The following is a 144,179-nucleotide window of genomic DNA, read 5'->3' on the forward strand; positions in this document are numbered from 1 at the left end:
TCTTGTTGTCAGTCTGAATACTGCCTTCATTTCATTACACAGTTCTTAGCCATTTCCCTCTGGCAGGTACCAAAGAAGTGATGCTTCTGTGACAAATATCCCTCACCTTCCATGATCTATCACAGCAGCCTGGAATACAGGAAAGGCCGCTTTAAGCCAAAGACCCATGAAACATATCCAAGGCAATCAAGATTTTTTTTTTTTTTTCTTAATTTTTCAAGATTTCCCTTCCGTAAAGAGTCAGTGTATTTGTAATCACACTAGAGAGCCCACTGGGGAACTGGGAAACATATTTTCAGCACATACATCTAGGTTTGTGCTGGATGTTTGCCAGCCTAGGCATGACATACTCTAGTCCATCCTTTAGCATAGCAATAACAGGTGGAAAAAGTGTGTTCGCTTCACTATAAATAGCTAGTTGCATTAAGTATAACATTTACATTTGCTTGTAGTTGTCTGAATTCAGAACCAAACTCAATGCACTGCACTCATGCCAGCAGATCCTATATTCCCCCCCCCCCCCCTTAATCGCAGTCTTTTTTGCTAGCTACTTTTCCTCCTTCAGTCCTCAGCATGCAAATTATGCCCACTTTCACATATTTTCTGACCAATTTAGACCTAAAATTTATGCTGCCGATCACGTCACTGCTGAAATTGTCTCAGAGCTTTCCAAGGGAGTTGCACTTGTTGACAGCAGGTATGAATATATTTCTTGGATTTGAATGCCTTCGCATGAAAAAAAAATTGCAGAGCACTGTCAAAGCTGTGGCTGATATACTGCATAAATGTATAAAGTAAATAACCATACTTACTATGATGAATTCTAGTCTTAAACCCTAATAACCACCTTTTGCGGGTAATAAAGTTGCTGATCTATTATGTGGAAAATATAAGCCTGGCACCCTAACATTTATGTACAAAAAAGCAAAGGCTGGTTATCAATATGCTCACTTAAATCACAAAATTCAGTACATGGATAGGTGGTTAAAAGATTACCAATTACTGCAATATCATGATGGGTTCCTCCATCAGAAACATGAAGAAGGAAATCCCCCAGGACAGCCTGAGTCTGAGAAGTACTATTTTAGACACTTTGTTAGGCAGAAGGTGCTGAGCCTCCTTTCATAGTATATTGATTTGAAGCTTTGTATGATATATTGACTGGCCTGATATTGACCTTTGTCTGAACTGCAACTGAACAGTTTCTAAAGCATCTGCTTACCAGAACAAAAGTAAACTGCAAAAGCATATTAGATACAAAACACTGACCTCTCTAGACTGTTTTGTTTTGTTTTTTTTTTTTTTTACTTTGCTTGCTATTTAAACATGAAATTGTAATCTGAAAGGCAGCTTACTCAGGTTAACAAATTCTCTGAATGAAATGTTAATGTTTTGGTCATATCAGATAACTTTTTAGAGAAATTCTGCACTTTAAAAATTGTAGAGACTTTCTACTTTGCCAGCCAGTTATGTAAGAAATTATTTCTGCTATACAAGAAGCTGGCAAAGACCAAAATCCTATACCACTGCAACTTTTTGGAATGAAATATTCAGTACTTTGGGGATGAGAAATCAGTATAAACACCAGCAATACACATGGCACTTTTAGATATCCTGCATTGATGCAGTTACTGTCATTATTCTTTGAATGCAGGTAGTCTACAGTAGCCCTGAAAGCGTGTGATTCTATTTGTTATTTCATAGTGGGTTTTATTAAAATTTAGCTCTGAGCCAGCAAAGTACTTAATAATGTATGTGGCTTGGAAAAATCTGATGGGTCTTCATGGCTGTGGCCACACTGCACGTTGAGAAAATTGTGCCAAGGAATGGTCTGAGCATCACTCTAGGAGCAAGGGCTGTGTGTCAGTACTGCCCCACTGGGCAGCTTGCAGTTGGGACTGGCCCGGAAGCTCAGCTCTGGGATAGCAGGTGTTGAAAGCATGATTACAAAGGCAGAAATCTGACTGCAACACACACAAGCACAACAAACTGGCCCTGAGAGAAATGAAGATCTAGTGACATGGTTTGCAATAGAGGGTTATTGTCCAAGCAAAAGGCATGGTCCTGTGCAGTTGCAACCAGTGTGGCTGCACCTTTGCTGCTGTTGGCATGTGACCTAGACAGCTTAAAGCCTCATCTTAACTCTGAGAGAACTAACTTTAATGTGTAGCACCTGCTTCTATACTTCCCTGAAGCAGCACCTTAGCCCTTCAGCAAAACATCAATGCCAAGTCTGTATGGAGGGCTGCGTGGTACCCTCCTTCAAGGCCTGCTCCAAAAGGAAGCTTTGGAGCAGGCCTTGAAGTGGGCTTTGGTGGAGTCAGCAAGACCATTCTTGAAGCACCTTCAAAAACATACATAAATGTTTTTAAAGAGCCATTTCTTCCTGCTGAAACTGTTCATGTGGGGACCTGACAGAATTTGTTATCATTTTAAAGCGAAAGGAGCATAGAAATGTTTGAAATTAAAAAAAGAGATTCACTTAAATGTGGGTTTTCCTTAAATGGACACTTATTACAGGAAAAATAGATAGCATTTGAATTTAGAAAACAAAAATAAAAAAAGGATTTTCAAAATAGGAAAATACCCACTGGAAATGGGAAAAGGGAAAAATTTTAGAGATAATGTAAATTTCCCATCAAAACTCTACTTTGAGAACAGAGCGCTTCAGTGAAACACTCAATATAATTCCTTGTGAAAACAGAATTGAAAAAACCCAGCAATGAACAGGTTTCACCCAGTCATTGTTTTCCAACAGGGTTTGACAGCCGCCTAGCTGAATGAGCATCTAGAAGGCCCTGGACCCACTCTAGCAGACAGCATGGTAAATAGGTATGAGTAAGCACAAACACATGGGCTAATGCCACAGCCCTGTTCATTTTTCTCTGGTAGGTAGGAAAGAAAGGCAAAAATAAATCAATTCAAGTGACTGAAGGCATGGGGGCTGGTGCCAGAGACGGCGTTCAAATGCTTGTAGCACTCTCTACCTGTGCCTTGCGCTGAGCTCGTTTGATTCCTGATTGCTCTTTTCATATTAAGGTTTTCCACAGAGTAGTCAAAGAGCACAATGAATATTGAATGTTGAGGTCAGAAGCAGGTTTAGAAAAGACCAGGGATCTTTGCACTTACTACTGGGCAGAATATCCTCCCAGAGCCACAAACGATTGCTCCAGTTCACAGATAATAAGGCAGAGACTTACAGTTGCAGGTTTAAGAGGCTCTAAGGCCAATGAATAACCTGTGGTCTTTAGGAAAACCATCCCCCCAGCTCTCAAGCAAACAACCCAGTTATTTGTTAGCCTAAGTAGCCGGTTTCCATTTTTACTAGGAAGAGTCAGAGTCAGAAAATAGGTTATGGTGGGGGAAGAGGAGGACAGATGAAGTTAGAGCTAGTATTCCAGGTCACTTGGTCTGGGAGGTAAAGTGACGCACAGAGGTCTCTATGCAGAGGCTGCTGCTGCTGAAGAGGAAGCAGAGCACTCACAAAACTGTACAGGTGGTAAACTGGTAAGTCTGAGAGTGTACAAAAGTGATGCCAATCCTAACCACAGTGAATGGTCCCTGCAGAGTTGTGAGGTTTGTGGGTTACACCCTCTAGCGTTCACTTTATGCAGAAGGAGGAGGGCACAACGTAGGAAGGGGGTATCCAAAACTTCCTGTGGTTTTGAGAGCAAAATTATGCAGAATTATGCAGCGATGCCAGGTGTTGTGCCCCCGAAACCTAGCATAACAGAGACCTTATTAAACCTGAACAAATGTATAAGTAGGCCATTCAGGTCCACATTGGTTCCATCATTTCAGCTGCGGGCATCAAGACAAACACTGAGTAAATAACATTTGACACTGAGACAAGACTCCTGAAGAACATTGCTGAGGCAGGCCACTTTTCTAGCTCATTCTTCGCAGAAAGTGAGGACTAAATGCACGATAAAGTAATGGACTGATAGTACTTGAATAAACTAAACTGACAAAATAATGAAAAAGGCAGCAGTACAAGTGGGTATGGGTTGGCAAAACTTAGCTGCCAGAAGCCAGCAGTTTCTTTGCCCAAGTCTCTGTCTTCTGTGACACTGATGCATATACCAGATGAAAAAAGAGATCTGCCTTTGTGTTCAGCTCATTGCGGTTAGCCTCTCATTAGTATGAGCATGAGTAAGAACTTGCTGTGGAGTCTCATCAAAACAAGTCTTTGAAGACATCTTAAAAAAAATCTGCAGTACAGCACCACAGAGAATGATAGCTCACCTGCAGAGGTATGATACCATGCCATATGACAGAACAGAAAATGACAAAATGAGCACTGATCCATTAAACAGATTATTCCTGATAGGGCACGACATTATGGCTAAGTCTTTTTAGAGCAAATTAATGTAATCATGTCTAATTAATTGGTCTGAAACAAGAGACTGATAAAACTTATGGTTGCAGCTAAGCAAGATCCTCAGTTAGCTACACACAGAGTTACTCAGAATCTATTATTACTCACTGGTCAGATAAGACCAAGCGCACCACTCCAGAGAGAGCAAATCAAGGATAATATCTGAGTAATTAGTAGCTGGATCCAGTGTATCAAGTGATTCACATATTCTATGATCATAGGGACATGACAGCAAGGATCACCTACTTACAACATACAGGAACAAGGAAGCATCACATCAGGGAACCACAGAGGCAGTTAAATCCTGGATGTGCTTACTTATAACTGCGGACACTTTCCTAAATTTAAGAATATCCTTTGTCAATCTACTTTGTCAATATATTTTGTCAATCTACTTGCTCTCAGGGCCACATTCAGGACATCTACTTTAAGAAGGTTACTTAAGCATCAAAATGTCAGATCCTAAGAATGTTTTTCAGGGCACACAAAGCTGTCAGGTGGGAAAGGTTGGCATCTTCAATGATAGCCTATGGGGTGAGTCACAGCTCATCAACAGAAAACACAAAGCAGTGTCTTCACAAAGCACCTGAACCAGCACATGGTCATGAGCAGACGCACTGTGGCCTGATTTGGAGCTGTGTGGGCATAAATTCTACCACAAACATATGCCTGATGTTTTCCTGCTGGTACAGGACACCTTCAGAAAGGCCAAGGAGCTAGGAAAAGATGCAGAGGGAATTCAGATCCCTAATGTGCAGCCTTGTGCCAGACACGTACACCTTGATTTTCATGCAATCCAGGGACAGAAACAAGGAAGATCCATGTCCTAGCTTTGGCTGGAATAAAGTTAATTTCCTTCCTAGTAGCTGGTATAGTGATGTGTTTTGGATTGAGAATGAGAATAATGTTGATAACACACCGAGGTTTTAGTCGTTGCTAAACAGTGTTTATCGGAAGTCAAGGACTTTTCAGCTTCTCACACTGCCCAGACAATGAAGGCTGGGGGTGCACAAGAAGCTGGAAGGGGACACAGACAGGACAGCTGACCCAAACGAGCCAAAGAGGTATTCCGTACCATATGATGTCATGCCCAGTACATAAACTGGGGGGAGTTGGCTGGGAGGGCACAATGGCTCGGGAATTGTCTGGGCATCGGCAAGTGGGTGGTGAGCAATTCCACTGTGCATCACTTGTTCTGTATATTATCTTCTTAGTTTCCCTCCCTTTTCTGTCCTATTAAACTGTCTTTATCTCACCCCGTGAGTTTTACTTTTTAAATTTTTTTTTTCCTATTCTCTCTCCCATCCCACTGAGGGGGGAGTCAATGAGCGGTTGTGTGGTGCTCAGTTGCCGGCTGAGGTTAAACTGCAACAAGCCACAAACTGGTGAGGCTGGCAAGGTGGAAGTGAGATGAAAACTGCAGATGTAAGAGGAAGGTATTCAGAGAGCCAGAGGAGCCATGAATTGGCAAAGCTCCTGCAGGAGGTGTCTGAAGGAGCGAAAGAGATGGCAACAATTAAGGGAGCTGTGGCAGCAGGAGTAGGCAGTGGATTTGTCTTGACGATTTAGGAGACAAAGGAGATGGGAAGGTATTTATAGAGGCAAGCAGGATTGGAGAAGGTATTTTCAAAATACGGGTTGCAAGAACAAGGTTACTGTGCTTGTGTCTCTGCCACTGAGTCATTGCGACAATTTCTCCATCTGTAAAACTGAGATAATAATACTTACCTATCTTACAGAGGGAGGGGAGTGTGTTGTGAGGATTAATTAGCTAAGGTTTGTACAGCACTTTGAACATGTAGAGAGCGATATAAGTGCTCAGTACTAAGATTATTATTAATATGGAAGAAATAAGCCAGGGTGGGGGTGGAGAACGAGTGAGCAAGCTTTTAGAAGATAAGAGGAAGTAAGTAACAAGAGGATGACAGAGAATAGGAAGGGATGGGATTAAGGGACAGTTTCTTAAATTAGAGGTAAACACAGGGAGACTTTACTGGAAACTTAAATGATGGAAGAAAGCACTAGGAGCAGAGCTGTTAGAAGTGCAAGCCTATGAGCTCTGATATTATTCTCCTCTCATTTTCTTGCTTTGACAGCTTTACACCACACTGTGGGATTTTTTTTGTCTTGCCAGAAGTCCTTATCTGAAATACTGACTGCGAGTATGCTGTCAAACTCAGGCTTTAGCTCTGGCACTACAATTCCCACTAAACCAATGAGTTGTGGGTGTGAAACCAGAACTTAAAAAATAAGCAGTTTTCTATTTGTTTTATTTATACAACCCTATCTCCCCTCTTCCCTGGTAAAACCTCAAGAAAGAAAATCAACCTCCCTCACAACACTACTGTTAAAAGTTAGAAAACACCGGTATTTTTAGCAGGTCTACAAAACACAAAACTAAGTCCTTTTTAATGTATTTCTTTCAATGAGGCAAAGCAGATGAGTGTATCCTATTGGCCAAGGGATAGTGACAGGTTGTTCAAGACTGGCAGTTTTAAATAGAGAGAATGTTGATTAAACAGGTAATAATTCCAGGACGTTCTGTGGTCTGCTTTCTCCAAGGCAGTGAGCAACTGCAGTGGTTGCTCTGACTTAGTCACTACTCATTTATAACAAACAAGTATATTTCTCTCTTTCCAACTCCTGGTTTCTATTTTGTGACAGACAAATTACAAAATAACTTAAATTGTTCTGAATTTTATCCAGAATAATCAGAAAAAACAGTTGGGGATACACCCCCTGCTCACCCAGCAAAGGAGACATAGTGCAAAACCTTTTAACTAAGACAGGCAAAGCAGAATCCAAAGTCAGTGCGCCTTACAGAGCTAATTTCAGCCTAATAAAAGCAACATTATTGAAACAGATTCTTCTTCTTACAGGCCATGTGTCCTCAGCCCTTCTTTGGGGATCATGGATTGAAGCTAGTGTTGTTCTAGGTGTATCTTTTGATTCTCTTGGTAATAACAGCACTGGAAGTGACCTTTTAGTTTATCATCAGCTGTTTATGTACAGCTGACTCCACACATATGATTCTATTCATAAACATAAGGAGACACAATTTCAAAGAAGTAGCTCGTTTTTCTGCTATGCCCAGGTCCACAGCAATAACTAGTGGATCAGGATAGGATACATGGTCACTAACACAATGAATCTTTGCTTACCAAGGGGGCTGGCTGAAGCAGGGAGAGCCTTTTTTATAAAGCTAACTATTTCTGAAAAATAAGTCTAAAAGCACAAATATGGCTGTCATTTGCAGCAACACCTGATGCTGGTAGCTGGTAGGTAAGGTGTCTGAGAGAGCCTAAGAACTCACCTTCTGACAGTGAAGATCCCTGCTCTCAAGGTGTTTGTCTCCAATGTAATGTCTGCTCCCATTTGAAAATACAGTCCTAATGTAACAGGAGAACACATTAGAGCTTTATGTTGGACCAAATGCACATTTGTCTTTGTAATATAATGAACTCCAGTAAAGCAGAAAAAAGGGGAGCACTTTGTCGCCTGTGAACTCTCCTGAGAATAGTATGAAAACAGCTTGTACATCTGTACTGACAGGGTTATATGGGCATTTACTCTAGTTTTAGGATGTTGACTATAGAACTTCCTGGCTTTCCCTTTTGGGTCCAGGTTTTTAACAAGTTTCTTCCACAGTAAATAATATATTTCAATTTAAGTGTGCTTTTAGCAAGGTCATGCTCTGTCTTTCTTACACTAATAGAACAAAACACAATATTTAAATATTCAAGCAAACAGAATGTCTAGCAGCAACAAGGAGATGAGGGTTCCCTGGCTCTATAGCATAAATGAATGCAGAGATTCGTTAAAAAGTTTGCATACACTCCTAGAAAGGTGTCCTCTTCCAATAATTCCAGTCATGGCCTACCGTTACCTAAGTCAAATTTACTCATTCAGGTAACTACATGAATATTGCTAGTCTCTTAGCCAGTGGTTTGCATGAGAGACAGCTTACCCCTTCATGGGTGGAGTGTGTATTGCTGCCCTGTCTGGAAGAACAGTAGATCTCTGTGTAGATAAAAGAGTAGTAATGTGGTGCTCTCCTATCACTTCCCTCCCTTTGGGATGAGGAAGGCATTAATGCAATGTTCCTTACACAGGTCATAAGACCTTTTTTCTGAGGAACTGCTAGTCTGGCTATCCAAGCATCGTTTCAGCCTTCAGACCCCCATTCTCAACTTACACCCTCATTTTGCTGTTGCATACCCCTTATTCTGTTACTTTTATGGGTCTAATGCCTAAAGACCAGCCACACTAATTTTTGCAAAGGGGACTTGCTGTTATTACTAATGCTGTCAGGTCCATCCATCCATCTCAGGGTTTATAATGTCTGCACACCATTTCAATAACAAAATGCAATCCAGAGGGTGTTTCCTCGACATTACAAAATCTGCACAGTGCTTCAAAGACATCGTGATGTCTGGGAGAGACTTCATAGCTCTTCCAACAATTGAAGTTTTAGAAAGCAATACATTTTTAAAAAGAGGCCAGGAATTCATGAAGGTAATCCAGAATAAGAATTCTTGGTGAGACCTCGCAAGTAAAAAATTGAGGGTTTGTCCATGTGAGGAAATTAACTGGCAGAACTATGGCAGTATAATTATAATGCTGCAGCAGCTACTGCTTGTGTAACTCTCTGTGTTCCTGCACAGACACTATTCTGGAATAAAAGTCTTTTTTTTGTCAGTAGACCTTACACTGCTTTGGAACTGACATAAACTCTTTCTGCCTCATAATCACTCGGCCCCCTACTACTGAAATCAGCCTTCCATTTTCTCTTTTGTGCAAATGCCCCTTCACCAAATTACACTTTCGCAGCACAACCAATGACTACAGAAAATGTCTGCAACTACTAATTACAGGCAAAAAAAACCCCAAACCAACCCACCACAAAGAACCTGACATGGTAAGGGAGTGTGTGCAAAAGAGTGACAGAAGGCCAGAGCCAAGGCTACCACGTGCAATGTATGGTAGCAAGGGGAATGGTTAAAGTGATCTCTGAGCAAGAAGAGAAATTACTGTGCTTCATCCGATGACCAGAATTTCCTTTCCTTACTTTTCTGGGATTTGCCAGTTTACTGTGTGTAGCACTCACAGATGAGCCCTAACAAAGTTTGGTGCAGTGATTTAAAAGAAAAGCAACACATGGGTTAGCGAGAAAGCCGTGGCAGTTCAAGAGAGTGCCTTCAGTGAGTGAATTGCAATTGGCTTTCAACTTAGTATTTCAGGAAACTTTAAGAGAAAATGGATTGAAGTATTTACAGTGCATATAAATCACAATAAAAATGGGAACATTTTTTCAGCTATCTACTTGATGAATAGTAAGAAGGAACAATATTAAGATGGAAGCTTAAAAATTTAATATGGGATAATGCAGAAACAGGTTTGGTTCAACTGAGGATTTGATATTGTAATAACCAAACAAAATTGGAACTTGAGTGGTTTATACATGTTATCAGAACTCTTCAGGTGAATGAAGGTCTTAGTAAGAGGATATACTTTTTATGTAAACTGTATAGTGTTCTGATAAATGTTTAATATTAAACTTATATAAAATTCTAATAAAATAAAACATACGAGGACAATATCTACATTAAGTAGTTCAAGATGCTTTTACTGCAGCTCTAAGAGTTTACATTGTGCTGGATATCACAAAACCCTATTTAATAAAAAAAAATGGGAGTCAGAGTCACATAAATCAAAGATTTTGACTCACTAGATGAAAGTGGCCATAATACACCATGCAGACAGGTCCATCAGTGCACACCTGCCTGTAAAGTACACCAGACCGTGGGCTCCATCCTACATGTCGCTTTAACAGGAAGCTTTTCTCATTTCAAAGTCTGTAGTCCTAAACTCTGTATGCTTGACAAGAATGGGGTAATAATGAAAACTAAACACCATATCTAAAGAAGATGCCCACAAATATTAATATTTGAAGCAATTTTCATTTTGATGTTTCTAGCCTTATATACTTTTTCTTCTAAAAATGCTCAAATAATTAAGTTTATTGGTAGGAATATTAACCAAACAGGACTGTTTAAATATATATCGCAGAATATTCACTAGAAGTGAGTTCTTAGTAAGTGGAAGTGCACTTCTTCCTAAATCCTTCCCTCTTCCTATCAGGAGACAGAAACATGGTGCGTGAACCATGTATCTGAACACAGGAATTTGAATTCTGAATTACAAAAGGGCCTGGGCCAACCTTCAAAGAATAAATGGTAACATCTAGTCACACTTTCTGCCTTCTGATCTCCCTCTTCTTGTCTGGAGAACACAAGCAGGACAGAGGCTGGTATGGAAGTGACTTGCCGGACTGGTAGAAAAACAAGGATTGAGTCCCAGATTCCTGCTTAAGCACCACCTGCAGTGAATGCAATTCCCTGCTCACTCCTGTAGACTTTGTTCAATTTATAGAGGACCTGTAACTGAATTCTCTTAGTTAACCGATGTAAAATAATTTCTAACCAGAAATGTATGACCAAAGTGAATCACTCTGATGAAAAACGTGAGAAAATCTGAACTGGGACAAAACAGTTAAGGACAACATTAAGAATTCACATCTTTGCGCTGATTTCACACGTTGTTGTTACAAATCCCACTGAGTCACCATTCTTCTATCCTACTATTGTTAAGGGAGTTTATTTGTCTAAAAATGTTTGCAGGAAGGTGACTCTTTCACACAGATACTGGCAGCACCACTGCTCAAGCCACCCAGTGCAACCATGGTCCCCCACTGATGGGAACTTCAGATACGCTCCAGCATTTCAGCTTTTGTAACCACTTTACCACTAGGAACGTTATGCATCGCTGTGTACCAGTTAGTCTGTATATTACCCTTACCACAGGATTTGCTAATTAGTTACAATGGATAATGAAGACCCTTGGGACAGAATCAAATCAGGTTTAATATACTTATCCCAAGGTTGAGTCTAAATGGTCTTTTTCTCTCCATGTCTTTATCTCTCTGACAAGCTGTTCACACTTAATTTGTACAGAGAAGGATTGAGATGTACACTACAGAGCAGGATTGAGATGTAGCTACCTCATCACCTACATCCAAGCAACTGTTTCACAACAAGAGATACTCTATGACCAGTCAGCAAAGAAATCCTTCGTGTATGGTGGAAAAGAGCTGCTGAAGCTGCTTCAGAAGGAATGGATTAGCAGATAGCATGTTGGTAAGGTGACCCAAAGCCACAAGCAGCAAAATTCATGGGAACATGAGAAGCTACTGGGTTGTACCAGCTGTCCACTTAGCCCAGTATTTCGTCTCAACAGCAAAAGATGTCATTCAGGGACAGCTTGTGAGTCTAGTCATTATTTGCAGTCCATTTCTTCTGCATTACCTATCACCTTTGTGGTGGAACTTCACTCATATACCACCTTCCCCCTCTCTTCTCCAAACTGAAGAGAGTTATGACTTCAGTTTATTACTCAACTAGTCACATGATCAACAACACCTGTGTTGCATATATTTTATTTTAGTAGACCATTTTGAAACTCTTGTAATATGATGTTCTGAGTGTCTTCAAGAAGCCTCAATTTAAAAAACAAAACAAAACAAAACACATCAGTTGTAATGTTCATACTTCTCTCCACTTGTAAGCAAAAGGGACAACAGAATGCTCAAGCATTTCTATCTATTATTAAAGGTGTTTATAGAAACAATATTGCTTATGTTATGGGATTTGAGAATAGGTAAGCAATCATGAACCTAGAGACTGTACTCACTTCACTCTAATGTGAACAGAAGGTAAAGACAAACTTAAATCATAAGGTCATGTGGAGCTCCTTTCAAGATCAGTGCCTCAGGCTCAGGAAAGACAATGGGGATTAAGACACAATAGAATGAAAGACCTGACTGCTCTTGACTTCTAGAGAGATCTGGGAGCCTAGCTGTCTCCCTCTCATCACCATATCCTTTCCAGACTTTAAGCTTCAATCTAAGTACAAATTAAGCATCATCAAAATATTGCTGTAATGTAACTTACTGGTGTGATTTTTCTTTCAAAACATATTCTAAAATACAGAAAAATTTGAATAGACTTAATGAGTATATGCCTTCCTATGCATCATTATATCATCTGCTGAAGGTATCACCTTTCCTGTAATGTTGAAAAACCTACTTTCACAATCCTCAAACCAACAGAGCAAGGTACCTCACCCCATTTTCTCTCTTTAATACCTACAGCTGTAGTGTATTTCCATTAGGATACAGTTACTAGTGACGCAAATGTCTCTGAGTGCCATGTTCTGTGAAGTCTGCGGACCAAGGTCAGGACAGTGCTTATTTCAATATCCACATCTCCACATGTGCAGCTGAATAAAATAGGCACATAGGCACAGAGTGGTTTTTTCAGCTCTTTCCTTGCTTGTCTCAGAACAGTTTTTTAAAAATGCTGTCTGGAAGAGAAGGATCTGGGTGTTCTAACTGACAAGCAGCTGAACATGAGCCGTCAGTGTGCCCGGGTGGCCAAGAAAGCCAACGGCATCCTGACTTGTATTAGGAATAATGTGACCAGCAGAAGTAGGGAGGTGATAGTCCCCCTGTACTCTGCACTGGTGAGGCCACACCTGGAGGATTGTGTCCAGTTTTGGAGACCTCAATATGAGAGAGATATCGAGGTGCTGGAGTGAGTGCAGAGGAGGGCAGTGAAGCTGGTGAAGGGCCTGGAGAATAAATCCTATGAGGAGCGATTGAAGGAGCTGGGACTGTTCAATTTGAGGAGGAGAAGGCTGAGGGGAGACCTCATCACTCTCCACAGCTACCTGAAAGGACATTGTAGAGAGGTTGGTGCTGGTCTCTTCTCACAGGTGATTAGTGACAGAACAAGGGGGAATGGTTTTAAACTGCAACAGGGGAGGTTTAGACTGGACATTAGAAAAAAAAAATTCACAGAAAGAGTGGACAGGTAGCGTAATAGGCTGCTCAGAGAGGTGGTGGAGTCACCATCCCTGGATGTGTTTAAGGGTCTTTTAGATGAGATGTTGGGGGAAATGGTGTAGGGGAGAACTTTGTAGAGTAGGGCTGATGGTTGGACTCGATGATCCCAAGGGTCTTTTTGAACCTGAATAATTCTATAATTCTATGATTCTATTTGCAGGGTGAAATCTTTTAAGTCTTATGTTTGACCGAGTACTAAAAAGCAGAGAGGACCTTTCAGCTCCAGCACCAGCTAGAGGGACCTGCCAGACCCCTCTTTTTCAGCCTTTACTGCCCTCTAAATACCCGATGAACACAACCAGATGAGTTTGGCTGTTCCTTTGCCCTGTGTGTCATAGGAATAATCACAACCTAACTCCTTAGTTTGCCTTTGGCTTCTCTTGTGTCTTGCTCCCCTTTCATGCTCTGCTTTGCACTGTAATTCCCTGGCTTTCTGACATTTCCTCCGCCCTTCCTCTCGTTTTCCCCTTCAACTTGGTACAACATCCAGTTTCCTGTCCTTTGGCTTGGCTTCTGATCCCAGTTCCTGCCTAGATGCTTGCCTTGTACATCTTTACTTTTCTGTTGCCTGACTTTGACTTGCCTTGCTCTTGCTATTGATTGGGCTCTACACCCAACTCTACCTATATCTTGACTAAAGTATTGATTACTTGTTAAAGTCCCCAAAGAAGATAAATTTCCTTCTTACTCTCCTTCTTTCTTTTTGATACATTAGGAATATAACTCTTTGCTTCCAAACTGAGATAGGAATGGTCTGTTCTTTGTGTCTGAGAGGAGAATATTTCTTTCTTTACAGGAGGAAATTGTATGTCTCATACTCAGGTCTGAAATCTGGAGTGATAAATATGTGCCCAGCTATTAACCTTTGACCAATGCTTCTGCCAGAAATTGTCTGGCCAACAGAGCTCAGCATCAAGCACCTTGACAACAGAGAGGTATCAGTTTAAGTGAAGACTTGTATTAATATGTCACCTTACAGGGACTTTTTACCCTGACAGAGAGCTGACTTAAACAGTATTCCCAAATTGTGGAACTGTTTTTGATCACGTTCTCAAATGCCTGTTCCAAAGCTTAGAGAAAACTGTTAGCATGTGAAGCAGGACCTACCATGTAATACAAACATAAATGTTTCTTGCTTTGAGGCGGTAAGAAGAGACAAGCTCATTGGATAATACTGTACCTTTTTCTGCACCCTGGCAACACCAGTGATTTCATAAAGTGGCAGTCAAGAGGAATGCTATAAATATCATTTATGAATGTACAGTTTATCCTTGTGTATAGCCTATATCCCATTTAGGAATACATTTTAAGCAAGTGCTTGAATGCTTTCCTAACAAGGGATAATTTCTAACCAGGGCCTCTGTGCACATCAGCTCTTTTGCTAGGGCAAGAATGAAAGCTAAGATTATCTGAAAAGTTCACTTTAATTCTTAATTTTCACATTGTCAGTTTTCTGAGGAACCCGATCCCCATTAAGCTACACAATTTCCATGCATGGCTTAGCAGTGACCTTTTTTAAAACAGCAAAATTCTGTCCTCTTTTTTTTTTTTTTCCTGCTTTGAAGAAGGAAAATAACTTCTTGTCTTTTGTTAAAAAAGTTTTAAAATATGTTTTTGTACAAGGTCAAGAAAAAGGGGAAATGAAATGGCATGTCCAATTCCTTCAGTCGTAAGTTTAGCTACAGATTTAACTTGGTGATTACTGGCACCCTGAAAAAGAACCCCCCAATCACATATACACATCACAGAATCACAGAATCATCTAGGTTGGAAAGGACCTTGAAGATCATCCAGTCCAACCATTAACCTAACACTGACAGTTCCCAACTACACCATATCCCTCAGCGCTATGTTGACCCAACTCTTAAACACCTCTAGGGATGGGGACTCCACCACAACCCTGGACAGCCCATTCCAACGTCTCACAACCTGTTCTGTAAAGAAATATTTCCTAACATCTAGTCTAAACCTGCCCTGATGCAACTTGAGGCCGTTACCTCTTGTCCTATTGCTTATTACTTGGTTAAAGAGACTCATCCCCAGCTCTCTGCAACCTCCTTTCAGGGAGCTGTAGAGGGCGATGAGGTCTCCCCTCAGCCTCCTCTTCTCCAGACTAAACACCCCCAGTTCCCTCAGCCGCTCCTCGTACAACCTGTGCTCCAGACCCTGCACCAGCTTCGTTGCCCTTCTCTGGACACGCTCGAGTCATTCAATGTCCTTTTTGTAGTGAGGGGCCCAAAACTGAACACAGGAATCGAGGGGCGGCCTCACCAGTGCCGAGTACAGGGGTCAGATCCCTTCCCTGTCCCTGCTGGCCACGCTATTGCTGACACAAGCCAGGATGCCATTGGCCTACTTGGCCACCTGGGCACACTGCTGGCTCCTGTTCAGCTGGCTGTTAATCAACCCCCCCAGGTCCCTCTCTGACTGGCAGCTCTGCAGCCACTCCTCCCCAAGCCTGTAGCGCTGCTGGGGGTTGTTGTGGCCCAAGGGCAGCCCCCGGCATTTGGCCTTACTGAAACTCCTCCAGTTGGCCTCAGCCCATGACTCCAGCCTGTCCAGGTCTCTCTGCAGAGCCTCCCTACCCTCGAGCAGATCAACACTCCCACCCAACTGGGTGTCACCTGCAAACTGACTGAGGGTGCACTTGATCCCCTCGTCTAGATCATCAATAAAGATGTTAAACAGGAGTGGCCCTAACACCGGGCCCTGGGGGACACCACTTGTGACCGGCCGCCAACTGGATTTAACTCCGTTCACCACAACTCTCTGGGCCTGGCCATCCAGCCAGTTTTTTACCCAGCAAAGCATGTGATCATCCAAACCTCAAGCAGTCTGTTTTGTCAGGAGAATGCTGTGGGAAACGGTGTCAAAGGCCTTGCTATCACTGGTTGTAGTTTTTTTCTGGCAGGTTGATGAACACTTGTCAGCCTCTGCAGGATCACTGCCCTTCAAACAATTATCAGGACCTGTTTCTGTTAATGCCATATTCCTCTCAGAACAGAGCTCTGGTGACACACCGCCTGTCTTGCTTAGCAAGTAAACCTTACATCAAGGGAAAAGCTTCTGTGATGAAAAGTGCTAGAAAGACCTACAAAACTGCAGGCTGACCATTCTTTCCTGTTCAACTCTGGACTTCATTCTTCCAGTGCTAACTCATGTTTAACTCTTTTTTAATGTCTTTTGACCTCACTCCTCGGTTTCCTTTCACTTCTCTCCCATTTCCAGACCAGTATCAATGATTTAAGTCCTTCTCTCTTGCCAGGTATTCAGGTACAATGTCTGTGGCTTGCTCTGATGGAATATGTGCACCCAACAACAGTATTTGGACAGATGTAAGAGATGTACCTTTCAGCAGCAAGAGTTAACAGTTTTTCACTCTATCTATCTATCTATCTATCTATCTATCTATCTATCTATCTATCATCTATGTTGTTTTTACAAAAACAACAGATGCCTTTCTTACCCAAGAGTGCAGCTGACCTGGATTCACAGGGAGGAACTTTCTCAGCTAGCACTCCCCTAACCAGCTCCCAAATTGCTTATAAACTGAACAAAGAGACACATCCTGTCATCTCCCTGCTCACTGCCAAACTGATCAGTCATCGGCCACAACTTAGTGAACCAGGTGGAAGACAGAAACTGGAACACAAAATATGATGAAGGAACTTCCCTGACTCAACAGTGTCCTGTCTCAGCCATAATCTCCAAAAATGCTTTCCAGTTGTGTGTCTCCAAAATTTAGGCTTCTCCTTAGCTGGAAAGCCAAGGTGTGAAAGACAAAAATTATATCTGTGCTAATGCACGGAGCAGTTACTTCCTAGCTCTTGGTCTGGGTGTGTGCTCTGGCAATATCCAGTTTCATACTAGGGGATATTAGGGTGCACCCGAGCCCTGCCCCCTGCTGCCATTTCCACTCTGCAGGGATATGCAATGGCTGTTGATAGTGGCCTGTAGATATGCTCAAATATTTAAGAGTCTGGGGCACACTATGGTGAGTACTGAAAGATATAGCTGATGTTCATCAAGGAACTTGCCTTGCTTTGAAAACTGACAGTGTAGGAACAGAAACATCTTATTTTCAGGTAATGCTTACACCCACAGCAGCTCTGAATTAAATGATGGCATTAAATGGAAAATTAGACATGAGCTGGCAATTTGTGCTTGCAGCCCAGAAATCCAACTGTATCCTGGGCTGCATCAAAAGAAACGTGACCAGCTGTTTGAGGGAGGTGATTCTTTCCACTCTACCCTGCTCTTGTGAGACCCCACCTGGAATGCTGTGTCCAGCTCTGAGGTCCTCAACACAAAAAAGATATTGATCTATTAGAGTAGGTGCAGAAGAGGGCTACAAAAATGGTGAGAGGGCTGGAACACCTCTCCTTTGAAGAAAGGCTGAGAGTTGGGGTTGTTCAGCCTGGAGAAGAGAAGGCTCCAGGGACACTTTCAGTACATAAAGGGGCCTTATAAGAAAGACGGAGAGACTTTTTACCAAGGCCTGAAGTGACAGAACAAGGGGCAACTGTTTTAAACTGAAAGACTGCAGATTTAGATTAGATATAAGGAAGATATTCTTTACTGTGAGGGTGGTGAGACACTGGAACAGGTTGCCCAGAGAAGCTGTGGATATCCCCTTCCACGAAGTGTTCAAGGCCAGGTTGGACAGGGCTTTGAGCAACCTGGTCTAGTGGAAGGTGTCCCTGCCCATGGCAGGGGGATTGGAACTAGGTGATCTTGAAAAGTCTCTTCCAGGCCAAACCATTCTATGATTCCATGATTCTATGTGCTTTTGCAAGCAGGGGAGCATTCACACAGGGCTGAATGTGGGTCAATGTCCCCAAGGTCATGGTTTAACCCCAGCCAGCAACTAAGCATCACACAGTTGCTCACTCACTCCTCCCCCTTCCCAGTCAGATGGGGGAGTGAATCAAAAAAAAAGGTAAAACTTGCGGCTTGAGATAAGAACAGATTAATAGCTAAACCAGAATAAAAAACAGTAATAAGAACAACAACAATAACAGTAGTAGCAATGAAAAGGAATATAAGAAAAAGAGAGAGAAATAAAACCCAAGAAAAGCCAAGTGATGCACAAATGCAACTGCTCACCACCTGCTGACCGATGCCCAAGCAGCAATCCACCCCTCCCAGCCAACTCTCGCCAGCTTATATATGGAGCATGATGCTCTATGATACGGAATATCCCTTTGGCTGGTTTGGGTCAGCTGACCTGGCCATGCTCCCTCCCAGCTGCTTGTGCACCTCCTTGCTGGCAGAGCATGGGAAACGGAAAAATCCTTAACTTAGGGTAAGCACTACTTAGCAACAACTAGAACATCAGTGTGTTATCAACATTATTCTCACACTGAATCCAAGACACGGCACTGTACCAGCTACTAGGAAGAAAATGATCACAGCTGAAACCAGGATACCCACAGACCAAAGTGTCAGAGAGACCTTGTGATATTTGCTTGAGTATGCAATGCAAACTCTCCTCACTTCAGCCACCCCCTAGAATTTCGAGTACAGGTATAAGGTTCATCCACTAATCATCTCTAAAAATATGAAAAATAGATTTCTCAGCTCATGATTGGATATCAAATGTGAAAAGATGAGCAGAAAAAATAGCTTAGATTTTAATTTGCCCTGTTGCATATGGACCTTTTCTACTTCCACTGAATCTAAAAGAAATATTTTAAAAATTTAACCACCTAATTGGGCAACAAGACTTGCTACTGTGGCTGCATATACATACGAATGGTGAGGGTTTGGTGAAGGCTGATGCAAAAGAACCACAAAACCAAACTCCGGCACCTGGATCCCACTGTCTTTTAGGACTTGGAGGTTTCATGCTTAGAAAAAATAGCCAATTTCTTAATAAAAAGAACTGGAAAATAGGGAATTTATTTTGTTCCTCTTTGCTGAAATAATGAATATTTTACTGAACATGGGAAAATGTTGATCTGTTGCATTCTACTTTTTGTACATCATGAAAAGCAACTTTGAAAACTCACAAAGATAACTGGAGAATTATAGTGTCTTCCACTCATCCAACTGTGTTTTTTACTACATCCCCATTCCACCTTTCCCTCCCATCTGAAAAGAAGGGACTGGTACCAAGATTCCTCTGCTCTCCAATCCTCAATAAAAATTCATGAGGTGAACACCTGAAGTGCTGAGGGTTGGACAACAGGTCCAAGCCAGAGTGGACCTATAAATGAATCCTGTATATTTTATAACTGATAACCATTGTGCTAGTAGGTATTGTACTAAGTTATAACAACCCACCTATCCTGATGTAAAAAGTGCTAAAGCATTGAAATACTGAAGCCTGAACAACAGGCCCCAGGCCGAAGCTGCTAACTTAGTGTGTAATCATTAACAAAGTATGTAAGCTTGCTAGTGAAAGATGTAGCTTAGACAGAATACCATCAGTAGAGAGGACGAAATGCTGAGAGAATGTATCCAGCTTCCCTTGTTTAGCCTTGTTCAAGGCTGAGAACCCACGTATTTGGCCTTGTTAGAAACTCCCTTGGTTTCCCCCCCTGAGCCCTGGTCAGGCTTTGGGTGGAATCCAACAGGAGAATGAAACCAGAAATTTTCCGCTCAGAACAAAGGTGCCAGCTATTCTGGCTTGTCGATCTCGGGTGTATAAGGCTGGACCCACTCACAGCGACTTTGGCAGCCTCACCTCCGGACGGACACCCTGCATAGGATTTCCCCCTTGCCGGGACAGGCTCTCCAAACCCTCGCTGTGACCGGGGCTCCACAGACACTGAGGGTCTGGATGATGGTAAAGTGGTGATGTATCTTAAGCACTATTTTCTCTCTCAGGTAGTGATGATTTGATGCATTACCCTGTCTTTTCCTATTTGTTTGCTTTAAGTGCATTATTCTGCTTTTTCTTACTGCATGTTTTCTTTATTACTCTGTTACATTATTTAGTTATCACTAGTAAAATACGCCTGTTCTTTTCACTCTGGTGTCTGAGTTTAATTGGTACCCTTAATCAGCAAAACAACACTTAAAGGCCAAAATGCAGTCGTCTGTCCTCTGTTCTTACTCAAGCACAACTGTTGTTAACTTTTGACAAATTTGATCCATTTTGGTAACATTTTATGTATTTTCTTTTGAAATATTTAAAATAGTTTTCCTCCATGTAGGAGATACAAGATATTTACCTACTTATGCTGGTAAAGGGTGACATGAAAGTGTAGTGCTGTTTAATTTGGCATGAATATGTCATTGATGGCTTTTGTCATGCACGAATAACATAGCCAATCCAACCTAAGTATGATAATACCATTATAATGAACTATGGTATATAATTTTCATATATTCTGAGGAGAAGTATTTTTTAGCTACGTGGTATACAGTTGAGCAAAAAACCCCACCCCTAAATGACATAATGACATTATTGAGGCTGGTTTCTGCGAAAATAGTACTTACAAAGTATAGCACAGTAGTTACTATATATTCATTCCCTCTCCCATCACTTAATTACATCACCCTTTAGGACAGACGTATAATGTAATTAGAGATTTGAACAGTTCACAGCCAGATCACTTAAAGTAACATTGTTAATGGGCTTTAGAAGTTCTCCCTTTAATATTGCCAGTGTTATAACTTCTAATTACTTTAATAATTAGGGCTGTGTCATTCATGATTGAGGTAACAGTTGCTAACACTAATGGGTATTACAGATCTCTCACAAGGCATGTTTTGATGTTCTCATCCAGTTGCTTAGGGCAGGCAAGAGCTATTTGTCCTTAGAAACATAGTGGTTGCTATGTGGTGGCCTGGGCAGAGGCATCCTTACTAACCACTTTAATACTGCCACCATCACTGCTGTTTTTACTGAGGAGTGACTATATAAAACGCATTCACCATGCACTACCCTTGAAATGTAAATGTGGCACCTATGGATGAAATCTGTTGAACTCTAATTGCTATTGTTGTAATTGCTACAAATAACAGCATAAACTTGAACGTCAGACCTGACTGAAATTCAGAGAAATCCATAGGTAACCCTTCCTCATTCCCAAGCTCACAAATTAGCAATGGTTAAGATTTTCAAAGTTTAAGATGACACATTTACTTAGACGTGCTTCACTGAGCATGACTAATTCAGAAGAGTAACTACACCTATGTTAAATTCAAAAGGGAAGCGAACGGGATTTGCAGCAATTTTGTCTAGAAATAAGGCTAGTATCACATTTTCAATCACATTTTTTCTAAAAGACTTCTGGCATATACTAAATATAAGTTTTTATGAAGAAGAGTAGGGTTGACAGCGCTGAGGGATATGGTCTAGTTGGGAACTGTTAATGTTGGGTTGATGATTGGACTGGATGTTCTTCAAGGTCTTTTCCAACCTAGACAATTCTGTGATTCTGTGATTCTGCGAATAAGAGTCGAAAGTTCCTCTGTGTTTGGCTGAAACTGGAAGTTCAGAGATACCAGCCTGCTTGTGGCCATGCTGCACTTTGAGGCTTAAGAGTGTGGTCACAGGAGAGTGAAGAACTTGAGATTTACTCTACTGTCTTCTATACCCCAAATTAATCAAGACTGGTGTAACTGGAGGGCAAAATAAAATTTGGAGAACTATCAAACACAGGCAGATAGACAAAAAAGGCAACTTCATTGGACAGACATTCACCAAACTGGTTTTAAGAATCTAGTCGGTTCCTGAGGACTGAGGACAGAATGAATTCTTTTACTTACTTTCCTTTTTGGAGCTTTATTACACTGTATAATATGACTGTGCTAGAAAATCTTAAATCCCTGGGGTTGAGGGAAACATTTATTTCTTAGATTTGTTTGGTTTTCAGATATAGAATCAACTGATTGCCTGACTCAGGTTAAATTACACCGAACAGGCAAAAGGGCAACTTTGTGATGCAGAGAAGAATGCCCTATGGATAAAAAAAAAATTAATCCATCCCAGTTCCCCTCAAAAAAAAAAAAAGGAACTTAACATTTATTAGACTGGACATGAAGGACATACTCATATAGATAAGATACACATGGTAAATTAGCCCCTTAAAGTACAACATTGAAATCAATACACTATACAGACAACACAAAGACACTCCCCATTCCTCTTCATCTAAATTAAAATCTAGGTAAAAAACAGAAAAAAAGAAAGAAAACAAATCCTAAAGTCACGTATCTACTTGAGCAACAAGTGTGAAAATTTCCCTCCCTCATCAGGTAAATATATAACGTGTCCATGGTTGAATCAGATTTAATTTCTACAGATTTCCAATATTAGTTTGGCAAGTATCCTTGCTCCTTTTATGTCCCTTTTCAGTGAAAACAAAGTAATTATAACAGTACTACCTTTGTCTGCTTGACCTGAAAAAGTATTAGATACACTCCTTCACATACAAATACAATCTTATGAAGGGGAGAATTCCCATTAGGAGTGATCATATTTCCTGTTCCCGACAAGATATGATTCCAGGATTCAAAAATCCCTATATCTAAGTCATCTTGAAGATTTTTAGATCAGCAAGTCACTACATGCATGAATATTCACACACCTGTATCTACGTGTTCATATACAGTGTATGCGCATATATATGTATGTATACACACACGCACATTATAGTGACACCAATGTAAAAAATTTTGATCACATATTCCTAAAAGTTTTCAGAAAATCTTTTTGGATGCAAATCTATTTCATTAAATTTCAGAACTCATGTCAGAAACTCTACAGTTATGCCCCTAACTAAAAGACAAAAGCTATTAGATCTTAGCTCACATGAAACTATGCCAAGTTCATTTAAGGAGCATGAAGCTATTTGTAATGCAACAGAAACAAACACAAACAGCAAGTAATTCAAACTACTCTATGCAATATTTACAAAGATGTCAGTCTTGGACAAACAAGCTGAACAAAGAATACCCGTAACAGATACTGTCATAGAGGAATTGGGCACCAGATTTCCAGGTACACTAACACCACCAGCTATTTATGGGCCTTTCAATGTGTGTTACTATTACATTAAATGCCTAAGCAATTTCTTACATGCATAAGCCTATGTCATAACTATATTTATATTAATAGAGGTATGCATATAACAGTATGTCACATTAACTCTTTATGCTTGCATTTTAGAAGAACATTTAATGCAAGTACTTCTGCTAGACTCAGACAAATGAAAGCAAGAAACCTGGCAACCCCAACAGGCCCACATCATATGGAAGAAAAACACCTTTTAGCTCTTGTACTAGGAAAACCACTAGAAGGGGACAAACCCTGTGATGCCATGCCATGCAGTACAGAACAGCATACTGAGGCTACCATTCCTCTAACTTGTAGGTGCATCCTCTTCGCTGTCATGACTCTCCCACTGAGAGCCACTACCATCCGAGAAAAACTCTTTAGTGCACCAGTCCCGTGCTCTGTGCAGCTGGGCTGGCATCATATGCGTTATACTGAACTAACAGTGTATATGCTACACAATAAACACATATTTTTGTTGCCTGGAAAATGTGTCCCTTGAAAGGAACAGCAGTTAGATGTAGATAATTAACCTGTTACCATGGTATAGAAAATTGGAGTAGCAAAGAAGAAAAAGCAGGTTACCCATTTTCAAGTTTAAAAAAAAAATTCCAAGTTTTTGGTAAAAGCTCATGGTTACCTTGGACTAGTTAATTCAATTTTTGGTATTTATTTCTGGCTGGAAAGTAGTGCAGTGTATTATACACATTCTTAAAGTTACCTCTGAATAAAGGACACATAAAGCTAAAGAAAAGGAATATGATGAGAGTCAAATTCAGGCCATCTCTATGCTGCCTGAATCTTATTGTAAGTGATGAATAGGGGCAGGCTTTATTACACCTAAATCACATGCCTCCATCTGAATTATCATCTAGGTTTCCTTTATGTTCACTGGAGGGTAACAGGTACTTATAAGAGCACAACTCACCTCATCCTTAGTGGATAGTCCAAAGAAGTTGTGGAGTCTCCATCCTTGGAGATACTCAAAACCTGACTGGACGTTTAAACCCATTTGGATAGCTGATGTGCCTGTTTCTGTCCACTGGCAGTAGAGGGAACCTGTGCCTGCCAGCTCTGCCCTGCAGGTTGCTCACCAAACAGGAGAGCTCCTGTTGCTGTCTGTTTGCCTGCCTTCAAACACCACCTGGTAGATGACACTGCAAAGTCAAGCACTGCCTCTATTTCAGACCACAAAGCTCCCTAGACATTCTGAGAAGGTCCCAGGTCTGGAAACGGCTCACATAGCTCTTAACTGCCCTCTTGAATGATATGGGAGCAGGAAGGGATATGTCAAAAACTCACCTAAGTCCGAAAAAGGTATTTTCCAAGTAGATAATGCACAACAGAACTGCTGAAGCCAGTGCAAAGTCCTGATAATTTTGATTTCAAACGGACAAGAACGGTGACCGTTTGTTCACACAGCTTACTCTGCAAAGGCCATATTTTGCCTTAGCTAGTGTGCACCTCAGAAACAGTCTTAGTAGCCTGAATCCCAAGTAGATGGCAGTATATAATGACTGAAATGTCTTTTTCTAGTATATCCTATAGGCATGCTCTAAGCTTGTTTTCAAGGTGTATAAAACTGTCTCACCTTGTGGAGACTCCACACACAAAAAAAGCGCAGTGTCTCACTTGTGCACTCACAGGCTTTGTCTAGCTGTTGGGATGCGTGCTCCACACCGTACCATACACCTCTGGTGCTCTCAAGTCATCCAGATAGAGGCCTGGCCAGACCACGCAGCAAGTTCCAGCAAGCTGCATGCCTGTCCTTCCTTCCAGTGAAAACTGGGATGTGATGGGGATGAGTTACTAATATAAGCTAAGACAAATCTCTCTAAACACCTGTTTAAAAAAACCCCAACAGTAACATTTGTGTCAATGTCACACTTCGCCATTTGAGATCAACAGGAGAAATATGTAACCTCACATCATATGTGACATTTTCTCACCTACCCCAAGGAGTGAGATACAGCCAGAAGGTGCATCCAGATACAGAACCAGAGAAACACCTCCAGGTCTCAAAGTACAAGCTGGGCGAAACTGCTTTTCCTGCCTACCCATCTCAATCAACAAGCTTTCTCTGCATCCAAGTCTTAAACCTGACATATGCACTTCCACTGGCATCCCAGGTACAGAAATAAAGAAAACAAACTCCAGATAATTTCCCTCATATTTCAAAAGGATATAAAATTTGTATTTTCTATCAGAGGTAGTAAAAGTTCGCTGAATTAGAACAATTCTCAACTACTAAAATGTTTTACATAACTTACATACAAAATCCACTGAAAACCTTTTAACATACATGGAAGATAAATGCTTAAAAGTTCCATCAGCATTTTCCTGGAAGAAGTAATGTTGGTTAAGAGCTTCCCACTAGGAAAAATTAGTATATCTGAAACTGCCAATTCTGTTGATCAGAGCTGAGCTAAGAAAAATATCTTCAAATAGATCTTTCTAAAAAAGCCCAGCAACATTCTTGTCAATGTTACACTGTCACTTGAGAGTAAAAGGAGAAAAAAGCAGCCTCACTCCAAGATCTACTGTGATGTTTTCCCAACTTCTAAAAGGCACAAACAATAATATGCCCTTCTGATATTAATATAACCAGACTACCAGTTTTAATAGTATTTAAGGTGAAACTACCTCACCCCATTTTCCTCATGCACCAAAAAATCATCACTGGAGTTACCAGAAGGCTGAACATCTGCATGTTTATGAAGAAAGGAGTGATGATTAAGATAAAACTATTCCCTTATTGATCTCAGGCTGCTCTTTCAGATTAAAATAATAAAATTAAATAATATCATAACATTAAAAAACTCAGAGCTTGCCGAGAGTGAGTTCATGACAGGCACAAACACTACATCCATCCAACACAACCTTCACTGACAAATCACTATACTACAGGTGCACGCATACAGATTAGTTTACCACTATTTTCTACATGATTTCTAATTTTCTGTTTATATCTCTTTTGAACACAAGTACATTACTCCATCAATAATTTCAACATCCTTGAGAAATACTAAAGAAGTGAATACTGTGTACACGTGCTCACGTGATATGTCAAAATGTGGTAGAGTCAACTGCAATTCTACAGGTCTGTTTCCTTGCAAAGAGTTTCAACAGTTCATTGCTAAATAAAGCCCCATTTCTGCCCCTCTCTATCGTATCCTTTAGCAAGTGCACATTTGAAAAAAAATGAGTAATTGCATTTGAGTCAACCTGCATGCACTGAAGTTAAGCACCGCTTAAGTGATTGCAGGATTAGGGCTTAAGCTTCCAATTATCCCTATTGCAGCTGTGTGACATATACCCCAATGAATGCATTTCTCATCAGTTTTAATTCACGTTTTCTCTTTTAGGGGACTGAAAATGGCAAACATGAGTAGAGGCTGAGTGGTGTTGTTTCTGTTAGGCCTACACACCTAATAAGCCATAATATTTACTCTCATTATTATCATCAATAATTGAGTTAGAGATTCACTGTATGACCCTAGTGATGATGCTATACGTGCCATCTCACTTTAGGACACAGCCTGGAGTTTTAAACTCAAAATTGTGTAAATTTGTAGGAGATATTTATGTACATATATACATATATATAAAAAATTTGTACGTGTAGCTGGTTCAACAATATGTCACTGGAATGAAACCAGCAATTGCTAGGGAGGTTTTGTGGCTGTATTATATAGAAGGTTGCAGTACACAGTCCCAGGAGTCTCTGCTCACCTTAGAAAATACTGTTAAGAATTTCAGGCTGCATGAGAACTGTTATGTGGGCATTTTATTTGCTGTTAATTGCACGTCATTATTTTAGATAGAGTATCACATGGAATGTGAATGTATGTGATCTTTTAAAAAGGTAGCAATGGACAGATCTAATTAGCATTGTGTGCCTCCAACATTGTTTCTGAGTAAGTTGCCAAAGAATATGTATAATTTTGGTAATCGTTCACTAGGTTCTTTAAATGGCAAAAGTCATCTTAGTGATTCAATACCATGGTTTTTTTCAACATATTAATTATATCCATTATTTTAGTCCTACTTTTGTAAGGAAAGTCAGACTTTCACACTCTCATTTACTCTTTACCAGCATTTGAAGTTTTGTTGAAAAAATCTTTACTATGCTAAATAATTTAGCGGTCAGGATTGCTTTCAGTGTACATTCACCTGGAACTCTATCTCCATACTGACAATGCTTTGTGGATATAAGAGAAACCCTTTATCCTCAGCCTCCAGCCAACACACACAGCACTATTACTGGCTCTGTTCAAGAACTGCACACTCAACACAGACAGGATGAGGAGGATTCTGACATATACCATACTGACACTCATATTTTGAAACCTTCAGTATGACATAGACCCTGTTTGAATTAAAAGTATCCTTTTTTTTTTTTTTTTTAAACCAAATAAGTCCTACCAAAAGTAATTTTTAAAATGTTAATATTACATTTTGTTTACCACTAGACCCTGCTATGGCCTTATGTATAAATCATATTTGAAGCAGGGAAAAACAGGTATCCTACTATAATTTTTGTCACAAGATACTGAGATAAATTAATGAAATCAGGATCTTGTCCATACCAACTTGAAAAATGCACAAACCCTTGCTGCTATACCACTAGTTGAAATTTAGATCCATGTAAGTAGATGAATTAATTGTCTGATGGCAGTGAAACCAGCCTCATGTCCTAAAAGACATCATGCAGCTATTAGAAATTGCCAGTACTTTGCAGTCCTTCCTCAAAAAAGCAACTCCTAAGGTTGTAAGGATCTGAATTTTTTTCTTTCTTTAAGGCTGTGTTCTACATACCTATTGGCATAAGCCCTGGAGTGATAGCCCCCTACCAACTAGACAAGGCCATGGTCATCTAGTTGAATGGAAACCTGGATGCAGAGGGTGAAGATAAAGTTTGGTGCATGTCTGGTTGTACTCCAGGATGGAGTCAGGACATGACCAGCATGCAGATGAAACTCAAGAACCTGACAACACTTCAGAGTCTGGTAATAAAGACATGGCCTAATTAATTGTAAGGTTTAATGGTCTTTCCTTGTCTCATCTTCCTCCAAGCAGGATTCAGTCTGATCTCAATGGGAAGTCACAGGAGAACTCCTTGGACTCTTTGGGTTTCTTCTTCACAATGACCAGGGGTAGCTACCGAAGCAAACGTGAGAAGTCTTTTTCAGTTCCCTGCATTGCAGATGCATCAAAAGTTCCAAGGGATGCTAAGTTCAACACTTTCGCTTCCTAGACAAGCAGCAGGTGCTCCAGTGATCAAGCTTCTTGGTGTTGACTTACACAAAGATGATTATGATGATTTAATAGAATGTAATATGGCTCAGAATCAAGCTAGGAAATCTGGATTCCCATTTCTTTCCTTTGTTTTGCCATGCACCAGACACACTGTTTTCTGATCTTTAACCTTGTTCTATTCCTTCAGCTCCCAATCATACCTTTACTGCCCATTTTTCAAAACACCCTTTTTGCTTTCCCTGCATCATTTCCCACCTCTGTGTAATTTTCTTCTTCTCATTGACTTTATTCCAACAAACCTCTACATTTCTACTGTATGTGTTCCTCTGCTCTATACTGCCTTACACACATACACCTCTATACATTCTGTCCATCATTATTCTTACCATTTAACATCCTATAGCTTCAAACCTTTTATCTCTAACATGATTTTCATCTTCCAAGTTTTTAAAAAATTGTCCACAATATAGGTAAACAATATGAGCTACCTTAAACAATTATTATAAAAAATGTTAAAAATATGCCACAGAAAATTTTCTAAGTATTACCTTAATATTTTGAAAAATGCCAGCATGTTCCATTTTTTTGATTATAAAAATGCTCCAATCAGTAGGTGTGCCAAAAACATTGTTATTTGTCATTACAAGTTTTAAAAGTTTTGTAATAAAAATGGAATTTTAATTGTGAACTTTTGAAAACTGTAAATTTGGGGAAATTTGGACCAATACTAATGTAGAGTCTTACAATGAAATACTAGTATGCTATGTTAAAAATTAATTTAGCCTCAGGACAGGCTGATGAAAAAGAGATTGCTTAGTGATGGGATTTTGAGACATCTGACACTTTCAAAGCGTCCGATGTCTCAAAGGTTCACAGGTGCTTGCACTGGGTCACTGGATGGAGGCTACCCATTTTCAGAAGATGGATGCTACTGTACGTTTTATAGTACATGGTAGACACTAACATTTTTTTCTGGAATGGGATTTTGTTTCTACACACAGACACATTTATACCAACAAAACTATATTTTCTTTAATAAATTATATTTTGTTTGGGGAATTGGTTTATGAACACGGGCTAATGTAAGCAGCAGCTACACTCAGATAGACTGGCAACAGAACTCACCAGAACACCTATCCCAACACGCTCATTCAAGTTGGTGAGATTTCTAAACCAACCAACAGCTACATTTCAGAACTCTCATCCAGGATAAATGGAAAATAAAGTTAGAGACTGGAATAAAATCTAACTCTCCTGGCTTTTAGTGGCATTTCTTAATCAAGGTGTTGTGTTGTTGCTGAGAAATAAACTCTCATCATGTACCCTGTTATATTCAGTTTCACCAACAGAGCTACTGGAAAGTGAGAAATACGGTCTTAACCCTCCTGTTTGTTTTCCATATAGCACATAGGAAGGCAGCAGGGAAGACAAGTGTTCATCATCACCCCTGCCATATCGTTCTGTAAGCATAAAAAATCACGGCAGACAACAGGAAAAAACTGAATACATTTTAATACTGAGGTGGAGAGAGGGAGCAGAGAAAATGTGTATAACACAACTGATGACCTCTAACAACGCAGTTTTTCAGGTTGCTGCTGCATAGGATGTATTGCACAAGAAAAAAATCTACCTGTGGGGATACAAATGTGCTAAGCCATAGGCACAGTCCATCCCAACTAAAAACATTGTGGAGAAGCTAACAATCAGACAAGAATCTTGAAAGAAAAAAAAATAATTCTTCATGTGTTCTTTGAGTGTAAGCTGAACATAATGGAAATCAAAGCCAAGTAAGCGTTAACAGTAATTCTGCACAGTTAAACACAGTTAAATGTCACCCTTTTAAAAGCAATTTTTAATGTTTTCTCTGCCCACTCTAAAGTGTATGCATGTCAAAAGTGCCTGAAGGAAAGGCATTTCATATTATGGATCTGACCAAATAACTCCTTTACCATTAGAAATGGATCTAATAGATAACTCTGTAAAATCTCTGTAAGATGGTATATCAGTTCAGTGTTGTGATATGGCATAGAAGGCCAAGTCTGGCTTTATTATAAGCCAGGTGAGGCCTTTCTTCTGAAATCAGTTTTATACAAATTTGTAAAGTAATAGACTACTGGGTTAGGAAATGCACACTCTAAAGCTGTACGATTAAAGATCCCGACTCCACTGCAAGATGATGATGTGGGGATTCAGTTCTGCTGCACTGCAACTTTTCACAGCAGCTTTTCATAAAGCCAATGGTAATTTTAAATGTGGAAAAGGCACACACTTTTTGGAAGGGGGGCTGGGAGAAACAGTCTAGATGGAGAACTTCCCCTACTGACATCACCAGAGCTAATCCTACCTGGCTCTCCTGTAGCTTGAAAGAGGAAGGACAGTACCAGGAGGATGGAAGAGTACTGCAGAGAGAGCAAGGCTTATCTAACTCAGTTGGATGTGGGACAGAAAGGAAGCTTTATTTTTTTCTCTAATTAGCTATGCTTCTGGAAACATGGACAAGCAATGAAATGCTGAGTCCTAACACAGAAGCACAATGCAGTCATTTGGCCAAAAGGTTTCATCAGTGAGGAACCCGTTGTTTTCAGTCTTCTAGCAGACACCTATGCTATCTTAGTAGTCCCCAGTGGTTCAGTAATGAGCCTGCATTATTTCTCATTTAACAATGTGCAGATAAATGGTTGCAAATAAGAAGGGATATCACATTTGGTGCAAAACCAAATTTTATGTCCAAGGGGGTAAAATGTGAACTATAACCAATATGCAGATATGACTTTAACTGCAGAGCTGTAATTATGCTAATTGTAATGCTACCCGCTATAACCCGTGTTCACTCCTTTTTAATAACTGTATCAACTTTTTTCTCTCCATTTAGTTGTTTGGTCAGCTCCACACTGCACTAATTGTTTGTACCTTAGAAAGGCAGACCATCATGAGACCTTTATAACCAACTCCATACTAAGGTCTTATGCTTCTACCATTGTACAAGTAAATTAGGTTAATTAGGTATTACCATCACCACTGCTGCACTTTTACAGTAAAAGAAAGGGGCAATACAAATCTGTTGTCATTGCCATTTTTAATTCTAGTGTGTTATGTATCCAGTTAAACAATGACACTAACAATATTACAGTAGTTTAAAATTTGAGTGGTATGGTCTAAGGAATATGGCTGAGATAACTTTGGTCTGATTTGTGTTTGTTTCTGTCAAATACACATACTCGGTGCATACTGTTTGAATGTTACAGGAGAATCGAAACACAAGGGGAAAAAATAGTACTTACTAATTCAGCAAGCAACATTGTTTTCTGTCCGATCAACACAGTTTTGCATTTTAGGAATTCAAGAGCAACACCTGGCTTTACCGAGACAAGAATCTGGATTTAAATCCAAGCATTAAATCCATCCAAGAGGAGACTACACCAGTCCAATTGCCCTATAAAGATGGTGTGTGTCGTCTGCCAGCAACAAATACTGGAAGACATCCTGTCACTCTGTGTCCTACATGATTAGTAACATGTAAGAACTGGGTCCATGAAGCTTTTTCTTTTCCCCCAAAATGCTCTGATACAAATTCATCTTGAGTCTACAGCCTGAAACAGCTCTTTGAGAACCTCTCCACAGTAAATGCTCCTGAACATTTCTTTTATAGATTTTCTTTGCATTTTATAAACACTAGTCTTAAAAAGAAGAAAATAATATATGAAACAGAGCTAGATTTTTCTTCATTGTCAGTAAAAGGGTACAAGTACTGCCTCAATTTTTCAGTTATTCTATAAATAATGTCTCACTGCATTTTTTTTAGGACTATATAAAAATCCCTGGCTTTAGTACTTAATGTACACGGTATATTCCGCCAAGAGATGAGGGCAAGTTCATCTTAATGCCCCTATCTTCAAATTCTCAAATGCCTTAGGTAAATGACTGTTACAAATATTGGGGGGTTAAAAGTGCACATAGAAATTACTAGTAACATTTCCCCTTCGACTGCCATCGTTATGAATAACAAACACTGTCACAGTAGAAAGAGAGCAAGATGACATGATACCATATAAAATGACACTACCAAAAACATACCTGTAAATGAAAGCTTTGAGAAACTGCTATCTTTTTAATAGGAAATATAGCTCACTTGAATGAATATGCAATATTCTCTGAGGGTTTGAATTAAATACAGACCTTAATAATTACCCTAATTACTTCTGTTGTGATTCTACCTTTGAGTCTACATGAAACAAACATCTAACAATTAGTACACTTTCATTTAATCAGCTGGTTTTGAATAAACGGCTATTACTATTTCTTTTAACAAACTTGTTCTTTTAGAAAGACCAAAGATAAAATTGTTTGTTTCAATTTAGCATTCAACATGTCATTAGTTTGGAATAACATATTTATTTGTTTTTTTTGCCCAGCAACTGAAGTCCTCTATCTGGCCACAAAAGAAATGCAACAAAAGCTACAGCAGAAGGTGGAACACATTATTTGGTAACACATCTCAAACACAGCCTGGACAAACCACCTCTGAGGGTAAAAACATACATCATGTTTCAGCTTCCAAGCCCAATTTAGTCTTCAGTCTCTCAACTGAGTCTGTCAATTAGGGTGTCAATTAGGCCTTGATCCAGCAGAGCACCGAAGCATGCGTGTAATCTAAGCATGTGAATAACCCTGTTGCTCACTGCAAATCAGGATGATGGTGACGGGGGACAAATGAACAGGGCCACCAGTTCATTCTCACATAGAGCAATTACACCACACTTTAAAATACTTTCTTGATGAAGCAACATACTGGAAAATTGTGGCATTAGTCATCTCTGCTGCTTTTGGAGGTCAGTATAAAACAGGGTTGCTGTTCATCTGTTTTTTGGCTAGCAGAAAGAAGCTAGATATTCTCTCCTCTGAAACTACTGAGAAATCATTTCCCTTCCAAAATACACCTGATTTAAAGCAGCATCTCTCTTCATGAAAAGCTGTACAATAATAAAGTAGTTTCTTATGCACAGTGCAAACACCAGATTGACAATATTTGACTTTTTAGTAGACTCAGCACTAGCGAGGTTGCTGTGCCTAGGTATGTCACTAGAGTTGATTCACTGTTTTGTGCCTGAGCTCGCCTGTACTTAAAATGGAATGACCCCTCCTTACAAAGCACTGAGGTCTCCCAATTATAGAAGTATTAATATAGAAAAGCTTTTTGCTGTTTTTGCCTAGGCACACATACTGTGGCCCCTGAGGCAAGTCAGTAGCCATTGCAAATGGATGCATACTCCTCTCCAGGAAAGCATAGAGCGTAGCTACAGCATGAGATTCCCCAGTTGGAGAATCACACAGAACTGCATAATGACGCACCTGCAGAAGTACTAGTGGAGGCAGGGCTAAGAACTCCAGTGCTCACTCCATTTTGGCAAAGGAATCCACTGGGCTGTGGCAACATTCCTACTCCCTGGATGCTCCCTCAGTAACTAGATGAGAAATACAGAAATGCCATCTTTAAGAACTTTCACCTGACCTCTTCAAAGCTTACTCCCATGCCAGTTTTAAATATCACAAATGTTTGAGATAAACTATGCAACATGGAGTTTGCTAATGACAGAGAAAAGCTAGCCCTTGCAGACATGCTCTCAATGCTGGGCAAACGCGAAATAAACCACCATGATAGTACGGATGCACATTTTCCTCCCCGAGTCTGATCCTTAGCCTGAGATACTGACACCCTGACAAACTCTTCTATCTTAACTGTAGAGCAAGGGATCTGACAAGGAATACAAAACCAGGTTCAGGGTTTTGCCATGCTCAGTTATGAAATGCTTCCATGCTGGCCAATACCACTCACAAAGGATAAGGATCCAGTAAGAGCCCAATTTTTCTCCCACTGGAGATTGTAGCAGAACTTTGAAACAGAACGAAACCTAAATTTGACACCAATGTTAAAACTGATGGACTCCTTTCTACAACCTGTCAAGTCAGTGATAGGTTGTTTGTTACAGGGAAATAACCAGATCGGAATTCTCCTTATAATAAATGAACTTTAAAAAATGTAACTCTTGTTTCTCAAACACCATGCTGCATGTTTTGTCAGGATAGTATTATAGAAAAGGTTGTGATGTATATGTAACGATTTAAAGGCACTCTCTCTGGAAGTGACATGAGATGTGCAGCCTTCCAGCAATTTTCACACAAGAAAATTAACTCATTATTTCTATCTCAAGATTCAGCCCTGGACTATTTGAACAGCAATGTTTTTTACCTTCTGAAAACTGCTGATCCCGAAACGGTTTTGCAGCTTTCTACTAAGGGAAAGTTAAAATAAAAAAACTGATACTGGCAAAAACTCTTCTGACCAGTGTATCAGCATGTTTACTCATCCACACATGGCCACAGTTCACCCAAACATCTTTCTTCTGTTGAACAAAACATCTTTCCCAGATTTCTGGGTTCGAGCAGAAGAAAACCCATGGTGGAAGGTGCGCGCACTATCTATCACAGGAGAAAGCCACTGAGCCAGAGAACAATTCTAAAATGTGTACAGGGCTACAACAGTTAAATCTCAAAGCTGCTGAGAAATTGCTTGGATGCTATGAGCAAAAAGTGTGGTTCCAGAGTATAATCCTAGTGATACACTATGTTCTTTGCAAAAGGTTGTGAGGCCTTGGCCTAATAAGCATAATCTCATTACACTGCAAATAAAAGTTTCCTATTTATCTCCAGATTTCAAATGAATCTAATAAGGCTTATGATACAGTCACCCAATACCCTAATCATATTTCTGCCTATCTAAAAGCAATCAGTAATTGTGTTATAGCAGAACGTGCTGACAATACCTCTGACACAGAAAGGAGAATGAGAGCCCAGCTGTACTAATTAAATTAAATGCTAGGCTGATGGAATACATTTGCTGAAGCTTGGAGAGTATGGGTGCAGAATTAATAAGCATTACAGCTTAGAGCAGGAGATGATATCATAATGGATGCAAGGTTTTGATGTGGAGAGCCTCATTCAGATTCAATGTACCATAATGTACGGATGTGACAGCTGCTTAGAGAGGTGCAGAACCTTGAACAAAGTGCACAGGAACTTTCTCTCCCCCCTCCTTTTTTTCCCTCCCCTCTCGATCCCTCCTCCCCCCATCTTTTTTGTTACTCGCTTAGGAACTGTATTTTAATATCATCCATCATCTTAAAAAATTCTCCATTGGGGCCTCAGTTTACTATTTATTACGAACCTACTGGTTTGCACTGTGGTTTTTCTTCCCACCTTCTCCTCCTGTCTGCCGTTTTAAACTTACCAGCCCTGTAAGTTATAAAGAAACGCCCTTTGAAAATCAGTCTATAACAGAATACGTATGTGGTTAGTTATGATTTTGCCTCTCTTCCCTCTTTGTTATTTTTAATACCGGAATTCCCGGGTGCAAGGGAACTGCTGCAAAGCGCAACGGCAGAAGAAGAAAAACCAAACGCCGGCCACCTCTGTCACTGCGGCCAAGCTACTGCAGGAGGAGCGGGGAGGGCTTGGCAATGAGCAAGAACCACCTAAAACGACCCAGGCCCGAGCGTTTCCCCCGGCCGGGAGCCGGCAGGGCCCCCCCACCCGGCCGCTCTCCCTCCCCGGCCGGGCCAGCTCGGCCCATGCCAGCGCAGCACAATCTCTTCCTCATGAATCGCTGGCGGGGAGCGGCAGGGCCGGGGCTGCTGCGCCAGCTCCGCCAGCTCGGCCGGCCAGGCCTCATCGCCATGGGAATTTTGACAGGATATTAAATTTACTAATCCTGAACTTTCCGGACTGACCCCTCACTCGCGAGCAGACAATGCCGCTGTCTGCCGCCGAGGTCCCCCGCCTGCCCTCAGCATGTTTCACACCCCCTCTACCCCCCTCGCAGCCCCCCCGGCACACGCACACCCCCGCCCCGGGGCTCTCGCTTGGCGGTTGGCTTCCGGGCCGCCGCCGCCCCTCCCCGCCCGGCCGTCCCCTCCGCCGCTTCCCGCGCTCCCCGCCGCCCCCCTCAGGGCAGCCGGGCCTCGCTGCCTCTTTCCTCTCCCCGGGCCGGGGCCCGGGGCTGCCCGGCTGCCTTTGGAAACTCGAGCCCCGTGCGGGAGCGGGGACTGCCCGTTCGGTCGCCCGGAACCCTGCCGGAGGGGCTGCCCGCGCCGCCCCGGGGGCGCCGACATCCCGCTCCCCCATCTCCCCACCCCGGGCCAGCTCTTCCCGCCGGCCCCCCTTCCCCCCAAAAAAGGCGCCTCCTGAAAACACAGTGCCTATTAAGTTGCTGAAAACGGCAGATTTCCACTGATACTATACAGATAAAGCTGACCATTAAATCGCAATTTAACATCCCCAGGCAGCAGTGGCTGCTGACAACCTCTAAAGCTTGTAATCCCATTTAACCCCCTCCTGTCATGAGCAGGCCCACCCTTTTAGAATAATGCAGACCAAATTAAACCTGACACGACAACAAGAGAAATAAAAACCCCTTTAGCTTAAAAGTCATGCGGCAGTGGGTAACCCTGACCTTCAGCTTCCCCACTCCCTTCTCCAGGGAGCCCCCCTAGACGTTGGCGTTGACAGAGACGAGCGCAAGGCGGCTGGACGTCCCTGGGGACAAATTAAAGGGAATTTTGTTAGACAATAGAAGGAAATTTCACCTCAGGGTGGTGGTGTGGTTTTTTTTGTTTGTTTGTTTTTGTTTGTTTTTTTTGTTTGTTTTTTTTTTTTTCGTCCCCCACACTCCCTCTCCCCTTCTTTTTTAAAATCTCCTTTTATTAATAAAAGACGAGCCCCGGTCGCTCCCTGCCAACTGCTCCTCCGGGCAGCGCCGCTGCCTGCGGGCCGGCCAAGCCGGCGGGGCCCCAGCCTGTGCCGCAGCCGCCCTGCCTCGGAGAGCAGGCTCGGCATTTAGCGGCGATTTCAGGAGGAATCTGACCGCCTCTAAGGTCCCTAAACCAAACGCAAACCCGAAAAAAAAAACCAAACCAAACCCCCCCCCAAAAAAAAAAAAAAAGGAAGAAAAAACATTGCTCTCCCAAACTCAGGCTCTTGCCCGTAGTCCATCTGCTTTGTTAGGAGAGGAGGGGAAAGGCACGGCGGGGTGAGACTCGTCCTGCATTATTCACACACTACTAGTCCAGGAGTACAGGAGGAGCTTTCAGACCTAATCCGGGCAATGTTGCGCTCATTACTCTGATCTCGTTTGGGAAAATAACGCCGTTCATTTGACAGTATTTTCGAGAATACTGGACTATACGGACAAGCCTTTATAAACAGCGTACATCCCCACCACCGCACCCAGCGCTTGCAAATGATGAGGACAGCCTTTCACACCCAATCTACACACAAGCAGACCACCACAAAATGCTCCCTAGTTCTCCTCTCTGTTTACTGCCTGCTGAAGAAAAGAGCCAACAGTCAGAAAGCACCTTGACACAGGTAAAAGTCACATTGCCACTCTCTCCTCAGTTTCTTATTTCTCTTGGGACAGATGCAATGGGAATAGAAGTCTATAGCCAAAATACAAATCAACATATTTTTCTACCTATCCATCTATCTTTCTGTAAATAGGCACCTGTAAGCAGCCAGCCCAGCCCTTGCCATCCAGCACACTTTTCTCAGCACTCCCCCACCTGCCCTTATGTCTGTATACTGAACAGCATGCGAGCAAGATGCCTTGCAAAACAGACCTATGCCTGCAGCAAGAGATGTAAACTCCCAGATCGACTTGAAAGTTTGCTGTGGAAGTTTGCAAGCTGCTTGCAGCAAGCCTCTGCAACGGCCCCTCTCTGCACCACACCACTTTGCCCGTAACTTACCAAGTCACTCTCCCAGAGGCCCCACAGCAGGAATGAACTTACAGCGCTTCTAGATAGTGGAGCACTAAAAAAGCAGGCTCATTACCTGGACACATGGCTTCTCATTACTCCACTGCTTCAGATGCCAGATCCCTTGGTGCTGCAGATCGGCTCAAAAATTTGAAGTACTCCTTTCTTTTTTTGCCCCTTTCCCACTTTCTTTCTTTCGTTCATTCTTAAAAAAAAAAAAAAAAAATACTTGACTAAAGTTAGCTTAAATTTGTTAAGAATAAAACCAGCATAAATGTTTATTTCAACTTCCTAGTGCGGCAGTGTACCGAAGCCCAGCCCGCCCAAGCCTCTTTAGCAATGGAGTGGTTTATTTAATTTGTCAGTATAATAGAAGCAGCTGAGTGAGAGACAGAGAATGCAGTGTGGTATAAAAGAAACAAAGGCTAAAAGTACCACTATTTTGATTCCCTTTTTAAAATTACTTCCAAAGTGTGGTATCTATTGTGAAGAATAATGCTGAACAAAGCACAGTGTCTTGGCAATATTCACAGAGCTCATTCACAGAGCCAGTTCTGTCTGTACATTCAGAGGTAGAATACACTTATAAATGATGCATTGGAAGGACTATAGTTCCTATTGTATTCCCAGTGTAAACAAAAAGACAGACAGAAGCTGAATGGCATATGGGCAGCGGGGCCACACTTTATTCAACCATTCCAGCACCATTGTGAAGGTAAAATGCAACCGGAGTTCTGTCCCTGTCTAACTTCAAATCCAGTGAACACATTTTGGGTTAGGCTAACAATTTTTAAAATACGTATGTATTTATATATATATATCAGAATCACAGATCTGGGGGTAATTTTGTACTCTTCTGTGGAAATGTGATCTTTAAAGCAATCCTCAACAGGGAAAGGCTGTTGAGCTTTGGAGGTCATTCCCAACGCAAGTGAGGAGCCTCTGGAGAAGGCTGACTGAAAGGGGGTCTGTGTGGTGGCTGTATAGCTGGGTGCTTGATGCATAGACCCAAAATGGTCTAAAAGAGCAGTTGCAAAAGCCAGGAAGGAGGCTGAGGTGCTCAGGATTTGACCTACCTGGACAAAGATGCTATTGGAAGGGGCAGTCTTTGTACAGACTGGACTCACCCCCTCTTTTTCCACCAGACTCTCCCCCTCTTTTCCCACCATTGCCTCCTGTTTGTTAGCTAGCACAGACTGAGCCTGCAAATGGAGATTGGCAACTTTGCCAAATGAGCATAAACTGCCTTTACTAAGTCAGGTGGTGTCCCTGCTGAACAGTTTATGGTCAGAGAGAGCATCTTCACTGTTTGAGGGGAAGGAAACACCACTCGCGTAGAGGAAAGATTAAAATTAGATGTGTCCTTTCTGCCCTTGCTGTGTCAGCTGGTGCCAGGAAGTTTTATGATCACTAGCGCCTCTCCATCCCTTTATATTTTCTGCTCTCTCATAAAGTCTCACGTGCTGAAACTCTACTCACTGGATTCAGTCTTTCCAATTCATGCAGGCATTCCTGTGTCTGTGCAATACAGCGTATCTGCTGCACATCACACTCCTCAGTCGCATTTGAAGAGATTTGTGTGAATAGTGCTAAGGGACCAGTCCTCCTTTACCTTTTATTTTTTTCCTGTTGGTCCTGTTGCATTTGCTCCTTGCTCACTGTGGGTGATCACTGACTCAGTTCCAGCAACCGGATTAGGAATTGCATGTTCGGTTTTGTCAGACAGCTGTTTTGTGATCACTACAGCTGGGGCCAGGCAGCATTTCACACCCGTTTGAAGTCACTGGAAAATGCTGTCCTTCGGGAGCCGAGCGGGGTTTCCAGTTGGTATTGGAGTTGCCTGGAGATGAGCCTGCCTGACCTGTTCTGGTATTAAGAAGCCTGGCAGAATGTGCTTTGTTCTGATATGATGGAGATTTTGCAAGTTTCTGCCTTAGATAAGTCACTATCTTACCAAGATCTAACATGATCATATAAATACAAGAAAGCTCCAGATGAGGATTACTCAGCTTGATCCCTAAAGCTGAGTGCCAACCTCTCTTTATGAGTATTTATATCATTTAATTAAAATCGAATCTAGAAACTCTGTGTCCCTGTGCACTTTCTGAAATTCTTTGATTCTATTCACAAGAAAATAGTACTTGGATTAAAGTATGCTTGATGTTTCCAGGAAAAAAAAAACACCTGTGTTTTCACTGTGAGCTGCTACCTGCCAGAACTGATGCTGAGAAACATAAAATATTTTAGTGGCTGTGCTTAGATGTCAGCATTGATTACAGATGTTTGTGTCCTCCCACTACGCTTTTTCTCTGTGGGGATCAAGTTAGCAAAAGGCTCAGTCGGAAGAGGATCTGCTGCTCCTGTAGTACCATGGTCAGAGCTTGATCCAAAGTCTGTAGATGGGCTTCATGAACTCCCTATCACAGCTCTGGGCACTGGACAGAGCCCTGGGCAGAGTAGCTAGTGGCATCGCATATGGCTAAAGGAGTGGGAAAAAAAACAAAGACTGTGCCAACAAAATGAATGTGGGCAAGTGACAAAGAGAAAAGAGCTTGGAACTTGGACAAAGTCTCAGACAGACTCACTGTTATTCAGATGGTCTGAAGTAGTTTTTCTCATTTCAACTTGATAGAGATTACATTATTTTGTGTGGTGAATTTGAGATGCAATGAACACATTTTGCCTATTAGAAACCTATTTTAAATGGCATTCAGAAAACGCAGCCATGACATGAATGTGGAAATTCATAATTTTTTGAATGTTCTTTACTCTGTGTCTCAGGTAGGCACACATATTTTAATTCCTGAGAAATTATTAAAGTTGCACCGTTGCCATCTGGACATCACTAACTGAAAGCCAAAAAGTTATTGCTGTAGACACAGGAATAGGTGTGTCTCTAGAGGTTCATAGAATCTGGACAGATAATTCGGATTTACCAGACACTTATGAAAATCAGTGATGAAAAATTGAGCTTCGAAATGAGCCAGGCTTTGCCAATATTTTCCAAATCAGTAAGATTCCTTCACCCCTAGATATTTTGGAAAAGGCTGCTGGATCTTCACATGGAAGGGACCTCTCTGCACATCTCTGCACACCAGAAGGAGTTGTATGAGCTAAATACCTATACAAATACGTTGGTTTTATTTGGCATGTCAGTCGTGTTCTATGACTATGCCATGAAAATTAAAAATCTGTTTTTTGGTCACTCATGACTGCAGGATTCCAATGCAGGTATGGTTGTCACTATTTTAACTTAAAATATTAGAAGTAAAGTCAGCTCAAAATATCTAAAAAGTGTCAGTGGGATACAAGATATTATTTAGTGTGCCGGAAAGAGCAATGAGGTTTGTTTTTTTTTAAATCTTTACATATAGGGACCACCAAAGATTCCCTTTAAGGTCATTGGGAGTTACTTATAGCTTGATCCAGGAAAAAAAAGCCTGGTCAGCTACCACACTACCTTTTGAAGTGTTCTGAAAGAAAAGATTCTTTTTATTACTTTCCGGCACTTAAATTCTTCAAGAGATGAGTGAATACCCATAGCAGAGGTTGTTCTTTTGGGAAGAAAAAATTGGACAAAGAACAGGCTGTAAACTCTAGGTGTTGAATTTCAGTGACTGCCCTAGCACACTGCACGTCATATTAGGGTATTGGTAGAAATGGAATATTAAAAAAAAATATTAGAAGAAGACATTCCATGGTTAAAAGTTTAATGGTGTATCTGTAACACAATTCTTAGAAAAGTGTTTGTGAGGGAACAGAAACAGAAACTCCTACTCTGTATGTCCTTTTAAAAACAAACTAATTGAATTCAAATTTCAGCTACTTTCTATCCACAAAAAGACTAAGAAAAATTTAGAGAAATAATTTTTTTGAGAAATTGCATGGGGAGTACTTTTGAATTACAAATACATTCAAGAAAATTATAAGATGATTGAAGATAATTCATTAATAGATAAAGACTGAAATAATTTAATACATTATTCATGATATATTATTCTCTCAGCTCCCTTGTTGATGACCTTCTGGTTACTTTTTTTTTAGAGTGCTAGTAGAAGCTATTCTTTATGAACGAATATTCAGAATTCCTGACATAGCTAAAATAATAAAATACGGACATCATTGTACAGCATGAGTGTGTTTTATCTTTTGCCAATGATCATAAAACTTCTTCTTGCATCAGGTCAACTTGATGTTGCTTCTGATTTATACCAGTGTAACTAAGATTAGAAAAATGTCTTTTCACCTCAAAGGCAATAGAGTTTCCCCTTGTTTTCCTTTACAAATTCATATGTTATGAACAATTTCCTAAAATACTGTTCTAAGTGCCTGTAAGCATTTAGTAGTCTAAGAGCACTTCATCCTCCATAGTCTTTACCAAAACTCTAGGGAAGTCACGAAGCGTACTGAGGAAACAGTTTCTGGATAGGTGAAAATGTGGCTTGCCTTGGATTCACATCCTACATGCGGTAAGGACTCTGCTTCTCCTCCCTGTGTCCAGTGACCTTCCTTCCACAATAGACTTAGTCCCTCCCCAGGTCCTTCCCCATGTCCCCACGCTGCAGTTCTTCTCTACTAACTCACTATATTTTTACCTACCTCCAGCATTTCTTACAGTGCTCCACAACTTCCCAGACTTTTTAACGTCCCTGATGAGCCTTCTACAGATCACTGGTTTCTTTAGTTCCCTCTTCTGTCTCCAACTATCAGCTGAACAAGAGGCAGCATATCTTGTAGGTGATTTTGTGCTGCATCTGTGCTTATTAACTGTTCAGTGTTTATTTACTAGTTGCAGAAGAGAGAACATCTGTGCATGTACTGCAATATTCTGTCATTGATGGATTTCTTGCCTCTTCATAGTGGTTGCTTTCCTTGAAATAAGTAAACACTGAATATCTCCGAGACACTCTTGGTTGACTTGGAAATTGCTAGTAGGATAAGAGTGAGCTGGGCAGTTGAAGAGCAAAAATGCATAAGGCATTATGACTTAGGCACTCTTTAGGAATCTAGTCTAAAATATGCTTAATGGATAAGCAGTGTTTTCAGGCTATTAAGCATACTGACTTCTAGCCATTTGTTTCTCACCTATTTTAAGTCCATGTTTACTATTTCTTCCCATCCAGTAAAACAGAAGAACAAGAAAGGCAAACTGTATTTTATTATTGTCTGGTCCTCCATCCTTCAGTGGATTGCTTAGTAAATGGGCATATGCCATCCATTTTTTTTTGTTTTCAGTTTTCATATTTTCTCTCACCTCTAATTCCCTTCTGTCTGCTGCTGTTTTATGCTTTACAGTTTTTTACAGTCTTATTTCCCAACTATGTTATATTAAATCTTCTCTGTGCTAATCCTTTCTCTTGCTGCCTCAATTCATTACTTCTTCATTACAGAATTTGGATTTTTACCCTTTTATTCACTAACTAGATGTTACCTTACTTTCATTTTGTATTGTAAAATATTTTTCTCCTTTAAACATCTCTTGTCTCCCCCTGCTCCTGTTTTCCCTCCATTTGTTATTCCTTTCCTTTATCCTTTAGTTTTCTGTATTCTCTCCTCGTCACCCAAGCGCCATTTCCTGTAGTAAAAGTCTGACAGGTAAAACATTATTGCTACCTTGTATGCTTTATTTGCTAAATTCTTGTTTGAAAGAACATTAGGTTTGTTTCCAAAATGTCTGAATGTTACCAGTTGCTGAATTAGCATGAGCAAGTTTTCAAAGTCCTCTCTTCCACAAGGAGGTTGATTGCTTACTTCCTACAATTCAAAAATAAAGCAAATTCATAACTGTGAATTAAACCTAGGATGATAACAACGTCTTGCACTTACAGAATACTTTTCACCCAGGTATTTTATGTAGATGGGAAAAGGTAAGTGTTATAAGTATTACCTTTCTTGACATGAAAACTTAGGTTGTATAAGAGACCTAGGAGGGAATTTTCTTTCCTAAATTCCTGTTCTAACTGTGTTTGACATGATACAGATATTTTTAAAAGCCAAATCTGCCACAGGTAGCAGTTCCTTAGCCTGATACACTTCTTTGTCATTCTCCTGTATTTACATGCAGCTACAGGCAAGTTGAAGATTTGGTCTTACGGGAGATGTCAGTAGGCCTAGGCAGGCAGGTCTTCAGGAGTAGATACCTAATGTTTGGACTTGCACTGATTGCTAGACAGATCAGACTTGTTGTACAGATTGTTCTTCAGTGCCTGAGGGCAGTGGGTAGCATGCTTATATGTATGTGTTTCACAGAAGCTTGGAATTATGCATTTTTTTAATGAATGCTGTTGCTATTTTTTCCGTAACTTCCTTTGCTTTTTATGTTAGTTATCTTTTCTAGAATAAGGACTTTCCCTCTCACAGACCATCTACTCTAGTGCTACAGTAACAGAAAATCTGAGGAAAAAATGCTAGCAGACATTTTCATGGGAAAGCAGACCAATCACATAATTCTTCATCTCCTTAAACTATGTTTACTTTGGTAAAAGTACTTATCTACTTTAGAAGTAATACATTTTAATTACATTTGCTAGGTCAAGCCCATCAGTCTTGCACTAGACAAATGTGATGGCACATTGCATTTCCCAAGGCCATAATAGATGATAATGGTCAAAGAAAGAAAGACAGCAGAGACATTCTTCCTTGATTCAGAAGCTAGTTTGATCCTAATGCATCTAAGGATTTGACTGCAATTAATCAGTGAAGAAGCAATGTATTGCTGATGGTTTTAGCAAGGCATGCTGAGATTGCGTACGGTTTAAGGTCTGCTGTGGTGCATTTAGGGTGGAGTTTTGCAGAGAAAACACAGAGCTTGCTTTCTGACCGTGGTCTGACTTGTCTTTTCCTTGTCTCATCTTTGCACAGAAAAGAAAGGGAGCAGAAGGCATCCCTTTCAAAGCAAGGATACATTTTCAGGACATACATTGGTTTTCCCTCTGTGTGCATAGAAGAGAGTCATTACCTTCAAGCTGTGGGGCTTCAACCTCTGCAATGTAAGCTACTTGGAATTCCCTCTGTAAGATGGTGGGATGTGCTAGAGATATACATTCTTGCTTTTAAAATTTGCAGAGTTCCCTGAGTCAGTGTTATTCTTTCTGGCATGCCCCTTGGCAGCTGTCTTTTGTGTTTATTTGCCAAGAACAGTGAAGGCCAAAGGTTCCTGTAAAGGACTACAGAATAGGGGTTTTGCTGAGCAAGAACCAGTGGTCAAATCACCCAGAACATTCACAGGGACTCTGTGCCATTGATGTGCCATGGACTTTCTGCACTTCTCTCCCTTTGTGCTGCTGTGTTGGCAATGGCTGGAGATTGTTTAATGCAGACTATCCAGGAGAGGCACAAGAACCATTATTTCCATTGTATTATCTTAAAGCTGGACTTTGAAAATAAAACCTGCTTTAGAACCATTTACTATGCAACAGTGCTTCAGTGTACAAGTGGCTGTGGTCAGCAAAGAAGTGAACTTTAAAAACCAAGGACAAGTGGTGGCAATAAAAGACTTCTAAAAAAAGAAGTTATGTATTTGCTTTTTGCGTCTAGAATAGGTTTCATAAAGTTTTCCTTTGCTTCAATTCATTTATCACTCATTAGAAACATCATACATTGTAAAGCTAGAAAGAGCTATTACGGTCAGATGTTATGACTACTGGTCACACAGGCCATAGGCTTTGTAGAATAAGTTTTATTTGGTGTTAGGGATAGTATTTTGTAAAATATTGAATCTCAAGAGAAAATACTTAGAGATGGAGAATCAACCATAGCTACAGATTTTTTGAGGGGCTAATTATATTTACTATTAAGGACAAATATGTTATTCCTAAACTCTATTTGTCACATTTTAACTTTATACCCTCGTTCTTTCATTTGTTTGTATGCTAGTCAGAAGACCCCATATTAGCATTTTTTCGCTTTTTGTGTTTATACTTTCAAACTGCCATCAAATTGTTTCTTAATCTTCTCTTTTTCTTCGTTAAACAAGTTGAATTTCTCTTGCTCTAACTCATGTTTGCAACTTCTTAAACATTCTTGTGGTTCTTCTTTAAATTCCCTCTAATTTATTATCCTTGTTCTTGAACTGAGGATCTGCAAGGCAATCCCAGCAGTCCTACTTTCTACTCCTGTTTCTTTATGAACTGAAGAATTGTACTAGTACTTTACCACTGTAGTAGACTGAGAGTTCATTTTCAGTTGGCTACCCATCATGACCTTTAAGTCTTTTCCAGGATAGTTTTTTTCCAAGTCTGAGGGATTCTAGTCTTCAAATAATCTTCCAGCTCTATCTTTCAGAAGAAATGTCATTTGCTACTAACCCATTTGCTCCTTCAAAGCAGACTTCTTACACTTTTAAGACATCCAGTAATTTTCTGCTGCCATGAATTGTTCTGGCCAGACTATATTGTAATGGAATCCTGCTACTTGAAAGCCTTTGAGAAGTGTCATTCATGTTTGATGCACTGTCCTAAGCTTGAGGAAGGGCATATGCTCCCTGGCAAACATATTAAGAAAGCATTTGACTGAGAGTTGAGTATCTTTAATCACAGATCGGCCAATATTTTATTTGTGGCTTTTGCGATATGTAGTCATCCTTTTCAATGACTCAATTGCCCATAAAAGCTATCCATTTTCTGACAGTTTCTAGCACTTTTGCCCATATGTAAAAGCTCAAGACCTTCCAAATGACTTTTCCTCTCAGTTCTTCCAAGTCTAAAGAGTAATTTCCCTAAATGTCTACTTCATAACTAACCCCTTCTTCACACATTGTTTTTGGTCCTAGCTGTTTGACATTCCTTTTGTCTTTTGTCCTGTGTGCCAGTCCCACCAAGAGCTTTCTCTCCTTCCTGTCCTTTCTTGCCTCTCAGTCTGCCAGCATCATGATCTGGAGGAGGATGAGGGAAGAAATGGTAGATAGTCAAGGAAAGAGAAAGGGAGAGCATGGATAGATGCCCATTCTGGAGCCAGCTGAAGTGGTTGGTCACATCAGCACCCTCAACAGCTTGCCACTGCCAGCTGAAATGCAGCTCAGAAGTCAGTGGATGTTCCCTGCCCTGCTTCAGGCAAAGACAACTGAGTTAGCTCAAGTCGCAACTAACACTGGCTGAAATAACCTGTCAGTTCGCCTGGGATTGCGGTGCACACAAATATATTGCTTCATTTCAATGTCTTACCTCCAGTGTTGGTGTGGGAACAAACGGTTGGGGATGGCAATTTCTGAAACTGATGTGGCTGCTAGCAAAGTGCAGTTGGATTAATTTGGTCAATCTGAACTGGTTTACACACTGTACCTTTACAATTCACCCCATGTGTCTTTGTGTGAAAATATTTCCTTACTGGCTTAAATGCATTTGTGCTTTCTGCTTAGCTTGGAGTTAAACATATAAATTCAGGTAATAGAAGTCAGGTTAAACTCTAGAGTGTTCTCTATAGACTGTTGCAACATTGTAAATAACTGAAGAAAGAAGTAACAAAAAGAGTAAATGAATGAAATTATGAATGTGAAGGGATGAAATGAAACAATTTTCCACTTTAATGAGACAACTGGTTTAAAATTCATGTGATAAAAAATGTGCCGTTCTCATAAAAATAGTCTGTACCAATTTAATCAGTGGGGTTGTTCACAAATTCTCTTTAAAATAAGGGCTGTGTGTGTGTGCATGCTTACTGTCAAGCATACAAGCACTGCCATTGATTGCATGCTTACGTTAAGCATATTCTTTACATGCTGGATCACATCTGAGGCTTGCAGCAACAGGCTTAGAGTTGCAGCCTGATGCTGCTAGAACTTTATGTTGTCCTCATCTTATTACAGTGTGATAAAATAGAGAGGTTCTTAGTCTGAATAACACAGCCCAGAGCATTTTAATAAAATAAAATTGCTATTTCTTCAAACCAAATGAAGTTAAATTGATTGTTTAAATAACATCTGACTAGATTCTTGTATTTGATAAAACTAACTGATATTATACAATATTTCACATTTTTTGTATTTTTAAGGACAAAAGGAATTCTTACCCCATAGATGAAGCAGCAGATGATTTAGCCAGAATGCAAGCCAATCAAAATCACCACAGAAGACAGGAACCCAAATAATCAAATTGTCAAATAAACAAAAGTAAAGAGCTAAAAGCATGAGGTTACTATAAGCTATTTTCTATAATAACCCTCCCACTCCATGAAGGAAGAGAGAAAAAAATCCCTCATCTCTTTATGGAGTACATCAAATCTCATTTTGTTTTAATGTGTTAAAGTGCATACTGAAAAAGGCAGAGTTGACTCCTGGGGAAATAATGTTAAATCGGTTCAGAAAAACGAAGTTTGGAAAGATACTTTCATTTTCCTTTTAGTATTGCAACAAATGTATTCATCTGCCTAGATAATCTGGCATTTTAAATAACTTCACGCTTAAGCTCTGTCAATTTGATCTCCCAAGGTTAATTGATTATTTCTACAACAGTCTTGCCAGAAAAGATCAGAACGCTTACATCTTTCCATTAATCCTTGCTGTTCAGGGAGAGGGTGCAAAATGAGAGTACTACAACTGGCTTAAATCTTTGCAGGTCTCTTATTTCCCCCCCCTCTAAAGTTGTCTCATGTCTGATTAGTTTCACGTCACAGCACTTCATTTCATTAGTTTCACTGACATGGCATTTCAAGTATGGTCTAATGATGGGAACATCAAATCTACTTTCGAGCTTCCATTGCCAGTTACCACCCAAGAACCCTAACCCCCTTATTAAAAAGGATGATTGAGTCAAGGGTAGTAAATGAATGGTGAGAAATCAAACTGATTTACTGAAGGAAAAGGCAAAAAGTTTTGAAACATTGCTTTCCTAAAATTGACATTCAGCATTTTGTTGCTGTAAACAACCATCAGCATGTGACACAGCCTCTCGGGGCTTTTCGAGAAGAGACAAGCTTTATCAGCAATTGCATATTTGTCGTTGCCGTCCTTCTTTGCGGTGGCATAGGCGACACAATGGGGGATTAACCCTCACACAAGGCAGCGTGACAACTCATCAGTTGAAAAACAGAACCTGGTCAAATGGCAGGTTTTTAACCAGCATTAAAACCGCTGGCATAGAGGATCCCTTAAAAACAACTAGACAAAAGCCCTGCTGTGGATTGTGAGGAACCTTCATTTATTTGAAATGATGGCAAATTGTGTTTTCCTGTCTGGAAACAAAAATATTTCCAGCCCATCAAAAGGCTGGAAATATGCAGAAGAGAAAGGTTATTTTCTGTTATCAGCCCCTTCTGCTGCATTACACCTCTCCTCTCCTCAAATTCAGCTGGCAGTTACACCTACTAGTGGTTTCTTCTTCCTTTTGTTTTGAATGTAAATGAAGATCTGACTAGTTTAGAGAGATGTTTTAAGACCTGCTTAGCAGTGGGGGTAAAATTCTCTGTCAGTGGCACTCTTGTGAATTAAAAATGCAATGGGTAAAATTCCCAGCCTGTAGGTAAGTGCAGAATTTGGCCCTTTGAAATGTGGAAAGTCTGGTGAGGTATGCCAGGCTCTCCCCTCCTCTTCACTTCCAGGTGAAATCCCTACTGTCCTGATATCCGAAAGAAAAGGCCACAGTTTTACTTAAGTAATCCTGGAAGTATCACCATCAGCAGAATTTTATCAGGTTTAGTTTATTAAATGATACAATGAAATATTAGTGACCATCTCCCTTTGCAGTGGTTTACGCTTAGATCAGCAACAGCAAAGTCATTTAGAAAGATCCAGGGCGCCAAAATTAAAACATGTGTAAATTAAACACATGTGAAGTGCACAATATGTGGCAAATTAGTACAGAAAATACTGAGAAACGTGCATCTTCAGGGTTTGCCTGCACACCATGATGTGACAGGTATTATTGCCCTTTGTACAATTATTTAAACCCTGTAGGAATTCCCAGTGTCAGAGTATGTCAGCATACTGTTATTAGACAAGTTTAATTAGGATCTACCCTGCTGCTCCTAACAAGTATTTAATTAACTTCTAGGCAGGGTAATTAGCTTTAGATTGTGGCTGATTTTCTGCCTCACCTTCTGTTGACACTTGGCCTACAGTAAGGCAGCTTGCTTTGCTGACAGTGTAATGGATAGTAGCTTTGGGAAGACTAATATCAAGGCTGACTAGTCTAATAAAAATAAAGAAGGAAAACTAAAGGGGAAAGAAGATGAAGATAAAAGACAAAATAATGACTACCAGGTCAGGGTCCGAAGGGATTAAAAAAAAAGCCACACACCAGACAGGCAGACACAAAAGCCCGGTAATAGGAAAGAAACAATCTGAGTTTAAGCATTTCTGAAGAATAGAGAAAAATGTGTGACATTGAAAAATCAAGCAAAGCAAAAGGATTTGTAAAGTATTTATTTCATGTATTTCCTTAAACTGGATAAATGATGAAGCTTAATTATTATTTACATAGTGCTATTGAGGTGTGCCTGTACTTTTCTGAAAAAAGTCTTTCCAACATAAATGTATCCTTGAATCCCTGCTCTAAAGAAATATGCCTCACTTCCCATCAGCACAGTAAAGAATATGCCACAAAGTGAGCATTTAAAACAATTAGCATAGACCAAATGAACCATAGCAAATTGGTCAGGTCACTGTTTAACCCGTTGGTGGCTTCTTGAAGAGCTCTGTGATTTCCAAGGGTGTAGCTTTTGATATATGGTATGCTATTCTTCTACCCAGTCCTGATATATCATTAAAAATAATGGGACTTCATTCAGTGCCACAGCTACAAAAATTTTGGGGCTAGAGGGAGGGAACACTCGGGAATTTAAAACCCTTTCCCTATCATTAGGACAAAAGGGTTATAATTCTCTTGCATTTTGAAAGAATAATAATTTTTTTAAGAAGTCTTTTAATTTTTGTAGAGTGCCCCAGGTATCAAAGCACTGGTTCTCCCAAACCTGCCTTAGAACAGAAATAGCATTGCTCCAAAACATTTCTCTTACAGAAATACTACTGCTGGGATGTGCACCATTGTTACAGAGTAGGCGAGTGTTCTTCCAGTGAGACTCAGCCTGATCTGGGCTACTTAGAGTAGCCCAGAGAGATTCAAATAATCACCAAAATATTGTTTGAAGGGGGGCCTACATGTTTCACATACATACATTTTCATTATAACATTTTGGGTGACTTATAAAGGCGCATGTTTGTTTCACATTTCAGCAGCAGCTCTGCTCTGTGAAGAGGCAGCACCACCCTTGAGCTGAGTGGGGAGAAAACCAGTCTTACTGCTGCAGTAGTGCTCCATTTGTGTCCGCTGAAGAGCAAAAGGGGATGGCATGCTTGAAATCCCTCCACAAAGCTTAAAAACTTCCATCTCATAAGCTGACCATCCCCTTTAGAAGAAGGCTGAGGATTGGATCACCACTGTAGTGAGAGGGTCAAAACAGTATGCCTGCATCCCATTTGTTCACAGTCATGAAACACACTCTGGGACCACTGAAATCAACCACCAGATCTAGGTGCTTTTAGCAGTCTAGCGACCATAGCAAACCAACAACCATAATTTTGGATAATCTTAACAATAAATAACTTCCTATTTGGTGAATAATAACATTAAAATAAATTCTGAAATAAATAGACATTTTGGGTGTTTTTTTGGTTCGTGGTTGATTGGTTGGGGGTTTTTTTGTTGTTTTTTTTTTTTTTTCTTTGTTTTTTTCTTTTTTTTTTTTCCAATTGAAATGATAATACCCCTATCACCAGCAGAGAAATCAGATCTCTTACATCTAAAATAGGGTTAACTGGGAGATGCCTCAGCTGATTGCAGTCTTCTTTTAACCCAGAACTCTGATTTTATGTTGTTTTATGCTATGCTGTAAAACGAGAGTGAAACTAGAGTTAGGTCCAGGACCCCAGGACAAACCTATGTGGCATTTTGTACGTGTTAAAGAATTATATGTGGAGTAAATCAATATCCATTCTTCTCCTCTCTCACACAGCCAGGTCTATTAAGAAAAAGGGAAGAACAGAAAAAACTAGTGAAAGTGTTCAAGAAATACTGAGTATGCAGATCACACTTTTCCTTTCCCAGGCTGGATGAGTAGTGTTCAAGTGCACTAACTAAAAAGATTTGAGGGGTGTCAGATCAGACTTTGACAACTGAAATTGTCACGACAGCTGAGAGAATTTTAATATCTACTTCCCTATCCTGAGGATGCTTGCAGCACCACAGCCCGAGCAGTCAGAAATGCAGACTGTCTGCCTGGAGGCACCTCTGTCATTCTACAGAGATAGCAAACCTCAGAGACACTCCTGAAAGCTGTGCAGGATTTTCAGCCTGACTGCCTCCACATCCCCACTGCATGCCTCCACATCTCAACCGCCCAGGGAGGCACTCTGAACTATTTGACTGTCAGGTCCAGCGTAGGCCAACTGAGCGACACACAATAGTGGAAACTTGGTTTGTCCCAGAAGAATGCAGTGGGTCATTTTACACATGCAATAACCACAGATACCTTCTGGTCTTTCTAATCTTACTTAGAAGACCTCTTTGGAAATCTGAATACACTGCCCTTGCCCTCAGAGAGAAGCATGACACCTGTACTGTGGCTGATACTGGTACTTATATCTTCAGGCTCCTGTATTAGGTTTATGTGGCCAGGTTTTAGTACTAGTGGTGACTTCTGAGAAGACAACAGGAGCTGCCCCCATGTCAGATGGAGACATTTTCAGCTAGCTCCAAGATGGCTTTTCTTAATTAAACTGCCTTTATCTCAACCCATGGAGGTTTTTTTCTGTCTTATTTTCTCCCACTGTCATGCTGAGTAGCCAAGATCAACTCACCACAACTCCCCAGGTCAATGATTACTCATGGAAGTGCAGAAGAGGGTCTTGAGGATGGGCCATCAGTCAAAACTTCAGGAGAAGGACAAAGAAGCAGCAAGAGTAATCAATCACACAACACTGACATAGGCTGTTTCGTATGCCAGTGTCAATGATAAAGGAATATAATAAAAATTGTTCTTTAAAAATATTTCACTTTAAAAATAAATTGTTCTTCAGTGAACTTTTAGAACTCAACAGGACAAAGTACATTACTAACAACAACACTGGAGGACAGAAACAAGCAATATGACCTAATAGATGAAATCATTAATTGTGTAGTTTCTGTCCTCCATGATGCAGCTGTCTGTCTGTCAAATATCAATTATATGGTTTCTAGTAAAAGCATCATATATGAGAGATGAATGGACCTTCCATATCAGACACAGATATTAGATAAGCCTTTAATGAAGCTGATTAGCAGGGTTACCCGTAACAGCTAAGAAAAAGGCAATCTCTTTGCTACTGCAGTCCGGTTAGTTTGTACAGATATGCATGAATGGATTGCATGCCCAGAGGAGCACTTGGATAGCATGATGATGGATCCCTGCCTATAAGGCTTGTAGACAGACAGGCAGGTATATGCTATACCTTCTATGTGTAGCATAATTCTGGATCCAAATGACTACTCCTATTGTCTGTCAAACATTTTAAAGTAGACAAATGTATATGGAACAGTATTCATTATCATACATATCTATAATCAAGATGAATTACAGAACTCGAGTGAGGCTGGTTAAACATTTAACTTTAATTTAATTCTTTTTCTGGAACATGAAGTGCACAATTTATCTCATAACATCCTTGGCTGTAGCTATCAGGAGCACTAATCACACCACTGTGGGATTAGAGAGAATTGGCTGTTTCTCCTTTCCTCATAAGACCCCAGAGGTGTGATTATCTCATAGTTACCACACCCCTGTTGTGTCTCACTGCTTCAATAAAATAAATGAACTGTTAAATTGACAGTTATAAATGAAGTTCCTGCTGGCCAGCTGACTGTATGGCATTTTGAAAAAAAAAGGAAGAGAAAAAAAAATGGGAGATACTAGGGAACAGTAATTTTAAAAAATGGTTTTCTAATTCTTATTTATCTTGTTTCCTCCTGAACTCATCATGTGGAACTAGCATGACAGAGAACTGTCCTCCTGCCCATTGCTCCTCACCGAGCAACCTCATATCTAGGAACTCAGAAAGCTCAGCATGAACAAGCAGAAAAACTAAGAAAAAAAATGACTGCTAGCTGTCAGAAAAAAGGCATTTATATAGAGTGTATTAGTAGTTCAAATGCGTCAGTCACAGGAGACTGTTTGTCAGGTTACATCTCACCCAGAGCAATGTATTTGGCTTTTATCCTCGTGACAAATGATTTCTCAACTTCTGTACAGCTGGCAACCAGCCAAGACACTAAAGTGAGCGCTCTAATACACCATCCCCTCCCACTGCCGTCTAACCCAGCAGCTGTATTCACAGCTAGAAAGCTCACTGTCCCCCTCACACACGCACACATACGTGTACTGGCCATGTATACATATGTGTCCTGGCCACACAAATTCCACAGCCTGGCCCTGAGGACAGAGCAACCAATTCTGCTGTTAATTGAAAAAATGTACATAGTGAGGATAAGAATGAATGTGTTTTGTTTCTCACTAACCTGTGCTGGTATCCATCAGTTTTGTACTTTTTTCCCTAGGTGCTGTAGATAACTGAAGGACAGCTTGCCAGAGAAGACTTTTCCTCTTTTGGTTGTCACACAACACCTGTGCCTGCAGCTCGGTCATTGCTGCTTTTGGAGTCATTAGGAGTTGCACTTAGTTCAGGAAAGCATGTTAAGGGCCCCTTTGGATGGATATTCTCACTCTTAAGATGTGTTTTTCACCTTTTGAGTGGTTCTTGTCCTTCTGGGAACCAGTTCTTGAGCCATGAGCAGCAGAATTGGGCACAGTGTTCCAGGGGAGGCAAACTAGTGCCAGCCTCAGTAATAACCTGTTCTGTGCACTCTTACTCAGTTTTCCAAAGATGGCGTGGGGTGATTTTGGTGATATGCTGGAAGCTCATTTTGCTCTCATTACCCATTGTACCCTACAGCTCTTTTTCCCTTCTCCTTGCCCCACCCTTTTTATTTTTTTTCCTAGCAACTCATTGAGGGTTATCATCTCCAACACCATCTCCAGTATGTCCTTGTAATTGTGCTTTCTGCTTTCTGCCCAGGAGCCATTACTGAAGTGTCATTTGACAGTCAGGTCAGTTCCTCCTTTACTTCATAACAGAATTGCCTTCTTGTATGGACAAATCCAGATCCTTTCATCCTTTAATAGACAGATGTTCATTTACTCATGGCATCTGCCTGCCACTTGCAGAGTAAAGTAATCTCCAGGTGAGAGGAAATGATATCCATTTCATGAGTATTTCATGCTGACAAAGCAGTGTAAAAAGGTTTTTCTGTAAATCATAAGGTGGAGTTGGGTCTGCTCTACAATTGGGTATATGTGCACCTTTCAGTAGGGCCAAGAAGCTAGTATACTGGACAGAAAGGCATACCTGTCTATGGAGCTGTGGTTCTCAAAAAAATGCCTACCAACATTCTTTGGGATTTACTATGGAAAACAGACCTCAGAAGATCCTGTGAAGGGAAATAGGCATTGCGTAAATACTTGCAGTTCTTAATTTCCATTTGAAAGTTATGTCCTACTGTTAAATTTTCCCTTTCTCCTGCAAAGCTAGTTGCTTTTGCTTGGGTTCTCACTTGGACTCTGTCCCAACAGTAAAAATGTAAAATTTAAAGTTGTTGGGTTGTTTTTTTGGTTTTGTTTGTTTGTTTGTTTGTTTTTTCCATGAAGGAAAGAGGAAGGAACAGAGCAGGGAGGAAAGGACAGCAACCAACTTAGCAATTTACTTCAAGCTGAAAAGTATTTACCTCTTTTGTAGTAAAAACTGTATTATGTGTCATTTGTGTAGTACATGGGAAGTACTGCCACATATATTTATGAACTCTATGTGCATGTACTTTTTGGAGCGGTGACAAGTGTATATAGCACCAGTTATGGCATTGTGCTGAGTGCTAAAATATTTAAGTGCAGCTTCTTCTTGTTGACATGTTTCTAAAACATGAAAAAAGATTGCACTGTTGAAGCAGAAAATGCAATATTATTTATTTTTAAAAAGAAAAGGATATGTCTATAAGAATTATAGTTTGCTACTACCGTGAGCTTTAAAATAAGATACTAATTTTAAATACTTGTTATTGATCAAAATCTGATTGAAATACAATAGCAAAAAATAATATCTTGCTGGTCATTGTGAGAGATAAATATTGTGCATAAAGTGCTTTTTAATTTTCTTTCCTTTTCCCTCACTTTGCCTGTTTTATACATCAGACATGAAAAAAAACAGGGAAAATTATCACATTTTCCTACTGGAAACAAAACAGCTGTTTTCCATATCTGCACATCTTTATCCCATCCCAGTAAAGCAAAGTTTGGTACATTCCTCCTAGTACTGCCAACCTTATGGCAATATCTTGCTGACAAAATGTTACCAAAATGGGCCACTGATCCAAATTTTTTGCAGGCAAAATTAGACTCTGATCTCTAGAAGTCTCTAAAGCAAGCTGAAGGAGAGTGGCTTTAGCGGGCTAAAATTGCCCTTTTTTAATGTTTTGGGGTTTTTTCCCCCTTATATTTCTATTTGTTTTTCTTTCTTATTATAAGGTAAAATGAGATTCTCAAATAATCTCACAGATAGAGAAGAAGACTTCTCGGTATCGGAAGGCATGTGATAACCACTGCAAAACCTGTGGGTGCTGAGTCGGTTTAGAAACTGCTGATGGGAATGGAAATGGCTTGTCAGAGGATGTTGGTAGTTTCTCCTCTTTTCTGCCCAGATCTTGACTAATTTAACCACCAGGATGATATTATGTCTGCATGAGAGAACATCCCTGAAACTGGGCAAGACGAAATTAATACTGATTTTGATGCCATGTTTCCTGTTCTGGATACTGCTTCTCCTCTGCTAACATTTAATTTCTGTTCCTGGAATGACACATAGTCAAAGGAGTCTGATGCCTGAACTGGCCTATTAAAAAATGTCAGAATGAAGTGCAAAGCAGTACTTTTGTTAGAAGTGTTGTCATGTCTCTGTGTGAAGACATACATGAGTGTGTATGTGAATGCATGCACTATATTTAATGTATTTTAAGCTTGCCAGTATTTAAATCTTCAGATGAGAAATTAGAACAGTTTACTGAAGCAGAAGCTCACTGCCAGCTTCTTTTTGGAAATTAAGAAAGTTAATTCTCTGCTGAATGCTGGCTTTTGTAGGTTTTCCCAGTGGATGCAATAATCTCTGATCTTGCCAGGGATTGTGGCTGCCAAAAAGCTCCTGGGACTGACAGGTAGGAACATGCCTAACTCCCACATTGCTTATCCCTGAAGAGCTCGTCCTGAGGTTGGAGCTGCAGAAGGGCTTACTTGGAGCCGCAGAAGAAACTGGCAGTAAAATTGTCAAGCCTGCCAATCTCTTCAGGGCTTACCAAGTGGTGAAGAGTAGCAATTCATGGAGACAGTGAAAAAGGAAAGAGGAGCCTTCCTTGGCTTACCAAAAGGAAAAGAAGAAAAATAAAAAGAACTTATTTCGATGAAGGTGGCACCCACTGAATGAGAAGAAAAATACATTTGGATCAGTGGTATGTTTTGGTAGCCTTTTGTCATCAAGTTATTGTCATAAGATTGGATTTTAAGTACGTGTGTGTATGTGGTCTGCTGAACAGTGAAATTGTTATCACTGTGATTATTGGTTGCAACAGTACAGTTTTCTCTTGCTGCTCCTCACAATTCTCCAGCATTATCTTAGGGCTAGCACTTTACATCCACTCTGTGCAGGTAAGAATGACTGCAATATTAAGTACAAACTGGACAATAGCTCTGCAGCTATGGGTGTAATACCATCAGTAAGTCTTTTCACTTATCTCTGAGAGTTAGGCACAACCTCCCATGGTGTTATACTGAAGAAATGCCACTGTCTTGGGGAAATTTCTTTCAGAGATATTGAATGCATGACATATCCACCAGTCAGGGAAGCTGGCAGAGATGGGAACACTGGAGCAAATGGTGTTTGAGAAGACCTCTCTGGTAGCTGGTGAAGGCAGGTTCTGCTCTCAGGAGCTGCCTGAGGGATGTGGGAGGCTGGGCTGATTGCATGGTTCCAATTTATGCTGTGCCAAATCATTCTAGAGATGGGGTTTGGTGTAAAGGGTGTCGACTGATGCTGCTTACACCTCTGTTAAGCACTGCAGCTCCATCTTAATCATAGGAATTAGTCAGCAGAAACCACATCCTTTCTTGGAGTATAATTGTCTTAACACTGGGAATTAGCACCAGGAGAGAAAGACCAGAAGGCTATGCAATTATCTTCTTTTTTCTTTCACTTAAAAAAAATTAATAAATAATTAGAATGAGTAAGTTATTAAATCCTACATGAGGCCCCGACTCCATGGAAGATGGCAGTAGCTTTGCCACTGACATCACCATGATAGGATCTCTTTGCTAATATCTAGTCGTTATTTTATAATTCCACTTTGAAACAACTTGTGGAAGTGAATCTTATGGTTATTTAGATAAAATTACAAGTTTCACAATTACAGCAGCATTTTAGGACATGTAGCTGTCTTCGTCTACTTCTCACTATATTTTCTGAGGGAAATTATGTCTTGAGAAGTTAATTAGAAGTTTACCCTCATGTATTTACAAATATGTATATGCAGCTAAGCTGGTTTTCTGTACATCCATAGCATTTTGTTGAGCACTGCAGAAGTAGAAAGGCATTCTTTTTAAAAGCTGGTCATTTCATCAAAAAAAGCTTACAAAATTTTTAACTGGTATTTAATTGGTGTTGCCTGATCAGTACTGAAGAGTAAAGAATTGTGTGAACATTTGGAGCAATTTTAGATCTTTGAGTGATCTCACTGATACAATAATTTAAACATGAGATTTCTGTGAAGCCACTCTATAGGTTCTTGGAGAAGCTACAAGCTTGATACTTCACTGTTACTGACATTTTCATTTTAGCAAGCCTGCTTTTTCATAGATCTCAATAGGACAGCTACTACAAAAGAAGCATGATGAACTGGTATCTCATTTTTGTGTACTTTTCTAAATTTACAGGGAGACGGAGAACTCAACTCAGGGCAAAATATGTAAAAAATGCTTATGACAAAATTGCTTAGGTTTGTGCATTGTTCCCCCCCCCCCCCGCAGCTAGAGACAATGCTTGAAAAATAATGTTCATGATAAGATTTCTCATTGGATAATATAAACTACGTCTTCCATATCTTCCATGTAAGAAACTCTCCAGGTGACTCTTCTGAAATGAATCAACCTGTATGCCATGTTCACAGCAATCCTGGTTCAGGTATTGCAGCCCATGGAAAATTAAACTACGATCAAATGTATACGTTTATGTAACCAGCCATTTCAACTTCTGTGAATTGGTGCATTCTACATAAATAAAAGGACCTGATTTTGTGCTTTGAAATCGGTTCCTTGCCTTCTGTTTGCTTCACAATGCCATCTGACTTCTTAAAAATTGGCTGATCCTTTTTCCTTATCTGCACCTGCTCTGCTTCAGAAATATCACTTCGGGAAATCTTGGACTAGTTCTGTCTGCTCTGATGTTAGCTTTGCCATCAAGAGCAAGGAAGATATGAGGTGAGAAAAAAAAAAGGAAGTGTAAACCAAAACAAGGAGAGGGAAATGATTCGTCTAAACAATCAGTGCATTTCAATTTCATTTGAAAAAAGAATGAAAAGCTCATAGACTAGTGTGTTGGCAAATTTCTTGTAAATAGACACATTAGCTGGTATCATCAGCCTACCAGGCTGTAGACCTGCACTACCAAACCACTAAAGTGTGTGCTTTACTTTAGGTATTTTGTGGTTTTACCTACTTTGTTGAGACAATTTAGACATATAAATTTAAAGCTCTGTGTCATTGCTTTCGATTGGAGCCCTATAAAGAGGTTTTATTTCCTGCGATATAATGAGACTCAGCCTACATCATCCCTAACAGCTTCCCTCATCTTTAGCTGTAGTGAGATTTGAAAACAGCTATGCCAAGAAAGAACTAGTCATAAAATCATGGAGGGTAGTGGATGGATAGGCACAAAGGTAGAGGGAAAGGTGCCATTAGGTGATAGTTAAGATTGTATCATGTCTTAGGCTCTCTTCAGGTCTCCAATGTAGGCAGCCTGAATCACCTCCCCTTTTAACTTTGAAAGACAGTTAACACATGGTAAATTCCCAGGTGTCTCACTTAAATGAAGAAGTTTCTCTAAGTGGAGGGAATTTATTATTTGAAGTTTAAAATAAATTTGCCACATAATTTTCCACTCTTTAATATTGTTGCAAGGTGTTAGTTTGAAAGGTAAACCATTTTGCCATGATTTTTCCTACATTTTTTTTTCTAGAAATCATCTCAACTGTAATAAAGGGTTTGATCTGTGTCTACATTTAGTTTCTGCTTCCTTGCATTGCTCATATAAAGGGGGGGACTCTACTGTGTGTAGAAGTGAGGCAGACATCTGGGTTGCCTCAAACTCCTGAGGTTCCACCCTTGGTGGAAAAGAGGGATTCTGGTCTTTCACTGAGACTGACATCTGCAAAGTGTTTAGACTTGACAAGCCATGTTCATCATGCCTGAGATTTAACTGTATGACTGTCTCTCAGGAGATTCCAGAACTAAGGACTTCTCACTCCAGCCATTTCCTTGAAAGGCAGGTCTCGAGGTGAGAGAAGTGAATAGGGAAGCCAAATGAAGAGACAGAACTGACTTAAGGCAATGTATGAGCAGTGAAGAACTGCTTTCCCAAAGGATCTATTAGGAGTAGGAAAGAGAGAGAAGGTGGACAAGGATGATAGGAGCATAGTTCTGTACAAGGAAAGGTTAAATAGACTAGAGCTCTTTTGCTTGAGAAAGAGATGATTGATGAGTTTAAAAGATCCTGAGTGGAATATAGAAGCTGAACAGAAAATAATTATTCTCCATTTCTCTTTATACAAGAACTCAATTAGGAGGTCAGAGAATAAGCTCAAAGTAAGCAATTCATTTTCATGCAGCAGAGGGAAAGAGTAGGATGCACTGCCAGAAGATGTGGTTTGCAAAAAGTCCTTGGCTTCAAGGATGAGACAAGATCATGAGAGAATAGTTTGTCAAGGGGATTTATATTTGAGGATCTCTATTCTGGCTTAGGGTCTGTGATTTCTGAGAGGTATGAGGGTGTGTGCCCTGTATATGTTCCCCTGGCCTTAGGAAGAAAGGTCTGCAGGGAAAGGAAAACAAGGAGAAAACAGCAGGAATGACAGATGGAAAAAGGAAAAGGAAGGGTGAAGGTCACAGGATCAAAAATGTGCAAGTGGGGTGTGTTGAGCACCCAGACAGCTCCCACTGCTCCCTGGACATGTGTGAAGTGCCAATGGATGCTGCCCTGCCCAGGGGCATGGTAGGAAAAGGGAACAGAAACTGTTCCCTCCCAAACTTCCTTCTGCTGAGGGTGTGAAAGGCCAGCTTGGCTGGGGCCAGGAGGAGGTGATGAGATGGTCCTGGGGACTTGATGGGTCTCTGAGACGGAGAAAGGTAAGAGCTTTAGGAAGACGGTCACTTGTGGGGCCAAGGTCCTGGATCTGAGGGTCCCTCAGCCTGACCTAGGACAGCTGTTCTTAACCTCTGCACCACTGCACCTGGACAGGCACTGCTATGACTGTGGGGCTTTTGATATAGTGATGGGCATATCTTCAAGAAAGCAGAAACACAGTCATGAAAGTTTGTCAGAAAAGACAAAGAATCAAGGGGACTTAGGACTATAGCTGAAAAATGTCACTGTTCCTTTAAATGTAGTTTTACATTCTCTAAATAAAATCTTTTTTTTTCACTAGATGACATAATGTATGCTTAGCCTTGTATTAAAATGACATACCTGCTCTACTTTAATTTCTCATTTATTCTTGTTTCACAGGATCATTTACCTCTGCTCTTCCTCAGTTAGTTCTCAAGGTTCCCATCCTTCTGGCTAAAGATGAATAATTTTTTTTCTCATGTGTGAGAGCAGAAGTTCTTGTTGCTGTCCTGAGGAAGGACCACTTGCTCAGAACTTCTCCATCCTCCTGTTGTCAGGGATCAAGCCAGGGGCAAAATGAAAGACAGAGCTGTACTGCAATGCGTGTTAAAACTGTTTTTACTTGGTAAGTGTGAAATTACATCTAATTACAAAGTTAATGTAAGTGAATGTAATCAGATAATTACAATGGATAATGACATGATATTTACAACTTATAATGATCTTGTTATTATACAGTATATAATGACATCAAAATTATTTCTGAAGTTTTATCCCTCTTTAATTGGCCTTTTCATATAAAACAAATTATTTTAAATGTTTTATAATTTTCTGTCTCAATCCTTTACATTCTAACATATAGATTCAAAGTGTTCTGAAGCGGTTTGGTAATATTACAGCTATTTACCTTTTTTTTTTTTTTTAAATAAAAATAAATGCAGCAGCTCTTTTTAAGGTGTGGTGCAAGAAAGCCTTTGAAAAAATCTAATTTCCATTCTTTTTATTTCACACCACTGGAAGAAGTGAGCAGAATTGTTAATAGGAGGCAGCATGTGGGCAAAGCCCTACCTTAGGTAGCAAGTGACCTTGGAGCTATTTGCCCGGGCAAGTCATTTCACTTTTTTATGCCTTGATTTCCCTATCTGTAAATGGGGAATGATGATATTTCATCTCATCTCTGAAGTACATCATAATATACAGATGAAAACTGACAAATATCACAAGGAAAGGAAATTAAGAATTCCCAGAAGGAATGAAGACAGGCTTTAATTGGAATGAAGGCCCTCCACTTTAGTAAACACCAGGCTTGCCTAATTTATGAATATTGGTGCATGTCCCCTACCCCTTTCACACAAAGCTCAGATAATTGGTCTTTGTTCAGGGAACTGCCTATGGGTTGGAATAACAGCAGGAGCTCCCTTTGTGAGTGCTTTGGGCCCAGCTCCAAAGGTCCTCTCAATACTGGTGTATTCAAGGCTGCTGCAAACATGAGGCCTGATTCATGTCACCCATGTTACACCACTTTTATGCCAGTGTAATTCCATTTAAAGTGATGGAGTTGCTCATGCAACATAACACTGAAGTAATTCACCTGATTTCAGTGAAATTACTCTGGCATAAAACTGAAGTTAAACACAGACTGATTTGAATCTGTAGGGCTTGAATCTTGAATTGCTTTCTGAAGTCTTCTGGGTATAAAATGCTAGTATTCTGGCCTGTGAGCATTTGACACCTTCTCTGCATGAAAGCAAATGATCACACCAAGAAGTCCAGTGTTTTAATCCTTCTCACTGCTGCCTCATGATCCCTTTTTATGTTAGGATCAAAAAGGCCAAAAAGTGGCTTCTAAGCTTGCCAACAGCACAGAAGAGCTCCCCTTTTCCTTTGCTTTGGCCAAGTGACTCCAGGGCAGTTAGAACATATCTGAGAATCCATTAGAATGGCTCCAACCAAGTCAAAGACCATGCTGATCAGCAAACAGCTGCCCTTCAGACCCAGAGGTGGAGTCCTTCTAAGTCCATGGTGGGCATGGTTGTCCCTCAGTGCCTTCCCATTGTTAATGACAAGGATGTCATGTAGAAGCTCTGACTTTTCAACTGCCATTAATCATTTTGCATCTTTACTGTAGTGTATTAATGAAGCCTATTATATAATATAGCCTGTGCTGGAGCTCCCAGCAGCTCAGATATAGATAAACTGGAAGCAACATGAAGAAAAAAGGTAGAGAAAAGTAAAAGTGCTTGGCTTAACTTGTGCTGAATGTCCAAAGCAGAGGTGGTTACCCATGAATTTGATGAGATACCACTGACTTGGTATGGTTGACTGGCAGTGACTGGCATAGGGCTGACATTGCCCACGTAAAGCATGAGTGGGTGCAACATTAAAAGGAAGGAGGTGAAGTAGATCTAGATCTGGCCATTATCATTCTGGAATTGCTGTCTGGGTGGCCATTAGGTTGCCTCATCCATTAGGGTTCTTACAGCATAAAAGAAAGCATGCTTAAGAGTACAGTGGGACATAAAACACTGTAAGTTACAGACTTAAATCCTTGCAGAAGCTAGGAAGCAGAGATAATTTCTGCATATGGAACTGGATATGATAGATGAGATTGAGAAAAAGAAGGTATAGTTGTTCTATCATCACAAGAGGGAAGAAGGTAAAAAGTGAGGCAGTTATGCTCAGCAGGGATCGCAATTGAAACAGTGGGCCTGCTTGTTTGCTTGTTTGTTGTTTTTTTTGTTTTTTTTTAATTAAAAACTAAGAGCAGCAACCAAAGAAAAAGTTATTTAATTCAACTCTGAAGACAGAATACTTTAGAAGAAGGTTGCAAATTTGCACCAGTTTGAATCCAGGTAAATTGTGGAGTTAGATGTAGTATAATCCCAGAAATATCACACTAGATGAATGTGATCTCATGTTGCTGATGTACAAGGAAACAGTATTAATTCTAATGAACAACAGAAATGTGCTTGTATGCAACACAGGGAACTCTGAGTTGTAAGCTGTAGTTTCTATAGTTTTGCACTCACAGCAGGTTATTAAAGCAGGAGGCTCCATGGATTTGATCACAATATACCTTATTCCATGGAAGACAGGAGAGCAGGCAATGATGTCCTTGTTCAGTGGTCCAAAATAAGAAATATCTGAAAAAATAATGTACCAAGAAGTCAAGGTATGTTTGACATAGACTCCCCATACATATCCTCTGAGACAACTGACATGCAGACCTCGTCACTGGAAAACAAGACAGTGCCTTCTTCAGTGACTGAGGATATTTGATGTGGTTGATCCATTGCACTGCTATGATGTCCAAAATGGTTTTCATCACAGGAAGCTAAACATGCTTCTTCACATCTTAGAGTGGATGTGGAGGGTTTCTGTTTGGGCACTGAGATGGGACCCATTACGAAACATGCAGAAGAAGGGATGAAAAAGAATACAGTAAATCACAGTAATAGTCATTCTGGATTTTCTGCACATCTGTGGGAAGCGTGAGCAGCTTTGATACATTTAACACACCAAGATGCAGTGTACTCAGTTGACTAAAGAGGAGACATTAAAAAAGAAAGAGCAAAACAAACCTGAAAGAGGGCTGTACCCATTCTAAAGGTCTGTTATCCCAGATCATGAAGCGTGTTAGAAAGGGTCTAGAGCCAGCACTACTTTAAAATGAGAAGTTCACATCACTTGTCAAAATCTGACAGGTCTGGAAAGCCAGTTCAGTCCAGGAACATAAATGATTCCACCAGTTCATTTGTGGACACAATATGAGCATCCAGTTTGACCAGCAAAATGGTGACACAACTGAGGGTGCAAACTACTAGCAGAAGATGAGCCAGAGTGGCTTTCTATGCCTTTATTTATCAGCTCCTTAGGTCGGGTACTGAACATTGGAAACAGTAGTTCCAGCAGTCAGGAAGCTAAGCACCAGCACTGGCTCTATCTATCAAATCAGGGAGAACCGAGAATTGAGGGGATGTGGCTTCTAAGGCAGTTACAGAGGTATGAGAAGCAGAGAAGGAAAAGACTGTTTTGCTGGAGGTTGAGGGGTTGCTCAACAGAAGACCATGTAGGATAATCTTTGAAGAGTACGTTGAACTCTAGTATGGCTTTCAGGAAAGTCTTTCAAGAAAGGCTTGGAGATAATGGAAAAGGAGACAAAATTCAGGGAGAGACAGTGCCAGACCATGCACACAACACCTATTCATAACCAGATGTTAATAGCTATATAACAAAGAGCAATACCTGTTAGAAGCAGAGATGATGTAATACCACTTAGGTAGAACGGAGGATGTAGGAGAGAGTGTAGTATAGAAATTGCTAAATCACTGTTGTGATGCAGCCAAGAAAAGAAGACAAATGTTGTTCTAGCTGTTAGGTTATGTGTTTCCAGTAGAAGTAGAAATTATGAATGTTGTTGAACAGGATGCTTCTGTGACAAAGAACCTATGTTAAAACAAGGTGAATTCAAGTTTTAGTAGCTACAGAGGTTTCCTACAGTAATCAGGGGAAAGCACAGTCTGTTTTGCAAGAGGAAATGAAGAGCTCCATTTGTTTAGCCAAAGACAGCAAAGGTTGAGAGAAGGAATTGTTGTGCTCTACAGATATGTCAAGAGAAAAAGCAGCAGAGAAGAGGAAAAGTATTTGACTAAAGAACATTATTGACATAAGAATAAAAGGCTGTAAACTAGCTAGGAATACACTTAGACTAGAAATTAGAAAACACTTGCAAACATCAGAGCTTTAGGGCTTGGGAACAGTCTTCCAAAGGACCTGTGTGGGCAAAAAATCCCAATCACTTTCCAGATAGAAACAGATCAGTTCATGAAATAAAATCTGCAACATGATCAGCCACGGGAACAGGGAATTGGGTTTGATGGTTCTGAGGGTACCTTTGAATCCAGTCTTAAACCACAGATGTCCTGTGTTAATATCTAACCCTGTGGCCCAACTTTATCATTTGGTAAATGGGTATAACACTGTTAACTTATGACACATGATTATTTTGAACTGTGTCTAGAGTTCCAAGTATAGAAATCTGTAAGCATTAGTATCCCAATTAGTTATGAGGTTCCAGAGAGGCACCAATCATTCAGAGAAAGAATTGTGTGTGCATATATAAAAATATATACTGGTATTCATATATTGTATATAGTTTATATTTCATTTACCTACAATTTTAATATATTTTATTGCTACTTGTATAATATGTAAGATTTAGTCCATATACTATAGTAGTTATGATATAAATATATAATTGCTTATAACAGCTGTTTTCAAATCAGTCTCCTTTATGCCGCACAAATACTTATCCTGTCTACAGTTTCCAGAACCCCTGAAAATCTGTTATAATACTTTGTTCACACCTACAGTACTTTCTTAATGTGTTTAGCACTAAGAAACACTACATCAAGAATGAGGATTGAGAGGCTGATGTCACTCAACATTCAATGTCTTCAATATCATATTGTTCAGGACACAAAGCTTGCAGGTGGAAGACACAAGAAACAAATACAAAGCAAAAGGGATTCTGAGCAAATAAAGCTTGCCTCAAACCCTTCCTAATAGTCATGTGTAAGCAGAGACTAGCTGATATTGGCCAGAAAGGACAGACTTGGCCACTTACTGCAAATCTCTGCTTTTCTGACTGCATTATTTATGAAAATATTAATTATAAATGAGAAACCCCGTCGAGTATGGACAGAGAGCAGTGAGAAATGGAGAAATGCCCATAGGAAGAACGTGATTAGTTTGAGAGCACTCCTTGCTGCAGAGCATGGCTCAATGCTGAAAGGTGAATACCGGTGATTGCTCTTGGTTCAGACGTGCAGGCTTTGCTCTGTCACCGAAGAGAAAGGAGCTTATCAGTTTCCTGTTGCTCCCAGGTATGTTTCCTCCTGGCAGGGGGGTTATGCATCAGGCCTTCTCTGCATTCTCCTCTGACAGCTCTCCGTTGTGTTTCCAACGTCTCTATTAGCGGCAGGATTTTTTCCCTGCACAGTTTTAGTTTCAACAGGTGCCAGGATTTGAACTGGTCAAAGTACAAAGATGCATTCATTCCTAAATTGTCACTATCACAGCCATAACTATCAAAGTGTTGCCATGCCACTTCCTAGGTCAATTTATGGCATAAATACCCTGTCAAAGGCACAATGATTTATTCATTCCCCTCAAAGATAAGTATCATATGGTGGGACTCATTATATGATTGATTTCAGCTTATTTGAATGATTGCATTGCTGATGGTGGACGCAAAGGGAGGCATCAGAGTTCTGGGAACTAGACACATAACACCAATGTGTTTTTCATGGGAGCACTTTCACTCACACGCTAAATCTCAAGCTTCAGCTGGGTAATTCATGTCAGCTCCAGTAAGGTTGCCAGAGGCTCTTTAAAAAAATTTAAAAAAAAATTCAAAGCCAGATTTGCTTAAAACCTACATGAGACTTGTAAGGATCCTTGGAAATTTGTGCCTGTCACTCCTGATCTCTCTGATGGCAGTTTCATTAAGTGCCTGCCTCAGCGAGATAGCAAACATCAGGGAACAGAGCAGCCTGGGAGGAACAAAACTTGTGTGGTTTCTCTGGCTGTTGTCAGATCTAGGTCTTTGCTGATGGCAGGTGGAAAAGCACATGTATGACATTGGCTCTGCTGAACAATCACAGTGCCCCTCTGTGGTTCCACACACCAGCAGTTATTTCATGTGGGTGGAGCCTTGTAAAGATGTAAGTGGAGTTAAATTTTGGATTGAAATGGTAAGATTTGTTGTTTGGAGACAAGTGGAAACTTTGTGATATAAAATACACTGTCTTGAAAGGTGTACCTATATGGCACATGCAGCTTTACTGTGTAAATGTCAAGATTTGCTTTCCCCACAGTAATGCTTGATGTTTTGAAAAATCTGTTTTAATGAGCTGTTCTGTAGAAGAAAGCTAAGAACAGAGTTATTTTGATGAATTTATGAACTGTCCATTAAACAAAGTCCAGTGTCCTACATACCACTTCAGCACTTCACAATATCAAGCCATTCAGAGGGTAGCTTCTTCTTGAATGTTGAGGGTGCATCTGCATTTATGTTTGAGATCAGAGTGGTAGCGTGTTACTGAAGTAAATCTCCCATTGCCTCCACTTGCACTCTGTTTTGCATCGTGGAGCAGTTTCGGAGTAAATGAACTGGATTCCTTTCAGATGAAACTAAACAGAAAGATCTGCTTCAGAAACATACCTAGTGGTCTGTAGCTACAAATAGGCAGAATACAGCTAGCCTGAAGTGACCTCTCCTCCAAAAAAAAACCCCACTCTGAAATGTGCACCTTGAGAACATCAGGTCCTCAACACTAATTGCCTTAGTCTATGGAGGTCCACTCCCACTCATCACACTGCTTGCTGATACAGACATAACCTGTATGAGGCTGATCCCGTGGACAGCATGGTCTAAAAGACTGGTGTGACAAAAAGGCCCCACAGTCCAACACTTTGTGAAACTTGCACTCAGCATTTTCTTAGATTTTCACACAAGTACCACCACTGCCATAATTGAAGTTTGGGGTAAGTGTATTTACTGGCCTATTCTTAGAGCTGGAGCTGAAGTGAGTTTTCAATATAGGTATTGATAACAGCTCTGCCATTGTCCTTTCTGCCTTAATGAAAAATCCTTATAAATTTGGTGTTTTTTAAAGCCGATTCCCAGTTTTGAGAATCAGTAAAATACAACAGAACTTCAGCTAAAAAATTCCCCTTTTAAACTTTGCTAGTGCACAGAAAAAAATTCAAAATGTAAACTTTAAAGAATCAATAGCAAACAAATGACTGCCTTTTAATTTTCTGGACCTGTTTTCTTAACATTTCAGGATTACAAAACTAAATAATAAATTGAAATAGTTTAAAAACTCAGAGGTAGTTTCTCATTCATGTCCAGCCTCTTCCCAGGTCCCTCCAATGGAGACACCATTTTGTTTGTAATTACAGCATCATTTCAGTAGATTTCCTGGAAATAACTGAGTTCAGCTAGTGTGAAATATTTTGTAGAATCACATTTTCTCAAGCTTAAAGGGTTACCTACTTCAGAATGGTGACTTGTAAAGTGATCTGCTGGATCTGACATGTTGAGATTATGCAGCAGGCGACAGGTTGCTTTATACTTGCTGTTCTCTGGACTGTCTGATGACATTGGTGTATTTTCATCCTTCTTCACCCAGAGTGATGGTAAAATACAGCTTTAACTCACAGATAGACATATGCAGGATTGATGTGTTTTACCTCATGGACCATACAGAAATATTGATGTGGTTTTATCTGTTCGATCTTGAACCAGTTATTATAGCTCCAGAGAACCCTGATATTAAGCTGCTCTTTGAGTCTTATCCAGGCATAATGTGCTGTTCAATTGAAAGGCTGGCACTGTGAAGAAGATGCAGAGGGTGTAATCACAGCCATTACAGAGAGCCATCAGTGGAGCCAAACCTACACTTTCCACAGTCAGCAGTAGGCAGCTAGATGAAAAGGAACTATTAGAAACCAAACCTAGCTCTCGATGTGTAATAAAAGGCCAAGAGAAAGCCTATTAGGGAACTGTTTCCACAAAAAGGCAAAAGGCTGTCATACAGAAAAAGAAAAGATTCGGTGCTAGTTTAAAAAGATCAACTTTTCAGGATAAACTGACGACATTGATATTGGAAAGCTGCCACCTTACCATGACCACTCGTATCTTCAAATTCTGCCCTCCAGCCTTTGGGGCAGAGTTTATCAAAGGGATGTCTTCATAATCCTCCCTTCTCCCTGCTTGCCTCATTTTTTATTTTCTTTTTTTTTGGAGGTGGATTATCTTTAGGGTCATTTTTAGGTCATTTGTATTCAGTGATTAAAAGAAGCCGGAGCATTCTAGGTATTTTTGATGCTCCCAGTGGACTCTTTCTCTCTCTGTCCTCCTCCCTGCCAGCAGTGCTTAGGGAAAGTGCAGTTCCTCCTACCTTCTCAGCATGGGGAAACATCAGTGACTTCATGAGCAGAGTCTCTGTGGGGAGCAGAGGAGGTCAAGAGCAGTGTTAATAGTCACCTATGAAAAAAAGGAGCAATAGCCAGCAAGACCAAGCATCGTTTAAAATCAGTGTTTCTGAGAAGTTTGTATTCATTCACATCCTCTACATGAGAACCAGCCCTCAACAGATCATGGAATCACAGGGCTGGGAAATGTCTTTTCGGATATTTAGCCCAACCATCTGTGTCAGGCATTCTTTATGCTAAACTGAGAAGTGTTTTATTTAATGTGTTCGCTAATTCTGGCTGCTTTGATGCTGAGGTCTCTGTGAGCTCTATAGGGGACTGAATTTATTGTAGTCCTCCCTGTAAAGAGATTTCTGCCGATTTTAAACAGTTAATGGATGTAAATAAAATATCTTCATAGGCGAGAAATCCTTAGAGAGGTGAACTTCTTACTGGCTGTATCCTAAGGATCTGGTTCACTATGAAGGTTTAGAGTGGGATAAAGAGAAGAGAAAAGGGACAACATGGAAGGCGTTGAGGAAAAACCCTGCTTTTGTGATCCTGGAGCAACACGAACAAGGCAGGTACTGCCCAAATCCCTTTTTTCTAACATAACATGTCATTGCCCTCAGCTCATACATGATATGGGACTTATGATCTTTTTTTTTTTTTTTCTTTCTTAATCACTCCTGTGTCTCTTTTTTTTTTTTTTTGGTAGTATGATTCAAGACTCAGTGCCAAGCCAGATATGCACAATATATTTCAAGAGCTGATCTTAGGACTGGAGGTATAATTAAAGCTAGGATTCTCCAATGGCCTATGTTATGCAACTTATTTTCGTTGAAATTCATTGGTATTTGGATAACCACCTCCCTTAGGTTTTTTAAAAAATTCCAGCAGAACTATGGCTGAGCATCAGAAAAGAGCACCCTTTGAATGCTAATAAAATTAATCTAATCTTCATTAAACAACTGGAAGATAAATAGTGTCTTAGGGTTGATATTGCTTAAAATAATGTAAACAGAACACATAGTTATTAAGAGGATTATCATAAGCTTACGTGAGAAGAGAAAAAGCAGAAGTAGAAACTGCAGTCTTGGGCTGAAATAATGGCTGTCCTATTTCTAGAGGTTTATGCATAATGAAATAATAGCACCCCAGATATCCAAAGGAGCTCACCCCAAAGGAGTTTAACCCAATTTCTGTAATAAGTTCATTTCAGTAAGCTGAAGACCCCTTGAAGTTCTTCAAAACATTTCATACTGCAACTCAAATAAGTGATTTTTATGTACAGTGGCACTCCCTGTACATGCAGACATATTAGTTGACAGTGCCATAAACTTTAATATAAAAAAATATGAAATTGTTGCTAACTCAGGTCCTAAAAACCTGAAGCTTCACATGCTTCTGCAGGCTGAGAGTTTCAGAAAATTTTAATTTTCTGAAGTTTCAGTTTATTTATGAATTTTCAAAAGTGAGCAGTTTATCATCTCTTTTATGATTAAGCTCTACTGGCTCATTAAATAGGCATATTTTCAGTCATTTTCACAAGACATTATGGTCTGGCAGGCAATCTCAGGGCTGGTGTTGGCTCCACACAAAGCCTTGCAATCTCTAAAGAAGGAGGTGGTGCTTCTCATATTTTACACACCACCTGGGTAGTTTGAGGGTTGACCTATCATGTGGGATGCCAGTCAATTCCCGTGCCTATCTGAAGAACTTGAATTCCAGTTCACCTTGTGGGGTGGTCTTTTCATTGGCCCAGTGAACTATGGCTGTTTTGCTTCCCTCCCTCTCCCATCCAGATTGTTTGAAGCTGTTATTTGCATAGAAGATCTTCTTGGCTGGACAGAAGGAATGAGACTGAGAATGTCTTTCTGACCTAGCGGGTACAGGTTACTCTTGAGCAGGCTAAATCCCAAGGTCCCGAGGTCTGCTGGTGCCTCTTATCCAGTGCTGGTTATAAGTAAAATATAAGAGTGTGTGTAAGAACATAGAAGAGCGGGAATTAGCAGTCAGCTTCTCTTCCTCCTGGAAAATTCCCTGTTCACTCTCACTCTCATTCCCAGTGAATCTTTTAATATGTGTACAAAGAAGCTGCTTCAGCCAGAAAACTAGAGAGAATTCTTCCCACTTCTTATATTCACTTTAAAAATACTTGTATTCCCAAGGAATGACCTTTATTTTTTTTTTTTTTTTTTCAGGAGACTGGCTTTTGCCATGTTTTAGGGTACATGCTCTAACCACCGCTGGTTTTTTTGGCTTCACACTGTAAATAATGGGTGTGATTCTTCCTCTGTTTTTGAAAGATTTGTTCCCCTTTTCAAGGTGAAGAGCACTATAGGCACTGACTGAGCTGGTAAGGGTGGGAGTTTCTGATTACAGTAGTCCAAAACTCATGTGTACTTTTTCTTGAAGTGGAAGTAAGGAACATGGAAATAGGGGAGAGCCTTCCAAATGTGGGAAAGGGCAAGGGATGCTGCTAAAAGAGCATTGCTGGGAAACATGGTCATGGTGGTGAGGAGGCAAGACATTTCTAGAAGGTGGTTCCAGTGCAGTGAGCCATGCTGTCTGTCATCAGCCTGGCTCTTCTGGGAATGGTGCATCCTGCCTGCGTTTGAGGAGACTGATATTCTGGGGGAGAAAAATTTGTCCTTTCTTCATTCTGTGAGCTGTTGAGAAGCTTTACTGACTCTTTACAGGAGGCTATCCCTGTCAGGCTTTTTCAGTCATGTAGGGCTGGTAGGTGGTTGCAGCATGTTACCAGTTAGGGGGCAAAAAGGAATTGAGGAATGAAGCAGGTATAGCAGCCAGTGAGATGGATATCATACTGTGATATGTAGTGTGAGCATAACATGTGCCTTTGTACATGATTTTCTTGGCAGAATATAGCACTACAGCCTCATCATCCTGCTGCATGCCAAACACGTCACTATAATTTGCATTTGTTCCTTCTGCATGGTGCATAAGCAGCTCACACATGCTAGTTATGCACAGGGCCAGGGCAAACAAAAGTCTCCAAGCCCTTATGCCCTCCCTGCCTATAGTAGGCATTAGAGAGAACAGCTGACAGTGTTAAGTACCTTCCCTTAAGAAGCACCTAATCGCTCTTGGGAGAATTTGAATCTGGCGCATAATACCCTTTCACTAACCCCTATTTACACACACAAAATCCAGCCTCTGCTCATACTGTCCATGGGCCTCACAGCAACTTCAGGCACAGGAGGAGATGAGCAGGTATGACCCAGGGGCTGGCCTTGATCTGCACAGTTCATTCTGCCTATATTTTCTCCTAAGGATTGGGTGAATCTTATGCTAAAGGTTTTACCCTAAAACTGAGGTCAAATATCTACTACCGCTCATTTAGGATAAAAGCAGCATGGAATGGTGTGCAAAAAAAGTGGTACTGACCAGCAGGCCATGCACCAACCAGTTAGGAGTCAGGCTATGCAGCTGACCATCGGTGGAAAGAAAATGCAAGGGGCCAGGACTCCACTGAGGAAGCTGTGAGTCAGAGAAAAAAGTGGGGAGGCCAAAGAATCCCAGAGAAAATGTGAAAAGAGAGCCCAAAGACACTAGAGAGCAATATTTGTAGCAATAATCTATGAAAACCACCCCTGAGAGCAAAGACAAATAAGCATGTGTGGTTTTAGGAATGAGGGCAAACTAGAGAGAGACTTGGAATAACCAGCAAAGGCATTGCCTCCAGATGCTTGGTGCCTCTTATGTTTGGTGAATCAAGACTTTGTATTCCTATTCTTTGTAGTTAGATCTGACCTTAGCAAAGATATCTGTTTACTTGATAATTAACTTGGTGGAAACAGCCTGTGAAATCGTAATATTGGCTAGGGATTTGAGTCCAAAGAGGAGATTCAATTCACTTTTACTGACTTACTCCTGTATATTGAAAAGTTCACTTTGCTTAGCACTTGATGAACTTTTCCTCTAATTACTGCATGTCATTAAGGTAATACTACCTCTTTATCCTAAGGAGAAACCACTAATGACAACCCAAGCTTCACTTGCTACTCAGGTCACTAAGTCATTAGACAGCATAATCTTTAGGTAATTTAATGCCTGAATCGGCTTGGATCTAGGCTTAGGCATTTTTACTGCTTAGGCAGGACTGGTTTATAACTCATTTACACTATGTGCAAAGAGCACTAGTATATGATAGACATGTGTTTCTGTTTGAAAAATGAAAAATAATCAGACCTCATTAAGTCTGATGGTCTGTAGGTTCATTATCCACTGGACATGTTTGAATTTGATATTTAAACTATGCTTCACAGTCTCCTGATCTCTTTGCTACACACAATGGTAGATAGCATAAGTTCAGCAGTACCAGGCAGAACAGATTGCAAGGAACAGTCACCCACCAATGGTGATGATAAACAACCTTTTACAACAATTATCTAGTTAAAACACCATTAACAATTAATGACATACATCACAGAACTTACTGAACCCATTTAAGACTAATTTACTGGCTATAAAAATATGGCATTAAGAATTTATGGATCATTAGCTTTTATTCCAGAATGAAATATTGCTGACTGAAACTCTCAAAAACTGTTGAAAACAATCACTCATTAAAACCACATGAAATTAAATGAAATAATGGCAGAAAGAAAGGATATGGAGGCAAGGTTAGTAAATGTTTGTGTAGAGGAAACTAATTTCTTATGTCACTGAATGGATGAAGATTGCATTTTGAGACAAGATTGAAATCTACAATTAAATAATTCAAACAAAATTTTAATGTGCAATAAATCCTTCCTTTTTCAACCAAGAAACATTAGATCACAACTGATCAAAATTCTTATCATGGTCTATTAATCACAGTCAGTTATTTTGACACACTGTTAAAGAGACTATAACAATGTTAAAGTTAATTAACTAATTCCTCCAAATAGTTAATACATAAATTCAAATTTAGCAGCTGCTCCAGTCTTATATATTAGAATTTCGATTATGCCTTGAGGCCAACACAAGGCTATTAGAAATGGAGTAAAGCTAACTATAATTTCCAGTTCACGGTTGCCCAATGAGACTAATTCAGAGTGGAGCTCCACTTGTTTGTAATAGGAAAATTGTAAATGTCATATACTTTAAAATTCTACAGAGGGGTTTTAAAATAAGGTGAAATACTCATATGACTCTGCAGTGTTTCTGCAGGAAATACTTTTTTGTGTGTGTGTTTTTTCTTCTCCTGAGAAAGTGACTGCTAAGTGGTTCTGGAATAATGACAACAATATTTTCCCAATATTTTCTAGATTTTTCAAGACTGAGTGTGTAAGGCATGAAATTCACACTTGAATGGTCAACTCACTTATCATTCACACCAGTTTCATTCTGTAACTTCTGTAATATTCAGTAAGCTGCCTCTGAAGTACAACAGCACAACAAAAGCATTGGGGTTTTAACTAGTTTGGGAACAATGTATTCAAGTTTGATTTATAATGTAAAAAGACAGGACTGTTGGCAAGCCCTGTATTTATAATATTTTCTATTATAAAGTTTTATCTCCTCTTCCAGAGCACTTCCTCTGTCCTCATGATTCGCAGAAACATTTTGATCTTCAACTGTAGAAGAACCAAGTCAAAAGATAAGCTAGTACAGTATTTAAATTTCAATTGCATAGTTTCCAATCAGAGTCCAAACTGCAGTAGCAGATTGCATGGGGGTGGTTTGGAAAGTCAGCATCACCTGCAAAAAGTTAAGACAGACCAGCTTGAAGGTTGTATCTGAACCACACACAGGAGCTCAAGTCACTGTTTTTATGGTGGTGGTAGGTTCTACTGTCTGATGAAGAACCTCATGGTAGATCCTGCAATGGTCTGAGAGGCTTCTGTTGCTCCCCAGTGACCGTTTTGGTAAGTGACCTCAGTACCTATAGCTGAGGTGGATGGAGGGAAGAGAGGAAGGAGAAAGGGTGTGGTGTTCATGCAACCACTGTGCAGGAAAGAATGCAAAGTTCACTGCCCCAGAAAAAAGCAACACACAGCAACAAAATAACCTAGCATGACTCTCTAGCTTTAAAATTAGTGCAATCAGTTAAGAAGAGTTCATAGAGTTGTATTACAACCATATTCTTTGAGCATCTGGATAAAGGACCTTATTTCATAGGTGAGTGAGTCTCCATTGCACGTGTAGCTGATGCTTACAGGACACAGGTGTCTGCCAAGAATTCAGATTTAGCAGTGACTCCCTTCCTTTCCAAGTACGTCCCACCAGCAGGTTCTGCAAGGCTGCAAAACCTTCCCAACAAGCCAAGCTGGGAAGTTTTTATGATATCAGGTTTGGATCTGCAGACATGATGGCAAGCTTGATAAAGAGATGATTGAAAGGAATATGTTTTATGGTTTCCTGAATATTTAATTTACCAAAGCAGCACAAACTTCAGCAAAATGTCTCCCTCAGTCTTAGTGTTGTCTGTGCTACTGCAACATCAGCAGGACTAAGTACAGCATTTCTTAGGACACCTTCCAATTCTTATTTGGGCCCTTGCCAGAGCATCAAATGATTTAAAGAGAGACACAGATTCCATTTTTAAATTAATATGGAGTTCTTTCTGGCTATCATCTGATTTTCAAAACACTATATGTAGTATACTTGCAGATTTAGCAAGGTTTTATTTTTATCTGCACTTAAGCCAAATACCTTCCTCAGAGCTCATAGTCTAATCACTTTTGGACTGTTTTACAGTGTGTAACATTGTTGTCTTGACTTTACTCCAAGAAATCTCTGTCACTGGATACATCAAGAAGACAATACTCAGCTTATAATGAAATCTAGTCTATTTTCTTCAGAACGTTCCTCACCTATTGATTTCCAAGAACCATTCATGGTCTTCTTAACTTTTTATTAAATAAAGAAGACATGAACGGAATCATGCAATGTTTGCTCATAGGAAAGAGTGCACTAAGCTTAAATTAGTAACGGCTATATGATTAGAGATATTGCCACCTCACGATATGCAAGGTAAATGTAGTGAAACCATATTTATGTAATGGATGGATCCTCAATGCAACTGGACATATCTACATTATTTTTTTAAAATTAATATCTGTGTCTGCATATGTGCATATAAACTCTGCATTAATGTATCTGCTTAGATAAAACTGGTGCAGAAAAGCATATTAATTTTTGGAGAGGCAAGCTTACGCAATAAAGCATACATCTTAAATTCCATTGCTATATGTTTTACAAAATACAGCATTTATGCTTCAGAACATTTCATACACTTTCTTTGGTTCCAATATTTGCAGGATTCATCTGTTCTCTACCATTAACCAAATTTCTCTGAACTCAAAAATCAAGTGAAAAAATCAGCTGGAACCATTTAATTTTACCCAAACACATATTAAGAGATGAAACCACAAACTTATCAAGCTTACAATGCAAAATTACCACATAACCTAGCCCTCTTCAAAATGCCTGTAAATACATCCCCTCCAGAATATTCCAAACTTCTATAGCTCATGTAGAAAACCAGACTTTACTTCTGTTCAACAGCATGATTTCATGTCTTGTGAGAGTGAAAATATAATTTGCAGTACCAATGTTGCTATAGTTTGGTGATCTAGGTATATAAATCAATACTGCTTGTCATATTTTCAAAATTCACTCTTGTGTTCTTCATAAAATTACTCTTTGGAAGTGTGGTAAATGTTTTCATATAGAACAGGGAAATACCGTTTAATTATGTAAAGCTTTGGACAAAATTATCTTCCCAGAGTTGTACTATGAAAACCTATAGAAAACCACTTAGATGCGAAAAAGAAATAGTTGTCTTAGGGATATGCATATAACTTATTGTATAAAGCGTATGTCTTACTTGACCAAAAAGTTAAAAATCCATCCCTTGTAACTCCTTTTGGATATATTGTTTAATGTACGAGACTCTGACACTTTCCTTTGGTTGTGTCAGGACCTGATTCTCTCTGCGTAACTCTAAGATTACGTGGTTATAATTGTGTGGTAGTCAACTGAATTAACTCAGTGTAAGAAAGTTAGCAGTAAGGACTATATTATTTTTCTCTGCTGGCTTTTCCTGGCAGTTTTCCTCCACAAAAATGGGGTATGGGAGAGGGAGATGAAATAACTTTTATTAGAAAAGTTTATAAAGGAGAAGCTGCCATCAGCTCTTTGTTTAGGGTCTTGTTCTGAGACCACATGTTCAGTCTCCCTACTAGTTCACTGGGAGGATGGAAGACATACATTCCCAGGTTATTAATAATCTAGTCTGAGATGTAATCCTTCCTGTGGATGGCAGAGCATATATTGCTTCTCATCCTTTTGCAGCATTTGTAATATTTCGGAGGTCTTTGGGAGGTGATGAAATTGGCATTCATTTAATTTGTGTGTGTGTGTGTGTGTGTGTGTGTGTGTGTGTGTGTGTGTGTGTTTGTGTGTGTGCACGCCCACGGTTTACACTTTTGGTTTGGGTTATCAGGTACTAGGGAGATAAGAACCATAGAAAATGATATTAAAAATTATCTTCCTACTTGTTCATCTCTGTCTTTTTTTTTTTCTCTTTTTATATACACAATGAAGTTTATTATAATAAATTGAGGTTACTTCCTGTTTGTGAAGTAATAATTTTCCTCTTTGCTGAATAAATTGATTCTGAGGGCCATGTTGGTATTATTTCATTAACTCAAAGGCCAGAGACCTTCTAGTACATTAGCCTAGGGTGTAATTATTACCAAATTAAAAGGAAGTACCCTTGAGATATTGTGGGCCAAATCCTCAGTTGGTTTAACTCTGCATTACTCCACTGAAGTAATAGCAAGGACATGTGCATATTCACTGAGAAACAATCCAGCATTGATTATAAAGAGCCCTAGGAATGATTACTAATAGCTTAGTTATTGAGAAATAACTTCCAAGCGGTTAACTCCATCTACTTTAAATTATTTTAACTAATTTGGAGCATATAAATTGAGGAGTTTAATTTACCTATACAGCAGTAATGGAGACAAGGGGGCTTCTTCAGAGGGTAACTGAGAAATGGTTAACGGCCGAAATTAGTTGATTATGTTCTCTGTCAGGAGATAATAATGTGATTGCATTCCCAAACAGATGTATGACTTAGCACTTGCTCGCTGATGCCAGAGACCGAAGCCAGAAACAATTTCTGTGGGCTGATGTCACACACCATATAATCCTAGCTAAAAATGGTATTGAACCTTATCCTACCAGCCATTTGTCCCAGGGCTGTGAAGAGGGGCTCTGAAAGCTGCCATCAGCACAGAGTGCAATGTGCTGCTGTCACAATTTTTCCTGGCAAAATGTGGAGACATAGTGAAATGTTATTAATCAGAAATGTGAAGATGGAAAGGGTCTTCAGGAGGTCACTTTTTTGTCTTCCTCCCCAGAGAGAAAACAAACAATCCTGCTTATAGATGCTAATATGTATTTTCCCTCATTCTTCCAGTGAAGGAGATCAGAGAATGTTCTGGGCATTGATTTCCAGTGCTTCTCTTTAGGACTTTTCCCCTAATATTTATGTTAAACCCGTTCTGCTGTAAAACTATTAAATTCTTATTATCCTTCCCTGGGTGAGCATCAAGAACTAATTCCCGTGCTTTCTGTACATGCCTTCTACAGTGCAGCTCAAAGCCTCTCAATGGTGTAGGCAAGACTGAAAGTTGATGGTCGACTTTCGAGGAGAAAAGCTGAATCCAGAATGTACTTTCGAGTGGAAAGATGTAGAAAACAGACTTTATTGCTCCTGTCCCAATCTTGGATGGTGACTCTTGCTTCTGGGATCTCCTCTTTCTCCCCAGAATAACTCCAACTCTACCCATCCAAGCCCTTTTCTTGGTAGTGGCAACAGCAACTGGCAGCCCGGCTTTCTAGGGCTCTGGCATGGTACCGTGAGTAACCCATAGCCATTTCACTGCCTCCAGCAGTCTGCCACAGCCACCTCTGTTTACCCATCAGAATGCTCTCTGCTTTTACATATTAAGGATTGCCATGTCTCCCTCTTAGCTTGATTTTTTTCCATCAGACTTTTATCCCGGTTCTAAATGCTACGTCATTCTTGTTGCTTTGTCTGCTGGATTCCCCTGAAATTGAGTTTGTATAAAGCGTGCTGAGCAAACGGGGCATTACAGTACAGTGGATTCTTGACTGACTGGAAGCAGAGCAGAATCAGTACGTTGTGTTTCTTACCTGTGACACTCCTCTGAGCTTCATCCAGAATTAGATTTGTGTTAATTTTTTCTCCAGGAGTGTCACAACTTCTACTCATATTCACTCAGCAAACTGCTGTAACAGCAGGTCCCTTTCTGATGGATTGCTGCCTCTTCAGTTCTTCATTTTGTAATTGTGTATCTGATGTCTCTTTGCGGTGTAGTGCTCTGCATTTGTCTTTATTGAATTTCAAGTTTGACGTCCAATATATCAAGATCAATTAGTTTTCTGATATTGTCTTCCCCTTGTGTGCTTAACATTATGTCACCACAAATGTCTTAAGTGTATTCTCTGTTCTGTCACCCAAGTCATTCACGAACACATTGAATCAAACTGGGTCTAGGACAATTCAGTGCAGAATCCTGCTTGAATCATTCCTATGCTGAAAATGCATTTGGGGCATTTGTAGTTTAAATATATTTTCAGCCAATTTTCCATTTATTTTATGGCGATTTTATCTAGGCCATATTTCTGTTATATGTATGTACCAAGATATACAAAATGAACTCCAAAACCTTATCAAAGTATAGGTATATTGCAGGTATTACTGTGCCTTTTTCAGTTGTCAGAGCGGCGGTCCTTCCGCAAGGAGAGAGTAGATTGATTTGACATGATTTATTCTTGACAAATCTATGTCGGCAATTTGAATCACCTTCTTATCTGAAAGATGCTTATACGTTGATCATTTAATTCTTTGTCTAATATTGCTTCTGACACTGCACTAGGGTATGGTCCTATTCCCCCTTTTAGTGATAGGTACTATGCTGTCTTCTCTGCAGTCCTTTGAATCCTTTCCTTCCCTCTTCAAGTTGTAGTTCTAGTCTCTGTGGATTGCTTTGGGTGACTCTTTAAGTGCTCAGTGGTGAATTTCATCAGGAACCACTAACTTAAATGCATTTGAATTAACTAAATATTACTTAACATACGCCTTCTCTGTTCTGGCCTCCATACTGTTCTCTTTTAAAAGAATTGCAGTAGCATTTGCTCTCAGTTAATCTTTTTTGTGAAGTCTGAAGCAAAATAAGCATTGAAAGATTCATCTTTCTTTATGCCTTTTATTTGTTGTCCTCCCCCATTAAATGATGAACTTATATTTTCTTTTATCTTCCCCTGACTTCAAATGCATGTCCTTATTGGTATTTTGCACTTTAACACTTCTAATTTTATCCTGCATGCTTACATTGTCTCATATACACATTCTATGGGTATAGATGGAGTGATTGAAAGAGCCCCTTACTGTCCATTACCATCCCACTGCTAGAGATTGCTGCCTCCATAGCTGAGGTGTTCCTAATCTGTCACAATACTATATTGGGTGGGATAGTGTAAATCAATGCTACAGTGAAGTTCAAAAGCTGCTCTGCAATACCCTTAGTCATATCTTGCTTTTCCTACTTGCCTTTTGATTTTCAAAGGACTCTATTTTGATCTTGCTCTGCTTCCTACTTTCTTCCACACTGTCATATTTTGCTGTTGTGTTTTTCATGTAACCTTTTTCAATAGTTGCCAGATCTTTTGCACTTCTATTCTCAGCAGTTCCTTACCCAGGAAAGGCTTCTTCAAGAAGGTTCCCTGACTTTATGGCATATTTTCAAAATAAGCCTATTTTGAAAAGCATGATTAGTTGTAGAAAAAAATAGATATCGATATTGACAAAATCTGAAGTGAACAAAAGAATTATTTTTTAAAAGCAGACCAAAATATTTCTGTCAGAGGCCTTTAAAGCATACATCTTTTATGTGAATCAGGAAGGCTGATGACTTTTTTTTTTTTGCAATTAGAAAACCTTTCAGACATTTGACTCAGACTACCTTTGGTTTACATGCATAAATCTAATTTTTATATACTTCTAAATGATCAAGCATGTAAAGTAGCAAAGATTGTCTTAGAACCAATGCATTTCATTCTTGTATTAGTTTCTGCTTGTCCTCTATAAGCCCTGATTTGCATAGCAAAACTGAGTGGCAATGAAAGGTTTAAAGTAAGAAAGTAAGCTTTGTTGTTGCAGAGCTCTCAAACTTGAGTGTGAAGCATGGGTGGTCTCATTTGCTATTCTCAGCCTTTTTCTTGTCTTGTGAACCAGTTGTCAGAGAAATTTTCCCTCTTGCCATGAGATGGCTAGTATAGCTACAGTCCTGAAGCAAAGAATATTTGATGAGATGTTGTTGATAACAACGTAGAAGGAATTGGTATATTGGAGGTACCCAATCAGTTATACATCTAAAAGACACTAATAGTAGACACTTCAGAGAAAGATGCTCGTTGTCTTTAATCTGCTACATCCCTGTAGTGTTATTGAATAGCTTTGGATTTACTGGTTCAAAGGATAGCACTGTGCTTAAACCAATTGATTGGACATCATCCAATTGATATATAGATAAGAGTTGTGCTGTGAGTGCTTTAACTGTTAACTTGTTCTTGGCTGAGAAAAAAGGAATTATTCTACCTACAAGCCAAAATGAGATTGTGAGACTATTTACAATTCAATATTCTTAGAAATACTGCTGCAAATGTGTAGCCATACTGAAAGTTCAAGAAAAAAAAAATCACTGCAGAGTGAAGGATAAAGAATTTAAAGGGGAAAATGTTCAATTGTTCATTTCCCAAGATTTTTCCACTTGACCTAGGGGAAAGTGCCTTTAGGTCTAATGCCTATGACATCAGCACTTAACTATTAGAGATTCCTTCCAGGTAAATGCACTGAAATATGTTTTGCCACATTGCCCTTCATTAAAGAGGTCAGTTTTAAGGTGGCAAGTAGAACAACAAATTCCAGCCACAAAGGCAACATCACATTGTCTTAAAGAGAAGGAACATAAATGAGGTTTTCAATCAGCTAAACTGGATGAATTTCCTCTGAGTGTACTTAAAGAACTGACTGATGAAACCTTATGGATGTTCACATTTATCTTTGGGAACTTGGGAAGGGTGAATGAACTGCCAGGAAATCGTCTCTGGACAACCATGGTTTCTATCTTTAAAAGAAATGGCGCTGAGATTATAGAGGACCTGACTGGCTTCAATTTCTAAAAAGAAATGAGCAATCAAATAAAAAAATTCTAATCACTTTAAAAGTAAGAAGATGAGGAACAGTCACTATTGATTTGCCAAGAACAAACAACATGAAACAAATATAATTTCTTTCTCAAAGTGGGTAACAGACCTTGCTCACTGAGGAGAAAAAACCAGATGCTATTTGTCTTGATCTCAGAAAAACTTCTGACACTGTCTCACATGACATTTAAATAAGCAAGCAAAGGAAGAAAATGTTTACACAAAAAAAATTAATGGGTATGTGGAAAATGAGTTTGAAAATATACTTAGAGAGTAGTTAGAGATGTTTCATTGTCAAAATGGAAGGCTAAATTGTATGGACTTTCACAGGAGTCTGTCCTGGTTATTGTGCTATCTGATACTGTCGTTAATAATCTGCATGGTGAAAGAGAGGGATGTCCATTTTAGCACAGCAAGGCATACAAATCCTTTTGTTGAGTCAGTGCCAGAGAGACTTAGATATGAATAGCTCTGGTTTTTTCTGCCTTCTTGCTGCAGCCAAGTAGTTAGAAATGCAGTTATGCTGTCTTGCCCATTTAAGAGAGCTCCCCCTCTAGAAATGTATCCTTCCTTATTCTAGAAGGGATTGTGCAACATCAGGCGGGGCTCCCAGAGTCAGCAGCTGCAGAGCCACTGTTCATCCAGAAACGATTCCCTCCCCACTCCTCTGCAATGGAGATCCCCATACTCAATGAGCATGACTGTATATTCACCAAATTAATGTAAATGTTGTTGTTTGTGTGCTGAGGGTGTGGGGAGAGCAGGAGCATGCATGCTGTTCAATGGCTGTGTTAATGTGAGTCATAAAAAATGAGTAGGCTGCAGGACTGATGAGCATTTTCAAACTGTGACATTGCAGCCAATTGGATCAGTTGTCTGACTGCCAAACACATCATTAATTTAGACATAATGGCAGTGAAACAAGCAGAAGGAAAGGGGGATGGGTCTGAAAGGCAAGAGCCAACAGGTTTTATTAAAAAAAAAGAAAATCTAAAGCAAAAAAGGTTTTTGTTTGGCTTTGTTTGCTCTCATTTGCTGGTATGTTTAATTCTACTAATTGATACCATTAACAGGAGACCTGTCTTTGTGAGAAGATTGGAGTTTTAAGGACAAATGCTTTTACAGATTGAGTATATTATAAAGTTGATGTATTTGGCCTCTTAGGCAAGATGCTAAATAACATCCTTGAAATACCATTAGCGGAACACGGTGTTCACATCTATAACATGACCCCCATAATGACTTCCTTATAGCCATATTTTTAAAAATAACCAGAAGTTGAGAAAACTGCAAGCAGGGTCCCTAGAGGAAGGACATCTTCATGAGGATTCCTTATGAAGTTCTTCCTTATTCTTCCACCAGGAAGATCTGTCACACTTTCCATTAGACAGTGGAAATTTCTCAGTCCCAGAGAGCTCAATTCCAAGGGTCTGCTTGCCCCATGCTCCAGCAGTGCCTCCAACTGCCTTTACCAGTCAGACAGGCAGGAACTGCTCTGTTTTGTAAAGCCAGCCAGTGTAGGTTTTTAAAGTGAATGTTTTAGGACAGAAACAGAGATTCATATTACAGATGAAAAAGGCAAACTCTCTGAGGGACTATGCCTCCTTTTGTGGAGTATGTTCAAGATGCTATGGTACCCCTAATTTAATTCTTACCATATCGGTGCTATTTTCATATAGGAAAGCATTTGCCTTATGGTAATGGTGACATTGTGCATCTGAGTCACCAGAAGTCAATGGAACTGATAAGGAAAACTGCTGGGTTCACACAGCTGGGGCTCATAAATGATATGTGATACAGACTATAGGATTCTGGACAAATGTTGAGAAGCAACTCTTCTGATTTAATTGTAGACCAGATGAAAGAGATATGTGACAATGAGACTCTTTCATATGATTGAATCCACACACATATAATTCTGCAAGACGATTAGACTTTCAGACCAAACACATGTCTTTTTCAGGTGTGGTTAGTTTATTTACAAATAAATTGAGGAAATAGAAAATGAATAAAATGTAACTATAAATTATGTCTTTTAATTTATGTATTAACCTGTTTTGAAACAACACAGACTCAAACATTACTGGCTTTAAACCAAAACCTTCAGTGGAATTTATAAAGAAGCAAAGGGTTCCTCTGTATTGCCATATATTTTTCAAAGAAAAATTGTAGCACAGAAGGGACATCAAGATATCACATTTAAAGACAATTAATGGTTAAATTGAAACAGGTGGTAACAGATCAACTCCAACCACAAACCCACCATGAGTGCTGCTCAGATGTTCTGTGAATTAGCAGAGAGAAAGCTGACAACCCATGAATTTTGTTCACTGCTAAAGATACAATAGTATTCTTGTGAAGGCTTGATGACTACCAATATAAATCTGAAACAGTGGTTTAGCAATTAGCTTAAACCTATCTATCTTGCAGCAGAAAAGAGTGGTCTTGTGTTCCTTCCAATCCACTAGCAGGGCATTCTTACTCCTGCTTAAGATCATATTTTATTCAATACTTCACATCTTTGAACCCCAAACTAGCTTTCTGCCCACAGTCTTCTTTTTGAGTAAGACCCACTGAATCAATCACATATATGATGTGGTTTGAGTCCAGAGGGCAACTGGGCACCGTGCAGCAGCTCACTCCCTCCTTCCCCCTCAGTGCTGGGAAGAAAAGAGAAAGTCTCAGGAATCGAGAAAAGGACAGAGGGGGATGATTCATTCTTTACAGTCATGAGCAAAAGACAAACTTCTTAGGGGAAGAAAAAAAGAACATAAACTTAATACAGACACTAACTACAACAATACTTAACAGACAGAGTAAGACTGTGAGAAGCATTACCACATCTTGAAAACACCTTCCCCCACCCTTCCCTTCTTCTTGAGCTTAGTTTTGCTCCCAATATCTCTACCTCCTCCTCTCCAGTGGCACAGGGGGCAGGGAATGGGAGGGGCAGTCAGTTCTGCTTCTTCTTCCACCTCAGGCCAGGGGGAGCACAACTTCTGTCATTCCTCCCCTGTCCCAGCGTGGTCCCCCTCTCACAGGAGACAGTCCTCCACAAACCAGCTCCACCATGAGTCACTCCCATGGGTGTGTGGGTCACCCCTATGTGTTACAATCCTCCCAGTGCTAAACTACAACAGTGGGGCCTTCTTCCCATGGGATCCTGGCCTTCTTTGGGTGCAAGTCACCTGGCTCAATGCGGGTCCCCCCACAGGCTTCAAATTGGTGTCTGCTGCACTGTAGAAATCCATGGATGGCGAGGGGGGTGTCCCTGCCATCTCACCATGGGATATAGGGGAGTCTCTGCTCCAGCACACCTCCCCCTGCCTTTTCATCCTTCCATCCACTGACCTCGGTGTTCACACAGATGTTCTCACAACTTCTCACAACTCCAACTTCTCCTCCCAATTCTCCTTCTTAAATATGTGATTGCAGAGGTGCTGCTAATTGGCTTGGTCTTGGTGCAAATGTGGGTTTGACTTGGAGCTTCTCAAAAAGAAGCCCTCCCCTACTACCAAAAACCAGCACCAGTTACTTAGACAATATGGAAGCAAAATGCTGACAACAATAAGCAAAAGCACAGGTCATCAAGAAATGACCACTCTTTTATCTAAGCCATGTAGATCATTTGAGAACACTGGTAATTCTAGGCCAGATTTATACTTATTCTAGCAGGAGAGAACACTACATGCAAAACCATAGAGAGGTACAAAGAATAAACTTAAGACTGATACTGTTCATAGGAGGACAATTAGATCTGGGTAGAGAAATCTGAGTGTAGTGTGCTTCTGGAAACCATTTGGGAACACAAGACATTACAAAATATTCCAGTGATTGTGTAAGTGGCTTTAGGTCCACAGTGAAAATGGTTGTGTATGAATTGTTTGTCTAATTAATGGAGGAAAAGTGGCTCATCTAGAACTCTATTTCCATATACAAACCCCCAAAACATCTTTATAAGCTTCTGAGACACAAGATTCTATCTTTTTCTAAAAAAACAATCTCTTATTAAGGGACATCTCTTATGATCTATAGTATTCTTGTGAAGGCTGGATGACTGCCAATAGATTCTGTTATTTCACAAGAAACATGAATAAGGAGAGGGTTATATGCGTAAAAATCAATGTATAAATGCCTGTCATCAACGGAATGTTCTCAAAACTGCTCACAAGGTGGCCTCTCATAGAGTAAGACTGTACTTTTAAATAAGATCCTTTTTTTTTTTTTCTACCAAGCTGATTTAATTTTTTTTTTTAGTTGTATTGCTATTACTTAAGGGGCAGAATCTTATTACTGGGAAAAAAAATCCTCATCATTTAATAACATACAGTTGAAAATATGTGGAGCATCTTCTGACGATCGCCTTGTACTATGTAAAACTTTTTTTTTTTTTTTTTAAAGATACCACTTCTTGATAGAAAGAAAACCTAAAATGTGGATGCTGCAGTGCTATTTTCGGGAATCTACAGGCATCCAGACTGAATCAATAGTTCTAAGAGGAGTGCAAACTGTACCATTCATCTTGATGGAGTGTTTACTTTGAAGTCTATTTATAACCTTGTAAAAGTTATTTTTATTATTTATTGATTTACTTGCTTACTAGAATGGAAGTTCAGACTTCTTTCTGTGACAAATGGAGTTTTCTGAGTGTAGTTTTTAGGCTTTGCTCCCTACTTTATCTGGCCCCCACCCTGGAAATTTCAACACACACCAGAAAAATGGGCTAGTTTTCCACTCAAAACTACACTTCTAATAGTAAAGATCTTCCTGAAGTATCAGGTAAGAGATCAGGTATTCCCAGAAACCAATGTCCATGAGAAATTCTGGGAAAAGAAGAAATTACCAGCTGCCTTGGTAAGCACCTTTGCTAAAACTGCTAATTCAGAAATCAAGAGCTAGCAGCTTGTTTCCACCAGAATCAGAACAAGTCCTGGTGTTATTTGATTTGCTCAATGGCAATTCATAGACTGCTCATGAGGCTGTCAGTTGAGGTGAGGAAACAAGGATGCCTACAACTTCAAAAACTCTGAACTACCAGCACAGGGTAAACAGAAGCAGCACCAATGATGAAGACATAGGAAACTTATTCCTGCACAGAAGTGCAAATTTTGACAAAGGGAAGGTAAATGAAACAAATCCATCTGTCACTGCCTTTCATTGCTGAGTGCTCTTGTAGGACATGTGAGTTATTCAGACTGGAGAGTGAATTTATTTTTTTACATCATACAGACCTTCACTAATGTTTATTTCTGTAACACAGATGTACACACACTGTAACACAGTCAGATACACATCTGTATCAATTTGCTTCACAGTCTTGCTCTATAATTAATTTTATTTCTATAGTGGAAATTTCAGGACATTTCACTAAAATGAGGAATACGGAAAGATTATGCAACTCTTAAAAATATTCCATCATATTAAAATTGTAAAACATAATTTCTTCTGAAAAAAATAAGACATCAGATCTGCATACATTGCCGGCCAAAGGAACTGGTTCACACCATGAGCAGTTCTGTCGTATTTGCTGATAAAGCAAGCACAGACCCTTTGATTAGTGAAGGATAGGTGAAATACTTAAAACTGAAGAGACTCTGCTGCCTGAGTCACCTTTGAAAGGATGTCCAAATGACCAGCCTCACAAGAACAAACAGGCACGCTGATGGTATAAATGAGATGACACAGCGAAAATAGTACCAAGCACTGAATACTTCCTCCCTCTGTCTGACAGAGAAGTAATAAACCTGCAACCACCACTTTCTTACAAACTCAAATGAAGGCACGTCCACCAGGGGTGCATGTTAACAAAAATAAAAATGCTTTTATCCAGCATTTGGTATGCTGTGGTGGGACCTGACTCTGCAGTGGTCTTAGACTTTCTGGGGGGCGGTCAGCACCTTCCTCTCACACTGATGGCAAGGGACCAGAGAGCTCGTGCCCAGCTCCTCCTCATGCCAAACTGATGCAGACAAAGAATAAACAGAGTTTGTTTATTCAATAAGAAACAGTGGCCTAGTTTTTTTGCTGTTTGAATTCACATTAGAGTGAATTAAACCAGAAACATGGAGAACAGCAGGGGCTTATATAGTCTAATCTGAAACGGACGTGCCAGATTCTGAATTGGTAAAATCCCTGATCAGCCATGAGCTAGTTCTGCAGATGAGTCTGATGTTGAGTAGGCGTCCCTCAGTCTACATGCTTTTCTGAACTGCTTTTTTCAAAAAATCTCATGACATGTCTCTCTCATGGGCTGAAAGCTCATCCTAGTGTCAGTCAATCAGACAGTACAGAAATAGAGCTTCCCCTTTATATATCAGAAGAACAGAGACATTTTCTTAACAGTCTAACTGCAATCCTGGTGGGCCATAGTGCTGTAAAGTCTGTCCTGGAGTGGGCCATGTGCTTAGAAGAAGCAGCAAAGGGTCTGTGAGGGGTGATCAGGGAACAACTTTCTCATAAAAGCACAGTGAAGCGTTGAGGACTTCAGCATGCTCAAGACCAGGGAGTTGCCTTGCACAATACCCAGGGTCCTGAGAACTCCAACTGGATCAAAGCTGCAAGGGTCTAAAGTTTGAACTACTTTTTCCTGAGTGATGATGAGGCAGCAGTTAAGCACCACTAATGCTCTCATGAATCAAGTCTTGGTTCTTTGGTAGCCTAAGGCTAATTAAAGTATTTTGTTCTAAAAGCTCTTAAAGAAAATCTCAAAAGCTTTAATTTCTGATGGTGCCTCTTCTTCATATCATAAGGATAACAGAGATTTTCTCTGACAAGCTTGAAGCAAAAAGAACCTTTAACAGATGTCCTCATCCCCATTTATTGCTCCTTTCATTCTCTGAGAGCCTAGTAGAACCACTGTTTCTCTCAAAACTATCCTGCTCCACAGGTATTTACGTAATGCATTGTGTCTGTGTGTCTTTCCAAAACTGCTCCTAAAATTCCCTCTCAGCTTTCCTAATTCCTATCCTATCTTTTACCTCTTCTAAATTGTGCTCTTGACTTCAACTGGGTTTGAATTCAATTCTCCAAAGGAAACATCCCTGACACAATGACAATCTTGAATCCTTTCATCTAAATGTTGGTTTTGGTTTTTTTTTTTTTTTTCCCTAAACTTTACTGTTTAGTTCTTTTTTTGTTTGGTTACCTGTGCTTCCTGTTAATCAGTTGTAATATGCTTAAGTGGTTACCATGCTGATTCTATGTGTCTGCTCACTCTTACCATACAGCATGAAATTAGGTCAGAATTAAATGTGAGTAAGTGTAGCTTTGTTTATCAAAAATATTGTAACCTCAGTTTTCAGTCTAAGTAAAGTTTGGGTGAGCTTGGCTGTAGGTCAGCATGATTTAACGTTCTGTCCAACGCAGATAGTCCAATACTGTCCAAAACTGCAGCAGCAGGAACAGTATGTACAAAAGTGCATGGTTATTTAAATAGCAATCCCTCCTGCTTTGCACTTCTCATTATTTTCCTATATTTAAGTGAAGAGCCTGTGAGTAGTGACTGAAGTAGAGAAAATGGTCTGTTTAGGTCTTTGAAAGCATTCCAATGTTATTCTATTTGCTATGAATAAAGAAGTCAAATATAGCATATCTAGTGATTCAGAGATCTTATAGTGATTAACATTTCTTGGGTGATTTGAAACACATCTTGATTTCAAGACTGGCTTGACTGCATGACTATGCAAACTTTAGGTGGAGAATAGTATCATTTCTATTAAGGCAAAGACATTTAGATAAATGCATTAGCATCATTAGTTATGAAAACACCTTTCATGCCAAACCCTGTCTCTTCTCATGTCTTTTTAACGATTCTGTGATATTGGAACCTTTGAAAACAAATTCTCTTGCACTGCCTGCCAATGTTCAGGGATATACATAGGCTAGACTTCCCAGTTGACCTGCACATATTTAATATTCTCAGAATTATTGTTCTGGTATGTCTTTTCACTCTCATAAGTGAGGAAAAGCACTACTTGAAGAAAACACTTCTATTGACAGAAAATTTGAGTTTTCCCCTACAGCTGTATGTTAAAATCTGTGAAACAGCAAGGGTGTGTTAGTGTTGAGGTCAGCAGGTGCCCTTCAGCCCAGCACTATTCCCCAAGGTACCCAGGCTACTGCAACAATGGGGCAAGAATACAAGGGTCTTACACTGACCTGTGGCAGGGCCTCATCTGCTCAGAAATTTTCTAGAAAAACTGTGTTCAATGGAAGAATGGAGAATCATTCATGACTCTGCTCTTGGCAGTAAATATTTTTGTTCTCTCAGCACAGTTGCTTTCATTTGGTGTGATCCTTTCAAAAGATGCTGAGCTGTGTACCTTTTTTAGCCAGAGGCTAGCATGGCAGTACCCTATTGCAGAAGCAGATGAATTGACTAAGAAGTCACCTAAGCTATAAAATGGAAAAAAAAAAAAAAAAAAAGCTGAGGAGAAAGTGCTGCTTAAAAAGCCTACAGTTCTCATGAAGGCACAACTTTGGGCTGCAAGGAAGGGCTTCCTAAGTCTCTGCTGTGAATCTGCTCCTGAAATCAGGTGTCTGAAGCAACTGCACATTTTCCTATCCTTCACCTCCCCTACAAATAATAATCAACTCAATGACAATGACCAACTGATTATCAAATATTCGGGGATAATAAGAGAGGAGATCTCTGTTTGCTAGAGCTTGAACCCCCTCTGACTACAGCAGGATTCAGGCACAGAGTTCAGGGTTGTTGTGTCTCGTCTTCTGGTGAGATGTTTCCACTTTACATATAAAACTTCAGCACAGTAAGGAATAAGATGGATTCCACATCCCTTTCTGGATCAATGCCCAAATTACTAAGGTAGTGAGTTTTTATCTTGCTTTTTTTCAAAAAATCTTAGTAATTCCCAAATGACTGAAATGTTTAGTGGGAAAGGAGAGATGGAGGGGTAACTTAGTTCTCAGAATACCCTGCTTTTTTAGAGGGATGTTTCTGGGATGTGAAACATATGTACTCTTGTCTCTTTAGGTACAGGAAAGTACTGAAGCTACCTTTCCGTACAGAGAAGCGTTCAGACAGGAGGGGAAAAGGGTGCTATTCATCTGTTTTGTGTCACTGCCAGACTAGTGTTATGGGTTTGTTTTTTTTTTTTTTTTTAAATTCATTTGGGTTTGGGCCTTGTGAGTGAGAGGTATCTATTTTGCAAAACCCATGAGGACTTAAACAGAATCATGATGTCTAGCTGCTCTGTGCTACTCACGGCTTGGCTGCATAGCTGTATGTGTAGTCACAGGGAGGAAGGTACCTTTGGGACTTCGCTGGTGTGTGTACATAATTGTAATACTTCTGTGATGTGCAACAGTTTTGAGCATCAGTATTTTGTATCCAGCCTATGCCCTATAAACTTGTGCTTGCAACATGGACAAGCAAAGTCCTCTCTCAATGCTCTCAACTAGATTAGTGCCTTCAGAAACAGACTTCACATATTAAATGATGCATGACTGAAACTGAACTAAATGAAGAAATTAAATGTATGATTATTCACTTAAATGGTTATATTATTATACTGCAGAAATATGCCAAATCACAGCTTAATTCTCAGTGTCATGAATCCTGTGCCACTGAGCCCAGTGCTAAATGTTCTAAGCCATGCAGCACTCACAATCTGTGTCCTTATTTCTGTAATGTTTTTTCATTTTTCCCAAATATTTTGTGGCATATCTGGGTGCTAAAAGAGATAATTCCAGCCAGTAAACACAGCGAATAACAGTATTTACTTTTTAAGACCTGGTGAGAGATAATAAATGTGTTATCACCGAGTTTTGTGTCCCATTCTCTCCACATGGGTGAGCAGTGCAAATAACAACAATGCTGTCATACCAATCTCATTATTTGTAGTGATCTTCCCTGCTTGGATATTATACTATGACTTAGTCTTCTCCCAATACTTCTCACCTGCCTTTGTCTCTACTACAGACTGCAACATTTCTAAGGCAAATGTTGCTTGTGTGGTGAAATATATGAACCTCTTGTGTGTTTTGATGACTTCAGAAACATAAACAGATACAGTACTGCTGTTTTATTCTATGTCATGGGAGAGGAACTTATTTCACATATGTGAAAAAGAACCTAAAATCGCTTCTCCTAGCATTTCAGGGAATCATGACAATAATTCAGGTTGACGGTGACTTCTGGAGGCCATCTGATCAGCCCCAACTTCAAAGCAGGGCCAAATTCATAGTTAGGTCTGGTTGCTCAGGGTCTTGTTCAGCAGCATATTGAGTATCTCCAAGGGTGGAGATTCCACAGACTCTGTGCCAGTGCTTACCCACTCACTTCATGACAATTATTTTCCTTGCCTTCTGTCAGAATTTCCATTGTTGCCTTTTGTCTTTTCTATCACTATTTATTCTTCTTGCCCCACCTCCCTGTTATCTGATGATTTGGTTTTTTACGAGGTGACCTACCCACAGCATAGATATCTAGCTCATACTACTTTAGGTAAGAAAATGTCAGTTATAAACTCTTCCTGCTGTGTCTTTCTCCAGCACTGAGAACTACAAGACTTCTAAGAGGTCTGTGTGTGTGAGTATAAGAAAGTATTTCTCAAAAGCCCACATTTCTTGCTCTTATGTCTTGTAACTCTTGGAAGACTTAAGGTCTAAGCCAGATTTCCTATAAAAGTGTATTCTGTTACAGGACATGCAGGCTGCTGCGTAGCCCTAAGGGCACACAGCTTTTACAAGCTTATGGCTGGACTGGGGGGTCCCAAGGCATGGGCTCACAGCACAGGGCAGCCTGACAGAGGCCTCCGCTAATGGTGGTGACTTGATGCTGTTTAAGCTCAGCTGTATCAAAAGCTTTCAGGTCCAAACATGGGCCTGGCTTAGAGACCATCTCCAGGTGTAGGTGGCTTAACAGCAGATAACAACAAAATATAGACAAGAACCAGATATAAATGGAACCATAAAAGATACTTTTGAGCACATCTTTTTTACTGTTGCAAAGCAATGAAGTAGGTAAGGCTCATTTAACCATTTATTATTCCTTTCATTAAAATGCACATAAGGCTCTTCCACAGGACACTGTAGTGGTGTTGAAATTTTTCTGTGATGGTAGCACTATGTCAAAATCACTCTCCAGTGAAGAACTGCAGGGGCTTTGGAAAGCTTGAGGGGACTTTTTCTTCATTTTAATTTCTTTTCCAAACTTCATTTTTTCTGTTTCATAATGCTAAAAACAGAGGAAGAAAATCAGGTCTGTGACCTTCTCCAGTTATCCAAGTAGAGTCAGTTCTAATTTTCCATTTTTGCATATTTATTCATGATAATCTATGAATGGGTACTATTTTAATTTGCTTCTCTTACACTTCTTTCTTTTATAGCTTTGCTAGTAAATGCTACTTTATGAAACACATATTTCTCAATGTACAGAAATCTGACATCTTTGGTGATAATGGGAAACACATTTGTACAGTTGCAATACAGTGAATTAAGGCTTTACTCATTGATAGTTCTTTTTCTCCCCCCTCTGTTTTCTCTAGATATGGGTGTAGGTTTTGTCCCTACCAGGACTTTTTGTCTCAAACTATGATGCTTCATTTTAAAATAATCTTACTGTATTTTTTAACAGTAACTATTCCATGTACTGTGATTTTTTTTTTCTATTCCGTCTCTTTGTGTTTATGTTTTTCATCCTACACAGAAATATGCTGTAGAAACCTCTCTCTTTCACTGTGTATGTGTAATACATACAATATATCTATCATATTTGTAGAGGCTCATTTGTATAGGCTGAAGAAGTGTTTTGTGGAATATTTCTTGGGGATATAGTAAAGGATTTTGACAGGGAAGGTTTGTAGTATGTTTTATAAAAAGAGAAACACTGCAGTATTTCTGGATATTCATTACTCCACGCTCCAGGTGGCCAGAATGTGGAGGAATGTCTCTGTGGACCTTGGATTTGGTAAAAACAGAAGTTACACAGGCTAGAAAGCTGTTGTCAGTAAATATGCTTTAGAAGTCCTGGCTCACAGCTATTCTCCATGTAGAAACAATCCCGTTTGTTCACATGCATAAGCAGTGTGTTCTAGGGAGTTTTCAGGTATCACTGATTTGAAAGATGGCTCCCACTACTATCTTTTGAAACAATGAAGTATTATAGCCTACCTTCTTTATAACAGGAATGATTTGTATCTACCAAACAGTGTGCCTTTATTTTTTCCCTTGGAATAAATGGCAGGCACAAATTCAAGTTTTCAAGATTTCAACTACAACAGAAGGGTCGTGTTTTTCAACACCCGAGACACTGAATTATGTTATAGAAGTTTGTTTTGTAGTGGTGAATGGTGATGGAGAATAATTTGTGAATTATTCTTCTGGCCTCTAGTTGCACAGTGCTGGGTTTCACAACACCCAGATAGAAATGGAACGCAGATAGATTCCTTGTGACTAAAAAATCTTATGTCTGTGTAGGAAGAATAAAACATGGAAAAACTTTATTTTATATAAAAACATTAGAGCTATTTTATAAGTCATTATTTATGACCAGTAGTCAGCAGTCGGGTAGTAATACAACTACATAGATTGCAATGAAAATGCTATTTATTGATATCTTAGGTCTGTACCGCTTCTCAGTGATGGCACAGTGGCACTACTCCTCGCTGTCACAATCTGGGTGTCTGCAGGACTTTTCTGCAGTCCTTGGTAGAGTTTTAAGATCAGCATATGCCTTCTCTTCACATGCATTATGGTAGTGCCGCCATGTCTGGAGAAATATTTATGTGCTTGATTGCCTTTGGCCTGCCCAGCAACTGAAGGATAGGCTGGGGATGGAGGCAGTAATAAGTAAGAAAGAATTATAGCTGTAGACTCCTGGCATGCAGGTCTATGGTAAATCTTGCTGCAGAGTTCATGGGTTAGGTGATGAAAGAGAGAGATGTACCAAAGTATTTTTGGCGTATCTTTCAAAAAATATCAGGGAGGTACTGGAAAACTGAGTTTGGCTGGTTTCTAGGAATAGAATGAGAGAGCTCCACTAAAGTCAAGTGCCTGCAAATTATTTCAACATCTCTGGAAGGGGCATTTCCTCATTCCTGACACCAGGGCACTGCTGTCAGCACTAACTAGCAAACTTTACTCTCTTTGCGGTCCCAGTGACCAAGATATAGCTGTTTACTCTGCAGTGCTCTTATGACACGTAAGAGCAACCTCTGTGCTTTTAAACTGAGCATAAGCCATCCTTCTTATGTGTGTCTGCCCCTCAGGTGCTATGAAGTGATTCCAGACAACTGGAAGCAGAGTGCCATGGCTGACTTCCACTATCCAGTTCCCCTTGTCTCCTTCCCTGCTTTTGAAGCATCTACCAGCTGCACAGCCAAGTCCCTCAGCAGCAACAGCAGGACACAGGTGGATGCAAGCACAAAAGAGGGCACAGCAGTACAGCCTTGGTGGTCTGCTACTTAGGGAGCTCAATCCATCTTGACGTCTTATATATACTACAAGAATAGCTCACAAGAGCAGTACTCTGCCTGCCTCTGGAAGTCTCCACAGGCTGGGCAAGGGAATGTGGCTACAGCTATTAAACTTGGGAGATTTCCCTCACTCACTTTAGACCATGATTTTGTTACTGTTATTCATGTGCCATGCTAGGAACCTGCTGTTTTGCTTATGCCTAAAGCAAACGTCTTCCATGACATTACCTAAAATGCTGGCACAAATATACTGCTTAGTTTTGCTTCAAACTGCACAGCAGGATAAAGAATGAAAATTCAGAAAGAAATAAGAATTTTGTCAATGGTGTATCTGAAGAAATTCTACATAGACATTTCCCTCATATGTTGCCACCAATTTGCATTTAGTCTGGACAGATAAAACTCCTTAGACTTTAACATGAAAGATCTTCAGGACCATGATACTGGATATGACTAGCCTTCAAGAAAAATAGTGCAAAAGGTAATAAAAACCAAACAGCAAAAATAACTCTATAAGCTAATAATAATTTCTGTAGAATGTAATGTAAAGATGTGTAGCAGTGTTTACTAGCTTCTGAAAGAGTAGCTCTGTAGAGATAACAGTTCATTAAAATGAGAATAGCAGGGAACCTGAGTTATTTTGCCGATTCATGAACTCTGCAAACACAAATGCTGGTAGAGTAGTTATTCAATGTGCTTCCATTACATTAACAGAACTGTTCTGGGTATTACTACTAGAAAAAACAACCTATAGAATCAAGTACTTAGGATCTGATTTTCAAATTGCCCTCCTTTTTGCATTTGCATTGATGTTTTGCATTTGTTTGAAGCTTGCATCTGCTTCCAAACAATAAGCACTAATTTTAAACCTGTTTAGTACTCATTTAACCCAGATAGTTCTTTTGTGGCCATTTCACATACATCTGGGATTCAGTGCAAAGAGGTTGCATGGAACAAAATGAGAGGAAAATGCTACAAACCAGCAGCTGCAAGAAAGGGCCAAAAGAAAAAAAAAAAGTGAAAACAACTATACAAATATGCTACCATTATGACTTGAGAAGCAGACACAGAGATAGTGATCCTGTGATTATGATAGGTAGAGGCTGCTACGGGTGATGACTTGCTACTGGGAAACCTAAGCTTGGTATGCTTGAGACATACTTCTCACTGGTTCAATGGATCTCTGATGTGCTTTAAATAACTTGCATTACTTACATGCCAGTTGAGGTTCAATGAAGATTGTCAGAGTTTTGTACTCAAAAAGATATTATAAGGAACAGAACATCAGATAACGTAAACTGGCAATATTAGGAACCCATATCCTATACCAATTAAAGTATTCACTGTGAGGGTGGTGAGACACTGGCACAGGCTGCCCAGAGAAGCTGTGGCTGCCCCCTCCCTGGCAGTGTTCCAGGCCAGGTTGGACGGGGCTTGGAGCAACCTGGGCTAGTGGAAGGTGTCCCTGCCCATGGCAGGGGGGTTGGAACTAGATGGTCTTTAAGGTCCCTTCCAACCCAAACTGTCATGTGATTCTCTTGTGAAAATTAAAAAATTATTATGGGATTTATTCATGTAAGAGGCATTTTAAAAATGTCCTTGCCATGGGACATGGGCTATCACAGACAAACTGGAACAGATGTAGCTGCAGGTAATTGAGATGGTAGTTTTCCTATTCCTGTGTTTGAGGTGGTGCCCAACTTCCAATAACTTGGTTCACCATATGCTGATTTAGATCCCCTTTCTAAACGGGGCAAGAATGATAGGATGCCAAACTGTTGCCTGAAATATTTGGAGTAAAGATGTGTGTTCCCATCTCCTGTGTCTTCTGTCAACCACAGGCAAAAAGACCTTAGAAACAGTTGATAGGGAAGAAATCGGCTTGTTAAAAAGCCATTTGTTCATTCACTGAATGTGAGCCAAAACCCGAAAGTATTTAAATGTCTAGTTCACCTCTGACCAAAGCTATAGTCACTTTGAGTATTTATAGTCATAAACCCCAAAGCTAATGAGGACTGAATAGCTAAATGCATGTTACCTCCATGGTCCAAATGCAGCTCCCATTTAATCAAATTAAATTAACGGAAGTCAGTGACATGACCTAGTCAAAAGTGTACTGATGTTAAGGATGTATGTGCTCACTTAGATTCCATCATTAAGTAATAATCATGGGTGAGAGGAAAGCTGTTCACTCAGTTTAACCACCTGTAACAAAATACAACGTTGCAAACTCCTCGTGACCCAAACTGAAAGAGGTACAAGCTTGGAAACTCTATCCACTCATAATCTTTGTACAGTAGCATTTGTCCTCTTTCACTACATCAATGTTAATGGGACTTGTGAATGACCTGGTACTTCTCAGCCTGCAACAGTGGTTGCATTCCCAGAGCAGCGCATGTCATAAGGTGACCTTGCGATCTGTCACCACTGTTCCTACACTAGATTTCTTATTACCCTTTTCCTACAGGGACTCCACATATGGCAACGTGATAGACATCTGGAACAAGTCACAATGCCAAATGCCACATCTGCAGTTCCATTTTAAGGCAATGAGAGGACTTGATGTTAACCGCTTTTATTTACTGTCAGCCAATGACATCATCGTGGAAATTAATGGGAAAACAGTGATGCCAGATATTTGCCTTTATGTATATCTGAATATGATTTCCCTTTCACCTGTCTGCAAATGTGGTTGATAAAGTGTCTGTTTTGATTCCAGCATATTATGCTAATCTTAACATTATCTTAGCACAGTGAGCTGATCTTGCTCTGGCTCAGTTAAAAAGCAGGGAAAGTCTTTAGGAAAGCATACAATGTTTTTATACCTAGAACTTTTTCCTTGCTGTACAGTAGGAAACTGAAATGAAGGCTCATGTTTTCAAAGTAGTGTGTGTAGAAGTGTGGCTTCAGAGTTTCATGGTTCTTAAGTAGCTGTTGTTCCTCCTGAGATCAGTGGGGATTTGCATGAGTTCAGCACATTTGATGCAGGTTTCTTATTTAATGCTACTCAGAAACATAGAAATTTAATGAAAAAGATCTTTCTGGAAATTTGGATTTGAATTATTTCCTCTTTTTTAGGTATGGAGAAGATATTAATACAAAACAAACGCCACCCTTTGCATCTTGCTTTCCTGGATAAAATGAATAGTTCAAATAATATGTAAAAAGAATAGATTTTTTAAAGACCTGAGTTTTCTGGCTGTACAGTTTAGTGCGGGAAAAATAGGTCTCAAAATAAAAGCAGGAGACCATCAGCTGCCTCCTCTTCACCCAAGGCTTACACATATTACTGGATCAAACCCATGAAATCTTTTAACGGAACACTGCCCAATACCACACATATAATTGAATAACCTTGAGAGGAAAGATTGGGGAGTTAAGGGAGAAGATCAATTTAAAATCACTTAATGGATGGAGGCATTTAAAATTTCATAAACTGAAGAAGGTGAAAGGTGCTATGTAATAATTGCTTCCATCCTCTGGAGACAGTGTCTTAAGATGTAAATGAGAGTCCATGTTCCTGTGAATTATCATATGAGAAATATGACATCACCAATGGAAAGAAAATTATGAGATAAAGAAAGACTGATTTCTGAACCCGGAAAGAAAACCTCACCTGAGGCTTCATCCAGTGTCCCCTGTGGTCAGTGGGAGATTTTATTCTCACTGAAAGATGCCAGTGGACTTCAGTAAGTATGCCCCTTATCATGGTATAGTTTTGCAGGAGAGAAATAAATTTTCATGCAATATATGTCAGCTCCTGAAGGTCAAGCCCCTATTGCTTGTGCACAGAAACAGGATCCCTGAAATGAAGAGCAAAAGCTTTGGAATCAGACAGGTTTAGAGGGTCTCTCTAAACTGTTTGGAGGACATGGGTACATGGCCTGCTCTATGCATCAGATGCACTGCATGTGATTTTTGAGTAACATCTGCAGCTCAGTAGATTACATATTCAGTAATACCTTGTTGTGTGCAGCATCAGGAATTTATAAATAGGGCCCTGCACTGGCTGATGTGTCATGAATTTGATGTTTCTCCTCCCTAGAAGGCAGTCTTAGGCACACAGTGGTCTGAACAAATGTTGACAGTCATGCTCAGGTGTGGTTCTTCCATGCTGCAGATAGTCATGGATGTTTCGGACTGTGCTAAGTTTGGCACAAGTCCAAGTCTTTGTCTTGCTAAGTCCTGGAGCTTACACAAATTCCCTATGTGAAAGCATCCAAGTAGTATCAAAGCTTGAGACTTGTTGGCTTTGATGTAGAACTGGACCTACTCTTAAAATCAATATATACCTTGCCAGAGGAGGTAGGAATCAGCCTTCAGAAAAAATGTATCTCAAGGATGGAGTCATCTGAGGAGCAGCAAGACCAATTTTGGACAGCTTCTAGCACATGGGGCATTTCATCTGATACAAACAAACACAAGAACTCGGTAAATAGCTCTATGTGACTTTTCAGCTGATAGAAGCTATATGACATTACTCATCTTCTAACGTATATTAAAATATTGCACCAAAGTCCTATCCTTTATTTTGCTTTGTGTGTTTTGTATCTAATTCATGATTTGCTTTTCCCCTGGTAACTCACTCATGGGAGAAAAAATCACTTAACTCCAGAAAGTTTTCTTTATGGAGAAACTTTGGTGTGGAAAAGTCCACTCTATGCCTCCTTCTTAAAAGCATGTCAGCTAATCTCTGCTGGCCTTGCCAGAGGCTGAAGAAACAAGTTTACAAAGTAGAGATCCTCCTAACCGCTATGTCACTCTCCCAAGCCCTCCATCTCACAGGAAATGGTTCTTTCTCTAAACTCTGACACTGCTGCTGCTGAAGTGCACTTCAGTTTTGAACACGTTATTCTACCATTCATAGGCCTTTGAACTGCTGCTTTTAAATGTGGCTGTTGAATTAATGAATAATTTTTCCAGGTGTTAGAGCACATGAAGGGAATACCAGACATACACATTGGTTGCTCTGTGCTCATTTTTACATTCCAAGATGTTTATTAGGATAAGATAAAACGTCTCGCTCATTGCCACACCTTTAATACGAAATACAAGTAATGAAGACAGAAATAGCAAAAAAATTTTGAGAAATGAATAAATAAATGTGATTTACAGAGCCAAGGAAACAAATCATTTGTCTATATGCAAAACTCATTGAAAGCATTTCTTACTTAATCTGATTTAGATTAAAGGAATAATGCTGTTATATCAGGTTGCCATCCTTTCTGATGACATGTCAGTGACTATAAAAAAACTGAAAAATAGTCTTCAAGTGTCATAACACTTCAGGTGCTTAATTTTTTGGAGGAAATTGGAAAGAGGTTTAGTAGCCATTCATTTGCTGATAAATGAACATCTATCTTTAGACTTCTGGCTGGCCATGAACAGAAGCACAGAGTTGCTCTCCCAGGATGAACTGCTTTTGAGCAGTGGTAGTAGGGAAGTAGAAGGATTGCCCTTCTTTGAAGCTCCAGAGATAGGCGTCACCTGAGCACAAACTCCGAGTTGGTGGTGGTGTTGGAGGTGGAGCTGTTGGTCTCGTGCTGTGCCTGGACTTAGGTTTTGATGTATGCCATGACATACTTAGAGGTCCTAGTCTCCCACTCATCCAGACTAACACCTCTGTAGGGCATGGTCTATTCTCATTTGGGTTGCAGGTCAAGGTTTCTGTTGTGTAGAAATCAGGATACAGGGAGCAGGGGAACAGTATTCTCCCAAGTCTTTCTCCAGGACAAGGTGTGTATACAGAACTGGAGAATTCTCAGTGTGTGCGCTGATATAGATTTAGCCATAATGATACAGAAAATCTCTCCATGGTCATTTGTCATGTTTTACTCATAAGCTTATATTAATGGTCACCACTTTTGTAGTCCAGAAGGAATATTTTCTCCTATTAGGACTTAACAAAGATTATGAGTCTTTCTTGTTTTCTCCTGAGGTGTGATCTGCTTCCTGGGATGTCTGGATAGCTGACAATATAGAGCATAGGATATTGACTATCCTGAGATCACTACCTTTCTTTTCCAGTGGCAAGGCACAGCTTTTGTGACTTCTGATTATTTATGCTACAGTTTGTATTTTTCTGCTACTGATACTTAGCCTTCCTGATGTGCTTTGTCATCATGACTTTTATGGCATTTGAGTTCAACAGAGCAGTGAAAGATTCACACTTTCTGCTCTCTGGGGCTTCTTGCCCCTGGCTTGTTCTAAGTCAGTGAAGAGAAAAATAGCCTCGATGTTTCAGCACTGGCAGTGAGAAACTAGCTGGAAGGGACTTGCTTTTTGTGATGAGGCAGTGCCTTATGGCTTGTTGAATAAGTTCCTGGGGAAGTCTTCTAGGCTGAATCTTCATAACATGCCTTCCCATTGTGCTTAGGTTTTTGGTGGTCCCTTCCTAGTCTGTTCACAAAGCCACATCCACCCTGCACACAATTCTTCCCCTGGAGGGTGATAGGACAGAGAATGAATCATGTGCAACAAAAGTTGCTCTCAGCACTGGAGGGGAGCTCAGCATCTAGAGCCACAGAGGCAGTATAAGAAGCTACATAGAAAATAAACCTTATAGAAAAAAACTGAGAAGAGATAATGAACAAATGTGTAAGCCACAATGTTTGTCACTTTATAAAGTTTATTATGATGTGCTTAGATCAACTGTTTTCTATTCGTGAAATAGTGCTTTCCCCTCTGCTGGTCTTAGCCAACAATTGCTACTTAACACTGAGAAACAGGCATCTTAAGAAAAAGGACAGAGACAAAGAACTTCTCCTTGAATACACTGATATTAAGATAATGAAAGGTTTCAATGGTAGTATTATTAAAGGCTGACAATACTGGGTTTTATGATTCTCTTTATACAGTTCAGATAAATTAAATAAAACTAGCTCTTATCTATACAGCTCCTAAAGCCACACTGTAACAATAGTCTCAAGATCATCTTCAGTAAGATACCTGAAGTCAGGGCAGGTCTGTGAGGAAGGAGCAAATGTCAGGTGCAGTGTTTAGACTACTAAGAGAGGTACTAGCAGGACTGAAGCGATGACTGACAAATTTCCTGTATGTTGCATGTACATCAAACACAAAGGAAGAGTAATCAAAGCGACATGGTAAAGATAAAAATGACAAACCTTATGGTGGGTGTAACACCACTGATGCCTTAACTGATAGCACAGTGTCAAAGATATGATGCATATGAAGCTCACTGTAAAAATGTTAGCATTTGTCAGGTGTGACATCTACCCAAGACTAACAGACTCATAGGTCAAATTGCAGCTTCTGCACCTTCAGCACACAGGTCGTTCATCTCTACTGCATCCCCAAATATAAAGTGATTAAGTAGAGCCTAGGAAAGCGTTTAGATGAATAAACCATGTTTAAAACCATCTCACCAACTTCTTGTTGGTAAACACTGTGTCTGTCTGCTAATATATATTGAGAAAATTAGTGTTTTCATGCAATGTTTTATGGTACATTACCTAAACTCAATGAGCGACTCACACTCTGTGTTTCATTGCTAACAGTGGATCACAATGTTTCACTACCATCTATGGTGTCACAGCAATAATTTGACAGGCAATAAAAAGAGAATATGCTCTTTGGTGCAGATTTACAGTCTATTCTACACAGTCTCAATCACTGAAGTGGAAAAAATGAAGATATACAGATTAACCAGTATGTTTACATAAACACAACTAAGTATTTTCTTTAAAAATTAATTGAATTACACATATAAATAAAAATGCTTTGATTATGATTTTGTGAATTTGAAGGAGCTCTGAAAGAACTGTCAGGTTCAGAAAGGAAAAGTGCTACATTTTTCTGATACTGAAAAAATACTTTTTTCACTGCGTGAAAAGCCATCATGTCTTTTTTCTCTCATAATTTCCATAATACTAGGCCTTAAGTTCTTCATTAACTACAAAACTAACTGTGAGATTTTTGATTTCTAGATGAAACTGAAAGAATTCCATCAAACTTACAGAAGAAAAATCTCAAGCCATTTTAAGGATACCATTATTGTCTCAGCTTGGCAAGGTACTTAGATATATAAAATTCAGCAGGATGGCTCATCAGATTTGGTACATGCTGATGGGATCCTAAAGCAGGGCACATCTAATTGTTTGTTTCTTCACTACAGTTCATTAAAATTACTGTTAAAAGTTGCACAGGTAAGAGTTAAAAATCAGGAAATACTGAAGAAATGGTGTGGTCACTCTTATCCCTTGTGTGGTGAAGCACAATATTCAGTTAGCGGTTTCTGTGCTATTCCTTCAAACTACATGATTTAGTGCCCAAGAACTGTCCCTACATGTTTGAAGGAGAAGTATGAAAAGAAAGCAGTTGAAACTAATGGGTTAACTATTTAAACATCATCATAGCCTTTTTTGTAACAGCCAAGATGACAAAACTACAACAGAGTCTTTACAACAAGAAGAAAAAATTGTATCTCAGAGTTTTTGTCCTTCCCCATGCCTTCTTGAAGCTACCTCCAATATATTGGAGAGTAAGGATGACTGGAGGGTGAGGAGTAAGGAAATAAAGGTCAAGTAAGCAGGTGGCCTTGCAGATGGGCAAACACTGCTTTGGAACCCAGCTCCTTACAGAATTTAAGGGAGTGCTTCACTCATAACAGGAACACATGGTTCAGGGAGGTCAGAAGGACTGGTCACTTAGAACTGAGACAGTGCTTGAAGCTTGTCCTAAGCTGAAATGGGTTTCCTCTGAATATGTGTTCAAGTAGTTTTTTGAATCAGAGCCCCAGTTTTCAGATAAGTCATCACTCCTGCTGCTCTGCTTCAATTTACCAGCAGACAAAAAAAAATCAGTTTAATGAGATTTGTTCTAACAACTGTCAGTGCTTCCTTTGAATATGGAGGGCTTTTTTTTGCCTATTTGGGTTTTCCAAAATAGCCTTTTTCATTAATCTATGTAAAGGAAAAGTTGGGAAGCTACGAGACATAAATTACATAACTTGTGAGGTTTATGAAATGGAGCTCAAGGACTTAAAAATGCTATTAATACTATACAGCAGTATCTGCTAGTACCTAAACTGGGGTTTTTCATCCTTACAAAGATCATACACTTTTAAAGTTGTAGATAAAGCTAAATTTCCATGTTATCCTAAAGAGAGTATTTTAATAAATTATGTATAATTAATGTGGTTCATTGACTGAAAACATAAAATAAATCCCTGTCTATCAGGAGTTCCACTGAAGTTTACTGGAGTTAAGTAAACTTCTATATTAGCACACATGAAAAAACATCTCAGTGCAGACATCCATACAAGAGATTAAGTGAATGAGTTCAGATGTGGTTTAAATTCTCTAATGCTATCCTGAGTGGTACTTTGGAAGGATCAGCAGAGTACAAAGGGCTGAGTAGAACCAAAGCGGAATGTGTGGGAGATAAACTATCCTAACACTGAAGTCCTTCTGGAAATGGAATTGACCTGGTAGCAGGAGCTAGTAACGAGCCCTAAAAAATTGTGCAGGACCTTGCAGTTTGGGAACTGACTGTAAAACAGGCTTGCATCTAAAGGGTTTTTTTGGGGTATATTATGGAAATAAATACTAATATAAATAACTGGACTCAAATTGGTCAAATTTGTATATTTCAATCAACAAATTTGTTTAGAAGCTTAACATGATCTCTTTTCATGCCACTTGTTCTCAGATTTTTGGAGAAAGATTACCCTAACTCTTGTAGCAGATAGGATATCTGTCCTAGAAGCTGCATGGACAGCAGAGTGTCCTTTTATGGTCTATCTATCAGAGGGGTGGGGGATATGACGCTGTCCAGCTCTTTGTCTTTTCTTTTGACTGTTAAACTTTCGTAGCAACCCTGAAGATCTGTTAGGCCAGAGTTAGAGACGAATTAGGAAGAACATGGAACCTGGCTGCTAAGCAAGCTCATATGAGAAGGGAATATACCTGGTTTTTAATCTTGCTCCAAGTATTTTTAAAATTATTTGATAGAAAGACCGTATCTAACCTATGATATCAAAGCAGTTCCCAGGACTGGACTCCAGAGCTTCTAGGGCTCTTTCAGGACAACCATGTGACTGTCCAGGCCCTAGGCAAAAGATGATCCCCATAGGCTATACACATCTCTTTTTCAGGGTAGACTAGATCTTTAATTCTTTAATAGAAAGTCATATTGCTTCAGCACAAGGTATCCAGAGTTACTAAGTTATTAAATAGAATATGGTTGCCTTTGTACCTTATGTAGCACTTGCTCCAAAAGGTGATTTCAGAGAGCTCTTACTGACTAACATGGACCTCTTAGGAGTCAGCTCCAAGAAGAAAAGCAATGTCTGGGTGGTAGATTACAGGGGTTTAGGTATTTGGTATCCATAGTGATGCCCTGCTAGATACACACGGACACACACATGCATGCACATATAACAAGACAAATGTAAGACAACTTTAACGCCAACCATTAAGGAACTTCTGCAGTTAGCAGCTCAGTGCTGGTCTGAAGAGATTTGAGCTTAGGAATCTAAACCTTGCCTGAGTCTCACAAAGTTTCCTATGTGGCACAATACAGGCCTTGAGAAATACCGGTCTTTTGGGATAAATTAGCCAAGGCAGGATACCACAGTAAGTGTCTGGCTGACATCTCGTGACTGAACCAACTAATTCAGGGCTAACTTGAGCATCTGTGTGTGGCATGTTCTGTACCATCTAGACATGCTTTTTATGGAAAATCTCTTGTGCTCCAGAGGCAAGTCATCTGCTGCTGATATACAGTAAAACATTTTCCCTGCTGTGATGATTCAACTGTGCTAGCTGGCATGCTGAAGGGAAGAAGCCAAATCTCCACTCATTTCCTCACTCTTCCCACTCACTCCCCGTGAAGAAGAGGCATTAGCAGCTGTGCAGAGGCTCTGTTATGCTGCTGCCTGCCGCTACAAGCAGCCCACACAAAACCAATAACACTCTTCTTATTAGTAAATAAAATAAATGCCAAGATAATTTTTAAATGATAAAATAACTCTTAAGTGAGCATTTAATGTAGGCTGACAAATAGAGGCAAGTTACAGTGACAGAACTATCTACTCACTTCTTAACTCATTGCTCATAACAACGGAAATGACTCCATGTTGTGACAATGAGAATGCCAGACTATTTTAAGAATATGTAGAAAAAAACCTCACAAACCTGAACAGGAGAAAGAACCCCATAACTGAAAGGCGAGATGCTGAAAGAAAGGGCGTTACTTATACCTTCATTCTTCTTTCAGTCTCATGAGAGGCCCTGGGCATGAGTCCTATTCCTGACAGCCATAGCACAGACTGTCAGGGCTGGAAGGAACCCGAAGGGATCATCTGCTCACTTCATGGTCCAAGGCAGAAAAACATCCAGTGAAAGACACCATGGTCTCTAGACCACCAGCTGCAAGGCTTTGCAACTCTTATCTTTAGGAGGTTTTCTGCACATTCAACCTTAGTCTTCACTCTCACAATTGATTTAAGGGCTAAGGAGAACAGAAGCTCCTGTTTTTGCTGTGTAGTGATATCTCATGTACTTGAAGGCTGTTAACTTCTCACCCTGCCATCCTTTCTACAGATATCAACTCAGGTTTTTTGACATTTCTTCACAGCTTTTGCCTCTCCATCGCTGCTGCTCTCATCTTGACTTTCTGCTATTGGTCAATATCTTTCTTGAAATGGGCTAATGGAAGATGAATGACTATTACAGAGGGGACCTCATGAGTGCCGAGCTGCACAGAAAACCACAGAAAGTTTTCTCTTGTTGTCAACTTTAAGTAATCACTTGTTTCGCTTCTTGGTCTGTCAGGGGACATGTGTGGTAATGAATGGTACCTGGTGTAAAAGAAAGAAGTCACACACTTCCAGAGGGACTTAGTAAAAAATATGCCTGAGTTATTGTTTCAGGCATTTAACTTCCTTTTATCACAGAAGTAATTCCAGTAATGCAGCTGAAATGCATTAATCTTTTTTTCTGTTAAAAATAGTGAAGACAGATATTTTTCTTTCATATTGTGCTATGTGTCCTCTTGGTGACATGTTCATAATTAGTAACTCACCTACAAGTCTTGAAGAAGACTTAAAGAAAATACCAGAAAAATTATCTCACTGAAAGGACGTAAAGCAAACTTTGCAAAATCTGGGAAATCCCAAAAGAATGGAGAGCTGCGATGAAATCTGGCTATTTAGAGGAGTCTGTTCAGTGAGCTGGGATAGCAGAGTAGATGCACTTGTTCCATGAAAAGTTAATTTGTGATTCTAGCAACACAGACCTAGAGATTAAAAATCTAATTAATACCAGTCAATATGGTATCATGGAAAGTAGGTCTTGTCAAACAAAACTGATAGCTTTCTTTGACAAGATTACAGGTCTGCTTGATAAAGGCAACTGTGCTGACATAGTTTACATGTATTTCTCCAAGGCATTTGGCACAGTACTGCATGATTAAAAATCTTACATTACATTGGATTAACAGGTGCAAGTTGGAAGGATTAAAAATTGGTTCAGTGACAGGTCATAAAGTTTGGTTGTTAATAGGAAGGCATCAATGAGTTCTACTTCCAGGGCTTCTAGGGAATGGTCCTTGGTGTCACACTAGTATATTATTTTAATCAGCTACGTAGATAAATAGTTCCCAAACTTTTCTGCCTGTGGCTTTGTGCTTTATTCAGACTCACAAATACTTCCCTGGTACAAAGAGTGTCTGGCAAGACTCATCCCTCTACTCTGCATTCACACACACATAAGTACACACTTATAGCCCCACTCAAACCCTAATAAGAGTGCTGTCATTTTAGTAAAGTGACACAATGTTTTCTTGTTATATTTCTATGTTATTTGCGATGGTGTGACCAATGTAGCCCTTGGAGAATTAGAAATATGAAATAGAAATCAAGTACTGGTTTGTTTGTTTGTTTGTTTGTTTGTTTTCACTGATGAGACTTCTATAAAAGTCTTGTGTCCAGCTTTGGTGAATTCTTTCTAGAAGGATGGGGAAACACTTAAAAAAATGGAAGCACAAAAATGTCCCAGAAGATGGAAAAAAATCCATGCAGTGTCATTCTTGGGAAACTATCGATGTTGTTTATTAGCAAAAGGGTTGATGGGCAACTCGATCACTGTCCTTAGATTACTACACATGGAAAAGATATTCTGTAGGGAGAAGCTATTCAGTCTTTCAGACAAATGCATAATAATAGCTGGAAGACAAAATTAAACCGGAAAAAAATATTTACCTAGCACTAAAGTTTATTAAATGCTGGAGATGCTTGATAAGGCAGGTAGCAAGCTCATGAGTCTCTGGAGTCTTTAAAATGGTCTCTTTCTGCAAGACATGCTGTGGTCCAATTTCTAGGAAAAGTGCCATGTCCAGTATGAAGAGGCAATCCAGAAAAATCTGCAGCATTTCTTTCTGCTCTCATATTCTATAGATTTTTGAAGGTGGGAATAAAATTCAGAAATACTTTTTCTTTTTTTTGTGGGAGCTTAAACTTTGAGATAGTCCAGAGCAGGGCTCACTGATATAAGTTGAAAGACTCATTTACTTTCCTACCTTTTTTAAAAATCAGGCATATAAATTCTGGACATTTTCATTATGTCTGAGGTCAGGTGTCACCATTGGCCAGATGTTGCTATTTCATGTAACCAACCCTCCAGCTGCACGAAGTGGCCTAGAGTCCATTCTTGGGAACACTTTCCAAAGTGTTTATGTTTTCTTGTTGTGGGTGTTGACAGAGTTTGACACTGGATAGAAGGATCTGTGTTAGCAGTTAAGCATTTTCTGTCTGCCTAGGTCTTTCATTAGGAGTCACTTCTTTAGGCTGAATTGCTTGTAGGGATTGAGACACTGATGTTAAAAAACATCTTCCAGATTGCTTTGCCCTTGCCCAAAGTGAAATCTGCCTCTCATACCTCTCTTCTGCCTTTCCAAACATGATTAGCCTTTTCCATCCTTTCCATAGGAATCTAGAAAGGTTTTTATTCTCAGCACCAGGTATGCTCCTTCCTCCTGGAAAAAAAGCCATTCACTTTGGCGTGGGGTTTGTGGGCTCCCCTCAAAGAGCTTGTGAAAGATACCTACGAAAGAAAACTCTCATCAACAGACGTAACTTTGAGCAAGGACAGAATTTAGGTTTAACTAATGGTTTATAGAAATGGTGGGGAGGGAGAGAACAAAATTATTGTTCTCTCATTCTTACTCTTCTTTAAGTGTTGTTATAGATAATTTATCCTGAACTGACTTTTAACTGGTATACTTGAAAATACATTATGCAGACCCTATTTACTTCTCCCACTTCTAACAGAGGAAAGCAAATACTAGTGGCTCTCCAACCAGGGTAATGCCAATTGCTTACGCAAAGAAGCAAGGGAAGAACAGCAAACCACAGACATCAAGGATCAAGGAAAAAAATAATGCATTTCTGAATATAGTTACCAAGAGGACATTCCAAAGAGAAATTCAGTACACAGATTAACTTGACTCTGGACAACTGTGGAGATACTTTATATGACTCCCATCACTGAATTATCTTGGGGATAATTGTTTAGTGAAGACAGATGACAAACTAGTCTATAAACACACAGCAGGCGTACTTGTTATGCCATTAGAAGGTTATGAACACACTAGTTTGGTACAGGGATGCAATTAGGAGACATTCTACTGTAATGGCAAGACTTTGGATGCATCAACTTAATTCAAGTTTTAGTGCTCTCTCTCCCTTATTCCAGGGTTTGTATAATGTTCACCACTTCAATTAGTGAGAAAGTTCAACCACCAAAACCTTTCTAGCTGTACACAGACATGATGATACTAGACACTGCCTTGAGGCTGGATAGCAAAATTCAATTAGATACAAGGAAAAGCCTTGAAGAATTATGTACCATTCCTTTGATATGTGAGTTAGTTTTGGTTTGGTTTATTTTTATGTAGAAAAGTAAATCTTGAACCTATTTCTGCTAGAAAATCTAACCAAAAGCAAAACATCACAGCTTCACAGTGAGGCACCTACCTATGGGTGTCTGCAATGCAAAAGTCTACACGGAAGGAAGGTGTTTAAACTCTCATTGTACATTGGACATACAGTCAAAAGAGCCTACAGATTACTTTAGATGATCGAATGTAGTTTTCTTTTTCAGATGGCCGAGACCCTACGTTGCACCTTCACGACATCTCTAATACTCTGAATTTGGAGTTGATCCTACCCTAGTAGCCAAGTATCAGTGCTGGTGAGAGGACTGAGAAGGCAGCAAGGAAACATGAGTTTATAGCTCTAATTTTGGACAGTGGAACTAGAAAGTTAAAAAAAATTAAGAGAGATTTTTTTGCATGAGCTGAAAAGCATATAACTTACATGTAAACTGGTTACTTATTTAATTACAACTCATTCATGAAGTGTATATTAATATAATACTACATTCCTAATGGGAATATAAGATACAGCTCTATGCTCCTAAACAGTGAACATTCACTATATGAAGACATACTGCAGTGAGTGTAACTTGTAGTTACAGGATGGTTCACCCAAAGAGATGAAGCACAGAAGAAAGCAAAGAAAGTATGGATATTCTGCAAAGAAAGCATCAGTATGTAATATGAAGATGCTCAGGCTGAAGTATGTATTTCATTATTCTTCAACATAAAAAATAAAAGCAAACACCAGAAAAGTTAGTGCTCCAAGGGTGCACACTCTAGCTGGAACAGGCCAGACTACCCCCAGCTCTTTGGTGACACACCTCTGCTGGAGTTCTATAAGCTTGAAGGGATTTGGGTTCACCTTAGGAACAAAGACTAAGCTCCAGTTTGGTCCATTGCCTCCTGGCAATACCCCAAAGCTTTCCTTGCCAAGTACAAGAACAGAAACTTTCCTACCCTCTAACATTTCCATTTAGACCTTGCCCAAAGTCATATTCATTTGGTAAGACCAGTCCAGCAGAGAGCTATTGGACACTATAAAGGCTACCTCTCCCTTTCTTCCCTCTTCCTTTTATGTCTGCTAAGACTTACCATTTTTAAATAACGCTTCAGAACAGGAAGCTGCACCCAGGGTCAAAGCAGTGGTTGGTACACTGAACCCCTGGAGGATCACCGGGCACAACGGGTCAGTGGGAACAACCAGTTGAGTAGGACATGTTCTGCTGATTTCTCACAGTGATGGAAACTTCAGGAAACATCGATGCAAAATGCAGGCATTGATTGGGTCTTCAAATGAGAAGAAATCTCATTTACAGGATTATATTTTTAGTGGAAGCAGCTGTGATGCCTCCTGGGGCCTCTTCTGAAGTTAGTTTGTAATGGAATATTAATAATCAGATATCTGTCTAACCGTAGTCACAGTTTTTGCTGCAAATTATTTCACAAAGTATTTTATCTCAAAAAAATGCACTCATTGATCTTAGCTTTCTTTTAACTGATATTTTCTCTTTGTAACCACAAGAAACAAGGAGATATATTTAGCAGGTGTGTATAAAATGAACATAATTTGGATGGACTCTACATAGTGTTATCTAGTGAAAAAACCCCAAATCCTAAAATCTGACACACAGTAAGTACACTTACATTTCTCTGCATACCATGGAAAGAAAACAGACAGTGTAAGAATGAAAACAATTGCTTGCACATGCAAGTTTAATCAGCTTATCCTGCAGGAACAGAGGGACCTTTCAAAGCATTTTGATGTTCAGTTCTGTTCTTGCTGACTACAACCTACTTGCAAGAAGGTATAAATATTACTCTAGAATTGCTGCTGCCTGTCTCCAGAGTTTAGACTGGACACTTGACTTCTGGATGACTAGAGTTAGTTGAAATTAATCTCCCCCATCGTTAAGGTTGATGGTAACATCATCCACATGCTCATATCCACAGATAACCATTGTTCGAAGCCCTCAGCTCAACATTTTCCAGTAATCTGCATGAAGTTAACCAAATTCTAGCTCCCATCCACTCTTTCTCCTTTCAGCATTTTATCTGGACTTCATTCATATGTGCAGCATCTGAGTGCAGCAATAAGCATGCAATGGCCCTTTTTTTAAAAACTCTTGCCCTTCTTCCATCCCCCGGTCCCCTGTTCCTGTCTTCTGGCACTTTGGACTATCAACTTCCATTTTTGTTCTGCCAGGTAAATTGAAGCAAGTAGTCCACAGACAGGTTCTTAGGAAGACTCTTTTCTACACTCTTTATATGTGTCACTCATGCACATGGAAACATGATATCTTCGTTTTTCTTCTCCATTCTGTCCCTTTACTCTTCAAGACCCACTTCTGCAAACGATACTTAAAAAAACTCAGCCAAAAAATAGTGGTGGAACAGCTCTGTAATGACAGCAGTCATTATTTAATCATTTGTAAAAGGGATACTTGAAAATTATTCAGAATCATCAAGCTGTGACATTACTAACCTATGTAATGAGTAGGAGCCTACTATTGTTTCTTTCTCTCTTTCTTTCCTCATTCATGCTCACCTCTGTCTTGGATCAAATTAGAAAGCAAGCTCTTCAAATCAGAGACTGCATCCTCCTGTATCTTGGGGACTTGGAGTGCAATAATCGTGAGAAACCTAGGTTACGTATAAAAGTTATGATTCATTGGAGACATGCATAAATTGTGAATAATCAAAATTAATTATATACTCTGGGTCAAGAATGATACAACTTGTGAATGATCAGAATATTAGAATGATCAGAAAAACTTGTATCTTCCTCTGCAGGAAGAGCTCTCAATAGCGGCACTGAGGAGGGAGGCAGAGGAAACAAATGAAAGGTGAAGTAGGAAGCAGAAAGTATATGTTTGTATGGCAGCCTGTTTACTGCATGAAAGTTTTGAGAGAGAGTGAACACTAAATTTGATATCCTTTTGTTACAACTCCAAGAAAGAACATGATTGTTTCTCTTACCCTGAATGGAAGGCAGCTAATGTGAAAAGTTGCACAGGCAATCTGCAGTATTCCCCAGATTATATACCCTTCAGCTATCACTTATAATCAGGTTGTGGAACGTTCCTTTTACTGAGTTTCACCAGGTTTAAAGAACAGTTCAGAACCTGATGTAATTCCTCATGTTAGCCATTTATATGGTAAGGAAAATAATGTAGATGCTCTATCTGGGATGTATTCTGACTTTCACCATTGAAAGGAAGAGCAGGACATGGATATCAGTCCCATGTGTATATGGGAGAATGCTGGGTTTAGTACAAGTCAGAAACTTGCTGTTGTAAAACATTCATTGAATATCAAATATAGGCCCCATGTGGAGGTCACATACTGAAAGACTATGTGGTAGAGTCATCTTATTGAGGGCCTTATCAAATACAGTGCTGACCAAAAAAATAAATGTAAAATTCATACTCTCTAGAATGACATTGGGTCTGAAAACAGCAATTACTTTTGGCAAGTGGTTTCCATTGTGATTACAGTGCCTCACAAGGCCAAAAAAAGGAAAAACTCACTTAGGAAAAATTTATTCCCACTGTAAGTGCATACTTCATGGGAACAAAGCTTAGCTCTATCCACTAAAACATATGTATATATGAAATATATATCAGCTTATATTTACTATTTTAAGTGAAGTGCAAATAAGATAGGTTTCTGTTAGAAATATTCCTAACTCCTGGCAGCTTACTTGGTAGTCTGCAGGAGAAATTGTTGCTATGTATTTGTAAACAAAGAAGATGGTTGATTTATGTTGTGAGACAGGGAAAAATAGTTTGCAGTTGGCCAGGTGTATACCTAAGTGGGATAATAGTTTTGGATATGACATGGTAAAAAACATGAGTGGGTTTTTTAGAAAAATAACTTTTAAAATTACTGTTGCTCTGCTATAAAAGAAAAATGGACAGACTTTGTTCAGTGAGTTGCATCAGTCAAGCAGAATTGTCTTTGCTCAGGTAACAAGCATTTTTTATATGGAAAATTTACTAGCCAAATTCTTTTATCTTGCTGTTGAAATCAAAAGTAATTTTGCTGAATAAAGAGGAGTCACACAATGGCAAATGGGAGGAAGAAATCTGACTCTGTGAAACATCCAGAAAATTGAAACCTGTGATGGCATCCATTATACTTTTAAAGGAAGAACTTACGCACTGCATCATGTTTGCTCAGTAACACTTTCTACACACCTTTATTCATAAACTGCTCTAGGGAAAAACATACCGCTGTGTCTTAATAACAAAACACATTGCATAAAGGCAGAACTGACACCATAGTCAGTAATTTTGATACACATGGTTATTCTGCAGAATTTTCCCTGAACTGTGCAATGGTTTGAATCATTTGATACATCTCCTAATCCTACCGGCTATTAATATGATCTTCACCATTCATTTGGGCACTCTGCATCAAAAGTGAATCAATGAACACCGATACCATGTTTGGTCAAAAGGATGCAGCCCTAGTAGCAAAACATTAAAGTCCGAACCATTGGATAGGTGAATATTTATGCCATTAATAAGAAACAAGAAGACCACTGAGCAGGTCTGGGTTTTGTCTGGCCACTAATGCATTTTATTTTAATTTTATGATATCGTATGTGCACCAACATGCTGATATCAGTGAACGGATCCATGTTGTGCCACTAAATTATGAGATAGACAACTAGAAGAGAATATTTAAAAGTTAGGCTGCTATTCTTCCCATTAAAATATGGACAACAGAGAAATAAGAATGGCTTAGAGCACAGAAGAACTTGTCCATCCATCACCAGGTAATGTTGCTGTGTTTTCCTTAGAAATCTTCAGTTGTAGATACCTGTTGGCCTTGCTTCTGACCCCTTGAGCAACTTACAATTTGTGACTATATTTTAGTCACAAAGGTCCCTATAGATTCAGATCCCAGTCACACAGGTGAAATCCCCTGGCACTGATATGAAAGAGTAACCCCCACCTGCCAAGCACCCCCTTGCCTTTCTTGCCACCACAGCCTTGAGCGCCTCATCTCAGATAATTATGCTGCACATGAATCATTTTTTAATGTTTGGTTTAATACACACAGATTCTTTAAACAATAAAAAAAAATCAGCAAACATCATCACGATCTGGAAATCTCTTTCTTAACTTAGAAAACGGCTTCTTAATGGCACAGGGGGAGAACACGACAGCAAGCTTGACAACATAATTAGAAGATTGTTACGAGGAAAGGGAAAAGCATTCTTTATACAGCTCTTACTACTTTCAATAAGATTATTCTCCCTGAATAGCTAATCAGCTTTTCTAGCTTCCCAAATCCATGTGCTTTAAGCTGCTCTCACAGTTCTTCTTAGTTGCTAAATGGCAAACAGTGACACCTCCAAAAGGGAAATTTAAAGTGTTAACCAAATGTGAGCAAACAGCATGATGGAGACTGCAGATAAAGAGATCTTTGGCAGATTAGCAGCAATTTAAGAAGATCACACTGTTACACCTGGGTTGACAAGAGCTGACAGGGTTTGTTGATCTCTGCTCCTATCTCCAATTTGAGTGTCATGTTTCAACAGAAATGAGAGGAATAAAAAAAAAAAAAAATCCTTTCAGTACCGAACATTGGCTCCACAGCAAGTGTTTATGGCAGCTGAAACAAAAAGGAGCTAAAGAAGTAGATGAAAGGATTAAAATAAAACTGTTCATCTCATAAGTGCACAGTGCTTCCTCCTAATGCCGAGTGTCCCATTCTCTCCCTTGACAGAACCTCGTCCCAGCCACTCACTACCCACTTTGATGTATGGAGGCTTTTTCTGCTGGCAAAATCTTGCAAAATAATAAAGGTTGAATTAGAACTAGGAAGGAGGAGGAGAATAGCAAAAAAATCTCACTAACAACAACAGCGAGGACTGGTTTTGCATTGCTAATGACACAGCTTGTTAGAAGGCTGGTTTGGTTTTTTTTTTTCCTGTAAGTCAATTACTGGGCATTTATTTACTGAGACTTTGGTGCTCTGCGCTTGCTATCTCTGTCAATAAAGGAGCCCTCTTCAGCTGAACTTTGTCACACTCCTTTATTTTAGAATCCTTTATTGATAAGAATCCTTATACAGGTTCCCTTCAAAAGAAAATAAATTATGACTCCCCTTTAGTAGAGAATGAGAGGCACATGAGGTTCCTCAAACACCACTGAACTCATCAGCCACATAAAACTATTAAAGGAGTAAAACCCCAAAATATATCTGGACACATACAGAAAAATAGCTGGGAAATTACTAAATCTGTTTTCCACTGGGGTTCACAAGCACTGTTCCAGCAAGCTTAAAGTGGTCTTGAAGTGGGTATAAATATAATTTAGCATCTTGGAGCATCAGATATATCCAAAAATCAAGGTGGCCTCATGGACATCTTCCTCTATCCAGCACAAAACCCTGCTGGGCAGATGATGAAAAGGAACCTAACATTCCTTAAAATTAAGATGCTACCTTGACACAAGAAATGCACTGAGATTATCTAGACAGGGATGAGGTGAACTCCTAAAACATTTTGGGGTAGCTGTCATCCTGTGCAGAAAAAACATGAGCTCACCTTTGTTTTTCAAGGGTGGATTCAACTTGGCACTTAATCTGTTTTAAGTGCAACTACTGCTGACCAGCACATTTGCAGCTGTTTCCCATCACATGCTGTCTCCCTTCTGCCTCTTCCTAAGGCTGTGCAACTGTGTAGTGGTCCAACCGTGAACCACTGATTATTTTTCCAGTAGTTCAGCAAGCTGATCTGGGTCACCACGTGGACCAAGGACCTTGGAAGTGGAAGGAAGGGAAAAGAGAACAGTACCACCCTTTCTGCAGTTAGATCACAGTCAGCATGAGATGAAATTGCACCATTAAAGGGTGACTTCATGGTCAGATGAAGCCAGTCTAAAACCAGCCTACCAGAAGAGTGGCTGCGCTTCCTTCCAAACTTAGCTACATGGCCACACACTCTTCCTTGTCCTTGTGCTGATAACTTTTTACAGCCATGGCATGGACTGAATCACAAAACCTCTCTGATTAAAAAAACAGCCCTTTTTTCCTAGTTAATTTATGTATGTATGTGTTTCCATATACAGCTGTATGATTTCTTGCACCAACAGGAATACAAAGGTAGATAAGACATACAGATGTCCAGCCAGGAGCAGTGGGAAGGAGAGCTGCTTCTTCAGTGGTAATTACAGCCTTAGTTGATCACTAAACTTAGGTAACTTTCTTCTGTTATTATAAGCGTTATTTAATCTGGGCCCAATTGCAGACGATAGTTGAGGAAGGCAGTGTCTCTGTTAAAACAGATCAAATTCCAACATCACACTCTGCATGTAGTTTTTCAAGAGTCAAGATTTTTTATAGCTTGATCCTTCGGTCACTGCCACTTGACGTCAGTGAGTGGAGGTTCAAGCCCTTATTTGCAAGTGTGATCTTGGAAGAAAAGGTCTTCAATGCAAAAGTTCTTCCCCCCCCCCCGCTTAATATCTATACAAAGACAGTACAGACAGTACTTCTCCTTGCTGTGTGAGCAGACAATATGAAATTTAGTCATGCCATCTAAATGGAGAATTAACCAGTGATGAGAGGAATGGAAGACTGATGGAGAGCTGGCACTGTCAGTCATCTGCAGCAGGACTTTAAGGCCTAATTTTCCTAAGAGAGAATGCACTTTCCAAATTGCAGTGCAATTTTCAAAAAGTGGGAGCTGAATATTTAAATGCTTGCTTCCTCCGCACCACTGTGTTAAGCACCCAGCTGTGCTCTCACCTAAAGTCAATTTGGAAACAGCAATAAAAAAACATGCTGCATGTAGTTTACACATATAATGGCACCCCTAGTAATGCACAAATCCTTCTAACTACATTAACAGTCCCTTATTCTTAATACACAACATAGAAGCCAATTAATGTCACTTACATCAGAAATATTAATATCTCAGGCCTCATTTTAATAGTGGATCTTCATGATCATACCAGGTCAGCTAAAGGGATGAAGACACAAAATATAGCTATATTTCATTCAACCTAATCATAAAACTTATTTCATTTTTTAATGTGAACTTTACTCAGACATGTCCTTTCCTCCCTTCTGACATGATGGCAAAAACTCCTGGAAAGTAGGAAGATGAAGTATCTAGTTTAAATGGACACCAGTATTTTGGTTAACTAGAGGATAGAGAGAGAGTCTGAAAATGAGAATCATGTCTGATTGGGGTTGTTTTGGCAGATAATCAGAAATGGGGTATTTCTGACCCTCGCCTCACAGTGAACTCAGGCTGCAGGACTTGGTACATTCTCATTTAAAATGAAACATAGCAAACCCAACAGACTTCATCATCAGTGCTTGCCAAATTAGATGTGAATTGGGGTATTACAAGTCCCCACAAGTAATGTCTAAAAGGTAGGCTTGAGGAAAAAATTGCTTTATTCTAAAAGTTTGCTAATTCCATTCAAATCCTTTCTAGGTGTCAGATACAGCACCTAGGAAGACCACACAAACAGCATAGCATGTATTTTCCTCTCTCCTTTTAACTGTCCTTATTCCCAGCTATAGTGACATCAAAACCTTACATTAGGACATTTTTATTTTTATTTTTTTTTTCCAGGAAAAGCATAAGGCTCCTCAGTTCAGAAACTGCATCCTCTAAATGGTGGGGCAGGAGTGGTGGTGGCTGTGATGCTTTCACACCTTCCCATGACACTGGCTGCTGGCAGCACACCACAGTGCCAGCAGACAGAGCCAGCACTGTGTCCCCAACTAAACATGCTAATTGCTAGCCAGTGGATTTGATCCAGCTGTTGGCAGGTTTTGGGGGTGCATTTGTGAACACAGCTTTTGCTCAGAAAAAGAAGGGAGATGGTATTTCAGGATGGGGAGAGGAAGAATTATTACGGACAATTCAGAGGCAGGAGATATAAACCATGGCAGCACAATATGCCTGTGTTCATGGAGGAGGTCTGAGGCAATACTGGGAGCTAAGTGTGACTTTGCTGAGCTGCGGACCAGCGTCTCACTCATCCTCATGTTCATCCTCTCATGACCAAATTCTTCCTGAAAATCTCTCATGAGTGACAGAGGTTCTGGAGTTAATGCGCTTATAGGAAGGTTAGGCTGAGGATATTAACTAACTGCTCCAATTTTTTTGGCTTCACTGTAATGTGCCAAAGCTGTTGCCGTTAGATTACCCTGTCCCCTAGTCAATTATATTAGCATTGTCTAAAATAATGCCAAGACTGTATCATGTTTGTTCTTGCCAGCTGAAGAGACTATAATGGACATACTGTATTTATGGGTTTTCTGTATCTTCTGAAATAAACTAGTCTATCTTTTTAGACAAACAGCTTTTCTTGTTTTTTTGAGTGATATTTATTTTAAAAATATGAAATATATTACTAAGGAAAGCCAGAAATATTTCACAGTTAACATAAAATAGGAAGAGGGGTAATTTATTTCCACTGCTGGTTTCCAAATGTGGGGAGTTTTTTACAGTTTTAAAGACATTCTTCATTTTGTAATCTGAAGAAACAGCCCAAGGCATAAGAAGAAGATTAGCTGAATATTACATTGATACTGAATATATTACATGAGTTCCTACTCAGAAAGCAAAGCAGGCCAGAGATTACCACAATGAGAACAGAAAACTAAAACCGGCTAATACTAAATATGCATTGGTACCAGAATCTGAAATGCGAGAGATGAAAGAGACCAAAGATCATCCAGGCTGTCTCCCTGTGAGTGTGAGATTATCCGCTCTATCCTTTTGCCAGTGCTAGGTACTTTTCAGTTTTTAAAGGTCTTTTTACTTCCCTTAGAAGAAATTTTCACGGCTTAAGAAAAGCAAAGTTTTTGCAACAGCCATTTTAAGGGTTTTATTTATAGTGTCATCCATTAGTGTTAATTACAAAGTGCGCGGTAATCACAGAATCACGGAATGGTTTGGATTGGAAGGGACCTTAAAGATCATCTAGTTCCGACCCCCCTGCCATGGGCAGGGACATCTTCTGCTAAATCAGGTTACTCAAAGCCCCGTCCAACCTGGCCTTGAAAACTGCCAGGGCGGGGGCAGCCACAGCTTCTCTTGGCTACCTGGTCCAGTGCCTCACCACCCTCATGGTGAAGAAATTCTTCCTTGTATCTGAACTAAATCTACCCTCTTTCAGTTTAAAGCCATTACCCCTTGTCCTATCACTACATGCCCTTGTAAAATGTCCCTCTGGCTTTCCTGTATGCTCCCTTTAAGTCCTTGGAAGCTGCTGTAAGGTCTCCCCCGAACCTTCTCTTCTGCAGGCTGAAGAGCCCTAACTCTCTCAGCCTGTTTTCACAAGAGAGGTGTTCCAGCCCTCTCACCATCTTTGTGACCCTCTTCTGGTCTCGTTCCCAGAAACATTTCCTCCTGATGTCTATATCCATATAAATGTATATGTTACTGTTATGCAATTCCCTTATTTTCCCCCACTCTGCCTATTACCTTAGTCACTGCTTAATCAAGCAGCAGTTTAGATATTTATGTCCATACAGTCTTCTCATCAGTTGTGTTGCTCCTCCAAATTCCCTTCAAATTGGCAATATCTTTCTTGCTAAGTGATGGCTGGCCATGACTTCAGTTTTCCTGGAGGACTAACAGAACTTCCTTTGGAAAAAGGATGCCTTTAACTAGACAGTCCAAACTGGTATTCAGGATTATCCCAGCACTATAACAATGAAAAAGTCATGTTTACTACACTACACCCTCCAGTCTATGGGCTTTTTTCAGTATTACTGCTTTCTGGGTTTCACCTGCATATTGAGTCGTAGGTTTCAAATTACTATTACCTACAATGCAATCATGCACATTTTCCTAAGCTAAATCTCATGTTATTTACATATTATGCAGATGTTTTCAGAGTCTGTGTGGTTCTTTATTACTTCTCTGTTTTGGCAAAGTTTGCAGTTCTATCCACAGTAATGCTAGATGAGGGGCGCATACCATCCTCAAGAGGTCTGCAGGAGTGCAGTGCCTCAGAAAGCAAGGAAGTATTCACACTGCACTGGACAATCTGACCAGCTATCTAATATAATTGCTGCATGGTTTTCTGCTTGCACTTATGGACATAGGAACATAGCAATGTAAACATGCAGGGACTGTGATTTGTCCTGATGATTTTCAGAGAAGGGTTTTTGTACTTCTCTCTCCATGTGCTTACAAGCACTACAAAGGTGTTATCTTCTTTACTCCTTATTCATGATCCTTGGTAAAGATAAAAAGTAGGGACCCATCTCTGAACCTACTGAAAGCTGAACTATCTGTGTGACAAGGAACATGCAAACTGGATAGCATTCACCATGACAGATTTTGTGGAAAAATGTCTCTTCAGTTGGGGAGCTATCAGCCAGCACATCATATATGCCAGATTCCAAACCAGGTTCCTAAAGATGTCAATCATACAGAGATGTTTTCTGACAGAGGAACACAGTGACTAGGACAAATTCTACAATTGCCTCAAAAGTGTGATTGACAGAATACCAAAACACAACTTACACTTTGTGATGGGTGACATTAATGCCAAAGTAGATGCGACAACCAAAGAATGGAACGAGCAGCAGGGAAGCCTGGGAGAGGAACACATCAGCCCAAATCCAAGGATACTCTGGCATTGTTCTTTGTGTCTTACCATGATCTCATAAGTAACATTTCCTTCTAAAATGCAAATATACAATGAACATGAAATTTGCCAGACAGCAAGAAAATCCCAGAATAATGCAAACCTCTGCTCTTTTCATCTTCCCAACAGACCAACTACATCAGTATCAATTTGAGATTCAAATAAACCTATGCAAGATGAAATGACTTAGGGAATATTCAAAAATTCAAAACAAGCACCCTTGAAACCTGTGTGCGAAGAAGAAACACCATACAGAGAAGGCAATGATTTGTTTATCTAGGCAATCTGTTATAAGTCAAAGCAGAGCTCAAGAAAGGGGCAAGAGCAAATACACAGCACAGAACTTGCTAAATTCACCAGTTTACAGGAATAGAGATATATAGCACCAAAACATGTCAACATGAGGTTGCAGGAGATAATGATCAAGTGTGGCATTTGACAAGAAACTCGGCATCTTTGAGAAGCACTGTCTGTTTTAAATTACTGGCCTTTGATGGAGAGACTTTATCAACAGCTGAGAAACTCAGGTACTATCTGTCAGCTATGAGCTCTATCAAAATCTGATGGAAGCACTGAATGTATTTGGAGTATGTACTTCGGATACCAACACACAAACTCTCACTTGAAGTCATCAAGCAGAAAAAAATCTGAGAGTACTTACAACAACCTCTGGCAAACAAAACCGCTGAAAATGGAAGCTTGCACAGGTAGCCTCAACAATCTGTAACAAATAGCAAGAGCAACAAATAATAATTCTTAACCTGAGCTGCTCCAACAGCTGTGCTGCCACTATCAAAAACAACACATGTAAAACTATCTAGATTTGGCCAAATGAGCTGTCAGCATTGTGACTGTAAGTGTAGATGAAGTTAAAACTTGAAGGAGGCTTGTAATAAATGGCCAAATGGGGCTAAAGTTACTAAGGCAGCTTCAATGGCTGGTCTGAGCCCTGGTTAGAACTTTCTAAGGCTTGTGTTCCACTCCTAAATAGGGCTTCAGTAGCACGAGTAGCTACAAAACAGCTTCAGGAGCATGAAGAAGCAAATATGGAAACATAACAGAAAATGGAAAACAGCAAGAAGGAGAATGAACAATAAAAGATTTTTTTTCACAATTCTGTAGACTTTTTTCCTATAAAAACAATCTCTTTCCTAACTTACATGGGTGAAGTTATTGACTAGAGAATCATCTTGTAAGTAATTTACAGCTATTTGCATAGATGTTAGACTAGATTTTGTGTTGCCTCCACAAGCACTGGACTATGAAATAGCACACCTCTATTTCTTCTGGTCTCTTCACCAGTGACTCAGAGCTCAAGGCCACCTTTTTAGGATAGGTCATGTGAAAAAGATTGCCTTTAACTTAGATATTCTCTTGTTTACTTAGCCTTTAGCACTCATACCATTGATATTTATATATACCAATTCAGTGAAGAATATCCTCCTTTATTTCTGGATGTTTAGTGATTAGATTAAGAACTACAAGAGCAAGGTTATAGAACAGGATGAGAAAGTTAAGAAAATCTTACTAAAAAAGGAAAAGAAGGAAAAAAAAGGTGATGCTGTGCGGTAACAGAGGCACTGAATGGTTTACAGTACCATGAATTAGTCTGTAACAAGACAGACAGCACTCCCTGATGTGCCTGTGTTCATTATTGCTCAGCTCAGTGATACACATCCAGAAAAGTATAATGTGTGCTCAAGGAATTCAAGGAACTCCATCTTCCAAAATGAAAGTAGTGTATTTTAATTGTCCCTCTGATCTGAGCCAATTGAATGAACCACATATGCCTTTTCAAAGAACAGATGAGTTTTCACCCATTTCAGCCAAGGACCTTTACCAGCTGCTGACCTAAGCAAAAAGGTGTAAGCAAATAATTCTAGCACATCCAGACATGGACATAATGCTTCACCTTCACAGCCACAGTCAAAGGTTATCTGTCTTTTAATGTATTATACATCTCTTATTTTTCTTCTATTATACATGCTTCAATACAAATATTTTTTTCGGTCATATCAGTTTATTGCGGAGTGCAATGTAACAATTTAATGCCAGTATGACTCATCTAAAACAAAGAAATACATTGCTTCTCGCATGACCAGATACTTTGTACTAGTCCAAGCAGTGGTGCAAGCTCCTGAAGTGGTATGAACAAATAAATGTCTGTTACAGATGTCAGCTGTCAGGTCACCAAGTACCCAAAGACTATCTCAACTTTCAGCAATACGAAAAGCAATCAGACAGCTCTCTAAACACTGCTGTTAGATCAATCTTCCCTAAACATTTCTAATGTAACATTCCCTCCCTTCACTCTTATTTACAGAATAATATCCATTTGAGTATAACAGTGCAGATGACATTTGAAGCTCAAGCTGGAAATGGTTTTCCTCCCATAGGGTATCATCTGTGTGTGTGTGTGTGTGTGTGTGCACCTGCAACCATGTGCAACTATTTGTGTACAGCTGTATCTGTCTGCATAAAGACTTTTGAAACCTTCACCAGTTTTAATCAAATTTGGCAGAGAATATAGATCTTGGATTGTATGGAAATGGATAGCCAAGTAGAGAAGAATGATTTTGTCATTGTGTCCACTTCTGTGTGAGCTCAGCCATTAACAGACACTAAAGAATCTGCTCCTCAGTTACGGTTTCTATTCTGTGTGGATTTTCCAGTTTTTAATAAGGCACAAACCACAAATCTCTTAACTTTTCCACATTTTGAGCATTTGTAACATCTCTCCTGTATGGATTCTCTAATGTTTATAAAGAATGTTTTTAAACTGCATCTATTAGTATAATTCATTTAAGAAGTAAATTAACAAGGAAACAAATCCATTGGAAATAAATGCTCCAGTTTTCAGGGAACAATATAGTTTTATTAAATGACATTACTTTTCAACTAAAATTGCTTAAAAGGATAATAAGAAAACATGTTGCAACTGAAAAATTACTACAGGTTAACAAAACTCCGTTGAAAAGCCATACCATGCAGATTTTCCTAATTTCAGACACTGTTCCAAACTTTGTTGGGAAAATTCCCCTTCAACATTCAAGTCCCTCCCTCTTATGCATTCCTTCATATAAAGATTTCATCTCTGATATCAATATGAAGGCCTTCTGTGAAAATATTTCTCCTGCAAAAATTGTGTTCTGCGTTCAGATATTAATAGGATTCATGCTACTGAGTCCAAGCCACTCCACTGGAGAGCCAGCACCAGGTGTTGAACCAACAGAGATTGAAATCTTCCTCTGTCATAAGACTTGGAGTAACTCCCAGAGAAAGGTCCCTGTGTCTCTGCATTGACTCACGAGGAAATCCAAGTCAGCTACAACAAAACATAAATTTCTTAGTTAAGTTCAGTTAGTCCTGATAAGATGATGAACCTTTATTAATATTCACTTCTTAGGGATCTACACTGGCTTCCATCTCTGGTGTTAAACATCTTGAGTGTGCCCCAAGCCATGGTCCCCTGACTGCCCATGTAGAAGTTTAGCTCACTTTTGGGCTTGCTTCCAGCTTTTGCCTCAACAGGAACTGTGGGCACCATTGAAAAGGTGACACCTTGCTTCAGAGTCTGAACCTGACAAGATGGTATAGACTCAGGTTGCACCCCAATCTGTGTTCCCTTCTCCACCAAGAGTCCACCAAAGTTATTTCAGTTCCTGAACTCTCGGACAACTCCATACTCCATCACGTCATGCTCTGGAGCAGGAAAGCTGGTGTCATCCTATAAAAAGACCATCTCTGATAGACTGAAATATCACTTGCTTTGAGGACCAGCTCCTTTACTGCTGCAGAAAGTCAGCAATCACTTGGGCAGAACACCAGTCCCCTGCTAGGAAGTTGTGTTTGACCCCCTGCCTATGAAGTGTGTCTATGAAGAATCATCTAAAGCTATTGTAGATTGCACATGGCAAATGACTAGCCATAAAAAACCAAGCTTGGATCTCTGGCTTCCATGGCTTCATGGCTTGATGGTTTTCAGACCTCTGTCTCTGATGCTGCTTGACAGGACAGTTAGAGGAGCCCTGTAAACCAGCCTGTTGCTGAACTGACTTTTATCACATTTATTTTATTCTTTTGTGTTGTGTTTTTTTTTTTTTTTTTTTTTTTTTTTTTTTTTTAAACTGCAAGAAACACTACTACATGTCCCAGAAAAGCAAATATGAACTGCACATGCCCCAGAAGAAGGTATGAACTGCAATCTGCCATAACATCCATGTATTTTGTTTACTCTTGTCCTCATCTTTAAGTCACTTAAACATAAACATGAATCAGGTGCTACAGTTTGAATCTCTCAGATGTGAGAGAAAAAACAGTAAATCCTAAATGGAACCTAAACAGAAGGTGGGGAAAAGAGCTTAGGCTGTTTTAGAGGCCCTATGATGCATTAAAAGTATGTGGATTTTGTTTGGGGATTTTTGTCCTGCCTTATCATTTTGACAGCTTGGGAAGTAGCAGCATTATTGTATGCTTATAAATTTTGCATGCAGATATGGCAGAGCAAATCCACCCAAAGAGACACTTTAATGTGAGGAGAAAGGATTATGAAAATAAATGACAGCAACACACCTTGGTTCTGTCTTAGTGTAGAGGACTGGACTGCAACCATAAGAGATATCATGATAAAGGGGTAGTATGTAGGTGAGCATCCTGGGAACAATCTAGGAAATGAACTGTGACTCAGAGTTGCAATTTGGTCACTTGTTTTTTCTTGGCTTTAGGAGCAGGTTGACAGTAATTTGAAGCAGCCCCTTGCCAAGCCCAGCTTTCTCCTTTCAATTAAACAGTGCAGTGAGTCTGGGTGGAGCCCTGGGAGATATGTGAAAAGAAGGCACAGTCTATTCATTTCTTGTGAACTCTCCATCCTTTTATGATGAGCTTTCAGACAGATTACCCACACAGGAATGTAAGGGTGAGGAATGATTTTGCAGCTGCAGAATGAATCCAGCAGAGTTTCTCTTCTCTCTCCCTCCACAGAACACCAGTCTATCAGATCATACTTCAGCAGGCAGACTGTGGGATTTGGTGCTTGGCTGTAGCCAAAGAGCTCTCTTTCTAGCAGGGATCCCTTGAATCCTGGGACCTCGTAAGTAACATGCCCCAGTTGTTAGACAGCTTACCAACTCCCCCTGTGCTTTGTTATCCTGCAGATCAGAGTGATGGGATGCCCAGGCCAGGCCTAGGAGCCCTGGGGTTGTGCTGTGAGCCACATGCTGGAGAAGTTTGGTTTAGGAACTTATTGTATGGAGTCTTACTCTTACTATTGGTAAGTCAGTTTTCAGTAAGGGAACAGATTTCCCTCGTTTTCTCTGAATTCAATCTTGATATCATGACTTTGGGCCAAAATCTGCCATCTCTGCTCATGCTGAATAGTAGCTTTCCCTTGAGAAGCGTGTCTCTAAGCTGTGTTGACAGTGACTTGTCAGTGTACCTCATGGGGTGCTGGTTTTCTAAGGACTTAAAGCAAGGCATCAGTTGGACTCTGCTGGAGCTACTGCCCTCATGAAGGGCGGAGGTTTTCTTCTGCAGCAGCCAGGAGGTGGCTGGAACAAAGTTTCACATGATGTGGTGCTAGAACATGGCCAACATGACATGGTCGCCCAGACTTGGGTACTGCGAAGTGTGCAGGAATTGGGATGATATGCATGCAGATGTCTCTAAAGTGGTATGCTCTCCCATGTAATTCTGGATGCTGTCTGTTTCAAGAAGCACTGTATTGTTCAACATGGAGAAGGCTGGTAGGAATTAGCTGTATATCTCATTCATTCCTGTTCTGAATTCTTTTTCACAGTTGTTATTTACAGTCTAAGCCTATGAATTTGAGCCAGCAATATAATTATGATATAAAGATTAATTATAGAAAATTTCAAGAGGAAAAAGCATCTTTCTTCAGAGGAAATTGCTAAAAGCAAATCCTGTCTTTCCACAAGCTATTACAAAGACTCCAAGCTGCCGTGGCCTTACTCATGCACAGACCAGAGGATTTATATTAGTTTATGTATTTTCCTTTATTGACTATGTTTACAGAAGGGGCAGCTATCAGTCATGAACTGGTATCCTTCAGGCTTTAATCAGTGTTCAGAGAAACCACTGCAGTCACAGACATGGGCTAACACATAAATTTACATTTACAGGACAAAATCATCTGCCATCAGCTGGCTGGAAAGGTTGGCATTTCTACTACGACATGGAAGATCTCTCAGGACCGATTGTCTTCCTCCTCTCAGATCTCAGTAAGCAATGCCAGATGCAGCCTTCCCAGTTGTGTGTATAGCTGCAGCTACACAGCTTTCCCTGACTCCCTCATGCAGCTGCTGCTGCTCTTGCGTATGTTTAGTTTCAGGGTCAAACCCTTGCATGGTCTATATGAAATGACATATGTGCAGGAATTATTTAATCATGACAATCCTCCAAGTTAATAGGGAAGGCAGAAAGGATAGCCAGAACTCAAGCGATACCTTGAAAATAGTTTGTTTGCACCTTTAAATATACTACTATAAGCACAAAAACAGAGGGCACTCATAGAAACTTAGCCTGTACATTTATAAATTACAAATGACTTCATAAGTAATTTTGCTTTAAAAAAGGCTTTCAAAAACACATTGAGGTTTTCAGTGTGTGCGTACTATAATTTCCCTGAGCATTGGAAAGCTGGCAGTGTTGACATTTATCTGCACAGTGTGAACTTACAGGCTCAGTTCATTGCAATGGGAAGAGGAAAAAGGGAAAGTCACACCCTGAATATTATTTTTTTTTTAAATCTCTTACAACATGAATGCTTAAATTTTAATCCTATTGTATCAACACGTACAAAGAGCATTTCCACAACTGAAGGAGATCTGCCGATATCTGTGATAGCAATACTTTGAAAACTGAAGCACCAGAATAGCCTCTAATAGGCAGCTACTGAACTGACCTCTCATCCTGCCCTCAGGATTTCGTGGACCTCAAAGTACTGACATATGACCTGCAGTAATGAAAAGTAGGGTCTTGTGGATTATTGCATCTGCATTTAGAAAACTGAATAAAGAACAAAGGGTTTCAGGGAACTTGTTTGTATAGAAGACCTCTGCATTTCCTGGGGTCTGTAATATAGGAGACATCTGCTTTTGTAGTTACTCTGCATTAAAACTAAACATATAACCTGAACACTTGCTATTTATTAATTTACATGTTGATACTAGTAGCTACTCCCTAAGGTACTTGGCTTTGTCCTAAATCTACTCATTTTAAAATCAATAGTTAAATTTCTACTCACTTCAAAGGAAGGAGAATTAGGGTAATAATGAGGGCTTTGGCAATCTAGTTTGATAAGTATGTAAAGAGTGTAAGATATCTGTTGGCAGTAACTATCTAAAAGAGACACAGAAAGAAAAGGGTCATGTGGAAACCCAGAAGAGAAGCTATAAAAATTAAATATTTGCTCTTTTCCTATCCCTCCAGTTCCCTCTGACTGCACAAATGTAAAATGCAGTTTTGATTCAATGTAAAATAATAAGCAATAGAGGAAAGAGTTGATGTGTCAGACTCTGAGCTGGTTTAAACCAGCAGAGCAATCTATATCAGCTGAGAGCCCGGACCCATGAGATTGTTAAATGATTGTTAATTATTGCAAGAAAATAGCTCCTTTCATGGAGTTTTCCCTATTCACCCCCCAAGAAAATTCACATAATGGTTAATTCCACTCTGTCAATTTCAAAGAGTTTTTAGACTCTAGTGTAACATCAGAATAAGAGAATGATATTTTAGCATTTTATTTATTAATATATTTATTTATTTAATTATTTATTTTTGAGGAGTGGGAAGATGGCAAAATAGCTTTTTTGGATATGTAAAGATAAATGTCGAGGAAAGCATTTTTGAATGTATGAAGACAAATTACTGAGTGGCTGTAGATAATGCCTCTGTAATTCTATAACAAGGGGAGATAGTTACAAACGGTCTGCAAAACTAAATCTCTGGATGAGATAAACCAACAAAATTTTAAAAATAGATAATGAAGTGAAAAGTAAATACAGGAAAATCTACAAGATTTTACCAAATTGGGAAATAAGTATTAATTAGCCAAAACCAGCCATACTGACATTCCAACCTGCTGATTAAACATCTGTATTGTATTAAAATCTTTATGTAGAATGTAATAGTATTATATTATATGTTATCATACTGTAAACATGCATACGCTGCAGATACATTAGTATATTTCTCATTTCAAATCAGATTTACTTTCTGTATTTCTGCCTTAATTTCCACTGAGCTGACCTTAATTATAGTGATGCTGGAGAAGAATACAGCCTAAGTTTCCAAAGGTGGTATTGAAGATAACCAGCAATAATACACAGATCAACCAAGGAGAGGGAACCAGAAGAGTTAAAAGGACTTGAGGAGAGTTTTGTAGTTAGTGTAGAACTGAAATTTATGCTAGAAGGTCATTAAATGTGCCATAAATGCAGACTTATAAGTGCTTAAAGAGTGGCTATGAGACCAAAGGGGAAAGGTATGCAGGAAGAGTAACAATTTGTTCTAAAGGAATACTGTTCTGCAGCACGGTTTAGCTCTATATTAGAACTTGCTTTGACCTGGGAGGAGGGATGTACACCAGGGGAATGAAATTTGTTGATGATACATACTAGGAAGGGGCAATCAATAGAAAGAAGAAGGGCAAAAAAGTCAAGATGACTCTGACAGAATGTGCCCAAAGGAAGATAAGTGCCTTATGCAATTAAATGTAGAGAAGTGTAAGATAATGAGATTAGGGACACAAAATAAGAGAAGGCGCTTATGCCCTATGTAATCATATGGTACAGAGTGAGTAGAAGCAGGATCTGGAGGTAGAGGGAGATCAAAAACCTTCAGGACAGTGGTTAACAGTAATATAAAACGTTACCATTGATTCAGAGAGGTAACAATAATATCATAGATTAAGTTATTCCATCTCCTGCATAAGGGATTTATGAATGAAGCTGCACTTGCAATACTGTGAGGAGTTCTGTATGCCTTATAAAAATAGCAGAGGCAAAGGAAACTGGACAATAGAATCAGGTAGACAGCAAACTTAATTATTCATAAAGGTCAGAGAACAAAACAAAATTGCCTGCAGTCTTTGCAAAGAAGGAGAAAAAAAGTGAATCTTACTGAGGAATTTGAGGTCTGGAAAATCGTAGTGAGACTAGAAGCAATTGCACTACAATTTGATCTACTAATACATAGAAGAGTAGAAACATGTTTGGAAACAATTAAAATGAAACTGAACAAAAATGCAGAGTGAGGTGTGGTTAATAAGTGGCATACGTTGCCAAAGTTAACAGCGGAAGCAACAGGAATAAGCATCGTTCCCTGGATAACTATTTGTTATCCAGCTAAGATTTGTTTCCTCAGGTAGCTAATATTTTTAAAAGGGCTGAATTCTAGATGGACTACCTCTCATTCTAAATATTCTTTTCTCCCACCATTAAATAAATAGGGAGCTAACATATATGATTGCTTGTAACTCAGAAATGTCTGTCAGTTGCCTAATTGATGGTGGCATGAATGTGGGTTTCAAGAAGGATTTCTTCTGGAAATGGGACCTCAGTGGTATGCAAGTGTCTGTCATAAGAATCATGATCCTGAAGTCCCAGACTTTGCTGCCTCTTGGCTTTGGAAGCTCATTAATTCTGCTGGCACCATCTTTAAAACTTCTAATTTTTCTTTACACATGCTGAAGCTACTTGTTTTTGATAGAACTGCATAACATGGCCATGCTTAAGTGCAATTGGAGTCCAGAAACAAAATCTAGGATGCATTTACATGAGCGCACTCCCTACTGAATGCAGTTGCACCCATTTCTTGCTTTTAAAATATGGCCCCTCTCCTCTTTTCATTTAACTGCTGTCCAGCTAGGAAACCTACACATATGGAAGATGGAGGTCTAATGCCATCTTCTTTAATGAGAATGCAAATTTACAGCTGCCACATGTCCTATCCGTGGACTTATAAGCCCCTGTCCTGTGGAAGAGGCAGCTCATCACTGTTCAGGTAAAGATTTCATTTTTTACGGGGCCCAGAAGGATTTGTTGTAATGTTGTTGTTTAGAAGCAGCATTAATAGTGCTTCCAGTCTCTAGGAATTATGTTTATTGTTCAAATTCAGTTCCATTTAACCTAAGAGAGAAAGGCCTAGGAGGTCCGAACAGAACTCAAATCCCCCTTCTCAGGTGACAACTAGCCAGCAGTCCTTTTCCTTTGTAGGTATGACTTTTCTCCCTGCCATTCAATTTTGTATTCTTTTGTTAATAAGGTCACAAATTAAGCCTGAGTAACGGTGACTGTCTTAAGAAGCTATGCTTAGAATAAATCTTTGTGAGGAAATTCAAATTCACCAAGCTAACCTCATTTCCTTGGCAAGTTTTAAAGTCATCTAACAATTTTATAAAAATTTTATTACAGTGGCTCTGCCAGCCAGGTTTAAAAGGCAAAAAATGAACCTGCAAGGAAACAACCCTGTGACCCTTTAGCTGGGGTGAGCTGTGAATGCCCAGGGAGTGGAAGGGGTTGCTTGCTTCTCATCTTAAGCAACACTTGGTAAAGTGGGAGATTCACCTCATCTGTGGTGTTTCCATACTGGCTCTAAACTGACCTTGGTTAACTTATTTGTGTCTTTTTCGAGCTATCAAACACTCCCATGGTAGAGGCCTATATAACCCTGCTCAACATAGTAGATCTAAGAGGTCTTACAGATCTAAGGACTCCTGAACCCTTTTTATAGATTTATCTCTGAGTCCATAGAGGATGTCTGTCTATACGAGTACATGTACATGTGTGTATATGTGTACTTCTGTAAGCTGAGGGCATGCGCCCATTCTGTCTCACCTTTCATCTAGTACTTGCCTTATCTCTTCTATTTCTGGCTTTTTGATGTGAAAGCCCAAGAACTACTGCAGTAGTGTTTCTTCACTGCTTTTTTTCCTCCTTTCAGCTTACAGCCTGGACGTGTTGGAACAGCTGCTCTTTTTTCACAGGCTAGGAAGGACCATATGCTTGATATCAACACATCCCTAGAATAACAGGTGGCAAATGTATTTATGTTGCTAATATTCCCACTTAGGTTTTAAACTGCCTGAGCTCCAACTCCCTTTATAGCAATAATACTTCAGAATTCAAATCTTTGCTTTCTGGAAATCCAAATAACATGAATTGATTCCACTTGGTTTTGCTGATTTTATCAATATAGTGTTTTCTGCTGGTGCCTATATCATTATATTAGTTTCTGACGTGTCAGGTTATGACTGGTTTTCATAGATTTGTCAGTTATTTTCACATGACTCTGTTTATTACACCATTATAATTACACTATTATAATACACCAGTATGCACTGTAAGCACAAGCTGCCCAAATTGATTAGCTTCCTAATGAATTCAGTCTTTTAACTATGAAATGCTGATAATGGAAAGGGATAATGCTTTAATGAGGTCTAAGGCCCAGATTCATGGGATCATGTAGGCATGTGTTCCCACCAAAATCTGTGGGAGTAAGGTCCCTTCCATAGTAAAAACTTAAATCCCACTGACTTTCTCTTTTACATTTGTGCTTTGTTTTGTTTTGTTTGTTTTAAATGAAACTTAACATGATGCAGTTGGGCATTTTATACCAGGTATTTCCTTCTTACAAGATACCTAGAGCCTGAAAAACTCTTCAAGGCATAGATCATACAACAAATTAGAACAAATTACAACAAATGAAAGCAGAAACCAAACAGCCTGCTTTGTTGGCAAAAGGTATTCAACTGGTTGATTTTACATTCCCAAAAGCTGTTTCTTTAGCACATATTGCTGAATTGCACTCTTCAACTCAAATAATTAACATCTACATTGAAGAAAAGTAAAAAATGTTATTTTTCAGTTTTTAAGTGGAATTACTTTACTTCCTTTATCTTTTATTAGCTTCAATTATTTTCCCCCTTTTTGCAACCTTCATAATGGATAGCAGAATTTGGTATTTTTTTTCTCATATATTTGCTATTAATGTTTCTATTACTGTGTTTATTTTCTATCTAAGTATTGATACATCAGAAGGCAGAAAGTGTTGCCTCTAATGGTCAGCAAGGTTATAATGCTGGCATGTGTTAGTCTTTATAGTAATCCATGAAAAAGACTGATAAATTCATGTGTGGCAGCAGCTGGTCAGACCATGAATATCTGAATACCGAGAAAATACAAGTGTTGATATTCAAAGCTATTGGCTTTTCTTATATATTACCATTATTAGTTGTGATGTATTAGAGATCACAAAACAAGCAACTGCATTTTGAAATTTTCTTGACTATACTCAGGTAACACCTGAGGTCATCCGCTTTTCTTCAGCAATTCTGCATCCTCTTTAAATTCCTATAGAATGACACAATTCTACTTTGGAATATCATTTGAGGTCTATCGGCTAACAGAAAAAGGTTTTAAAGCTTTCAGATATACTATTTCATCTTTGGGCTGTCATGAAGATAACATTTATTTGAACAGGTCAAAGAAAAGAGATGCCCAAACATTTGAACTTGGTATTTGAAGTTAGATTTGTTAATCCATTTGCAAGCAGTAGACTAAAACCGAGAGTTTCCAGGGGTTTTGAACATGTCAAGATGGTTTGTTCCATTGTAGGGAAAAAATGTTTTTAAACTAGTATATTCACTATCTTATAAAAGATTTTTGCAATACAAACCTACCAAGAGCTTCCTTTCAGGATCAAGGTCTCATCATGTTGAGTACAGTAAAAGCATTTCTGAGAACATGATGCTCATAAGAATTTAATTTCTAAAAATGCAGGTGATGCAAAGACTGAGGAATAAGGTTGATCTAGTAGAGTTTCTGTGTATACTCACATATATAATAGTATATAGACAGGAGCAACAATCATATGATTATTTCATAACAAAATGACATCACGGTACTGATGGGTCCTGAGGAAAGACTGAGAATATGTGTGAGAAATGGGAACGATTCTACATATACAGGAGGCAATAATCTCTGTATAAATGAGATGACAAACAGGAAGGACAGAGAATGGAAAGCATGCTAAAACCAAATAAAAGATAATGAAAATAATATATGTGTGTATACATATGCACGCTATTTTTTAGATATACACACACAGACACACACCTGGAAATGTATCATAGACTATTACAGAAGTTGTTAATATAGTAATGATGTTGAAAATCACAGCTTGTTTTCTTCAACACTCTGGTCACATACCAGGCAGACATTTACTACATCTTGATCTCGATCCACAGCTACATGAGGTCAGCAGACACTGTTTCACCTCGTTCAGTGGACTTTCTTTCATCTCTTCACTTTCTGCCTAGGCACTCTATGGTAATAGCTGACTTCAATATAGTCAGTAGGAGCAGGTTTTATTGCTGCCCTGTTTGTTGGTTCACTGGTCTTTACCTTTATAAAGCACTTATCTCAGTAGAGCATATGTCAGAATTGGGCAGTTGTTTCTGTGGAGCTTCTCTGTAGGATATATCTCAAATTTATTTCACCTGAACTGCATGAGCAGTTGTGGAGATCCGGCTGTGGAGTTGTGTTTGTTCCTACTGAAATCATGGATACTGTCTCTTCTGACATCAGTAGTCAAGTTTCAGCATAAACCCCTTTATCTTTAATTTGAGTTACACTGACTATCATTTGCTAGTTTAAGGCAAGCTGTTGATTGACATGTGGATATGGAAAAAACATATTTGGAGATGGAGCAACGATAGTGGAATACCCATGACAGAAGAAACATTATTCTTAACAAGACAGCACTTACAGAACAATGTCAAAGAAGACAGAAGCAGAAAACTAAACAGTTTTCTAAAACTACATCAGTGTTGAAAAAGAGATCAAACTTTGCATGAACCATGAAACTTTAAAATGAAGTAAAGCTTCAGTGTTCAGCAATATCATCTTTAAAGAGACATGCCAAATAGTTTGGGATGAATTCAAATATTTCCTCAAACAGAGACAAGTGCAATTGGTTTTAGAGAAGCTTGGCAGTGTAGGAGGATGTCTCAAGGGTAAAGGTAGATTTAAGGCACATTGCTGATGAGGGTGGGATTTGGTAGAAAACACCTTCTAAGCAAGAAATAGCAGATAAAGTATATTTTACAGAATAAAGTCGTTGAAATAAAGTCCTGTACTGGGAGGACCAGCATAGGAAGACCACCATCTTTGTTCTTTTCCGTATTTTGGTCTCTAAATGAGTTCTGTCTTTGTCATATATAATTTAGGATATAATCAGGAAGTGGTAGTGAAGATTTAAAACCACAGTGTTTCTCTCAGGGTTTTATTCTCACATGAGATTGGACACTCTGCTGGACTGTACTTGGCACGTGGATATACTTGACTTTACCAAGTTAAAAAAAAAAAGTGGGGGGGAATAGAAAGTTGATTTAAACCCCCCCAAATAGCATTGTGTGAGGTATGCTGGAGTTATGGTTACAGCACTGCCTGAGATAGCTGACAGCCAAATCATACTACTTCAGGGAGAGGAGAGTTACACGTAATCTTTCCTATGCAAGAACCTCTAATGGATAGGTTGTTAATGCCAACACTGTAATACTGTTTCAGGCTGATTCCCCTTGCAGTCAGGTAAGAGTTTCAGGGAATAATTATTGGCAAAAAAAAACATTATTGAAATTTGTGGTCATTCATATTGCCAAAAATGTAGATTATCAATATCAGCAATTCTTCTGTCATTGTCACCAACAGCTTGCTTGCTGTAAGACGTCAGGGCTTCTGGAGCTTCTTCCATATGTGCGAAGAACGTGACAAATATTCCTTTAGTAGAAAGACCTTTAGTAAAGGACCTTTAGTAAGGGCCCATAAGAGTGACAGCCAGTAAGAACTTGCTCTGCTCATGTCCTCAATATTTTTATGGCATTGAAACAGTAAAGAATGACTATAAAGCAGTAACTTGTGATACCATCCTCTCTAAGATAGCACATCAAGAAGTTGTACATATCCCTCCTGGTGACTCACAGTCACTTCTACTCCCATTCTGCTTCAGTTAATGCATACATTAACAAAGGCACATTTAGGTACAAAGATTTTACCTGATTTTGAGGGTTTTGCCCACTTAGTCTAAAAATGCAAAAATAATCAATAGTTGCCACTATGAAAAGTGTCTGTATTATAGATTGATGATACAATCATTCATAAAGTGATTTAAGCAGATAACTCACAGATTAAACAGCTCTGCTACAGCCCGGACTTTAAAGCTGGCATTTAACGTAATTTTTCCATCAATATAATCTACTCCCAATTTCTACACAAAACTTAAAAGTCTATGATTAGCAGGAAGTAATGCAGACACTAGCAGATTAAAAAGAAATTTTAAATTTATTCCTTGATATTATTAAATAAAATTCCATGCCAAGTCTCCTATTTGCAAATACAAAGAAATTTGCACATTATTTTGATGCAAGAAATTATTCCTCAGCTAGACAAAGAAAAGGCAGTAGGAACACCTATTGTTTCATCTCAGTCTATCATGATGTGGGGTGATACTCTGTGCCAGAAGAGAGGAGACTGAGCCAGGTTGTGCACTTACTGTCTGGGAAGGGGCAACTAATAGATGTGTCTACTCAACTGAAAGCACTGCCAACCAGAGTTGCTCTACTCTGCTCTCCTCATGGAAAGGAAGCTCTTGTATTGGCCTGAAATGCTGCTCCAGTGGCCAGTGTCTGTTGCATGAACCTGCCACCCAGAAATAGGGGAAAGAAGTGAAAACTCCTGGCACATCCTGGGGAACAGCACCACTAGACCTCCCACAAAACCAGTGCTTTCCCGGGGGTGGCATGGGAGTAGTGGATCAGGGGGTTCCCTGGACAAAATCTGGGGCTCAAGCCCAACAAACACTAGGAGGAAGTACAATCTCTTAAATGTAGATGCCTTAAAGGAAAAGTTAAAAATCCCAGAGTTTTCTGAGACATTCTTGACTGCAAATTCGAAAAGACCCAACAGAAACATAATATAATCTTGTTCATTATTATATTTCTGTGGTGAAAAAACACAATAATTGGTTCAATCTGATGTTAAAACATACCAGTTGGTGCTTTAAAATGTTGAACTACTTAAATGGATGGAACAGCTGCTCCATAACAGGAGAACTATATCCAGCAAACCTTGACATCATGAGCTTTTGTGAAGTTTGATGCACTGGCAATGCCACTTCAATGTTTCTGAAAGGACTTAAACACATTGTACGCTGAAACAGAAGAGATTGTGAGCATTGGAGTGGCATTTGTTCTAGACATAAATATGACAGCATTTTTAATGGAATACACTCTTTTCACAGACAGATTTAGTCAAGCAGCTTTGATGAACCCAACAACATTTGAGGGCAATAATGAAATTGAAGAGATCAGCTCTTAAGTGAAGGAATTTATGGACTAATCGCTGAAACAAGATGTGCTCCTGAGGAAAAAATAATTCAATGCCGAGTGGAAACAGAGGACAGGGATCAAATTATACAGAGCTGACACAGATTAGAGGTGATCGATAAATGAAAACATTTATTATACGATGGCTGACTGATGATGTATCTGAATGCAGTTGGCCTTCGTAGGCTCCAATAGTTGCATACACCAACTCATACTCCTGTTGGTCAAAATAAAAAGGTAAACCTTTAGCCACCTTGAAGTTAAAGTCCCTTTCCTGTATTTGCTATGTAGGCCCAGTGATTAATCAAAATGTCTCACAGTAGGTAAGATTTTTAATGGGCTCAACGGGGTCTTAGTTTGCATCTCTTTTGTGAATTTCTCTATAACTGAGTTATACGGGCAAAAAAGGTAAGCAAAAGTGAATTTCAAAGTTAGAGTCCTCCTCATTGAGAACTACTTTTTTTGCTCAAACATTTTAGTACTGACAAATGTGTTACACAAATATGTTCCACAGAAGTGTACTAACCTCGTGACTTGCCTGATCAGTCACAAATAGCTAAAGCAAATCAAATTGTGTACACTCATAGAACATGCTATATACAGTTTAAAAAGCTCTCCCCAAACTAATCAAATACTTTGAATATTGAATAGATTAGAAAAATCATGGACTGCTTGTGAATATACCACAATCAGACAGAGAGGTTAAACTCATTGGATGCATTATTCATTGTGAATTATTTGCTCTACCTATCGGTGGGGAAGCTTGCAAACACTACTGCTGTATCTGTGATCATCTAACAGCCTGAAGAAGGAAATCTGATTGCCCTTATCATTACATAGTATCTTGCCATTTAGATGAGGATTCTATTTATTTATTTATTTATTTTTCTGTTTATCTATTTCTTTATTTATTTTGCCTGAGAAAAATGTTGTCCATCAAGAGCACAGATGTGCTAGGGACAAACTAGAATGGCTGCTGTAAAGACAAATCATGTCTTCAATCTACCAGCATTCTTTACAGAAGTCAGGGAATGATGAATAAAGAAGAACAGAAAATATGGTGGGTTTAGTCTGTCAGTGAAATCTACCGTAATGTTTTTTCAAAAGGGGTAAAGAAAACAAACAGGATTGGTAAATTTAAGTAATGGGCTCTAATGTAGAAAAAGGGCAAATAATAACATTGCAGTTTCAGAATATGAATGAGTTAAGGCTGTACAAGGTAAAATACTGATCTAGAAGGGAATACAGAGTAAAGTGGTAACATTTGTATGTGAAATTATATATATATATATTTTAAATTTAGATCCAGTGTGGATTGATAGGGAATCTGGGAAATGATGTGAATACAGCACAGGGTAACAGATGAGAAAACAGTTCTTCCACCATATATAACCTTTAATTTTTCTATACCGACTGCACTCTATTATTATCTCATGTGAGCATAAAAAAGGAACAATTACACATAGTGGAAGTGCTGTTTTAACTTTTGTACATGCTATGAAGTTATAAATGAACTTCAAATGAACTGCAGTTCTCGAACATCTTAGAGCAGCAATGGGACCAACCCTTACTCAGAATATCGTAAGAAGGAGACAACCAGTGATAATAGAAAATCCCAGCAACTATGCCTAAAATTTTCTCAAAAAGCTAACTGCTGCTAAATTTTATGAAGTCAGACTGCCTACTAGTTCAACACAAGATATGACATCAACTTTATATGAATAATGAAAATCTCACTAATTTTTGTAGCCTGCTTTTAATATGTCTTTTGAGTGTTGGTCATATAATGATTCAGGCAATAAAACAATTTGTAACTTTAAGAGCATGAGCAAGACACTCATACATACAATTCCTAACCTGTAAAATCATTCATTTATATAACTGTTATCACTGTGGAACATATGCAGAATTTTATTAGCTTAATGATGCTAAGATATTAGTGAGTAATCTATTTTAGGTACCATGACCTCCTTCAAAATGTCTATTAATGGAAGGAACGTGACAAAATGTAAACCAGTGTTAGTCTGCGTAGGAATGGCAGCCTCTATATTGAAAAATTGTTATCTTAGGTTCTTTTAAAGGGAAGAATGGGTAGCAGCGGCCAGCCAAAGGAGTGAATGGCAGCCTTCCTCCTTTCTCCCCTCTCAAACAAATGGTTTTGGAGATATAGAAATGCTAAGTTAGCAAAGTCTTCTCCCTTTCAGCACTGACCATCTTATTTAACATCACTTTAGTTCTCCATGTGTATCAGGTAGCTCAACACATTTCATCAATAAATAAGGAGATGCTGTATCAGGATTTGGATATGAGGAAAAAGAATTCTGTACAAAACCACTTCACTTCCAGGCAGCATCCAACAAATATCTCAGTATAAATGTTAGGACACTAATTTTGGATGGTGTCCCTTCAAATAAGCCATAAATTATCTTTCCTAATCATGTCACATGCAAAAGGATGTCATGAAATATATGTTTCCTCTGTTGTCTTGTCACTAAAAAATCAAACTTATTTTAATATGAACCTGAACAGTTCTGTTGGGCAATTTCTTCAGTGACGATGTTCAGTTAGAAATCAAAAGACAACATGATAAATAGTAAATTAAATTACATTTTCCATTTAAACTTTAATAACCATTTTTTAAAACTAAATGCAAATGAAGTAATTATAACTAGCAAAGATAATACATGCAAAAAACTTTTTTTGGTCATTTTCTTCTTATGTATGCCTTAATGTTCCAAAAATAAAAAAGAACAATACCCAGCGTATTGAAAGATTTCTAAAAACCAGAATATTGCTGTTGCTCGACACATGCAAAATTCAGCCCTGCAACTATGGTAGAAACCTGCCAATAAGAGAAACTTGAACAAAGCCCTAGTACTGCAGTGGTATCAAAATGTGATGTAAAAGGCGTTAGTTACCCCAATAGTTTAACACATCTATATGATCATCTTAATAAACATTCTGAAATATAGACAATAGTTTTGGGTTTAAAAATAGCTAATATTATTGGGCTGAATGAGACAAACTTTCATGTGACATCTTTCTCACACTCTCTAGCAAATGGGTTGCACCAGAATTTTCCATTATAAGTTTTCAGAAATTGGAATAATAGGAAAATCCAGGTTGCAAGAGACCTCAGGAGGCCTCGGATCTACCCTTCTATTTGAAGAAGCAGTCAACTTTGTGCTCAGACAGGGCTGCTCAGGGATTTATCTTGTTGGATCTTGAAAATCTCCAATAACAGAGATCGCACAACCTCCCTGGGGAGCCTGCTCCAGTGTTTGACCATCCTCATGGTGAAAATAGAAAAATATTCCTATTAGTACCATCAAATAGGTGTTTGAAACGTCTCTGCACTACAAGAGGTAAAGTTTGGAAACTGGCATCAGACTACAAGTATAGGCAGAAAAAAATTACAACTGTACTACAGTTACACTGCAGACAGAGAATAAAGGATGATAATGCAGAGGTACGTGAGACTTAGATTTACGTCCAGGCATTAGAGGCCCAGCAGGAGTTGGGGTTTTGCACTGCTTTCACGGATAAAGGCAGTAGGTAACTCTTGCATGATGATGAGTTACCCAGTGTGTGCATGGTTTCTTCCCTTCCTGTGGCTTTGACCGGGTCATGCAGTGATACCCATGGCTGGAGCATGTTATAAAAGCTGTGTAACAGTGAAATAAAAGACCCCACCAAAACAAAGGTAAAGAACAGAGAAAC

Source organism: Athene noctua, chromosome 1 (assembly GCF_965140245.1).
Source record: "Athene noctua chromosome 1, bAthNoc1.hap1.1, whole genome shotgun sequence".
Lineage (NCBI taxonomy): Eukaryota > Metazoa > Chordata > Aves > Strigiformes > Strigidae > Athene > Athene noctua.